This window comes from Gopherus evgoodei, chromosome 9, assembly GCF_007399415.2.
Source record: "Gopherus evgoodei ecotype Sinaloan lineage chromosome 9, rGopEvg1_v1.p, whole genome shotgun sequence".
Taxonomy (NCBI): domain Eukaryota; kingdom Metazoa; phylum Chordata; order Testudines; family Testudinidae; genus Gopherus; species Gopherus evgoodei.
This window is the reverse complement of record NC_044330.1, coordinates 87,633,641-87,777,819: the sequence shown is the minus strand read 5'-3', so window position 1 is coordinate 87,777,819 and position 144,179 is coordinate 87,633,641. Positions and strand designations below refer to the sequence as shown.

At 42.5% G+C, this 144,179-nt stretch overlaps 2 protein-coding genes and 1 long non-coding RNA gene across 4 annotated transcripts; 1 reads left to right on the top strand and 2 right to left on the bottom strand.

The window, feature by feature from the left end:
* Positions 1 to 35,956: 35,956 nt before the first annotated feature.
* On the bottom strand, positions 35,957 to 90,726 carry LOC115657338 (ubiquitin carboxyl-terminal hydrolase 12). Of its 2 annotated transcripts, XM_030575041.1 has the most exons (10): positions 90,597 to 90,726; positions 60,053 to 60,133; positions 53,594 to 53,807; positions 52,244 to 52,470; positions 50,815 to 50,891; positions 49,798 to 49,881; positions 47,319 to 47,516; positions 44,718 to 44,796; positions 41,346 to 41,410; positions 38,272 to 38,356 (listed from the first exon to the last, which is right to left on the bottom strand). In XM_030575041.1, exons 1-9 carry the CDS (start codon positions 90,642 to 90,644, stop codon positions 41,393 to 41,395), a joined length of 1,026 nt encoding a protein of 341 aa, XP_030430901.1. In that variant the 5' UTR covers positions 90,645 to 90,726; the 3' UTR covers positions 38,272 to 38,356; positions 41,346 to 41,392. The 2 variants fall into 2 exon arrangements, with proteins under 2 accessions (XP_030430900.1, XP_030430901.1); XM_030575040.1 differs by lacking the exon at positions 41,346 to 41,410 and having other exon boundaries at positions 35,957 to 38,356.
* On the bottom strand, positions 66,200 to 79,870 carry LOC115657339. The gene is made up of 3 exons (XR_004001960.1): positions 79,794 to 79,870; positions 79,690 to 79,692; positions 66,200 to 66,210 (listed from the first exon to the last, which is right to left on the bottom strand). It is a non-coding gene; the product is annotated as an uncharacterized LOC115657339 (long non-coding RNA).
* Positions 90,727 to 96,261: 5,535 nt separating the features above from the next.
* LOC115657054 (ras-like protein family member 11A-like) lies at positions 96,262 to 110,441 on the top strand. The gene is made up of 4 exons (XM_030574266.1): positions 96,262 to 96,720; positions 98,145 to 98,201; positions 102,180 to 102,262; positions 108,259 to 110,441. The coding sequence occupies exons 1-4, from the start codon at positions 96,576 to 96,578 to the stop codon at positions 108,724 to 108,726; spliced, it is 753 nt and encodes a 250-aa protein (XP_030430126.1). The 5' UTR covers positions 96,262 to 96,575; the 3' UTR covers positions 108,727 to 110,441.
* Positions 110,442 to 144,179: the final 33,738 nt, after the last annotated feature.

Sequence of the window (144,179 nt, the reverse complement as noted above, 5' to 3'; positions counted from 1 at the left end):
GCAAGTGTTGCCAATAACAAGGCATGCTAGGTCCCTTTCCAGAAGCCTCCATTAAAACCTGCTTGTCAATGGAGTTTCACTGAGGATGATTTTGGCTCCGTGTCCGTGAGCCTGAAGTGTTTTTTACAGACAGCCAAGCACCTGTTCTGACAAAGGGACTGTAAGATGGTTGGAATGGAGCTGTGACACACAAGTTTCCCACAGAAGGTGGGGGCTCAGTTGTGTGTTCGAAGCAGCCTGTGTAGAACTAGCAGACAGAGCTGCTGCTGGCTGGAGCCCCAAAAGTGCTACTGCGGCTTTTTATATTCTGTTGCTCTGTCCAGCCTTGTTCAAAGCATTAATGGGAACTATGTAGCTTATGTGGCTGGATCCTGCACCAGTGATGACAATGGGGGGGGAGGTTGTTATTGATGTCCCTGGAAGCAGGATCAGAGCTACTGGAACTAAAAACAGTTCAAAAAAGATTATCTTGAGGTGTAGCCACTTATTTGTCTCTCAACAAAGCATTAACCCATCCCAGAATTCCACATCCTTCTCGGTCACGTATAAGACACAATGCGTGTCTCATTTACAATACACTCTAACAGCCATCATTTGTGACTGAATACTCTTCTATACTGGCAGGCACCGTTACCAGGTAACAGGCTATGATGACTCAAGGAGTTGAGAGAAATCTCATAGCAAATTGTTCCTTTAGCACTTCCAGTCACCTGTTACTGAACCTCTGCAGGGATTTTTCCTGTTCTCTTTAAGCCAGGAAATTCTATGTCTCATGGTTACCTGATGTATGTTATGATGCTGTCAGCGTGCTGTTATTGCTCTGCAGCCTGTTTTACTTGATGCTGCTGAAAGATGCCAGATTGACAATCCTAGAGGTCCTCTATTTATCCACGGAATAGGAACAGCTCAGACGAGGCTGGTATAAGATTCCCCCATGCTGTCTCTCCAAAGTGCTACAGTTCTGACCTGAGTGAACTGCTTCTTTGCTCTACATTTCTGACCATCCTTACTAACAAGAGTGGTAATTGAAATGCTAGCTTTGTAGTTCACTTCTGCAATCCCTGCATCTTTGTGTACAGCAATATTCCAGCATTGCTTTGGAGGTGTGTGCTATCTCAGCCTGTTTGTTTGCAAACACCTGTATCGTGATGCCAGAACGTGTTGAATTGCAGAGTGAATCACACATGCTGCTCAGTGTGTCAGGAAGGCTTGGGGCTTTTTATTATTATTATTGTACTGTTTTGTAAACATCTGCATAAAGATGATACTGAGATGTTTTTTAATGTTCTAGAATGAGCTTTGCACTTTACAAAATTCATATTCTTATTCAATATTTGCATTACAGTAGTGTCCAGAGGCCTTGCTCAAGATCAGGGCCCCACTGTACTGGGAGCTCTTCAAATAAAGACATGGTCCCTGGCCTTGAACAAATTACAGTTAAGATGACAAATGATATAGGAAGGGTGGAGGTAAAGAGCACATCAAGCTTTTAAATATATAGCTACTGTAATCTCATCAGAGCTCTTAAGCAATGTTAAACTCTTTAATACTGATATGGGAGCTCATAAAGGAAAATCTAAGTAGGCTGGAGCAGGGGTGCTGGAACAATTTGTATAGTTGTGGTGAGCACTGGACTGCTAACCCCAGGGTTGTGAGTTCAATCCTTCGGGGGGCCATTTAGGGATCTGAGGCAAAAATCTGTCTGGGGATTGGTTCTGTTCTGAGCAGGGGGTTGGACTAGATGATCTTCTGAGGTCCCTTCCAACCCTGAGATTCTATGATTCTATGGTGGTGAGAGCCACTCAACCAAACTGTAAACCCTGCATATGATGGAAATCACTTCCAGCCAGGGGATGCAGCAACACTCGCAGCTTCCCTAGTTCCCATGGGCTGTAGAAAATGATACAAAACAGGTTAGTAGCTGCAATGCTTTCTTCTGAGAACACTATGAAAGCTGTAGAAATGGGGTTCTAATTTGCACCTCTCAACTTCACCAGAGGGCGCTGCAGAGCACTTCTGCGTTGGTTTAGTGAAAATGGGATGTTCTGCAATGGTTTAAGGTTCTATCACAGTTCTATACCTAAGCTGATGGCTTGTTATTTTTCATTTGCAGTGACAGTGACATGGCAGCATATGGAACTTCGTACAAAAAATAGATGGGTGGAAGCTCAGGCTAAACTATAACACTAATAGATTCCTCATGTTACTATTATTATTTATCAGGAGTCTTTAGCACTATGAGCTAAACCATATGTCCTGATTTCTTCTGTTCACCATGGAAGTGGACTCCTCTCCATACTCTGTCTCCCCCAGCCAAAAAATGTATATTCTTGGGTCACACATGAGATTTAAAAACAACCTTGAAAATATTATCTGGCTGAAATAGCTTTGAATCGTAGATTCAGGGCACAGCTGATGAGGCAAGTCAGCAAGTCCCAGTCATCTGCCTTTGCAACCCTAGTAGACAAGTGGCATCTGTCAAACAGACACTCTGACAGAAGCACAAGGAAAAGATAGGGCATGAGCTAGTGCCTGTTAGCATGCTAGAGTTAATAGAATAATGAGTAACAATTTTAACTCAGTGCTCTGCGATTTATCTGACCTGCCAGGCAGAGGATGTGGAATCTTAATGGATAGTCATATTTTAATGGCGTAATATGACAGTGCTAACTCTGAGTCTCCAGTGCTTGGAGCAATGAGCATTGATGCATGTAGCCACAGTGAAACCTCGATCCTTTCTCTCCATTGTGCGTAGCAATGGGTGCTGAGTAACCACGACCCTGAATCATTTGTTCTGTGTACACTAGAGAATAGCCTTGATGTTACGTTGAAAACCTGACTGAAAAGGGTGTCAAACAACCCTTAGTGTGGTGAGGGTCTAAGGTGATTTAACTTGCGTCTTTCAGTGTAACAAGTGTTGGTTATGACACAAGCGGAGCAAACTCATTCAACCAATTTCTTCTGCGTCTGTCTGTAAATTGCTGCCAGCCACCAGACAATTTTATCAGGTCTGTTTGTTGTTTGAAATTATTCACCAATTTTTTTCTGCAGACTGAGTTATTTGCAGAGATTAGTTGCATGATCTTACATCTATTATTTTAGAAACAGCATGTTATCGTGTAATTATCAATTGTGGCCCTGATTTGCCTTTAACTTTAGACTCAATTCTGCAAGGGAAGTAAGTAGGGGAACTGGCAGGGATTGTGACTGCTCCATTTGGTAGAAGGGTATGTCCACCCCTTGCCACAGAGGTTCAGAATCTTGGGGTACTTTTGGACCTGACCCTTCTCTTGGTAGCAGCAGTGGCTCACATTGCTTTTTTACTTCTCTGCATTGCTGAGGGTTTGCAGCCTTCTCTTGATAAAGCTGCTCTCACCATAGGTCTAGATACTTTTGCATCTCCAGCTTGAACTGTTGCATTGAACTCTACTGGGGACAATCCCAAAGACAGCTTGGAAGTTACAGCTATGCAAAGTGAAGTGGCCCACTTGTTTAAGTGGAATGAGTCAGCTATAAAGCAGTATAAGGCATGGGACCTACCTCTTGTAAGGACTATCTTTCCCCTTGAGTACCATGGCAACTGCAAAAGTCAACTGAAGAACCCTCTCTAGTGGTCCGTAGAGGTGCGCTCTTGAGGACTGGAGGCAGGGCATTTTCAGGAGGGGTTCCTGTAGGGTAACCAGACAGCAAGAGTGAAAAATTGGGATAGGGGGCGGGGGGTAATAGGTGCCTATAGAAGAAAAAGCCCCAAATATTGGGAATGGTCACCCTAGGTTCCTGGCTGTGATATCCACTCCCTCTCAGAGCAGAATGCAAGGCATGTCTGGTAGTCTAGCACTGAGCATATAGACCGGGGTAGGCAACTTATGGCACACGAGCTGATTTTCAGTGGTACTCACACTGCCCAGGTCCTGGCCACCTCTGGGGGGCTCTGCATTTTAATTTCATTTTAAATGAAGCTTCTTAAACATTTTAAAAACCTTATTTACTTTATATACAACAATAGGTTAATTATATATTATAGACTTTTAGAAAGAGATCTTCTAAAAATGTTAACATGTATTACAGGCATGCGAAACCTTAAATTAGAGCGAATAAATGAAGAGTCAGCACACCACTTCTGAAAGGTTGCTGAACCCTGATACAGACTATTGCTAGGTTAGTCACTGTGATTGCCTAGGATGTTACAGGGGAGGGAGGTATTGGTACTAACATTTGTGGGCAGTTTATTGTGTTGCAACCACAGCAGCGGGTGCATAGAATAATTTTTATCAGTCAAATATGGGAGCACACTGGGGTCCTTTCAAACACGAATCTATCTGACAAGAGACAGTTAAACACTAGCAGATAATGTAGATAGTGGTTTGTCCTCTCACTGACGGTCCAATCCTGGAGCAGACTAAGCAGGTAGCAGAGTTGTTCACCAGGTGACTAGACTTGCCACACGAATGAGTTGTGCACACTCTCATACCCAGCAAATGAACCAAGAGCCCCGTGGTCTGTAAGCAGTGGTTCTGCCGGATGGGAGAAAGCCACTCTCCTTAACCAAACAGGGAGGTGCTGGTCTTTTCTTGAAGGTGCTCTAGGCATATCTCACAGACAGACACATCTATGAGCTCTCTCATGGCTGGGACATCTGTAGCGCTATCTGAAGAGCTGTGCTACAGCAGTAACAATCTTTGGCTTTATAGGGTCATCTTCCTGACACAGGACTAGCTAAGTGAACAGCCATGGATAGAAACCTCCTCCCCAACCCATAACCAACTCAGTCATTCTGGCAAACTCTCTTGCAACTCCAGTGTAAGTGGACAGCTGAGGATACATGGCAGACGTGCTCCAACTTGCTATCACAAGGGCCAACATTACCCACCTTTCCAATATGCCTGCTGGGAACAGGAGGTAATTACAGGCAGAGGGAAGAAACACATTCAGCTAGTGCAATTGCTTTCACCTTCACACTAGCTCTGGCAGACAGACTTCATTTACACTTTGCTTACACTGTCAGCTGTCTGTCACTTCACTTTCCCTTGTTTCTGCAGCCCTATGCTGCCGTCTTTTTCTTTCCCTCTTTGGGAAACATCACATTTGCTTTGTATAGATGTACAATCTGCAGCTGCTCAGCTGCCAGTCAGAGCTGGGATGTATGATTGTCTGTTAGCAGGGAGGAACATGGGAAGGGCCACACTGGGTCTCACCATTGGTCCCCTGAGCTCAGCATCCTGGTGTCAGGGGTGCTCTGCCTCCAGCTATAATTCAGTCTCTCTGTGAGCATCTCCTTTATTGAGCCAGGCCCCAGGCATCCCCTTTTTTTTGCCAGGGTTAGACCTGCAGTTCCATTACCCTGAGACTGTGCCCTCTGGCTTCTGCACTCCTGTTTCTCACCATGGCTCTCCAATGAATTCAAATGAGTTTAGACCCCACGTAGAGACTTTACTCCTTTGGAGAGCAATCCCATCAGCGGGCCTGTACAGCAATGCACAGCAGCCTTTTCAGAACAAGCCAGCATTTATTAGTCAACTGGAACACAGTAATCAAGGATTCCTAGGCTAGTCCAGAAAAAACACAACTTCACGGACAGCCCATGTGGGCAGTGTTACCTGCCTTCTTCTCCAAAACCTCTGAGATTTCATCTCTCCTGCCCTAGGCAACAGCCATCACGTCTCACAGTCTGCTCACACCCAGCTCTTTGTCTCAAGTCGCAGCATGCTGCACATGTTCTGCTTCCCTTGGCTTCCATCATTAAAAGTTCGTGTCTGCTGTTTGGCCTCCAGTGCATCTCCGAGGCAACTGCATTCATATGTGGACAGTTCTTGATAGTTCATTCATACGAGTGCAGGTATCAGTTATCTCCAGGTCCCACAGGAGAATTTAACTCTTCCACACCTATTGGATAACAATACCAAGCAAGTGAGGAAACTGACACACACATTATCCATTAAAAATATTATAAAAAATGTACACATTCTCCACACTGGATATAACCCTTCCTAGGGTCCTGATACTCATGACCTCACTGGTATCCTTTTTACCTTCTTTTCCACTCAGCACTTTTGTTGCTGATGAGAAAAGGGAGAGGAAAAAAAACAGATTCCATGAAGGACCTCCCTATTACTCATCCATTTTACCTGGAAGGTGATAAGGGCCAGATCTTGTCAGATTTAATGGGACTTAGGTGCTTAGGCACTTCAGAAAATCCCCCAAGGTGCCTAGCTACATCATTAGCACCTAAATATCTTCTAAATGTGGTCCTAAAATATGAGACTGATGGGTGGCAGTATAACATAGCCAGCCAGCCCTCAATTGTTGTATCATGTTGAATTTACTCTGTAATCTGTTTGGGAGATTCACTTGTTTATGGGAAGCACCTAGCATACTTTTGAGGTCTCAAAGGAATGTGTGGCTATGTAGGGGAGGAATGATGTGCTGGGGGGCTAGATAAAGGATTTTGGTTTGATCCTGTTTCTAGTTATTGCATCTGGGCTACATTTCCCCCCTCAAGTGACGTTTCAGTCCCAAAGAAATGTTTAGAGAAAGTTCTGAGCGACTGGGATGATGCAGCACTGCTGCTTGCTCCTTGGCTGATTCGGTGAATGCGGGAAGAGTGGCGAGGAAGGAAGTATAGTCTACTCCTATGCTATAGTTTTGGAAAACCTGCCTTACTCTGTTGAAATCATTTCACTCATTCACCTGCCATTTCATCACCGTGTGATTTCTCAGCTACAGAGTGAAATGCGCAGCCCCATTACCTTGATTTATTGTTCTAAAAAAATGGAATTCAACTGGTGAATACATTAATAGCCATAGGTGTCCTCATGCTGATTTATGAGATGTCTATGCCAGAGCTTCAATGTAATTGATCCCTGGGGGCAGATTCATTAATGCACTTATGAAACTAGGATCATAGAAAATGTCTGCAGGGACAATGTGGCAGGTATTAAGGAGGAAGTCACAAAACCAGTTCACGTAGTTGCTGCACAGATTCCTGGATCCTCGTTTGATTTTGTTAAGTGAATTTTATGCCAGTGAAAGTTCCCATATTGACAGCACCACACTGATGTCTCTTGCTAATCCACAGAATGGATGCATCATGGACAATGGTAATATGAGCATTTCCTGCACCATCAGACCTGGCTTGGACAGATACACCTCTAGGAAAAGGAAAGTAGTTCAAGCTTCACACAATTCGTTGGTCCCTGTACAGACAATGCCAGAATTGCGGTTGTCTGTGTAACCTTAATTCAGCTCCCCTGTGCATATTGTGAGAGACCCAGGCCAGCTGGGTACAACAAAGTAGTAGAAGGCAAATATACTGGCCACTGGACTGGCAGTTTTCTGTTCCCTGACTGACCAGAGCAGGGGCTGCTCCAGACTAATGAGAACACCTGACTCTAATTAACCTGCAAAGAGTCAGGTAAGGCCATTAAGGTAATGTGAACACTTGACTCTAATTAAGGCCCTTTTGATACTATAAAAGGGCTGTCATAACATAATCCCAGATTTGGACCTTAGCGTCCAAAATATGGGTGTTAGTATGAAAACCTCCAAGCTTAGTTACCAGCTTGGACCTGGTAAAGCTGCCACCACACAAAAAATTAGAGTGTTTTGGGGCACTCTGGTCCCCCCAACAACTTTCCCTGGGGACCCCAAAGACCCAAATTCCTTGAGTCTTACAACAAAGGGAAATAAACCATTTCCCCCCACCTTTGCCCTTCCAGGTGTTCCCTCCCTGGGTTCCTGGAGAGATACACAGAAGCAAGCTCCGTGAATCTAAACAGAGGGATTCCACCCCTCTCTATTTCCAGTCCTGGAAAACACAAGTACCGATATAGTTAATCTCTCTTCCACCCCCACCCCCTTCACCCAGAGGGAATGCAAAGTCAGGCTAGTAAATCTAACACACACAAATTTTCCCCTGACTTCTTCCTCCCACCAATTCCCTGGTGAGTTACAGACTCAATTCCCTGGAGTTCCCCACTAAAGAAAAACTCCAACAGGTCTTAAAAAGAAAGCTTTATATAAAAAGAAAGAAAAAGTACATAAAAATGGTCTCTCTGTATTAAGGTGACAAATACAGGGTCAATTGCTTAAAAGAAATATGAATAAACAGCCTTATCCACAAAGAATACAATTTAACACATTCCAGCAACTACACACATGTAAATACAAAAAACCAAACCTATGGTCTTCCTGTCTTTGTACTTACAACTTGGAAACAGAAGATTAGAAAAGCAGGAGGCAGAAAAATCCTCTCATAGCCGAGAGAGTACAGGCAGAAGACCAGAACAAAGGACTTACACACAAACTTCCCTCCACCCAGATTTGAAAAAGTCTTGTTTCCTGATTGGTCCTCTGGTCAGGTGTTTCAGGTTACTCCTTTCCAGGTAAAAGAACATTAACCCTTAGCTATCTGTTTATGACAAGGGCTCACTCCAGTCAGGCTGAAGAGAGCCAGAGGAAAGGAAGTGTGGCTGAAGGGCTGGTTAATGAAGACACCCTCAAGCCATTGGTAAGGGTGAAGAAGGGAGAAGTGGGAGAGCTGTGACGAAGTGGCCCAGGGAAATGTAGCAACTCTGGCAGTGAAAGGTTGGCTGCCAACAGCTGCTACCATTAGGGTCCCTGGGCCAGAACCCAGAGTAGAGGGCAGGCCTGGGTTCCCCCCCAAACTGCCACTACAGAAACACCTCCTGCAAAGGGAAGACAAGTCCCTGTCAGGACAGGAGGCTAAACTGTTCTGAAATAAGCCCTAGGGACAACAGAGACTGTGAGAGTTCTCTCACCAACCTCCTTGCTGGGTTATGATGAAGAGGGCTCTGTAGACTGTAACCCTGGCCCTAGAGAGAGAAGGGCTACGTGGAGGGTCTCAGTGAGCCACTGAAGCTAGCACAAACTGCCAAGAAGCACGGGACCCATGGGCAGGGCTGCCCAGAGGATTGAGGGAACCTGGGGCAAAGCAATTTCGGGGGCCCCTTCCATAAAAAAAGTTGCAATACTATAGAATACTATATTCTTGAGGGGGCCCCTGTGGGGCCTGGGGAAAATTGCCTCACTTGCCACCGCCCCCTCTAGGCAGCCCTGCCCACGAGGCCAAGGTTGGAGCTCTACCATAGTATGCATGATACAGTCTTAAATTGCATGATCAGATTTTTTTTTTCACAGACCCCCTGCCTCATTCAGTACACAGGACAGACAATGCTCAAATAATGAGCAGCTATTCAATAGTTTGTTTGCTCCTCATTGTTCAATGTGTGGCCCCATGCTATATTTATGGCACACTATTCAAACCCTACTCTGAAAACAGAATTATGAACTTCCTCAGGGCCTTTTCTATGGTGTGCATCACTATAGTGCTATATCTGAGTCCTTCATAAACATTAATTAATGTTTTTTTACAATATCCCGGTGCTGTGAGAGAGTGGTATTATGCCCATTTTACAGATGGGAAACTATGGCAAATAGAGATTAAGTATTCAGTAATTTCAATAACCCCAAAGTATCCATTAATGTTTGGTGCCCCGTATGAGATGCCTGATTTTGCAGAGTACTAAGCATTATGCAGCACTTTATACGCTCAATTAACAGCTTGCAGCTGTCAGTGCTCAGCACTACTGCAAATCAGATCCCTGGGTCTCAGGTGAGGTACCCTGAAAAGAGGAACACACAATTAGTTACACCTGTGAAAAGTTGGGTTTAGACGAGGAAGTCTGTGACAGAGGCAGGGGTAGAATCCAGTTCTCCAGGGCAGCACTTAATTTTCTTAACCTTGAAGCTATCCTTTCTCTTCCTGCAATCCCTAGCCTCATTCACTACATACCTTCCATCTTTGGCAACAGATGACGCAGGGGATCTTACAGACAACTGTCTCCTTCAGTACACAACTCTGATCCATCCCCAGAGCAGATCAGTTCTGTGCACTGAATGAGGTATTAATAGGCTTTGGTACAATGTGTGAAGGTGGGCCAAGCCCAGGGTATCTATACAAATATATTTTTTTCCCTGTAAATCAGAACATAGTGATCTTGCGTTTTAAATGCACCACATGGTCAGAGATGGAACTGAAGCAAAAAAGACAGTTACTCACCTCTGTAACTGTTGTTCTTCGAAATGTGTTGCTCATATCCATTCCAGTAGCGTGCATGTTCATCGGAGACTTTTACCCTAGCAACACTCGGTGGGCCGGCAGGGCGCCCCCTGGAGTGGCGCCGCTATGGCGCCGGTTATATACCCCTGCCGGCCCGCCGCTCCTCAGTTCCTTCTTGCCGGCTACTCCGACAGTGGGGAAGGAGGGCGGGGGGGGGATGGATATGAGCAACACATCTCGAAGAACAACAGTTACAAAGGTGAGTAACCGTCTTTTCTTCTTCGAGTGCTTGCTCATATCCATTCCAGTAGGTGATTCCCAAGCCTTACCTAGGCGGTGGGGTTGGAGTGAGATGTTGCGGAGTGCAGAACCGCTGAGCCAAAGGCGGCATCATCTCTTGATTGGGCCACGAGCGCAGAGTGAGCAGTGAACGTATGCACTGATGACCAGGTAGCTACGCGGCATATCTCCTGGATGGGGATGTGTGCCAGGAAGGCGGTCGACGAGGCTTGAGCCCGAGTAGAGTGGGCGGTAAGACGGCCAATCGGGACGTGGGCCAAGTCGTAGCACGTCCGGATACAGGACGTTACCCATGATGAGAGCCTCTGAGCCGATATAGGCATACCTGTCATACGCTCTGCCACCACTATAAATAACTGGGGCAAGCGCCTGAAGGGCTTTGTCCTCTGGATGTAAAAGGCGAGGGCTCGACGGACATCCAGGGTGTGAAGCTGTTGGTCCCTGCTTGATGCATGCGGCTTCAGGAAGAAGACCGGTAGGAAGATATCCTGATTAATGTGGAAGGCCGAGACCACCTTGGGGAGGAAAGCCCTATGCGGGCATAGCTGCACCTTGTCTTTGTGGAAGATTGTATACGGGGGGTCCGCCATCAAAGCATGGAGCTCCAAAACCCGCCTGGCCGAAGTGATAGCCACCAGGAAGGCCGTCTTCCAGGACAGGTACAGCAACGAGCAAGTGGCCAAGGGTTCAAAGGGTGGGGCTGTGAGCCGAGCCAGAACAAGGTTGAGATCCCAGGTAGGGGAAGGAGGCTTAACCAGTGGGTATAGGCGCTCCAAGCCCTTAAGGAATCTCGAAACCATCGGGTGAGAGAAGGTGGAACTGTTCGCCTCCCTTTGATGGAAGGTGGAGATGGCAGCTAAATGCACCCTTATTGACGAGAGTGCCAAACCTTGTTCCTTGAGATACCACAAGTAGTCCAGGATAAGAGGGATCGAAACGGCCTCTGGAACTAGGGAACGTTGTGCACACCAAAGAGAAAACCGCTTCCACTTTGCGAGGTATGTCGTCCTCGTGGAGGGTTTCCTGCTTCCCAAAAGGACCTGTTGGACCTGGGCAGAGCAGCGGAGCTCGGATTGGTTCAGCCAGACAGTAGCCACGCCGTTAGGTGTAGGGACTGCAGGTCTGGATGGTGAAGCCTGCCGAAGTCCTGCGTTATAAGATCCGGGCAGAGTGGCAGTGGTATCGGGGTCGTTAGGGATAGGTCGAGCAACATGGGATACCAGTGTTGCCTCAGCCATGCGGGGGCTATCAGAATCAGTCTGGCCCTGGCCCTGCGGAGCTTGAGCAGGACTCTGTGCACTAGGGGAAAGGGTGGAAAGGCATAGAGAAGATGTCCCTTCCAGGGGATCAGGAACGCGTCCGAGAGAGAGCCTCGGGAACGGCCTTGAAGGGAGCAGAATACCTGGCATTTCCTGTTTTCCCTGAAGGCAAATAGGTCTATCTGGGGAAAGCCCCACTTTCGGAATACAGAAAGGAGGATGTCCGGATGGATGGACCATTCGTGGGACAGGAAGGATCTGCTCAGGCGATCTGCGAGAGAGTTCTGGACTCCCGGAAGGAAGGAGGCTACGAAGTCTATCGAGCAGGCTATACAGAAGTCCCACAGTCGCATCGCCTCTTGGCAAAGGGGAGAAGACCGTGTGCCCCCCTGTTTGTTTATGTAATACATGGCCGTTGTGTTGTCCGTGAAAATCGCAACACAACGGCCCTGTAGATGGTGTTGGAAGGCTTGGCATGCCAAGCGGACCGCTCTCAGTTCGCGAACATTGATATGCAGCGCCAGCTCTTGCGAGGACCAAAGGCCCTGGGTGTGAAGGTGCCCTAAGTGTGCACCCCAGCCCAGGGATGAAGCGTCCATCGTTAACGACACCGAAGGCTGTGGTGGGTGGAACGGGCAACCGGCACACACCAGGGAAGGTGTCAGCCACCAGTTGAGGGAGTCCAGGGTTTTTGTTGGGACTGTGACTACCATGTCCAGGGCATCTCTGCGCGGACGATAAACCAAGGAAAGCCAAGTCTGGAGAGGGCGCATGCGTAGTCTTGTGTGCTTTGTCACGAAAGTGCACGCTGCCATGTGGCCGAGTAGGGTGAGGGTGGTATGGACAGAGGTTGTTGGGAAGGCTTGTAGCCTCTGGATGAGAGAGACTATAGCCTGGAACCTCTGTGGAGGTGACTGGCCGTTGCCAGATTCGAGTCCAGCATGGCCCCGATGAATTCTATCCTTTGCGTAGGAAGCAGAATGGACTTGTCTAGGTTGAGGATCAAACCTAGATAGGAAAATAGGTCCTTGATGACGCTTACGTGTGCGGCAACCTGAGCCTTGGAGGTCCCTCAAATAAGCCAGTCGTCGAGATACGGGAAAACGTGAACTCGATGGCGATGGAGCTGGGGGCAACTACTGCCATACACTTTGTGAATACTCGAGGGGCCGAGGAGAGGCCAAAGGGAAGGACCGCAAATTGGTAGTGGTGGCGATTTATCACGAAGCGAAGAAACTTTGTGTGTGGGGGGTAAATCGCAATATGAAAATATGCGTCCCTCATGTCGAGAGCAGCATACCAATCTCCGGGATCCAAGGAGGATATAATGTTTCCCAGGGATACCATGCGGAACTTGAACTTCGTGATGAACTTGTTCAGAGCTCGCAGGTCCAGGATGGGCCGGAGGCCCCCTTTTGCCTTGGGAATTAGGAAGTACCTGGAATAGAACCCTCTTCCCCTTAGGTGCTCCGGAACCTCCTCTATAGCTCCCAACGCAAGGAGCTTCGAAACCTCCTGCAGAAGGAGTTGCTCGTGAGAGGGGTCCCTGAAGAGGGACGGGGAGGGAGGGTGGGAAGGAGGAGACGAAATAAACTGAAGGCGGTAACCACACTTGACCGTGCTGAGAACCCATCGGTCTGATGTTATCTGGGATCATGCAGGGAAGAATGCGGCAAGGCGGTTGGTGAACTGAAAAGGATCCTGGGAGATAATTGGTACAGTGCTCCCGAGCGCACTCTCAAAAGTTTGGCTTCGGTCCCACTGGTGGTTTGGCGGGTCCGGAGTTGTTACCCCCTTGCGGGCCCGATCGGCATCTGCGGGAGTTACGGCCTCTCCTTCTGGAGAAGTCCTGTCTTGGCCGAGGCGGGGGATAGTGACGCTGAAGTTGAGGGCGGAAAGGTCGCCTCTGGGTCTGTGGCGTATGCATGCCGAGGGACCGCATGATCACGCGGTTATCCTTCAAACTTTGGAGGCGCGGATCTGTCTTTTGGGAGAACAGGCCCTGACCATCAAATGGTAGGTCCTGTATAGTGTATTGCAGTTCTGGTGGTAGACCGGACGCCTGCAACCAAGATATGCGCCTCATGGTGATCCCTGAGGCGACTGTTCTAGCTGCCGAATCAGCGGCATCTAGCGAGGCCTGAAGGGAGGTTCGAGCCACTTTTTTCCCCTCCTCCAGGAGAGCCGAGAACTCCTGGTGGGAATCCTGCGGGACTAGTTCGATAAACTTCCCAACCGACTCCCATGTGTTATAATTGTATCTACTCAGGAGGGCTTGCTGATTCGCCACTCTGAGCTGGAGGCCCCCCGCAGAGTAGATCTTCCTTCCCAACAAGTCCATGTGCCTGGCTTCCCTTGATTTAGGCGCAGGGGCTTGTTGGCCATGGCGCTCTCGCTCGTTAACGGATTCAACCACTAATGAACAAGGGGGAGGGTGTACGTACAGGTACTCGTACCCCTTGGATGGGACCATATATTTGCGCTCGACCCCTTTGGCTGTAGGTGGAACGGAAGCCGGGGTTTGCCAGATTGTATCCGCTCGAGCCTGTATGGTACGAATAAAGGGGAGGGCAACCCTTGTCGGGGCCTCCGCTGACAGAATGGTGACCACTGGGTCTTCCACCTCAGGAACTTCCTCCACGGGCAGGTTTATATTAAGAGCAACCCGGCGAAGGAGGTCCTGGTGCGAGCGGAGATCAATTGGTGGCGGTCCAGATGTGGACATCCCCGCTACTGCCTCGTCTGGTGATGAAGAGGAGGGGACCCCAGGGACCACTGGGTCCTGAAGCGAGTCGTGGTCCTGTGGGACGTCCTGGGGTGGGTCTTGCACGGCCGAGCCCAGTGCTGGGAGATGTTCTGCATCCTCTGGAGGGGGTCTGCTCACCGTGGCCTCTGGCACCCTATGTTCAGAGGGCCTCGAGCGCGGTGGTGGATGTGGGGCACTTTGGCTCTGATGGTAAGCCCAAGGAGTCCAAAAGAACCACTGCTGAGGGTCCTGCTGGTTGTCCGAGTCCCCATACGACGCCGATCCGGCATGAGAGGAGACTGATGGTGGACGAGATGGCCATGGCGGTGTGGAGACTGCGAAGTGATGGTGCCTGTGTCCGCTGGAACCGTCGCCACACGGTGCTGGGGAACGGTGCCGCGACCCTCTACAGTGCCGAGATTGCGACCAGGACCTGCGACCAGCTTGGTGCCGGGAGGTCAGCCGGTGCCGGGAGCCGTAGTGTCGAGAGCGGCTGCGAGAAGCCCGGTGCCGTGAGTGATGACGGGACCTGGAACGGTGCTGGTAGTGTCCGGACGGCGACCGGGACCTCGAGCGGTACCGCGAGCACGACCGGTACCGGGATGGGGAGCGGTACCAGGACTGCGAGCGGTCGCGTGATTGAGAATGATGGCGGGACCGTGAGCATCTATGGGACCTGGATCGGGACCGAGAGTGATGAAGTCCCATGGTACCAGGCGAAGAAGGTCTGACAAGGGCTGGCTTGCCTGTGGATTGGAGGACCTGCACTGGCGGTGCCGGGGGTCGAGGCAGCTCAGGCTCCGTTAGCGCAATCAGGTCCCGTGCCGCGGAGAATGCCTCCGGAGTGGAGGGCACGACAAGCTGAACCGCGGCCCGCGCCGGGGAGCTGGTATGCACCGGACTCGATGGCTCATCTGGGGCCGGAGTCAACGGTGCAGCGGAAGTTGACGTCGCGGCAGATGGCAGTGCTGGGCGGTCTGGTCTGGCTAAGCGCTCTGACTGCAGTGCAGGCACGGCTGCTGCAGGAGGCTTGCGCTTCTTGCTCGTAGGTGACTTCGAGCGGTGCTGTGTAGAAGCCGGTGCCGGAGAAGGCCGGTGACTCGGAGTCTTCCCTGAGGTCTGCTCCGGTGCTGATGAAGCGGCTGATCTCGGTGCCGGTGCCGAGGAGTGGGGAGTCAGCGCTGCCTCCATCAGCAGCTGCCTGAGGCGAACGTCCCATTCTTTTTTGGTTCGGGGCTTAAAGGCCTTACAAATCCGGCACTTGTCTGTCAGATGGGCCTCGCCCAAGCACTTAAGGCAGGCTTCGTGCGGGTCACCAGTGGGCATCGGCTGACGACAGACCGCACACGGCTTGAAGCCCGGTGAGCTGGGCATGGGCCCGGCACCAGGGTCGGGGAAGGGGCTAACCCCCAATCTCATCAAACTATCTACACTACACAAACTGAACTACTAAATACACTAACTACAATTAAACGAACTATGTACAATAAGAAAAGATGAGTGAATCGCTAGGGAGGTGGAGAACAGCACGCTGCGCTCCACAGTTCCAACGTCCGACACGGGCAGTAAGAAGGAACTGAGAAGCGGCGGGCCGGCAGGGGTATATAACCGGCGCCATAGCGGTGCCACTCCAGGGGGCGCCCTGCCGGCCCACCGAGTGTTGCTAGGGTAAAAGTCTCCGACGAACGTGCATGCGGCGTGCGCACACCTACTGGAATGGATATGAGCAAGCACTCGAAGAAGAACCCTCTGATCTCAGCACCACTGAGCTCCAAAGACAGCTGGCTCCAGACCTGGATCTTGCAGTTCAGGCTCACCTGCATAGCTAACCTGGCCATTTGAATGGGAAAATAAAAGTTTTGTCAGGTGGCTCTTTGCAAGATGGCAGAGGCAAACTTATTCCCTGGGCTGTTCAATCCATCCTTTTAAAATAGCCAAGCACACTGGGCAGCCACCAGCCAATGCGCAAAAGTGAAGGCAGGATGCAACAAACTTCACACAGCTGGCTTTTCAACTTTGAAGGTCAGCTCTGAATAGCAGCTTGCTGGAGATTCACACTGTAATATTCCAGACAGGCTAACATTGCTCTATTTTTAGCCTCCAAGCCCTCTTAAAACAACAACATCAACAAAAAAAACCTCATGTAGTCTCTCAAAAAGAGAGACCCAAAATATTTCAAATCTGCTGCATATCAATTCATGATGCATCTCCCAACCTTCTGCGAAACAATGAGTGAGACCCCCCCAAGCCTTTTCCCCAGCAGTTTCAATGAGATTGCTCTGAATTCAGTCTGACAGCACACAGCAAAACATGACCAGTTATCATGGCTACACTGCAATCTCTGATCCAAAGGTATTAAAGCAGTGCAAAAGTTGAAAGGCAGGATGTAGAGACAGACCCAAACCCACATCTTGGCTCCCAACAAACCAGAACTTCAGGGAACTCACTTTGTGGCTCTGGCTATACTTAATAACATGTGAAATGGTGGGTCTCAGATTGCACACATCATACTTACCTAGATTAGACAGCCCACTTCTGTGTCCATCTTAATAGCTACATGTTCCTCAGGACAGAGGTTGTATCTTCTTCCTTGTGCGCAGCGTCAAGCTGTAATAAATAACAATGGTGATGACAATAATGTGATGACTATGCTCACACGATAAATGTCATCTGATAAATTGCATTCATTGTCCCCTTGTGACTTCCTCACCTGCAGTTATCCCCACCAATCCACCCCTCCTGGGAGCACTCATAGCTTTTCAAACCCAGCAAACAGTAAAACAGACAAAGCAGAATTTCCTCAACAACCCTGACCTGGCAGAGAGGAGGTGGAGATCATGACCTAAGCGGTCCTGCTCTCTCGCCTCAGGTTCCATGATGTTCTGATCAATTGTCATGCTGATGGGGACAAGGTGACCTCCTGCATGTCAATTTAACCCTCGGCAATGGGGAGGGGTTCAATGCAAAAAGCAAGAAAAAGTGCATCTCTTTTGCCCTCTGAATGCCACCTGCAATTATGGCTGTTACAGCTTCTGGAGGACATATACACAGTGCCGGCTGGGCTTTGCACCAAATTGCATGATGCTGGCTGTGATGCCGTATGATGGAAATATGACCATTTATATCATTAATATTGCCACTTAGACAGTTGCAACAAATCTTGTACAAAATATGTCATGTAAGTATCAATGGAAAAGTTACAATCTATCAAATATGATTATCCTGTTTGTATGTATGTGTCATCTTTGTATCTAAAGTGATGAATATTGTCTATGTAACAATGTTTCCCATGTGTTTGCTCCTGGAGTAATACCCACAAAGTAGTTTACATTCAGTCTAGCCAGCACATTGTGAATGAACCATTCAAGTCAATGGCTCATTAAAGAACACAATCTGACATAGAACAAGCTTGTCCCCCCCAGGTGAGCCTTCCTCCGGACACTTCAGCCAAAATATGGGTAATGGCTGCTCCTATGAGTCATAAAAGCTTGCAAGGGCATGTGACTTGCTCATGTGATCCTGGACTCCATCTTGTGCCTGTAATTTTCCAAAAACGAAGATTAAGAGCAGCCCCTCCACATGGGAGAAGGTATAAAGGACCTTGGACGCATCTCCATTTTACCTCTTCCCTGCTCTGATCTCTGGACTGTGGACTTGCATTAAAAGGAGCGTATTGACTAGGGACTGAGGACCTCCCAATCTTCTGGAAGTTACCAGAGACTTTACAAGCCGGCAGTCTGCAACATCAGTGCTGCAAATCTGATCCAAGAACTTTGCAATGATTGCATGTACATGACTTCCTAAACCATTTTAACTCTCCTCTTCTTTTCATTATAAAAAAAACTTTATATTTTAGTTACTACAGGCTTAGCAACAGCATGATTATTAGGTGAGATCTGAGTTATATATTGACTCGGCTATGTGGCTGATCTCTTGGGATTAGAGGACACTATATGTGACGAAATTGGTTTTCAGGAACCACTCATCAGACGTCCAGTGTCTGGGTAGCAAAGCAGGGAGACTGCATGTTGGACTTCTTGTTACTCAGCATAGTGAGACAGAAGTTTACTTTTGTTACTAGTCTGGTATATCATATGGAAGAATAGCCACCGGTTTGGGGTGAACCTGCCCTATTTCTGAGCAGTCTGTCATGAATTTGGTATTCTTAGCTGTGACCCACTGAGGCATGGTGACACCAGCTCCTAAAACTCAAGGGCTGTCAGGGACCTGAATCTTGGGAGCAGGAACTAGTGTGTATATCTCTATACTGTATTATCTGTTTCTTTAAGAAAGCAAAATGAGACCAGCCCTTCCCTCAGTTTGCCATGTGGTAAACTATCTGGAGAATGCTGGTGGACCACCTACTACCATGCTATCCATTCTGCTCCTTTATAATGCATCAGCTGAATACAATCCCCGAGAATCAGAGAGGGAAAAGACCTAGTCAGTACCTTCCCTATTGTGCCTGTGCCAGGACTTTGTCCAGTCCACTTTTAAATTATGCAAATGATGAGGATTCCACTGGAGAGACTGGGGCTAATAGTCTTCACTGCTAGAACTGTCTGAGCCAAATTTGTCTTTAATGGGGTTAACTAGAGACAAATTTGGCCCTCTCCCCTGCTGTCTAGTCTATATTTTCCTTTGCTTGGCTTCATCCCAATACCCTTAGTTATATCCCACCCACTTGAGACCCACTACAAGGAATTCCCTTTCCTCACCAGTGTTTACACCCTTTGTACCCTTGTGTACATTGCTTATGCACAGCTTTCATTGTCACTTGGCCATGCTCCTTCTGTCAGGCAGCGTATGCTCACCTCAGCTGGGTGGCACAGACAGGAGCAAACTGCAGCAGTTCAGTACAAAAATGCAGTGTGGAGGCCACATGGAGGGTTAAGAGAGCTACGAAGTATGTTGCCTAGGCTGTATAGTTGCATGCATGCCTTCTGAACGCCCCTAGGCTGCTCCCCCATCTTTCTACTCCTGGTCCTCACTATTATGGCATCTAAGCCACCGTGGTACTCTCTCGCTTTCCCCTCCTGCTCATATCCCATACCTCAGCCAGTCCCCATACTTCAAGGGACAATGTGGCACAACAATGATTCTGCCAAAGTCGCAGGTCTCGCCCAAATAAGATTTCTGTGGATATTTAATGAGGTAATGGGTGTCTATCTCGCTTAGCTCCCTTCTTAGAAGTCATTCCCTCCAGCCCCTTAAATAACTGTGCTGATCTTCTATCGTTCTGGCACAAGAGACAGTTTCAGAACATGTTCTAATCCGAGTCCCCCGCAGATCACTGGGGGATCCTGCAATGGTAAGTGAGGCACTTACACTTGTGCCAAAGTGCAAAAGCATTATAGAAATACAACTGATGAAAATGATCTATTTTTTTTCAGGTGTAGTCTCATCCGTAGTGGGAGCAGTTCATGGGACAGGCAAAAATTGCTAACATTCTCATCTCAAACACACGCACCAAGACAATGACCATTCTGCACACAATCAGACATCCTAGTGCTGCTGTCTAAAGCACCCTTGTTTTCCCAGTGTCGGCATTGTTTCCTACATATTCAAAAGAGAAATAACATAAAGTGTACTTCTCCTGCCTCCTCATCAAAATTGTTCTCTCTACCTCTCTGGAGAATGACAATGGAACAGTCCGTAGAATGTTTCATGGCACAATGGAGGCTGTGATATTTACCAGCTGAATGATCTGGTTAGATGGATGAAAAATTCCAGGTGGACATGATTATTGTTGATTTAGCACCCACAATATGTTTGATACTATGTAATATACAAAAAAAAAAGCAGTCTTTTCCCACAAGAGCGTACAGGAAAACTCCATGATACTGCAAAATGCTGCCCAGTGGTGCACCTAAAGACACAGAGGAGAAATGGGTTTAGCACTTCTCAGCAGAGTTGATGGGCTTAAATTCAACTCAAAGAGCTGAACACCACAGCAATGTGGGAACAGATCTAAACTCTCTCAGGTGGGCTGGACACAAAGCTCTAGCTCTTTTGGAAAATTCAGATTTTACTTTCAACTGAAACCCAAAATATCTTTGTGGCCTCCAAATAAGCATGGATTTTTTAAAATGGAGTGATCATGGCTTTGTTTTGATTTATCAGATTAATCAGAGTGGAAGAATTACTTCTTGTGTCTTGCTTACAACACTCCTGCTAATACATCCCAGAATGATGTTTTGCTTTTTTTTCTTCTTCTTTTTTTTGCAACAGTGTTACACTGTTGACTCATATATAGCTTATACTCCACTATAAACTCCAGATCCCTTTCTGCAGTACTCCTTCCTAGGCAAACATTTCCCTTTTTGTATGTGTGCAACTGATTGTTCCTTCCTAAGTGGAGTACTTTGCATTTGTCCTTTTTGAATTTCATCCTATTTTCTTATGACCATTTCTCCTGTTTGTCTAGATCATTTTGAATTATAATCCTATCCTCCAAAGCACTTGCAACCCCTCCCAGTTTGGTATCATCTGCAAACTTTATAACTGTACTCTCTATGCCATTATCTAAATCATTGAAGAAGATATTGAACAGAACCGGACCCAGAACTGATTCCTGCGGGACCCCACTTGTTATGCCCTCCCAGCCTGACTGTGAACCACTGATAACTACTCTCTGGGAATGGTTTTCCAACCAGTTTTGCACCCACCTTATAGTAGCTCCACCTAGGTTGTATTTCCCTAGTTTGTTTATGAGAAGGGCATGTGAGACAGTATCAGAAGCTTTACTAAAGTCAAGATACACCAAGTCTTGGTATATCTATACCAAGATATACCGTGCTTCCCCCACTATCCACAAGGCTTGTTACCCTGTCAAAGAAAGCTACCAGGTTGGTTTGACATGATTTGTTCTTGACAAATCCATGCTGACTTTTACTTATCACCTTATCTTCTAGATGTTTCAAAATTGATTGTTTGATTATTTGCTCTATTATCTTTCCGGGTACAGAAGTTAAGCTGACATACAGGAGTTCAGCCTAGATGATCTAATGGGTTCTCAAATTTGATGAAAATAAATTAAAATCCATGTGCCTCCCCCTCCCCAAACTTTATCTTATATTTGTTAGTATGTATTTATAGAAAGCTTTGACTCACAGGAGTTTATCATGAAAATAATAATGAATATCTTATTACAGGCAGCAAAGTAATGCTTCTCATTCGTGATTGCAGTTCTGTCATTAACACCCAGGCCTTTGAGAAAGAGGAAAAGATGTTATGCTTGTGATAATGCAATGCTTTTTCTTTTTATGGGTCTTCATTACCAGCCTCTGTTCCTGATATAAAAAACTGGATTCTGATTCAGCTTTATTGACAATCAGTGAATGGCATCCTTGCTGGCTGCAGGGCAGGGGGAAATAGAAACAGGGTCGGTTGCCAGGTGTGTTTGTTATGGAGGAGGAAATAGCAAAGATGCTCTGTTTAAAGAAAACGTAGAGCTTGATTCCATTTTCAGTTACGCAATTTAAATCTGAAGTGACTCCACTGATTTAAATACATTTATTCCAGACTTACACCACTGTCACAGAAAGCAACATCTGGTTCAGGAGCTGTATTTTCCCTTTGTTTTGCTTTCTTCAGCAACGCATCCTTTAAATCTTTCAATGAGTGGATGCTGATGGCTCCCTCTCCGCGTCCTTGGTATGACATAGACCATTCAGAAAGCCCCCCTCCCCCCCAACCCTGAAGATCCACAGTAGAATATCTTTTGGGATTGACCTCTTCTTATTATTGTGTCCTGCTGGGGAGTGTGCTCACTAGGGCTTAGCATGAAGCGAAAACCTGCCCTAGTGGAAGAGGAATGACGTTTCATTAAGAAACACGAAGTGTCAGCTAACAAAGTCTAGGACACTGGGATGTCACTTCCTGAGCTCCCAGACACTCTTGCGTGAGAATTGTATTGTAAAATAAATGAAGTGGAACACAGAAGCCAAATAAGAAACCTTGGCAAAGCGTATCCGCATGGGGACAGGTTTATGAGCCGAGTCACATCCACCACTAATTAAGCCTGAAAAAACCAGGTCTCTCAGAACCAGCCCTCCATTAATTTTCATTGGTCCCTCGCTTCCTTTTTACTGCCAGACAATGTCAACTCAGCTTTATTAGTAGTCTGCCAGCACGGTCGAGGAGCTGCTCACTGCTGTACTTCTCCTCAGACAGCACCATTAGCAGTGTGGGCACATCCTACCCAATTCAGATTCACAAAGGAGCCGAGAAGGGATTGGCTGATATAGGTGACAATTATAACTCTGGCTATCTTAATAACAAACATTTTGGAAAGGATACTAAACCTCCTGCCCCCATGCATAAGTCAATGTCCCAGTGCAATCAGGATGAGACCTGATGTGAGGGGCAGATTATTCTACATCTGCCTACTGGAGGGTTATCTGGTACTAGCCCTCATTGGAGACTGGGTACTGAACTAGATGGCCCCTGGGTCCAATCCAATGCAGCAGTACTTATGTTTTCTATGTTCCTATCCACAGCATGATCTCATTTAGACAATATAAAACCCAGATAATTTCACCAAATTCAACAGCCATCTCTAGTATAAGCGCTCTTGGAATCAGGCCCCATAATTTCTACATGCTGCAGTCAACAGACTCAGAGTGGCCCTTTTAACATGCCAAGTTCAGGTCCCTTCTTAGAGTTCATCAGCCCCGCTGATCTTTTTCCAATAGCTGCAAGTTTACCAGCATTGGTTCCCTTGTTCTCGCATTCAGCGACCCGTCAGTTGTGCTGAGACTGGTGCCTTGAATGCCAAGAAGTACGCAGATTTTGGGAAAGTGGAGTGCAGTTAGGGCCAGATTAAGGCAATAAAAGGCCCATTACGATCTTGAGTCCCCCTGTAGTTCTGCACAAGGAATAATATTTTGAATGTATTTGATTAAATTCTGCCCTCATCTACATCAGTGCAGCACTAAAGTCAACTAGTTTGAACCAACATAACAGAGAGGCAGCATCTGGCCCAGAAGTCTCTTTTGTCTGAAACTCTCAAAGCATTTTACAAAAAGGAAATATTATCAACACCATTTTGCAGATGGTGAAAACTAAGGTGCAGAGAAGTTTAAGTGACTTATCCAAGAACAGAGGGAAAATTAATGGCAAATTTGGAGTAGCTTCCAGGTTCACCTGACTCCTGTTTGCTTAATATAGTGTACTAGTTGTAATATAGTGGAGTTCACTGGTAAAAACATTACTACATCTGTCCTAGCATTATGGGCAGGAGCCCAAACTCAAACTGGAATTTATGACAGATAAATTTAAATATGAGCCTTTCTTGTATTTTCAGCTCATCAAAAACCCAACCCAGCCTGTGAACCATTGATTGCAATCAGAGGCATCAAGAAGATACTTACATATTGGTGCAAACTGTACTGTAGGCTGGGTAACAGGTATTTATTAGATAATCAAAGGTGTCTGGATTTCCTACAGGGCAGAATGTACCTAGTTAACTCATGCAACAGTAGTTTCTGACACATTGTCAGTTACACATTTGCAACATCTCTGCCAATGGATCTCACTTTTCCAAGCCATTCACTGGGGGAATCTGCCATCTCTGGACACATAAGAGCCTGGTGTTTGTGAAGTAAAAACTATATATGAGAGAACAATTTGCTTTATGAAGAACAGAGTGCAAAGGAGAAGAACCGACTCCCAAAGTCAGGTGGGCAAGGAGATTGAAGCAGCAAGAGGGCACTGGAGGATCAGTCGCTCTATACAGACTGCCTGAGCAAAACCTGTCTATCCCTGCAGACCCTCTACACCAGTCACTGACTTGCCTTTGCTACTCTCTCACGCCTCTCCTTTTCCCCATAAATGTATTATTAGGGGAAATGTTTATTCTTATTAGTAAGGCAGAAGCTAGTTAACGACACCCTAGCATTAGTATGATGGGAGATGTCATATGGAATTATTGCAATTGCCAACAGATGACACCTCTTTGTTGATGTTACCATTATTTGAAGACAATGGTGAGAATTAGAAAAAGGAGGCTGCTCAGGGCAGGATTAGCTTCTGTGTAGCTTGGTTTTATAAAATATGGGGGAAAATTCAGTACTAGCTTCAAACCCTCTGATCCAATGCCCAGCTCACTATCCTATTTCATGTCTTCCTTGAAGCATCTCATATTGATGACTGTTGGAGGCTGGATACCAGATCAATGGATCATTAGTTGGGTCCGATATGGCATGCCCTTCATATGCAACTCAGTTCTCCAGGAGTAGAGTCACCATGGTAGTGAAATGCTGCACCATGCTTCTATGAGTTTTGGAGCATCTTGCAAGTTATTTCCTTTCACAGGCAGCTTGCCTTACGAAGACACAGGGAGAAGTCCGCTGGTAAAGAGACGGACAGCCTGCTACTTTGTCCGTTGTGCCTGGGCACCACGGGGTGGTGATGGGAAAACTGTATGAGAGCTGGGATTAGAAAATTAGGAGAACTGCTCACTGCTCAGCTCAAGAGTCTGGTAATGGATTCACGATGGACACTGCAGCTAGAGTGCAAAGGAATCTGACTACACTAGCGATGAATCCATTAGCTGAACCCCTTTTTAATACAATTCCCACATGCAGGATTTAAACCTGGCTATTCTGAGTAGCGTAGCTCAGGCCTGACCCCGTACTGAAGAGGTTTCCAATCTAGGGTCCAAATCTGTAAAGTAATTAGGTGTCTAAATCGAAATCAATGGTAGTTAGGCACCTAAATACTTCTGAAGATCTGGGGCTAGGTCTCTACCCATGGGAACCAGAGTCATCAGCCTTTAGGCCACATTAGCATAAGCTGTGTTTAAATAATGGTTTACAGTGTTTTAGCAAGCGATTTTACCCTCATATAGACAAGGCATTTGTGACCAGACTTCTCTAGAAGGACACAGCTACCAACAGGGCACCTATCACCTTGATAACTTACTTAACTTAGTCCATCCCGTCCTTTGCTGCACGTTGGGCTACGGACATTTGCCATCCTTGCTTGTCAACTGCCCTTCTCTCAAAATATTCCCATTTAATGTTGAGGTGCTTGATGTCGTTCAGTTGGCTGTCACCTTGATAGCCAAATAGAATTTCATACGTACACAGGCCTGGTCTACCCTGGCAATTTTGCAGAATTCTCCAGCCATCACTCTAGTACAGTTCTTCTACTGGTACCCAAAATTGGATGTTATTGGAAGATGCCTTAGGTGGAAAGAACCCAGCTGTAGTTTCAAAGCTCAGCATGAGTTTGTGGCAGTGAAAGTTAGGAAAAAAAACATCTTTTTACTTGTAAGCTAAGCAAATCTGATATGGGAGTTACTGAGACAACACAGCACCTCACAATGCCACCTCATTAAAGGATGGCAGCATTCTTGAATGCATGAACTCAGCTGGAGCGCCTGTGGAAAATCTGGAATGGAGTTTTGTATGGCTTGTCTGAACTTCAGCTGTTCCTAAACCCTGATCAGAGACACAGATGGGATGCGGGGCAAAGAGAATCCATATGACTGGAAGGGGGTGAGATTCTACCATTGAAAGGAGACTCTCAGAAGCTGCTACAGCAACTTTATGACACCAGAAATCCCGGAACCTGAAGACAGTCACTCAAGGAGGAAGAGCTGGGCTTCCTTCCAGAAAGCTTCTCAAGCCCTTCATGTTATTTTTCACTGTGCTGAGATATAATTAGTTACAGTTCTTTAGTAACTGTCATTCACCAGCATGCTGGTTTTTTCTTTTATTAGGAATATGACTAACTCAGGAGTGATTATAAAGGCTTTGGTGGGAGGGGCATTTACATGAAAAGAACTTCAGGACCCACCTTTTATTTCACAGAAGAGTAAAACTTTGACAGTTTTTAGGAACCAGTTCGTGATTGGTGTATGACTTATGCCTGGCAACCTCTGGCCACAGGAACAATTGCTGTACAATCTACAGCAGGGGTTCTCAACCTTTTTCTTGCTAACCTCCTGCCCCTCCCTCACAAACATGCTATAAAAACTCCAGGGCCCAGTGGGGAGAGGAGACCTCAGGGCTCCTGGCCGGGGGTGTGTGACATTGCACTCCATATGCTTTATGAAAATATGCTTATGAATGTGAATATGATATAACTGGAATATGCTTTATGCAAAAAGTCTCTTGTAAGGTATCGTTACAAAGCTTATAATCTACCAAGTGTGTTCATCCTATTTGTTTGCATGTATTATTTCTATGTCTGGAGTTAGGAGAATAAGATATAAACTTGTATTACTGATATAACTTAAGTGGAAGCCATTAAGGGTGCTCCAGAAACAATCAGTGGTACATGGTCCTAGTTACTTGAAAGCCTTCCTGTGTACGTGTGGGCCAGCCCATGGGGAATGGAGACAAGGGGTCTTACAGCGACATGTGACCTGATAATGAAATCCATCTTAAATCTGGTACTTTTCCATTTAGAAGAAGTGGGGACCAAGAGAGGCAAAGGATTCCCGCCTTGTGCCAAAGATATAAAAGGGGGTGGAACACGACAAAAGGGGCCAGCCATGAGAAAACTGCTGCTTAATCACCTGAGATGTCTGCTGGAACTAACAAGGACTGTACCAGGGGAAAGGATTGGACCCAGACTAGGAGGGAGTCTAGTCTATGAAAGAAGTTTATTGGAACATCTCTGAGGGTGAGATATTACCTGTAATCAGTTTCTTAATGTATTAGGCTTAGACTTGCATGTTTTGTTTTATTTTGCTTTGTGACTTACTTTGTTCTGTCTGTTACTACTTGAAATCATTAAATCCTACTTTTTATACTTAATAAAATCATTTTTGTTTATTAATAAACCTAGAGTAAGTGATTAATACCTGGGGGAGTAGACAGCTGTGTATCTCTCTCTATCATTGTTATAGAGGGCAGACAATTTATGAGTTTACCCTGTATAAGTTTTATACAGAGTGAAACGAATTTATTTGGGGTTTGGATCCCATTGGGAATTGGGTCTCTGGGTGCTGGAGAGGTAACCTGCTTAGCTGTTTTTGGTTAAAGTCTGCAGGTTTGGGGCTGTGACCCAGACCCTGTGTCTGTGATGCAGCAGGCTAGTGTGTCTGGCTCAACAAGGCAGGGTACTGAAGTCCCAAGCTGGCAGGGAAAATGGGCTCAGAGGTAATTTCAGTACATCAGGTGACAGTCCCAAGAGGATCCCTGTGACCGAACCCATCCCAGGGGGCCCTTGGGAATAGGTGTAGTTTTACTTCTATTTGTGGGGGCAAGAGCTGATGTGGCTTGAGCCAGCTCCACACAGCAGGGTCCACAGAGGGAATGCCACCTCCACCTCGACTCACTCAGGAGCCACCCAGCCTGTCTGGGCTGTGGGAGGAGGGGTGCAACTAAAAAATATAACAAAGGGGGAATTCAGTTCAAAAAGTTTTAAAAAATGCTCAGGGTGCATGGAGTGGGTAACTAGCGGTTGTGTGCAGGCAGTGAGGGTAGCTCAGGGTGCCTAGGGGCTGTTTGCAGGCAGGGGGGTAGCTCAGCGTGCTGGCAGGGGGTAGCCAGGGACTGTTTGCAGGCAGAGGGGTAGCTCAACGTGCTGGCAGGGGGTAGCCAAGGGCTGTTTGCAGGCTGGGGGGTAGCTCAGCATGCAGGCAGGGGGTAGCCAGTGCGGCTCCCGGCTTCAGCCCCCCACTGCTCCTGGCTTGGGGGCAAAAGTTTTCCAGCTTCAGCCCCATGCTGCTCCCAGCTTTGGGGTAGGGGAGGCAGCTTTAGCCCTGCGCTGCTCCTGGATTCGGGCAGGGGGGCAGCTTCAGCCCCAAGCTGCTCCCAGCTTCAGACCTGTGCCGATCCCAGCTTCATGGAGGGAGGGCACCGTCTTCAGCCCTGCACCATTCGAAGCTTTAGCACTAGGGCTTGGAGCACTGGGTTTCACCCATGGGGCCCCACAGCCCCCCTGAAAGGGCTTACAGACCCCCAGGGGGCTGATTTACAACACTGTCCCAATGCAGCCGCTTTGCTCTTGCCCCACAGATCCAAGGCAAAGTAACTGGTCCGCCCAAAGAGGGCGGAGACTCTCATTCATGCATGAGCACTCTCACCATCCAATCCCAACTCACTGTATCAGTATCAAAAAAGGGTTCTGGCTCCCCTCCAGGCAAGTGACAAGGATAGGAAGGGCTCTATCCCCAAGAGTCTGCTTTAAGGCACCCCTGAAGTTGGTGGCACTTTTCCTGAATCAGCCAAAGAGCCAGCCATTATGGTGATGAGCACAGTGCAAATGTTATAGGAAGACAGAGAGATGAATGGTGTTTGGAGCCATAAAAGGATTAAACAGATAACAAATGAATGCACTCTGTACCAAGTTCTGCTCTGTGTTACCTGGGAAGGCATCTTTTTTGGTGGGGAAAGTCCTATGGTTCTAGCCCACACTTAAATCGCCCTTTCCTGCTCTACATAGCTGATCTCTAACTGTTCAACCTGAGAGGAGTTACAGCTGCTTGGCCCCTTTCAGGATCAGGTCCGTAAGCCAGGGAGATATCTGCTCTCATAGGAGATCAGAGCCAGAGGAATCTCAAGAAGGAAGCAGGACTATGACTGACTGTAAAAGCAGCACATTGTCCCTAGGGTCTGACGTACGACCTCTCTGAGTTTGTGTAATTATGAATCTCTCCAATTTTCTTTACACGCCAGTGTTCTCTGGGGAACAGGACCTTGCTAGGGAATCACTTCAAAAAACCTGGTGTGATGGCAAGGAAAGGGGGCAGAAATCAGACACAGAGCCTGATGGGACCAGCCCTTGAAAAGGGATGTGTTCAGAGCTTAGAGATAAAGATGAGGAGCTTGGATGGAAAGGAGAGGAGAAAAATCTTCCAAAGACCTATGGATATGGCTGCCCCTAAGAGGGCAAAGAGGAGCGTGGGGGGACAAACCCATACAATCCTAAGTGACGAAGCACAGGGCCTGGGTACCAGATTGGGAACTACTACAGCACTGGGTTTTTGCAAATTCTCCCAGTCTCATTTCAACGCATTTAGACAGGCAGATACTTTGTTACCTAACAACTGCTTTTTAAACAGTTCCACCGACCTCTTAATGGTCAGTCCGTTCACTTTGAAGTGAAGGCAGCGTTCTCTCTGCATGTTATTTCATGAACTGCTGGAATTCAAACATTGCGTAATTAGTCCCAAATCATTTCCCACCCCTAATTGTTCCAAAAGCCACCAAACTCCTAATAGTGGTTGACATCAGAAGACTGCAGCATTGAAAATTCACAGGCAAGCTCCAGACAACAAAAGAAAACCAAATAGAAAATATCCATTAATGAGGAAGCAGCAAAGCAGTCACCAAAATATTCAGAATGTTTGATGTCAGTTCACTGCTTTTAAAAAACTATATGGAAACTGAACAGCTGGACACCCCTGCATGATTACGAGAGTGACAGCAAACTACTCATTCTAGATCCGAGCTGTTGCAAAGAAGCCCCTCTAGACAAGCTGAGAAAGGAGCAGAAGTGGAAAACAACTGCTCTGGCACAGCTCTTATTTGCTGAGCATTGCAAACAGGGTGACAAGGGGTGCTCTCGTCGCCTCCAAGTATAAGGGCCGTGTCCGCAGTGCTATCCTCCTACTAGCAGTGCTTTCATTCCCATTCACACGGATTCTTGTAATTACATAAAAGCACTGACATTTCAAAACTTGCTCCACTCTTGGTGAGGTTTCAGTGGGAAGTTTCCATAGACCCCTTCTTGTCAGTCAATCTCCCCCTCCCCCTCCCCCATCTTATTTGGCACTTTCACTCCTCCAGATAAATGCTCAGAGCAGTGCCCCTATGGGAGCCTGAAATGCTTCTTCCAGCAGAGGCCTTTTACTGCAGCGGGTTCCTTTTGCCAGCACTTCCTTTGAGTAGGGACACACCTCGTGAGACACAAGAACAGCAGCTTTCTAATTACTGCCCTTTTAACTGCAACTCTCAATCCACAGAACAGCAGTCAAGAATTGAACTGTGGACTCCAGAGAACACTGAACCAGATCCCTAGATTTCAGGGTGATTTCTGAAGGGTTTTTGTTTTACTTTAAGTCTCTTACTTTTAAAAAAAACCTACACTACTGTGGTCTTCAAATTGCAGGCAGCAGCTCTTGCTGATCTTACTGGCTTTTTGTTTTCTAAGACTGTGGAGGATTGGAGATGTAGTAGGTGGCACTAAAGATACATACCATATAAGGGAAACTTGATTGACTGAGAAGGAAAGTGGTTTTTTATTCAGCCTGCTTGAAACACCCACTCAGCTTTAAAAGGAGAAACGCTTGGGAGAAAAGCTGTCTTTGTTAAAGATCCAACAACCCAAGTCTCTTTGGCTGAGGGCTGAGACAGCTCCCAATCTCTGCAGTTTTCAGCAAAAACAAAATGTGACACTTCAGATATTTCTAAGGCAATCCCCTGAAAAGAAAAACAAAAGCACACAAACAGGAAAAGAAACCCTCTCAAATATATTTTTATATCAGGCTTCTCCCCACCCCTCCCGTGATACAGCAGCAAAATAAGGGCAAAAACTCAGTTTATCCCCTTGCTTAAACCCACTTTAGGGTCACATTAGTGTATCTACATTTTGTTTTGTCTGGATATTTCACACTTTGTGAATCCTCTGCCACCTTCCCATTCTGTTTCTAAAGCCCTCTTCCTTGCGACTCTCTGAGGTCCTTTTTCCTTTCTGCTTTTCTCTAACTTTCCTTGCCCTTGGCTAAAGATGTATTATCAACGTAGCTGAAGCTGGCCATCCATCATCCACTCTGTATTTTCATTCTCACTTAGTATCCCATTGTTTTATCTGCATCTCATTCGAAGAGAGATGGCACTTAAACCCTTCCACCCACTTCTCTGTGGAAAAACAGTCATTTCTGATCACAGGACAATACAAGACCACACAAGGAATGCAGAAGTTGGTCCAATAAAAGATATTACCTCATCCACCTTGTCTCTATAATGTCACTTCCAGTCAGTTCCCTTCCAACCCATCATCTTAGATTGTTCATACCAGATCCCAAGAGGTGCTGAGCATCTGCCATTGTGCATTGCATTGCTATAAATGGCAGGTGGTTTCCCATTTATTAGTACTTCATTCTCAGTTTCAGGTCTTATACATGAGTTAGAACATGTGGGGTCCCGCAGGGATCTGTTCTGGGTCCAGTTCTGTTCAGTAGCTTCATCAATGATTTAGATAATGACGTAGAGAGTACAGTTATAAAGTTTGCAGATGAAACCCAGCTGGGAGAGGTTGCAAGTGCTTTGGAGGATAGGATTAAAATTCAAAATGATCTGGACAAACTGGAGAAATGTCTGAAGTTAATAGGATGAAATTCAATAAGGACAAATGCCAGGTACTCCATTTAGAAAGGAACAATCAGCTGCACACATACCAAATGGGAAATGACTGTCTAGGAAGGAGTACTGCGGAAAGGGATCTGGGGGTCATAGTGAACCATAAGCTAAGTACAAGTCAACAGTGTAACACTGTTGCAAAAAAAGCGAACATCATTGCGGGATGTATTAGCAGGAGTGTTGTAAGCAAGACACACAAAGTAATTCTTCTGCTCTACCCTGCGCTGATTTGGCCTCAGCTGGAGTATTGTGTCCAATTCTGGGGACCACATTTCAAAAAAAATGTGAAAAAATTGGAGAGAGTCCAGAGAAGAGCAACAAAAATGATTAAAGGTCTAGAAAACATGACCTGTGAGGGAAGACTGAAAAAATTGGGTTTGTTTAGTCTGGAGAAGAGAAGACTGAGGGGACGTGATAACAGTTTTTAGTATGTAAAAGGTTATTACAAGGAGGAGGGAGAAAAATTGTTTATCTTAACCTCTGAGGATAGGACAAGAAGCAATGGGCTTAAATTGCAGCACAGGCTGTTTAGATTGGACATTAGGAAAAACTTCCTGTCAGAGTAGTTAAGCACTGGAATAAATTGCCTAGGGAGGTTGTGGAATCTCCATCATTGGAGACTTTTAACAGCAGGTTGGACAAACACCTGTCAGGGATGGTCTAGATAATACTTAGTCTTGCCAGGAGTGCAGGGGACTAGATAATTTCTCGAGGTCCCTTTCAGTCATATGATTCTATATCAGCTCTCTACTCCCACCAATCATGACAAAAATTAACCCTCTAGCACCCATTACTACTTTTGGCAGCTTATTCCATTGCCTGTTTTTCTTGTCACCAACTTTGTCTATATCTAATCTAAATTGCCCCTGCAGCAATTTACTTCAATGACTTCATGCTTCAAGAATAAATTGGTCCCCGTACTTTCAATAACCTTTTCAATACATAGACAGTTCCCTAGAAATCTCATCTTTTCTTGCATAGAAAAGACAGGAAGGGCATTCAACAACATAGCAGTCAAATGCCCATGGCAAAGACAGAAATGTTTCATTCCCTTACCACGTATCACTATGATGATGAGCAACATTCAGTAAAGACTGCCAGAATTTTTAGATCTATATGTAGAATGGCAGCCGAAGTGGCTCAGCTTTTTCATTTTTGCTCTGGACTGAAGTGATTCCAAACAAATTTTAAGAAATGATCTGGATTTTTTCCAGGCTGATGCCCTTTTGCTTTGAGAAATATTGTGACTCAAACTCAAAATGAACAGTTTAAAAAAAAATTCACGTATTTGGAAACTATTGCCAAGACTACTACTCATTTCTCCCCCTCCTATTCCCCCTACCCCGTCCTATCTCCTGAAATTTGTTAAACCACTATTGTATGGAAAACGAGGGGCTCTTGGGGTGAGAATGGAGGGGAAAATACTGCAAAAGCTTCATGCTTAAGCAATGTTTGAGCACTGTGGTATTTTAACTAAACCTGAATGCATATAGACAAAATTGTCTGCTTGGAATTAAAAGGCGCGTTACGATTTAACCTTATCCCGGGTTCTCTCTGCAAACAACCATTCAAGCACAGAAATTTTGCTAGCATGAATAGATGACAGCCACCATCTTAGCCAACACACCAGGGATTGAACTGGAGACATCCCAAGCTAAAAGCAAAAACTGAATTAAAGAGCCAAGACACTAATTGGGGCTGTAACAGCCTCTCATCCTCTGCAGATTGGGCAAAGGACCACCTATAAGGGGGGGAAAAACAAACCCAAAAGACGTACACATCCCACAGGATTACAAATAATCAAACAAAATTATAAGCTTGACTGGTCAAATATGTCTCCAAAGTGACATTCAAATTATGTGCAACTCAAGATGGGCCCCCAAATCATCAGGACCCTTTCAATGCTCACGTGGTGTTTATGCTCAAACCCTAAAGTTATGCATGCCAATATTTTCCAGCATGGTTTTGCTATGATAGTTGTAGCAATTTCTGGAAAAGGATTTGGATCGAACTCTTTCCCTAACTTTATTAGCAAAGAATGATACAGGTGCCCAGTGGAGATTGCTGGCAGCTACTTAGTTATTTTATATTAAAAATTTTAAAATGATTCAGAACCACCAAAATATGCACATAACTATCAGCCTATGTAACCATATTATGTTACTGTTGTCTTCCCACCTCCACTTTCCCCCTCCTTGTTTTAGGATAAGATCTTTGGGCTGAGGACCACTTTCTCCTATATTTTTGTACAACGCCTAGCATAACAGGGCCTCCACCTCGATTGTGATCTCTTGATACTACCATAATGAACAGAGATGACTGCACAAAGCTAGTCTTATTCTAGGGTTTCTGAACCTATATAAACCAGTTTACAACTGTGTTAAACTGTCAGTGTTTGAAAGCCTCAAAAATTGCCACATACTCTGTTCAGAGTTTGTACCACACCTAGAACAGTGGGGCTCTGGTCCATGACTAGGGTTCCCAGGCATTACCGCAACAGAAATAGGTTATAGTATGGAGCGGGTACTAGGGTGCTCCCCTTCAATGCCAAGAGTAGTTAGTTAAAATAAATGGATCAGCATAAAGTATACACAATACTCATTTAAAGATCAAGTCATTTCCCTTAGCAAAATATTCAGTCTCTAAAGGAATAAGGAGAAAAATGAGTGAATCTTCATGTTCTTAACCCATGCTACTGTCTGGCACACCATTGCAATTACTCCACTAATACCATATATACTGTAAACCATAACTATTCAACTCCATTGCAGAGAAAAATCTAATCCCATTTCACCACTGCACGTGTGACCCGAGCTCAAAACAAAGCCAAATGACTGTGTAGGTGGAAACAAACTGCACAGAAAAAGCAAAGAAAAAGCACAGAAAAAGGGAGGAAGCCTTCAGAAGTTAATAGTGCACCACAGCAAATGCTAGCAGGAATCCACATTTAGAGAATTCATTACATTTCAGGGGGTTGTTCCTCTCCATGAATATGGAGGACTGGAACAGGAAGGTTTTACTTGTCTCACAGACATTTATTATTCTATTTGCCTCCTTGTACCAGTCAAATCGGATTTGTTTTAAAGGCATTCTAAATTGAGCTGGCCCGGTCACTTCAAACTCTAGGAATGCTAACAAGAATGTGCCAAGTACAAATACTAATTCACAAACAACATTCCTCAGATGTAAACTCTGTGGGGCAGGGACTCGTGTGTATGAAAACATTGTGGGATTTTCTGGAGTATCAACATAATAGCATGGTGTGGGGGTTCCTATCTGTCACAGCTTGCAGAGATAAATAGGCTACAGGACCAGGATCTGCCACTCTCTCATTGAGCACTACTTTTTTTTCTTGTAGGGAGCAGTCTCACTGAAGTGAACTGGGTTATTTGAGGTGTAAACCACTATTGAGCATGAGTAAAAATGGCAGAATCTGGCCCATTATTTCAGCAGAAGCAAATGCTGAAAATCAAATTATGGACCTTTCAGGCCTGAGCCATATTTTGAGGTGATCAGATATTAATTTCTCATATTTGTTTCAGACTACAATGGACCAAATTCATCTTGGATGCAAACAGATAAAATTCCTATTGAAATCAATGGACATTACCCCCACTTGTGCTAAAGTAAAATTTGATTCCATTACTTATTGCCAATATGACCTACTATGACAAAGAAGGGGATTTATTTTGATTTTAAATGTTTTTTTAAAAAGAGAACCTCACTTATATAATTTACTTATATAGCCCATATACTTTGATCTGTAAACTGTAACTTATGTGAATAGTCCTTACTCACCAAGTTTTCCCTTTGAGTGAAGTGGGTTAACTCATGTAGATAACAAACTCTTCAGGGTAGGGATTTCATCTTTGGCCATAAAGTTCAAAGCACATGTATGGCACCAGATACATTTTTAATCTTTTCGCTTGGGTTACCACCAGATTAGTAAAACGAAGTATTGAGTAGCAATGTCCTGCAGAGTCCACCTTAGACAAAGGATTCCTTTCATAGCCCTTCCATTCCCACAGCCAACCCTTCCACAGTCCATGTGAATGAAGTCTAACAATTAAAGGACTGGGGGAAGCTGGAGATTCATGGGTACTAGTTACCAATAAATATTCTCAGAAAATTAATATGGAGAGAACAAAAAAAAAAAGGGGCCTCGTTCACTCCCGTCAAAACTAACCAATTACTTTTATTTTTCATCTTCGAGTGATATTCACACCATTCAAGAAAAAACATTTGGGCCATGTGCATGTGAACATACATGACCTTTATTGGAGACAGGTGGGGTCATTAATTATACAGAAGTAACATCACACCATTCTCTTCCAATTTAATCCCATTTAGTTTCCTTATAAATCTGTAGCAAAAGTGCACTTTTAACAGTTCTTTTAATCTATAGTATATATTCTTTCAATATTCTCTCTCTCAAATCAGGTATTTTATTTGTAAAAATGTATCACCAGATATACAAAATACATGTATAGTGTTCTACACCACTTTTTTGTGTTTACTGTTTAGATTTGTTTTTTAAACTCAGTGTGCTCTCTTTTTGCAAGAGTTACTGATGACGGATTTCTGTCAGTATCACTATCCAGGGGCTCTGGGTTTTCCTGCAAACAAGTGGAGAGGATTGCTAATGAAGAGCAATGTTCACACAAGTAGGAACAACAAGATGACAAGGTTTTACAGTTACTGATTAAATCTCTGAAAATGAGAGTACTTTGCATAATAAAAATCAGGAACTGACTGTCCACACTTTTTCTTCTGGAGGAGAGGTGGGAGAGGATGGAACTTGTACCCAATTGTAATATGATAATATTTACTCATTTCCATTTTAAAGAAAGGAATTAATTGCTAACAGGAGGTTTCCAGTTGTGAAAGGGAACAACAGATAATGAGTACAGCCACCATAAAGGATTGCATGCATATGATGGGTTGTCTTCATGAGGACAATATTTTGGTAAAATATTCTATTTATCCTGTACAAATCACAGAATTGCCTAAATTAAGTGTCCTCATAGATACCAATCACCAGTGCGTACTACGAAATGCTGTACTAAGACCAACAAGGTAGAAGACCGCTTTGGTGTTATTTAACAAGATGAAGAAAGGAAAATATCAATTTCCACTCATGGTTTAGAGCCAGCTATGACAAGCTTTGGCACTGTAACAGGATTTTTCAAAAAGAAAATTACATAAAGGGTTTTAGAGATTCCTTATAAAATCCCTTTAATCTTTTCTTTCTAATTATCCTTGAGATTATACTATATACATTTGTAATGGATAGTTACTTAAATTCAGTCTTCACAAGACTAACATATTTTTCCCCTGTTAAGCAAGGCCTATAGTGGCATATCAAATCAGAGAGCATTTTCAGGGGCAATGATTCACATGTCAAAACTAATGTAACCAACAAGATGAAGAGGAACTCTTTGCAAGGTAGTGTGTGTTAACCTTTGTTTTTTTGTTTTTTGTTTTTCTTCCTTAATGGAAATTTCTTATTTCAAAGACTAGGAACAACTGGATCAGTTATGTAAATAATGCTTCCCTTGGTTAACTCTTCACAATTAGTGCTGTTTCCGGGTATTATCATAGGCAGATATGGTCCTGCATCTGTTTACTATATCCTGAATGAAATACTGAACAGATCCTGTTTCAGAAGAGGGCACTTTTGGCTTATGCAATAGCTCCAAGAAATACTGTAACTTTAAACTTTCTGTAACAATTGGTTGCAAGACATGCACTTTTAAAAGCTCAGCTGCTTCTTTGCTCCCCTTGAATTTGCAGCACTGTGGCTTTGAGAGTCAAACTTTTGCTTAAAAAATTAAAAAGTACAACAGATTAGGTTAAATGTGGAAAAAAATTACATCTTCTGGAGGGGGGAATAGGATAGTAAAAGTTAACAATATACAAAAAAGAGTGCTATTAGTGTTATCTAAAACCAAGATGATACATACTGAGGAATTTATAATGCTGCAGAAATAGCTTTTTATCTACCTTTTTAAAAATTACAGACATGACGTTTCAATATGTTTTAGTACTGTACTGTTTCGCATGTCTGAGTCACCAAAAATATCCAGCAACTGGCTGCTGCTTTCATATCTCAAAATACATGTTCAGCTGACACTGAATATTGAAATCATTCTGCTAAAATACAGAAAAACGACGATGATAGACTCCAAGGTATAGCCTCAGGCTGACACTGAATGGTAAAGAATTCCACAATGCTACTTTAAAAACCTTTCTTCGGTTCTTGAACAAATAAGCAGCCAGGTTTCAAGTAGAGGTAACCCAGATTTTGGAAGCTAGCAATGTAAAAAAAAATAAGAAATAAAAGCCCAGAAAGAAAATCAGAGCAAAAGCTCTGTTACGGAAGTCAGCACTCATCCTCCAAGAAATGGCAGAGGTAAACCTTTCTTTTCCCTGCTGGATCTCTCATGGTCCTACAGCAATGATGAGGAATTGTTTCTGCTGTTACTGATGTCCTTGGGACATAACCTTGATCCCTTTTTTCTTTTATTTGTACACATTTATCATTTCAGTTTTAGTCTCTGGACTGGTAGAAGAGGATATATCCGGATTCTGAGTTTTTGGAAATGTCTGATGTTAACCCATAGAATTCTTCAATGGCCTGGGCATCAATTTTCTGCAATTCAACAAGACATTAAGATTAGACCCACTCAAAATAACCAACACTAAGCGCACACACCCCCTCCCCCAATGAAATACTATTTCCAATTTACTGGATGAAGAAGTTGATTGAAAGCTACCCAATATTAATACACCAAACATTTCTTCAGTAGATTAAACTGATTAATTTGGAGAAGATTAAATCAGGATAAATTTATAAGACTATCAGATCAAAAAAACAGTTCACTGTGAAGCTACAGTGCACACACAAGGGCTCTATGAAGGCTGGCTCTAAAAATTCTAGCTGACATTTCACCCTCAGCTCTTTCTAACAACTGGAGTTGCCACCTTCCCTTAATCAAAGTCATGCAGTCTGTATGCAGATGAAAAATAGTCTGCTGTTAACATGGGAAAATATCTCCACTGGATAATGAGTGCGCACAAAATTTTTAGTAAATTCAACAGGCGGTCTAATTGAACTGCTATCTCGCAAGAGGTGATTGGGGCTCAAAAATGAACAGAACTCCTGCACTATCGGTTACTAAACAGGATCACCTATCAATAATGTAACACACAGTCACTATTTTCACATTAACTCTGTAAGAGTATATAACAAATAGGGCTTGCTCTCCCTGGAATCTAGTACAATGCTGACCAGTGTGATGTTGAGAACCTCATGAGTATTTAGATAGGGAAATAGCTTCTTTTCAATACAGACAGGAATAAATTTCTTGTCTACACAATTTAAAATTGAGAGAAAATTATTGCAGGCAAGCACAGCCAGAAAAATGAGTTTTGCATTTTGGTCTCAAAGTGGTAAGGCCTATGGTCATTATCTCTTGCGGGTGAGAGTTCCACGGTCGCGGTCCATCTTCTGAGAATGAGTTGTTTCTCATTATTGGTCAATAATTACATTGTTTCAGTGGAATGCAGCAGTCCTGAGAGGTCAGTGTCGGAAGAGAAGTCTCAGGCAGCAAGATCCTGTAAGACTGAATTTAATTCTGCAGTCATGTGGAACCAGTATAGAGACTGAAACACTGGAATGAATGCTCATGACCTGTGTTGCTAAGCAGACAATGGGTTCCTTTAGTATTTTAAAATGCCTTTAGGTCACATGATCCACCAGGATAAGATGATGGCCTGAAATGGGGAGCCAAGAGGAAATCAGTCTAGAGTGACTGAAGCTGTAATCTCCTTTACCATCCCCAAAATAGAAGATTTGGGAACGAGAGAGAAACTAAGCATATGAAAGAATCACCGAGTGACCTTTAATACTATCTCACACAGCAGCGAAGATGGCCTTGGGATACCACAAAACCAAGATTCTTGGTCCAAAGAAGAAACCCTGCTTTGGGTGGAGGAAACAGGGAGTGTTCTCTGCTTGAACACACAGAGGAAGACCCCAAGCTATAACAAGTCTAAGGAACCTCATCAACACCAAAATGGCTATTAGGCAGGAGGTATATAGTCCTTGGCATGAAGGAGTCTCTCAGAATTGATAGCATCTTGGTTCTGAGCTCACAGATCCATATGGAGTCAAATATTCAGGCCACAAACAGTGGCCTTTTCCTTTTTTTCCTTCTCTACATCTCAGTTCTGAGGGAGAGAGCAATGGTACTGAGGCATCACAGTACGTGGGCCAAAGGACGTATTTCCCTCATCAGATCAGGGGTCTCTTGGGATTCAGACTTCCACATGGCATCAAGCAAGGAATAAAGGCTCAATGCCAACTCAAAACATCATACTGAGCTGCTTTAAGGGTGTTTCCAGAGCTGAGATTCCTGGTCCTTTTGAGCCCTCAGGGTTAAGGTAGCACAAAAGGCACTTCTCAGTATTTGCACCTCTGTGGGACATAGGCAGCATTACGTATGCAGGACTTTTAAGCACATTTCCACATTACAACTGGCATCATTTGAAGCTGGTTACCTTGCCAGCCATCCTATGAAAATAAGAGGTACCCAGTACAGAGAAACAATTAACACTAATTAACTGCAATGAAGCAACTACACTATTCTAGCTATAATTAAAAGCAGGAGAATTCAGTAACAACCTAAAATACAGCAAACAGAAAAGCAGCTGGAGAAATCTAAAGGGACTCCAATTAGACATCCATCAGGAACTAGAGGATAGCACTGCTAATGTTCAGGCTGAACGATCAGTACCAGAAGGAAACTTGCCTGCAGCCCCAACCACTAAAGCTTTCTAGAAGTTTCCAGTTCAGAAAACGCAGAGTGCACAGGCTGAACCAAGTGTGTAAATTTGTACAGGTGATACTCAAAGAACCACCAATATGTTCCTTAGTATGTTTATGTGCATGAATAGATCCAGCAGCTTCAGCAATGTTCTGGTGGTCTGCTGTGAAAGTACTGGTCATAAAAATGAAAGCTGCCAGTGGGTGCACTCAATTTTGAAGAGGATGTACAGTACCTGCTTGTTTAGGCCAGTACTTTTTCCTGACCCACTGTATAAGCCTGCGGCAGCATACACTTGGTAAGTTGCCAGAAAGATGCAACAAACACAAAATAGAATTACAAAGGATATGATTTGAAACGACATGCATTATGTTGTGTGAAAATCCAAAATTCCTCAAATGCATGCATTTCAAAATGCTCTGAAGTTCTGGGGAAAAATATATGGGACAAATAAGTGTATATTTTTCCAAAGTTCTTTTCCCAGGAAGCCTTGTATATGAATATTGAGAAGAGATAGATCAGTCATTCTAACAGAAAAAATACTCACAAAAGCATATTCACCAACAGATGTAATATAATTATCTGGCAGCTCTGCAAATATTCTCTGCTGTTTAATTTAATTTAAATACCAACCAACTTACCATGAAATCAAGTCTATTTCCACTATCTAGCATTTTGAATATAACCTAGAAATATTCTTATGGATTCACTTATTTTTAAATTCTTTGGTAGCATAGCTATATATCCTAACTCATTTCCACATTCACATTCACAGATTAACAAATTAGAGACAGAAAATAACTATTTGATTACCTTGTCTCCTCCCCCTTCCATAGCAGGATTGTTTTCCACCAATATACTCAAGAGTTTTGTCCAGCCTAGTTTTAAAGTAACAATCAGTTGATGTTTCCGCCAATTCTCTTTGGGAGACTGTTCTACAGCTTAATTGACCTGATATTAAGGATTTTTTTTGTCTTTGCTATTGAACCTAAGTTATCTTTTGATCATTTTTTGGTTTACCCGAAACAATACTTTTCCCTCCACAGCATTTACAACCCTCAAATAATAGTTAGTTATTGCTCTCCTGAGTAACTATTTAGCTAAGCTACAAATTCGTTTTTATAACTTTCCTCATAATTTGGGGAAACCAATGTGGATAATAGACACTCTCCCCACTACTCTATACAGAGACTGCAGCAACCAAAAGTGATGCAGCACAGTGGCAATGTGATAGCTTGCCAAGCTAACAGTATAGGAAAGTGCATTTACCCATATTGCTCTCAAGTAATTTGTCTTTGTATATTATTCTATTTGAAGTCATCTGCCTTTGGTATTTGACATGTGACACGTTTTCACATATACTGTAATAATACACTTTTGCCTAAATAACTTTCATTTACATGATATTTTACTTGAAACTTCAACTTTCACCCAAGCAAAAATGAAACAAAACTCCTTCACTTTTATTGCATTTAGCAAATCTTGAGGCTAAAAGAAGAGTAAATTGCATCCAATTTACATTTCAGATCCAAAAAATCATAGCATTTATAACAAAAAGGTTATAAAGCTTTTTGAAGTCTTACATTACGAAACCAATAGAGACAAAAAGATTTATCCTCTGCTCTCTTAATACTTGGCAAAGCAGGCACAGAGGCTTTGGAATTATCTGTTAGCAAACTCAGGAAGACAACTTCCTTTACTTTCTATGTGTTTCATACTTAGCGGGTTAAATCTCTAGGGCTTGAAAAGTATACTTGCCCGCCTGTCCCTAGTGTGCAGGGACTTCCCCTGGCAAATGATAAGGCCTATGCCTACTGCATGTGCAGAATCTAAGCTTTACTTTTAGAAATTACTTTTTCATGCCTCATGATTGTGAATATATCTTTCTGAATTTGACCTGATGAAGTACTGAATTTCCTGCAGTCCCTCTGTGATGCTAAGCAGCAGCAACATGACACGAAACCAAAATGGTCAGTTTCAGAGCTGGTAATCAAAATCTTGTGGGGAAGCAATAAAACTGACAATCATTTCAATTTCACTGTGTAGTTTCTTGGACAAGCTAGAGCAGCAGCAGCAAGGAGCAAAGCTATTTACAGGAACAGAGGACTCACAAAAGGAAACAGGATGGGCAAAGTTGCAGCCCCTGTTCCTGCTACAGCCTGCAGTGTAGGTCAGCCCATCTCGCTAATCATTGCAGTAGCCAGGATGATTCCCAAAAACACATTATTCAGGGTAGAGGTGCTGTGTCTGGAGGTGGAGGGCATAGGTGGGGAATGGACAGGAAAGACATTGCTTTTCTGACAAAGGAGGGAGGGGAACTTCAAGTTTATCAGACACCTACCAGTTAGAAGCAGATACAAAAGACAGTCATTGAGTGGGGTTTCCTGGTAGGAATATTTCTACACTCTTCCCAGTGGGGCTGGACTTCAAAGGGACTCTCATGCCTGGACTTCACTTATGCCAAACATTTCCACCCCTAATTTTTCAACTGTGGCTTTCAGAACATATGGGATAGGAACTTGTTTTAAATGAAAACACTCATCCTGCAGAAATTGATGACAATCCCCTGACCCACAACTGCCACTCCCCTCCCCTTAATATGGAAAAGTTTCCCATTTGCCAGGGGATTTTTCAACTGCTGAATCTCCAGCTTTACAAGAGCTACATTCTGGATTCCCAATCCTGAGAAGCACAGTGAAGATTCAAGAGAGAAACAACTCACACAGACAACACTATTTTCAGATCAGTGAGATTATGAGGTTAAACAATAAATTTTCACATTACTTTAAAGCATGACTCAGGTAAGAAAAGTGAATGAAAATCTGGCATCTTTGTAGGAGACAAATCTACTCTGTCTCTTCTAGATCAGTGATTCTCAAACTAGGGCCGCCACTTGTTCAGGGAAAGCCTCTGGCAGGCCAGGCTGGTTTGTTTACCTGCCGAGTATGCAGGTTCGGCCGATAGCAGTTTGCTGCTCCAGACCAATAGGGGCTGAAGGAAGGGAGGCCAGCACATCCCTCAGCCCGCGCTGCTTCCTGCAGCCCCCATTGGCCTGGAGAGGTGAACCGCGGCCAGTTCAGCAATCGGCTGAACCTGCGGACACGGCAGGTAAACAAACCGGCCTGGCTCGCCAGGGGCTTTCCCTGAACAAGCGGTGGCCCTAGTTTGATCTAGACCAAGCCAGCACACATACAAGAGATTAAACTGTATTCTGTTCTTACTCATGGTTCAGTATAATTGCCATCAGTGTTTTCAGACAGAAATTTTGCTTTAGCCCATAAAATGAGCAAATATGACATGGAAGACATTGACTAAGAATATATTACAATATGGCTATTTTATGGCCTCTTTAAAAACCACACGTTTTTAAAGGGATTACCTTGGTGCTATTACTAATCAGTCTGGACTTATCTTAAGGAGTGATCTAAAAAAGGCCAAGAGATAAACCTTCATGTTTTATACAATATAGCTCAATGGAATATGCAAAAAAATGCTGCCACATGTTCATGTGTGTGTATATATTTTAGATACATTCTCAAAACATTTATAGGCAAGCTATTTTGTGGAGTACAAAATAAGTTTATTTTAGCTAGAGTATATCTAAAATACTCTGCTAAAAATCAAAAATCCTATGGATATCTTCAGTATCTAAATAACCATGTGCTCACAAGTCTCTTATTTTCTAATTCTAACTCCTTCCACAGTTCTTGCTACCTGTCTGTGGCAAAAATCAAGAATCCTTCCTTTTACCTACTCTTAACCTACAAAAGATGATGAAAAGCTGTTGAATTTAATGTTGAGCTACAGCCATCAGAAATATTTAGGATCAAGCCACTGACTCAAGAAAGCAAACTGGTCTCAAGAGAGAGCCTGAGATGTGGGAAAAAATACCCTAGTGTTTTACATTCTTAACAGGACAGTTGTGGTTGTACCAAATAGATGTGATCCTCAGTCTTCTGCCAAGTGATTAATGCAGCCCCTCAGTTGAGCATGGTTCTACAAATCAATTATATATACACAAATCTGCTCAGAACTTGCTGAGGATGTCCCATACACAGATTTTGTTACAAATCTTTCATGGATGCATAATGAATTCCTAGATACTGAAATAGGATCCCTGCACATAGCTAGAAAATGGGACTGTCCATACTGTTTTCACAACATAAAAGCAATCTGTATACCTACCTCTACAATGTCGTCATCAAACAGCAGCCAAAAGCCATGGCTCTTCACTATGGTGATATAATGTCCACGGTTTGGACCGCTGCCAGAAAAAAGGTCAAAGATTTATTACACTGATGCCTATATATGAAAAACAAAACATCTGTAAATAACTCAAACTATAATAAGTGGAGCTCATAGTGCCACCTATAGTTAAGGTTCACCAATACTTTCCAGTGTAAGACCTTATTTTCCATTGCCTATAACTTTGCCCAACCGTAACAGTTTGCCAAACCTTAACACGCTGGGTATCTACCTCAGATTTACTTAAAGAAAATAAAATTTCAGCAAAAATGGTTCGGCTGTGGGCACCACTCAGCTAGAATATCTGTGCAATTGCTGCTCCCCGTTGTTGTGGCACTATCACCAGAGCAGAGTGCAGAGAGACCCTCTCAAGTGTGCTCTCAGTACTCTCCTGTTGGAAGTGTGGTAGAGGAAGCTGCCAGATCCGAATGCAGAGGGGACAAGAGCCAGACCAGATAGGTAAGGGTTGCAAAGGAAGTAGATTGGGACAAGGAATTTTTGGGGTGTAATAATGTACACTAGCACTAGGTAAGCCACCAACTGCTGACCTCAGACAGTGAGGGAGAAAGTTAAGGATAAAACAAGAAACTAAACTCTCATTTTTTCTGGCTTTATTGCGTGTTTCATTTAGGATCTGAACAACACAAACATAAAACAACATGGCTTTTTTAAAGGACTTCACTGTGTATGGGGAAAGTGATTCTGTAGCCCCATTCAGTGTTATAAATTTACTGGAATTAACAATTTCTGCCTTAGAATGAAGACTTTTTTTGTTTAGAATACATAAATTAAAGTGAAGTTATCAAAGCAAAATATTTTCAACAGATGTTTTAAAAGATCTAAAATATTTAGAAAATAAATTTGTACCTGGTCTATCCTGATATGTTACATTCCAGCATGATACAAGTTTACAACAGAGCTGTGGAACTCCTAAAAGGGCCAGTGTTTACAAAACAGCAGCTCTAGAGCACAACTGCTGACCCCTTCAATAAGACAAAGTCACACTAACCGCCATTTCTATATGTCATTACTGAAAGCTATATTTACGCTAATTGGAATGTGCGTCACAGATAGCAAATGTAGGATCCAGCCCTGCAAACTCACAAGAGGAAGTTTGGATAGGATCCTCTCTTTTGCAATATCAGTATGTTGCATGAAAATGTGTTTCAGAACTATATCACAATATCAGAAACATTTACAGCATAGACAGTGTAAATAAATCCAACAGACACCGGCATGCGTTGGTTTTGTTGGCTCTCTAATTTCGACACTGATACTTTGGAAATATTCTATAGACTTTATGCTAGATTTCCAACTACTTTAAGATTTACCCCGCACTCCAAAAAAAAAAAAAAAAAAAGAACAAATAATCCCCAACCATCCCATCCTAAAGCCTGGTCTAATCTGAAGCGTAATATCAGCATAGCTTCAGGGTTGTAAAAAACGATACCTCAACCGACATATCTATACTGATCTAACCGCCAACATACACACAGCTATGTTGACCCGAATGGTCTTTTTTTAACATAGCTAGCTTTGTTTGCAGAGGTGTCCCTATACCAACAGAAAAACCTGTTCTGTTGCTGTAGGCTGTGTCTACTCTACAGGGCTATCCCAGCATAGCTATGCTAGCACAGTCTCAACATAGTATAAACATGCCCCATTTTTGACTTCTGTGAATAACATTTGATCTTTTCTTACATAATACAGTGTTTGCAATGGCCTTTCTATTTGCATCAAGTTTTATAAACAAAATATATGTTTTTCAATTATTTTAATTAAGTTTTAATTGTGCTGGATTAAAACTGTGCAGCTAATTTAAAAAGCAGTATGCAATTTAACCACTTGGTGGCACCAGCCTTTTAAAAAAAAATGTAATGATCTAGCACAGGGGTCGGCAACCTTTCAGAAGTGGTGTGCCAAGTCTTCATTTATTCACTCTAATTTAAGGTTTTGCGTGCCAGCAATACATTTTAATGTTTTTAGAAGGTCTCTTTCTATAAGTCTATAATATATAACTAAACTATTGTTGTATGTAAAGTAAATAAGTTTTTTAAAATGTTTAAGAAGCTTCATTTAAAATTAAATTAAAATGCAGAGCCCCCAAGACCAGTGGACAGGACCCAGGCAGTGTGAGTGTCACTGAAAATCAGCTCGCATGCCGCCTTCAGCACTCATGCCATAGGTTGCCTACCCCTGATCTAGCAAGTGGCAACACACAAACTGATTCTATTTTGAGAACTTTGTTTTTCCAAGAATTGATTTCATTTAGCTTTCCTGGAAGCTTTAGCGTGTTTTAAAGCTATATAAAAAGAGCAAGGCTGAGACTATGCACACTGAATAGAAAAATAGGCTGAAAATATTTTCAAAAAAATGTTTAAATGTAAAAACCTTTTTATTCTTTGAGTTGATTAGCTTAGATGTTGCTGAGATTGTTCTACATTGTCAGCTGCTGCAGTGGTATTGAAATGTACATGAATGACCAAGTGAGTTAATTTTCTTGGATACTCATGTAAAACTCAGAAAGCATTGGAGACATACCTGCCACAGTGAACTACTACAGCCACAAGGTCATACATTCTGTCAGGGTTTGTAGCATCTCCTGAAGTATTGAAGAGCCGAAGCTCCAAGGGAAAGACTACACGGTAGGAGAGTTTGGTGTATCGATGCAGCTGGTCCATGTATTTGAACCTTTTTAAGTGCAGAGCTAGAATCATGGGCAATTTCTTCACTCTCATTCTGGACCATAAAATATATTAAACATAGAACATCACATTAGAAAATACCTCTTACATTAGATAAACCTTTTAAAAGAAAATAATTAGAATTTGTGTTTAAATGATTAAAAAAAGTTTAATCTGAAATTCGGTTTTAATGAAGATGATCTGTGAAGAGCTGCTTTTTATATAAGCATTTTGGTACAACCAGGAAAGATTTATAGCACAACTGACATCCACATGCAAGACAGCTGCTTGCCTACACTGAACCAATCGTCTTTCATCATATCAGGGAAAATGAAAGATGGAATAAACCTTTGTCCTTCTGGACTGGCTTCTATTAACTAAGAAATGAGAAAAATAGATTTTCTACATCATCTGTGGCTGAAGGGGAAAACGTTCTGGAAGCATCAAACTGATTACAACTAACAGGGAAAAAGAAGTGATGTCTGGTAGTTCTTTAGGGGAGGAATGTGAAACTGACCTTTTGGGGGCTCCTCTCACTGTAGAAGTTGCTCCGAATTTATATTTTCCCTGACATTTCCCTACCTTGAATGTCAGTTATTTTGTTGTTTCAAAAAATAGCAATTGGATTAATATTGTATATTTACTAGGGCTGTCAAACAATTAAAAAATCACAATCACACGATTAAAAAAGTTGTGATTAATTGCATTGCTAAACTATAATAGAATACCATTTATTTAAATATTTGTGGATATTTTCTACATTTTTAAATATATTGATTTCAATTACAACACAAAATACAAAGTGTACAGTGTTCGCTTTACATTTATTTTTTATTACAAATATTTGCACTGTAAAAAACAAAAGAAACAGTATTTTTCAATTCATCTAATACAAGTACTGTAGTGCAATCTTTTTATCATGAAAGTTGAGCCTACAAATGTAGAATTATGTACAAAAAAATAACAGCATTCAAAAACAAAACAATGTAAAACTTTAGAGCCTACAAGTCCACTCAGTCTTACTTCAGCCAGTCGCTCAGACAAACAAGTTTGGTTACAATCTGCAGGAGATAATGCTGTCCGCTTCTTGTTTACAATGTCACTTGAAAGTGAGAACAGGCATTTGCATAGCACTGTTATAGCCAGCATCACAAGATATTTACATGCCAGATGTGCTAAAGATTCATATGCCCCTTCATACTTCAGAGGACGTGTCCATGCCGATGATGAGTTCTGCTCGATAACAATCAAGAGCTGAGAGGACTGATGCATGTTCATTTTCATCATCTGAGTCAGATGCCATCAGCAGAAGGTTGATTTTCTTCTTTGGTGGTTCGGGTTCTGTAGTTTCCGCATCTGAATGTTGCTCTTTTAAGACATCTGAAAACATGCTCCACAACTCATCCCTCTCAGATTTTGTATAGCACTTCAGATTCTTAAGCTTTGGGTCCAGTGCTGTAGCTATTTTTAGAAATCTCACATTGGTACCTTCTTGGTAAAATGAACATGTACTGGGTCATCATCTGAGACTGCTATAACATGAAATATATGGAAGAATGTGGATAAACAAAATAGGAGGCATACAATTCTCCCCCAAGGAGTTCAGTCACAAATTTAATGAATGTATTTTTTTTAAATAAGCATCATTAGCATGGAAGCATGTCCTCTGGAATGGTGGCCAAAGCATGAAGGGGCATACAAATGTTTAGCATATCTGGCACATAAATACCTTGCAACACCTGCTACAAAAGTGCCATGCAAACGCCTGTTCTCACCTTTAGCTGATGCTGTAAATCAGAAGCAGGCAGCAATATCTCCCACAAATGTAAACAAACTTTCTTTTTTTTAAGTGATTGACTGAACAAGTAGTAGGACTTGAGTGGATCTGTACGCTCTGAAGTTTCACACTGTTTTGTTTTTGAGTGCAGTTATGTAACAAAAAAATCTCCATTTGTAAGTTACACTTTCATGATAAAGAGACTGCACTTCAGTATTTGTATGAGATGAACTGAAAAATACTATTTTGTTTATCATTTTTACAGTGCAAATATTTGTAATCAAAATAATATAAAGTGAGTGCTGTACACTCTGTATTCTGTGTGGTAATAGAAATTAATATACTTGAAAACGTAGAAAAACATCCAAAAATATTTAATACATTTCAATTGGTATTCTATTGTTAAAGGTGCAATTGTGATTAATTTTTAAAATCACAATTAATTTTTTGAGTTAATCATGTGAGTTAACTGTGATTAATCAACAGCCCTATAATTTACACTAATATCTGTCCCCGCCAAGACAGAACATTAACATTTTCCAGCATATCCTAATCTTACCTCTTCTGTGCTTCCTGTTTACTGCGACACTGCTCACAGTAGTATTTATATTCACTGCATAAAGTCTCAGTATTACTGAACCCCCTGTGGAAGTTGAGAACAAAAAAATGAATTACAAACATGTGGGAACCTTAGTCACACCCTCTACTTATTTTACTATCCTTTCACTATCTGCTATCACAGAAAAGAAATATACCACAGATGAGGATTTTTCTCAAACAAGAATACCTCCCAACCACTGGTTTTAACTTGTCCCAGTCCCATGTTGTGGGATCTAAAATTCTAGCTGAGAAAATTTGGATATAGATCCCTTCAGAACATGAACTGGCCAGTATCTGATCATCAGTTAAACCGAAGGGTAGAGCACATAGCAATATAGGCTGTCATGGTTTTGGTTGCCCAATTATCTAGTTCACACCTATTGTGTGATATTTGAGGACATGTACAAAAATTAAAACTTATTAACACTCGCCATAATTTGCCCACAAAAACACAATCACACACACCCCTGCCCAAACTCACTCATCATTAGTGCCGTTATCAGCTATTAAAAAGCCAGGTCCAATGAATGCATCTTGCATAGTGCTGGGTTGATAAGCTTGGGCTTTGACAAGCTATCAGAGAGCTAATTCTAAAGCAGAGAGCTGTTCAACAAGAATGCCCTGTTGCCTGCCCTCAGAAGCTCAAGAACTCTTTAATGAAGAGCAGGAGCACTTCAGCAAAATGCAGCAGCAAGGTGACAAAGTAAAAATCCTTTGAAAAAAAAAAAAACATGAATACTTAAGTTTTGAAAAACTCTGAACACATGATGTGGTATTAACAGCCTTAGAAGACACAATTAAATGGATAATTCTTACAGTTTTGGTAGACTTTCTGTATAACAGGATCTTGTGCAGAATTCATTAGTTTATGGTAAACTTGAGTCCTAAACTGCTGCACAACTGAATATCTAAAGTAGACGCTCCATTCAGAATATGTGCAGATGTGTTTCTTCCAACCAGATTCCTTTTCATTTACCTTAGGCAATGCGTAATTGATGTATTTTGTTCCACATCAACCGATAGGTCCAGGAAGTCCTCATCTTTGCTACTAACCTTAAAAAAAAACACAACGTCATTGCGGCTTGAAATCTGGCAGGTTTAGAATTGCTTCAAGTCCCTGAAATGGTACAGATGTTGTGATTCCAAGTAGGAAGCTTTAGAGTTTGACAAATGTATAAATGAAGTAAGAGGGCCTTTCCTGAACTACTCGAGAAATACTGAAACAATCTGATGTGTAGGTCTAGTCCAAAAAGAGACTGTAAAAAAGGAACCTTCTTGTACAATGTCTTCCCCATGTGCCTGCAAGTCATATCTGCCTATTTTACTGACAAAACCAAGTTTTTACCACTGACAGTGCTCAGAAGACTAGAGAGGCTTTAAAAGGATTCTATTCTACTTTGTACAGCAATACAATTATCTGCTATATTTCAGACTCTTTAGTACTGGGAAGGATATAAGAGACAAAGAGCTGGATTTTCAGACTCTGGGGTGAGTGATAAGGCCTGGCCTTTAGGAAAACATCTTTTGACTTGTGAGCCAATCACATTTAGTCTTAAAATCCCTGAGAAAGAACCCCATTTGGTGCCATTTTTGGAAGGTTCCTTTTTAAACCATAAAAATAATTTAGATTTAAAGTGCTGACTAGTATTTGGAGCTATGTGAAAAAATGTTGCTATCCAATATCATACTAATTTTTCTTTTCCTCACAACGGGGCTTTCATTTGTTGAAATACTGTTAAACCAATGATTACATGGCTAAGTACAAATTCCCAGCCCAAAAGTGGTTCTTTCAGTTTCAGTCTTTCTGATCCCTCCTTTGTTCTCAACACAGTGATTATGGATTAACAAGAAACGTCATCTTTTGACTTGAAAACACTTGGTTAAAACACAAATTCAGGAGTACCTTTCCCAGACTTGAAGAAGAGGTCTGTGTAGCTCACAAGCTTGTCTCTTTCACCAACTGAAGTTGGTCCAATAAAAGATATTACCTCACCTATCTTGTCTCCTTAACATTCTGACACAAACATGGCTACACTACCACTGCAAATTTAGCACTGTAAGTAAATGGTGAGTAACTCTTGTGGAAACACAACATACACTACGACTGTCACAAGAAATTACAACAGGACAAAAAGGTGGCTCCTATCAGCCAGGTGCAAACTGCTTTGGTGGAAATGAGGAGGGGGAAGGAAAGGACACTGTGCTTTTACTAAGAAACATACCTTAATGAGTACTAGTTTGAATGGACAGCTGATACAGCCATAAAATAGGTTAGGTTCAATTTTTAATCAGAAAATGTTCAATTTCATCTACCCTAATAAATGAAAAATTTTGTTTAGAATTAGGGAAAATGGTCCAGTGCCTTTGAAAAATCAAATAAAGAGGTGTTTTGTTTTTCAACATACAGCTTCACAGTTAAGACATCTGGTTTCGTTGGTTAGTGTTCCCTGGAAGATTTCATGGACCCATGTCAAATCAGTCTTGTCTCCTTCCTCACTCTCAATGCTGCCATTCTGGAGTTTGCCATTCTGTCTCTCCTGTTTTTTCTCTTCCTGTAGTAAGTCAGCAATAGTGTTCAGTAGGTAGTTTAGGAATTCATGTGCATCTTGCTGCATATAATTATCAAATAACTCTGGAAAGAAAACAGAAAAGATTGGGAAGAATGAAAGAACATAACAACAACGCTATCGTTAAAGCACAAACTTTATAAGGCCACTCTGCTTTAGTGAAGCACTGCACATTCTTTTCTCTCTTCTATAATTTTTAAATTCTTTTAGCCACTGCTATTAGTTAACAGTATTTAACTCTTTAAATCATGTTAGTATACAGTGTCAAAGATGCTATATGAAACAGAGCTGTAATTATGTAGTTCTAGCAACAGCTGTTATGGACTTCAGCTTAGGCGCTCTCCTACTTCTTGGCTCCCAGGAGGAAGGCAGCCTTCTAAAAATTAGTTACGCTCCTTAAGTTAAGGAAGGCGGGCCTGGCAAACATTTAAATTGGCTTCCGTTGATTCTTTTGGGGAATAAGGTAAGATGAGTAAGTTTAGATGTGCTGCAAGGGACCACTGGTACATGAAGGCCAATATTTTACCTCAGGAGGAAAATGAAAAAAATCCTATAAATCAATGACAATTTACAATCTCTGATTGGGCTTGAAAAGATAACATGCACAAAAGTTCTTCACAACTAGTCCTGGGAAATAACCACTGGATTCCCAATACGAAGAAAGAAACTGATTACCCATTACTTTTTTCTTGCCCTGAGTACAGGAGAGAAAGAGAGGGTGAGAGTTACTTTAAGTCACATCTGAGCTTCCCTAATCTGGCCGTAACTATGCATGTACCCAGTCCATGGTACAATTTAAATCATTGCTTGTGATGCTTTAAGTTGTAATGGCTTGTTACAGACTTCTATACTGGCATTATACTAGCACGGAATAGCCAGGGTATCCAAAGCTCTGGGCTCCCTACCCTCTGTGTGATTGGCTGACATCAGGATGGGATCACTAAACCAGATGAAAACCCACCTTAAATAAAGATACTTTACAGGAACCATCTACACACGCTTCATACTACACAAGCAGTGAAAATCTGTACCACATAAATTGGGGCATGAACCTTTTAAAACACAGTTGGTAAACCTTGCCAAATGCCAGTCACTAGATACACTTGAAAAGAGTTTGGGTTACTTAAAAATGCGCAGCCTAATAGCCTAATATTGAAATTTGATCAGGTACTTCAGTTATTCATTTACCATTTTCTTTCCTCAACCGGGAAATAAATTTCTTAGGTGGGATGACCCCCACCTTCTTCTTTTGTGTGGCAATGCTGTTAAAGAGATCGGAGAGGCACGTAAGGAGGCTTTCCTTCTTCCGGGGCTGGACCTTGTATGCCAAAACTTTTTCCCGAAACGGGCGACAAAAATAAAGTGCCTGTAGAACTGAGTTGCAGTAGCAGGTATTGCCAAACTGGTTAAAACAGAACAAGACACATATTTCCATTATTACATCTGTTAAAAAGAAACCAACAAAGAGAGACTGAGGAAGCTAAGGACAAACAACAGAGGAGTACAAAAACTAATATGTAGAGAAATATTTTTATGAAATTAAAAAACTCCATGACTACTTTTCTAATTGAGACATTCCATCTGAAATGCTGGAAACCTAAATCACAACAGCACAAGAATCAAAATGTGAACGACAGATCATGACAATTTCTTTGTCTGAACAGAGTGAAAAATGAGATTTTTAAAATTTTGTCTAAAGTTATACAATTAAGGAAGGTTTTCTGCATAAGATTTTTAGCACGATAGACCCATCCAAATTTTGGTGTTCTGAGCAATCACTTATTGCGAAGATATTGAGAACTGACATTTGTAATTCTGGCAAAGCAACAGACTAATGACCTTTCTACTTAAATATCCATATGTTAACTAGAGAGGAAGCCTATTTTTATGGAAGATGTTACCATGGCCTTTAAAAAAACTTTAACTATTAAGAGTAGGTATCCTCAATAGCTATAGTGAGGAACATTCATAGTACTAGGAACATCTTAAAAGTAAAAGAAAACACTGGAAGGACACATACTGAATTTGCATTCTTTACAACCACTGAAGAGTTTTAGACGGAAAACATACAAAAAGTTCATCACTCAAGATATTTTTAGAAGTGACTTTTGGGACAGAACTTGATAAACCTTGGTTTTCAGAGGCCCCTCCAAAGTGGCTCAATTTGGACATGCAAAAGCTAAGGCAACAGAGTCACTAGCCATGTTTAAAATCTTGGCCATAATTCCCACCGGATAGGAGAAACTAAAAGTAAACATTAGATTGAACCGCTTTCAATCTTGGAAGCCCAGATAGTGTATAAGTAACTTTTCTCAAACAAAGTTTCAATTACCACAATTCTTTATCAAAGACTAAATTACAGTATCTGGGTAAATTGGGCCAAGTATCTTACACCTTTTAGAAAACAAGGATCAAGAATGGTATATATTAATGAATAATCAATATGTGCTGTGGATCAAATGAGAAATTTTAGCATTGATTATAAGAACTAAATATCAAAAGATTAGCCTATATTTCAGGGGACTGAACTAATAGCAGTGGAGTTTTATCTGGACCTTAAAACACGTCAATTTAAAGGTATAATGATTGACAAGAAAAGCAGCTGGGTGGAACAGATTCTCCATTATAGGTGCTGAAGTAGTATTGCTTTCTCTCATTTCTTACGTACTATGTTAATATAATACCTTTACCAAACTTATCAAGGATCTGGATCAAAGCAGTTGTTATCTTAACTGCAAGTTTTTTTCTGTGGTAATTTAGTTACTATTAAAATTCTATTTTATTTACACAAGCAACCACCATAGTTCATTTATTGAAGGGAGGGCTATGTGTATAGGGGACAATACAGCGAATGTCTGCTAAGAAAAGGCTATTCCAGGGTTTGTCAGGCAGGTAAAACTAGTGAGTGACGGCATGATTATTAGTCCTGCACAGGACTGAAGCTACAGTCACTGATGTGAAGAGACGCTATTGAGAGACCCAAGACCATAACGTGGAGACAAGAAGCAAAATGACAGGATGGCAACTGGTAGCATCACTGTATTCCTTCAGATCAGTTCTATTACAGTATTGTAACAAGGTCACAATAGGTGGATTCAAATTTTATGTTTGCCTGTGTCAGATATCAATATGCCTTTTGAGACAACAAGTAAGTAACACATTAAGTATTTCCTGTTTACAAAGAAATATTAGCAAAAACACATGATGCAGTGATATCTAAGAGCAGCTGTTTTACATCTGCCATATCTGAAGGCTGTGTCATTAGACGACAGGGCTGATGATATGGAATGTCTAGAGGCGATGTGTCCCAGATTGCTTAACAAGGAGAAATACTTAAAACACTGAAAAGTTAGATGCTTTTATACAATGACATGAAATAGTTCATTTTTGGTGGTATGTTCCTTCTGTTTATAGTAATCTGCACAATTTATTTTATAATGACTGGATTGTATAACATTGTTACTCAAAAAAGCCAAATAAACAATGATTTTGGGTCTGTTTGTCCTGAGAATTTTCTTGTAAATGAGCTCTGCATCTCAAGAGCATTCTGGGTGAAATATTTTAAACAACCATAATTAACATACAAATAAACCAACTGTAGAATACTGATAATCATATTAAGTGGTACTCTGGGAATATGGCTACAGCATACGCCAGAATTTTGTATAATTACTGTAGCAGAACGATTGCAAGATAAATAGTCAATTTTCTGGCTGAGAGAAATATAAAATTAAAATTTAATTCATGCAGCTCAAAAGGTTACAGCCTTGTCATCCTTATAGTTGCATTAACATAACTTTACATGATACATGAAATGAAGAACCATGGTTCAAAATTGTTAGCTACATGATCAAAATAAATATACAAGCTGAACAAACATTTAATTTATGTTTATTCTTATCCATCTCTTTACTAATAACCTGTAAGACTGAATAACCAGCACATTCATGAAATCTGTAGGTGATACAAAATTGGCAAGTGTTGACAACACCAATTATGACAGAGAAATAATGCAAGAGGACCTGGAAAGATTGGAAACACTAGCACAAAAGAAAAATGAAAATCTTTTGGAAGAATACTAGCTCATATATTTGGGGGAGAAATCCCCGAAACATATTTAATGGGAGGCAGAATCCTAGAAACTAGCAATACTGAAAGAACAGGAGGTTAATAGAGGAATTGTTGTCCATCACTAACCTCCAGTTCTTTCAGCATTGCTAATTTCTGGGTTAGTGAGTTTACACTGTGATGTGGCAGCAAAAAGGTCAATGTGGTTTTTGATGGTACACACAGAGGAATCAGATCATGCATTTAGGGATTAATAATAAGAATTTTAGTTATAAACTGGGGACACATCCGTTGGAAGTACCAGAGGAGGAGAAGGACCTTGGAGTATTGGTTGATCACAGGATGACTATGAACCGCCAATGTGATATGGCCATTAAAAAAGCTAATGCAGTTTTAGGATGCATCAGGCGAGGTATTTCCAGCAAAGATAAGGAGGTGTTAGTATCGTTATATAAGGCACTGGTGAGACCTCATCTGGAATACTGTGTGCAGTTCTGGTCTCCCATGTTTAAGAAGGATGAATTCAAACTGGAACAGGTTCAGAGACAGGCTACTAGGATGATCTGAGGAATGGAAAACCTGTCCTATGAAAGGAGACTCAAAGTGCTTGGCTTGTTTAGTCTAACCAAAAGAAGGTTGAGGGGGGATATGCTTGCTCTTTATAAATATATCAGAGGGATTCATATTAGGGAGGGAGAGGAATTATTTAAGCTTAGTACCAATGTAGACACAAGAACAAAAGGGTATAAACTGGACACTAGGAAGTTTAGACTTGAAATTAGACGAAGGTTTCTAACCATTAGAGGAGTGACGTTCTGGAACAGCCTTCCAAGGGGAGTAGTGGGGACAAAAGACATATCTGGCTTTAAGACTAAGCTTGATAAGTTTATGGAAGGGATGGTATGATGGGATAGCCTAATTTTGGCAACTGATCTTTGATTATCAGCAGGTAAGTATGCCCAGTGGTCTGTGATGGGATGTTATATGGGATGGGATCTGAGTTACTGCAGAGAATTCTTTCCTGGGTGCTGGCTGGTGAGTCTTGCCCACATGCTCAGGGTTTAGCTGATCGCCATATTTGGAGTCAGGAAGGAATTTTCCTCTGGGGCAGATTGGCAGAGGCCCTAGAGGTTCTTCGCCTTCCTCTGCAGCGTTGGGCATGGGTCACTTGCTGGAGGATTCTCTGCAGCTTGAGGTCTTCAAACCACAATTTGAAGACTTCAATAACTCAGACATAGGTTAGGGGTTAGTTATAGAAGTGGATGGGTAGGATTCTGTGACCTCCTTTGTGCAGGAGGTCAGACTAGGTGCTCAAAATGGTCCCTTCTGACCTTAAAGTCTATGAGTCTATGAGATCACAATGTGTGGAATTAATAGGTCCTGCATATACAACTCTGGTGCGATTAACTATGTTGCATCCAAAAGTGTGATAGGTACTTTACAAACACAAGAAAGCACATACATCCAAGAGCTTGTATTAGAATCTCAAGGCGAAAGTAGTAAAAACACCAACAGTGAAGTCCTGGCCTCATTGAAATCCATAGCAAAACTTCTACTGACTTCAAGATGGCCAAGATATCACCCCAAAGGTACTAAAGAACCCAGCTACTGACCTTGCCCTCGTTTGTATTACAGAGACCACTTTCTGAAATAAACATTACTATTATAACATTTAACTACACAATTTTAAATAAAAATCCTTTTCCATTTATTCATGTTGTGTAACAGCTCTTTGTCTAGTCAGTTTCACTGTTTCTCCTTTACAGTCAATTTCCCCTATAGGAGCCCACACAGCAACAGGAAAGTTGTTTGTTTGTGTTTTCTGAACAGGAAAATGTCATTGTACAGCCACGAAAAATGACTAGAGGATTCAGGCCAGTACATAACATGAAATTACTTTTAACTAATTTTTTAAAAAAATCAAAACACATGATTTTCAGTTTAATAAATCCTGCTTAAAACAAAATATTTATCAAAAATGCTAACTAATTTTAATTGAATTTAAAATAATTTTAAAATTACTCCTCTATAGAAAATTTCCATCAGACTGCACTTTGAGGACAAAAACCTCTTAAAATTGAAAATGTTATAGTTTCACAATAGAGGATTATAATCTGCAGAGGTAAAAAACTGTTCTGCAAACCTTTTCAGGTGCTCCAGATGATTTCACACTTTATCAAGAGGACTGAGATCAACAGGAGAAGAAAAAAAATGAGGTAGTGGGGAAGGAATTTTTGATAGCGAAGTAAAAATGCAAAAAAATTATCGAAGGAAACAAAACTACAGATATTAGACATTTTGTCCTTTTGAATATTGCATGTGGGTGGTAAAAGGATTTTTCTCTTATTTTTAGAAGGCAATTTTTTCTTCTTCAAACTATTTATCATTTCAGTATATAAGCTACAACAGAACATGCCTTCCATATTTTCCCATTATGATACAAATCTCAGAAGCATTGGAATGGCCATTAACACAACACTTAAGGAAGATAATTCAGTGCGTTGATTGTTGAGTGACTGAGAACATGATCTGCTAGGGACAAAACAAAAATCAAATAAATCAAATGTGTTCACAATGTGCAGCTGTAGGCAAGCAATACGTTAGTAACTATATTAGCACTATTCAGTACATTAGGTTGTTTCAGTTCTGAGGTGAAATGTGTGTCTAAATGATCCACTAAGGGAGGAAGAGCTAAGTTTAATTTACTGTGAATGAAGTTAACCAGAGCTATATTTTTCACATAAAAAATGAACTATGTCCTGTGATAATTGTAAACATTTCACTTTTTTACATCATATTATTAATAAAAGGGTATGATAGGTGAATGTAACATTCAATCTTCCTTATCCAGAAGCATTAATCTGACATCCTAAACATAAGTGATAAAATAATGTTGCATTCTTTTCACAATCCTTAATTTAGTTATAACATTGCAAATTAGGCAATTTTTATGGCCTTAGAGGTCTTAATCATACTGGAAACACGAAAACTGACTGAAGTTATGGCAAACAGTTGTTTTAAACAGGAGCTCTCATGCGGATTCAAGCCTGAAAAAACGTTCATTTCTATACAAAGGGAATTGACTTAGCTGGTATTTTTCTGTATTCTCTGATCTTTCCTCAAACAGGACTGTCCTCTCTAAGCCCATATGAAAAACATGGGACTTGAAAAGCAAACAGCTTTTATTGGTTTGAGCTTTTGGGACTAAGACCCACCAAAGTAACAGTTTAATATCTGACACATCTTCTCTGCTGGTCAACCATACCCTGCTTTTATCTACCCTATGATCTAATGGGCTTTTCTGATCCTATATTTAAAAGTGTGCCCAAGAATGAATGTCCCACAGAATTTTGTAATCATTAACATTTTCTATTTCACTACAGTTAACTTTTAAGATTAATCTTTTAGTTAAAAACAAAATTTAGCATGCATGTGACAGGATGTAGTGCTTAAATAGATTTCTACTTTGTGCCAGAACAACCCATGTATAAGGTTCTAAAAGAGAATCCTGTCAATTTCAGAATAGGAGGATTGAAATAGAAAACAGCATTTTAAAAATAGTAAAGAAAATTCACTCACATTGACCAAGCCAAAATAATGTTCATTCACAGGAAACTGTTCAGGACCAATCTCTTTCTCCAAAGCAGAGGCATTGGCGCCCTGGGGGGGGGAAGGGGAGGGGACAAAAACAAAACCCCACATATGACTACTAGGAAAAAACTCCCTCTCAAAAAAAAATCTAATATTCATGCCATTTCTAGTAAAACAAAGAGTGAGAATGGAACTGTTAAAACATTTTATATTATACATAAGGGGAAGTGAATGTAGATGTGAAGTAATGCTTTAAAATAATGCTTGTAGCTTAGATTTCAGGGTTCAATGAATACAATTTTTTAAAATCTCTTTCTATGATTTTTAAGAAGTTGCGGGATAAGACCACTGGACCAGACCTAGCTGATAATGTAATATAATAGGTCCCCTTTCATCAAAAATTAATTCAATGTTAGACTATTTGTGCATTTCAGATTTTAAAGAAGGAAGGTAAAGCAAGTTAATATGTACCTTGATGGAAGACAGATATTGAACTTTGCTGTACAATCTTTTAGTGAGTCTAAAATTAAATTGCAACAATTTAGTTTTACAGAGAATGTATTGGACTCTTGCATACTAATTCAAATGTTATCTACAAGACAGTGATGTGTGCTTGCAAGGCTGGAATCATCATGGTAACATGGCACATTTTTGTTCAAATGTTTGATACTACTTTATTTCTAGAATCTAATTGAAAACTAGAACACAACCTTAGCAATGTTGGTGCAACTAGCTCTGGTGTAGTAAGCTTCCAGCAGGGGTGCTAGGGACCAAGGCATTGAAGAACAAAACCAGTTTATTAATGCTGGACAATGGAAAAGCAACATCTTTTTTGGTTTATGTAACTCTTGTAGCATTAATTTTAAAAATCAAAGAAACTTTAAAATTTAAACCAGAAATGTAGCTCATTTTCAATATTTCCAAAGATATTACAAATAGAAAAAAAGTATGTGAAAATAGTGAAGTACTGGTCTTTTTTAAAAATCAAACAGTTGCAGCTGCCATATTTTCACAACAAATTTTAAATTTTATAAAATAATTTTTTCAACATTTGAGAGTTTCAAGAGAGTGTAAAAATATAATTTATCGCTCCCTCTTCCTGCCTCCCACCGATCCTTCAATGTATCTGCATGGATCTGCTTGTAGGAATAGGACCTAAAACATTATTTGCAGTTAGATATAAACTCCTAACACAGCAACACAGTATGGACACTTCATTTAAATTCATTTCATATTATCAAGATATCATGCCTTCATCTTAAAAACTCCAGTTTATAATACCCGACTATGGGTTTATATTTAAAAGAAGATACTGTTTTATCTCGGGGTGAACATCAAAACTACAAACTACTGATCAAACTGAGGGATTTTTGCACTTGAATCTATACAAAAATTTGCTAGAGAAAAAAAAAACGTTTTTCCACATTCACTAAGGAGATCTGATTAGTCAGTCATCCAGGAAGGTCATTTAAATTTAGCGGAGCATGTGCTATAAAAATAAACAAGGAACTCAGAATAAATTCGCTATGTAGATGGATTAAAGAAAACAGACTGAAGGGCAGGAAGAATGATAGGCAAGATGGGTGCCTTGAGAGAAAACAGATTTTTAAGTGGAGGAGTGTGCTATAGGAAAGGAACAATGTGTCTCCCTGAATCATCCACTGAGGAAGTCAAACTACACGAGAAAGTGGATTACCAGAAAACACTACCTATGAAAATGTATGTGAAGACTGCTGAATAATCTAGAACTGTGCCTGTCAGTTGCCAGGTTCCAATTTCAAATCTTCTGTTAGCATCCTATTTATAGCTCAAACAGCATTTTAAGGCATCTGAATCACTAATGACAAGTGCTTTTCTATAGCTATTTTTTTTATCTAAAGATGCTTAGACATGCTTTGAGTCCTTTTAATAATCTCATAAAATTTTTACAATGCTGTTCCCGCTTTTTTAAATAAATGTAACTGAAAGTGAAAATTAAAATATTAAGTAAAAAACTGTATTAATGAACTCTGACATTTGCATAGTTGAAAATCATAAAAAATTAGCAAATGCAAAAGGTATGTTCCAGCAGAAATATTCATTTGGCTATTTTGCACATCCTTTAAGTTTTTCATATGTGATGAACAATAATAAATCTAAAAGTGGCCTACAGATGAGAAAAAAAATTAGGATTGTACCTCTTTTGCATCTTTACGATGTATAAAAGAACACAGAAAGGATTCTCACCCCAGCTTCCAAGGTTTTAGTTTCTGCCCATATTTCAGATTAGAAATTCAAAACTTTTCTGCTCTGTTGTTCCTGGAAAGCATTACTAAGAACAGGTAGGATTAAGACATTAGAGATCTAGTCTTTACATGGTGGGTATATCTACGCTGCAGGGACTATACAAGCATATCTACATTACAGGAAATATTCCGGTATAGCTAAGGCACTGTAGCTATGCTGGCATAATCTGGTAGCATAGATGCCGCTTACACTGATGTAAGGGGTTTTTCTGTCAAGGTAGAACACCATCTCCCCAAGCAATGGTAGGTAAATTAACAGAAGCACTCTTCCATCAACCTATTTGCACCTATACTGGAAGTTAGGTCAGCATAGCTGCATTGCTCATGGGTGTGGATTTTTCACACCCATAGCCAACAAAGCTATGTCAATCAAAATTTTAAGTATAGACCAGGCTTAAATCACTGAAACCTTGAAGAAGAATTAAACAAAACAAAAAGTTTAAGTATACTATTGCTCAGCCTTGCAAAGTGCTATTCACCCATTTGCCCACATTAGTAATGTTTTTAATGAACAAGTAAATACTATAAGCATTTTTATTATCAATCACTAGGACAAACGATGGGCAAGTAACTTGGGCTGTTACATATTCACAGTAACTTTGTAAAGCTGTTATGACTAGTTATAAAAAGCAGAAAACTTACTATAAAAAAATCTAGTTTAACTAGAGGTATGGAAACTCTGCAGTCAGATTTCTTATTTCAAATCTATAGGGAATGACCTAGATTGAAGAAATAGAAAGGAACCACAAAACATAAGAAGCAACATGATTTGTGATAAAAATTGGTTAATACACGCAGGGCCGGCTTTAGGCCGATTCGACCGATTCTGGGGAATCGGGCCCCACGCCAAAGAGGACTCCGCGCCTTAGGCACCTTTCTAATTATTTTTTTTTAAACTTACCCCCGGTCCCCGGCTGCGGTCTGCTCCAGGGTCTTCCATGTCCTGCTCCTTTGAGCGAAGCGCCAAAGGGAGCACGGCGCGGCCCCACTCTCCCAGCTAGAGCTCCAGCCGGGAGTGCGGGGCAGCGGGGCTTGCCGCGCTCTGGCCGGGGCTCCAGCCGGGAGTGCGAGGCGGCGGGGCTTGCCGTGCTCCGGCCGGGGCTCCAGCCGGGAGTGCGAGGCGGCGGGGCTTGCCGCGCTCCGGCCGGGGCTCCAGCCGGGAGTGCGAGGCGGCGGGGCTTGCCGCGCTCTGGCCGGGGCTCCAGCCGGGAGACCGGGCCGGCAGGGCTTTGTCGCGCTCCGACTGGGAGAGCAGCAAGCCTGGCGGCTCCGGCTGGAGCTCCGGCCAGAGTGTGGCAAGCCCCGCGACCCTGGCTGGCGCTCTGGGCCCTTTAAATAGCCTCCAGAGCCCTGGGGCAGTGAAGGGCTCCAGGGGCTATTTAAAGGGCCCGGGGCTCCACCTGCCTTTGCCACCCTGGTCCTTTAAATAGCCGCCGGAGCCCCGCCTCCCCCATGCATTCCCCAGCGCTCCCGCAGCTATTTAAAAGGTCTGGGGTGGAGTAGAAGGGGGGTTGGGGGCTACTTAAAGGGCTGGGGTTCCAGCTGCCTCTGCTGCACCTCCTGACCTGCCCACACCAGTCTGGCCCCCTCTGCCTGCAGCCAGCTCTGCACCCCATGCCCACAGCCAGCCTCTGCCAACCCCCCTGTCCTGTCTCCAGCCAACCCGCCACACACCCCTGCAGCCCTGCCCAAAGCCAGCCAGACCCACACACACTGCTGCCCGCACCAGCCCTGCACACCCTGCCCAGCCCGCACCCTCTGCCCTGTCTCCAGTAAACCCCTGTTGCACCCCAATGCCTGAAGACAGCCAGTTCCACACTCCGCTGTCTCCACACCTGCAAACCCCTGCTGCATCCCCCTGCGGCCCTGCCTGAAGCCAACCCGCCCCACACTCCCTGTCTCCAACCAGCCCTGCAGCCCCTGCCCTGCCTCCAGCCAGCCCCATGTCCACTGCTGCCCTGCAGTTTCCAGGACAGTAACCCTGCACACCTGCTTCAATGAGGGGGGCAGGGAGCGGCTGGGACCCACACATGTGCACACCCCCAGGGAGTGGCGGGGACCCACACATGTGAAATGGCGGTCATTAATAGCCAATCAACAGCATATATGATGCAATGTATATAATATATAATTTTATTATTCATATAGTTATGGAAAGTAAATAATACATGAAAGAAATGAAAGGCTTTTTTTTCCACTTTTTTTTTTTTTAAGTTATCCCTGCCAGGGCCCCGCCGAAAATATTTGAATTGGGCCCCGCACTTCCTAAAGCCGGCCCTGAATACACGGTTAAGAAACTTAGATTTTGACAGATTTACAAATGATCCTCTTCATACACATGCATGATAGATCTCTAAGGTCTTTACTGCAGGATGGTGATCCTGTCACTGAGAAACACACAGAGAAAACTAACTCGGTTACTGTTGAGGTGTCACAGCCCCAAATTTAATTCCAAAAACTCATTGGCAACAGTCCTAGGTAAAACTGGGCCTACAGGACACCAAAATGTTTACACTAAAATCTTCAAACTGTTAGGGTGCAGAGCTACAACAGCCAGACAAAGAACCCTGAAGATTGTACAATAACCTGTGTCATTACGTTATTAAAATATGATGCTTCTGAAAAGCTGAAATGAAACAGTCTGTCCCTTTAATGCTGGAATTTCAGAGCAGAGATCATGTTGCCACTACTTCTAATAGTCTGCACATTAATTCTACGGTTAGATGATAAATTCAACTGCTTAAAAGTAGCCAAATTGCTACTGCACTCATTGTTTGTGGCATAATTGACCTCTATTAGCATAGCATTTGCTACACATTTTTCAAAGAAATGCTCTTTAACATTATCAGATCAATTGAAATGCTACAAGTTTCAAACATCATGCAATTGTGCAAACTGGATTTTAAAATGTAATCTTATGGAGCAAGCACATAGTCATGCTCACAATGGCAAACTGGGGAAGGGAAGAGATCTCCCCTGTCCTCTTCCCCTTCTTTCCCCCAATAAAAAAACCCTAGGTTGTGCAAAAGTTTAGAACTGTACTTTGAAAGAACAAATAAAGAGACAAGACTTCTGTTTTATTTTTAACTAGAGAGCTGCCTCAGGACAGACAAATATTATCTGGTCATGAAGAACAGTACCCGGTTTCCAAACGTAAATGCCGGAAATAGGAAGCTCTTTACAATTCAAAATCAAACTAAAGGGTTAAAAGTGCAAAAATTATTACAAACTCTTACCATAAATTGTAATTTGAGAAGTTATAACTGTTTGTGCTTGCAGGAAATCTACACAGTGGGAAGTGTTATACATTCCATATATAGACAGCAATACAATAGTTTTGAATTCTACGGTGATAAACACAGGGTGAGAATTTACCCTTGACCAGATGCCAAGCTGTTTGCTGGAAAACCAACAGTGACTGTATCACTTATAATGCGGAAATGCAAGATTTTGGTTTACTTAACATACATGATCAAGCTGTGTATAGGGGATTAGGTTTTAAACTACAGATTATAAACAGAGATTTACTGACTGTTTGCAAACTAGTCTGCTTCCCAGGCTACTGATACAATTCTGATTAAGAATGACTCAATCACTTTAGTACTCAAAAGCTAACAGTAAAGCCTAGTTAAATCAGATTCAGAATCTTAACACTGGTAATTCACATGTATCATGTTACCTTTTAGAATACACCTCTACCTCGATATAACGCAATTATGGGGAGACAAAAATCCCTACCGCGTTATAGGTGAAACGCCGTTATATTGAGGTAGCAGTGGCAGGCCTGCAGCAGTGATTTAAACAGCCCAGGGCTCCGGCAGCGGGGACCCTCAGCTCCTTTAAATCGCTGGCGGAGCCCCACTGCCACAGCCCCGGGGTAACAGCGGCAGAGCTCCAGCGGTGATTTAAAGGACCCAGGGCTCCAGCAGCAGACGAAGCCCAAGGCCCTTTAAATTACCGGCGAGCCCTGCTGCCGCAGCCCCAGGGTAGCAGCAGCAGCAGGGCTCTGGAGGTGATTTAAAGAGCTCCGGGCTCCAGCCATTGCGGGAAGCCCGGGCCCTTTAAATCGCTGGCTGAGCCCTGCTGTTGCAACCCAGTGGTAGCGGCGGCAGGGCTCCGGCAGTGATTTAAAGGGCCCAGGGCTCCCCGCAGCAGCCAGAGCCCCGGACCCTTTAAAGCGCCGCCTGAGCCCCACGGTTACCGTGCTATATGCGAACCCATGTTATATCAGGTCACGTTATAGCAGGGTAGAGGTGTAACATTTAATGGAACCAAATACTTCTATTTAAATCTGCCTCTCCTTGCTATTTGCATACGAACTCTGTCTCCCACCTCTCTTCCTCTTTCACTTCTCAGCATGCTTGTATTTCAAAGTAACTCCTTTATAGTACAAAGAAAGCAGTTAGGTGGACAAGATTAGAACTGATTTATTATCCCCTAGCCCCAGGGACAAATAATTCCTTTTATACAGCTTCCAAAAGTACATCCAAGAGCCTTGGAGTATGTCCATGGAAACTTGCAATATAAATACCTTATTCTTAAGATACTGTTCAGAGAGGAAGTACTGTATAACTTTCTATAGCTTTCTGTAGCTATCTGAGCAGGAATTAAACATCAATTATAAATTCACCAGCCAGCATAAATCTTCCAGCTGAAGGGTTGCCTGATTCTAAGAACACATCCTCTTGGTTTTGACTAAAGTGGTAATACTATTTACACCACTTGACAGTCAGAAACAATGCACACTCATTTGTGCCCAGCAATTTCTACCATATTGCAAATCCTATGGAGCTCCAAGGAATGGTGACAATCTGTCCTGATTGAGACCTCCCCCATTCTGTTTTATTCTGTTATAAGGGCACAAATATTGTCTTACGGTTTGATACAATGCCCGCTGAAGTCAATGGAAATCTTTCGACTGACAGACTGACTTTGGATCAGGGACTGGAAACTTGAATTTTGGGTTCCTTCAAATTGCTTAGTTCATGGTATTGGACAAGTCACCTAACCTTTCTGTGCTGCAGTTTATCCATCTGTTAAGAGTGATAGTTCACCATACTTCACAGAAATATCATGAAGCTTAGTTGTAACCTGCAAGATTTTGCACAGGAAATACTAATGTACACGTTCCAAGCATTTATTTATTTCTTTGCTTGCAAGCAGGGGAAATACTGCCATCTGCTAAATTGTGACCAAAAATCAACATAATCTGGGGATAATATATATTCTACAATAGTTGCAGCATCTACTCCTCAACAAGTACTGCTCATGGATATCACTAACATCTACATTAGGGAACGCCTGCTTAGAATGATTGTACTTAGTTCTCTGCCAGCCAAAGTTTATCCCGTTAAAGGGGACAAAATTAATTATAATAAATAGCACATTACTCTTGAAGTGACAGAGCAGAGCCCAGAAAACTGCAAGGCAAGTTCATCTATATATAATTTATAAACTAATTTAGGGGCTTTGACATCTGGAAACCCATCATGGAGTATCTGGAGTGAGGAAAATAGCAAGGTCTACCAAGATCTGTACTGAGACCTGTGCTGTTGAACATCTTCATAAATGATCTGGAAAGAGGTGTAAACTGTGAGGTGACAAAGTTTGCAGATGATACTAAATTACTTAAAATAGTTAAGGCCAACGCTTACTGCAAACAGTTACAAAGGGATCTCACAAAACCAGGTTAAATGAGCAACAAAAAGGCATGTGAAATTTAGTGTTGATAAATGCAAAGTAACATACGCTGGAAAAAATCTCAACTATACATATAAAACGATGGGTTCTAAATTAGCTGTTACCCCCCACTCAATAAAGAGATCTTTGCATCATTGTGGTTAGTTCTCTGAAAATATCTACTCAACGTGCAACAGGAAAGAGAGTCATAAGACAGAAAATATTATAAACCCACTATATAAATCCATGGTTCATCCACATGTTGAATACTGCATGCAATTTTGATCAACCCATCTCAAAAATGATATATTAGAATTGGAAAAGGAGAAAGGCAACAAAAACTCACTAGGGGTATGGAACAGCTTCCGTTCAAAAAGAGATTAAAAAGACTGGAACTGTTCATCTTGAAAAAGAGATGACTGTGGGAGGATATGACAGAGGTCTATAACACCATGATTGGTATTATTCCTGGGGGAATTCTGCACCACTGTGTGCATGCAGAATTCATGTTCCTCGCAGATTTCTTTGCTTCCCCACAGAAAAATGACTTTCTGATGGGGAAGCAAAGGGAAGCCACAAGAGCAATCGTGAGCCGCTCCCCAGCAGTGTGGGTGCATCGTTTCAGGTGCCAGGAGCAGCTAGCAGAGAGGTAAATCACTGCGGGGGAGGGCTGGAGATGCCCCAGCCAGTGGCTTCTACCCAGCTGCTAGTCCCGCTAGGCAGGAAGGGACTTCCTCTTCCCCTGCAAGGAGTGACCACGGCTAGGTCAGATCCACCCCTAGAAACCTCTCTGGCTGCAGGAACCTCCGCATTCCTCTACTTCCTGCCTCCATCGCTCCTCAGTTGTGGTGGGGTAGAGTTACTGTAAGGGGAGCTGCTTCCCCATCCGCCTAACCCCTCATGCATCTGGACCCGCCTCATACCCAAACTGACCTGCCAAACCTCACTCTCTGCCCCAGAACCAACCCCCCCATGAGACCCCTGCACCTGAACCCACACCCCGACAAACCTCACCCTTTGCATCTGGACCCCTCCCCATTGAGCCCTACCTCCCTGCATCTGGACCGCACTCCTGCACCCAGACCGCCCCCCACAACCAACTCCCCACCCCACCTGCACATAGACCACTCCAACAAGCCCCCCGCACCGACCCCCACTCCACTGAGCCACACCAAGCCAGCACCTGGACCCACAGCCCACAAAGTCAGCACCCAGAGCCCCCTGCTGAGCCCTCCACATGCAGACCCTCCCCCAATGAGCCCCAACCACCTTCACCTGGATCGCCATGCAGAGTCCCAGTGCCTCTGCACCCAGAACCCCCTCAATGAGCTTGTTCATCCAGATCCCCCCGCACCCAGACCCCTCACCAAGCCACCTGCATCCAGACTGCTCCACTCAGAACGCTATCACCCCACACCTGGAACTTCCCACACTAAGCTCCTCCACACTTGGATCCTGCTGGGCTGAGCCTGCCTGCCTACATCTAGTGTGCTTGGCATGCAGGGGCAGGGCCCTGGGATGTTTCTTGGGCAGGACTGGCCCTTGCACTGTGTCAAGATCAGGCGCAGCCTCACCACCAAGTCTGTGTTCGGGAGTGGGGGGGTGGGAATGAGCCAGCAAGGTGATCTCCCACCTCTGCCTGTGCTGCCATGCTGGAGCCTCCACATTTATTGACATATTAAAATTTGCAGAATTTTAAAATATTGTGCGCAGAATGCCCTCAAGAGTATTGGTATGGAGAAAGTGAATAAGGAAGTGTTATTTACACCTTCACATAACACTCGGACCAGGGTTCACCCAATGATATTAATAGGCAGCAGGTTTAAAATAAACTTAAGGAAGTACTTCTTCACACAATGCACAGTCAGCCTGTGGAACTCACTGTCAGGGGATATTGTGAAGACAAAAAATATAAGTCGGTTCAAGAAAGAATTAGGTAAATCCATGGAAGATAGGTTCATCAATGGCTGTATTAGCCAAGATGGTCAGCAATGCAACTCCATGCTCAGAGTATCCCTAAACCTCTGAGGGCCAGAAGCTGGGACTGGACAACAGGGGATGGATCACCCAATAATTGTCCTGTTCATTCCCTGTGAATCATCCAGCACTGACCACTGCTGGAAGACAGGATACTTAGATAGATGGACCATTTGTATCACCCAGGATGGCCATTCTTATGAAACAGGTACTCTGGTGGTGGACCTCAGGTGTAGGGAACAGTTAAAATCTAAGTTATTCTGTAATTACCTTTCATCTCTCAAACTGGTTCAAATGGGTACACAGGCCAATATCTGATTCAAATAGAGAGAGAAACTGGTAATGAGTGAATACATGCAATATTAATGCAAAGTGCACTAAACAAAAGCCTTTTAAAGTAGCTTTTGTTCAACTGGATGAGGTAAGAGGAGAGTTGAGGAAACTAATTTTCATGAACTGTCTACTTAGAGAAGCTGTCTAAGCTAGTCACCCACAGAACCAGCTCACAAAACCTCAAAAACTACTGGATTATTAACTGCAAAATTCACCAGGTTTGGAACCAAGATCCATCATCTCTGGTGATTTGCAAGCTATGGATGTTTCTGCTCAATAAAGAAGTCTTAATTTATTCACATCTTAATACACAATACAAGTGAAAAATTTAAGTGTATGCTCCCATGTCCCAGTCAAATTATATTGTTAGCTCAAGAAACTAAAGACGGAAGAGATTTATTAGGTAAATTTTGTTCTCCCACATCTCTTCAGCCAATGCAAGATGGTCCTTATAGGATATCTGAAAGCTTTGCCTAGTCTAGTTTTAAATTATATCTACATATACTCCTTCCCAAATTAGATTTACATCTCTAAACATCTGTTTACCATTCATGACTACTTCAACATGTATTGCATAACTGAATGGATTACACACTGCATGATTTGTCCAGAAGAGAACGTAAAGTCTGGAGCAGAGAAAGTGAAGGGTGACAGTTCGTTGTTGGATATAAACGGTTACCTGGTTTTGGGCTCCCACACCACTTCTGGAGCCAGCTTAACAGGTTCAGGTATGGCATGGTTTGTGCACCAAGACCAACCATGCCCGGGGCACCCAGGACAGCCCATTGTGCATCTCGGTGCTATGGATGATACTGCACACGTGCTGGATGGTTGCTATGTTCATGCCCTGAAGGTCTTCTGAAGCTGAACACTGCTATTCAGTGGCCAACGATTGGCTCAGGACTATTTGGCTTCTTTTGTTAGTTTTTTAAACCTTGTCTTGCCCACACACAATTGCTACACAGACTATTCAGCCTAATACCCCAATGTTCTCAGAGCTACAAAAAAAAAAAAGCCCACACCTGTGTGTGTGTGTGTGTGTGTGTGTGTGTGTGTGTGTGTGTGTGTATATGTTTTAAATATATATAATTTTCAAAAAATTTCACTACTTCAGCCCTATTTATAATATATTCAAAGGCTTTAATTATTCCTCCCTAGATTACTCTTAATAGACTGAAGCCCAATTGGTTAATTTAAAATAGTGATTCCATGGATAATTCCACATACACAGTGGAAATGTGATCATGTGTCATTCTGCTAAGGTAAAAAAGTTAAAACAATTTTAAAATTCAGAGCAGCATATTAATTTTATCATCACATATTTTATATCACTGAATCCTCACTATCCAATTACAGTTAATGTATCCCAGAATGCTTAAATTAAGTAGACCATTGTAGACAAAGCCACTGCAAGCAGCTTGCAAACAATAGCGCAGTGGTTCTCAAACTTTTTTTTTTTTCCGCAGACCACTTGAAAATTGCTGAGGGTCTCGGTCGGCCACTTAATGATCTTTCCAAATGTTGTTTGTATCGTTAGCTAAATATTGTAAAGCGCTTTGGATAATAGTGCTATATAAAAAAAATAATAAAATTACCTTTTTTTGTTCTACAAATAAAAGCATACAATTCATATTTTAATATCAGTAGTCTCACCCTTCTAATGTGATGGATGTGCCGTCGCCCCTTTGCTGCGGCAGCCCCGTGTTCGGGCTGGAAAGAAGGGGGTCTCTTCCCTGCCACAGCAGCCACAGAGCTAGTCTGGGAAGGAAGTGGGTCTCTCCCTGGCAGCCACAGCCCTGGAGCTGGGGAAAGTCACCTCCTTCTCTGGCCACCGCAGCCCTACACGTCCCAAATTGCCCCCACTCTCCCTTCTCACCCCACTGTCTCCTCCCACCTATCCCGCCGAAGGCCACCACCTCACCTTACATGTGCATCTTCTCCAGGGTCCAGGCACCTAATTAGTGGAGCCACACCTGCATGGCTCCACTAATTAGGTGGACGGTCCTTCATTCTCTCGTGTGCAGCCACTCAGGCACACACCTTAGAGGGAACTTTCTGTGAGGTGAGCTTGTGGACCACAGTTTGAGAACCTCTCTAGTTGGGTTTACTTATGCCATATGATTTGCTCTACTGAAGCTCTTTAGTATGTTGCAGTAACTAAACAAATACAGGTAAAACCACAATATAGCTATTTTATTGGTAATGCATTAAAATTAAACAATCTGTCACATTAGAGACTAGATTTATGAGTACTGAAGCCTCAACTTTGGCCCTTCCTACACTCCATTAGAGGTGCTACACCCACAAAAACCAAGATACTGGGATAGATTAAGTGCACAGATGAGGACTGAGAAAAGTTTATTATTTTTACAGTACCACACAGATGTGCACAGCGCTTTACAGACAATATTAGGCCCCTGCCACAAGGAATTTGTCACCTAGAGAAGAATATCAGGCAAAAAGAAAGGAAGAAGGATTAAAGGGAGATCTCAGTATAGACAATATATTTTATGCACAATGTGCCTTGCTGACTTTTTCTAATTAATCAGTTTTGTTTTATTTGACTAAATATTTTATAAATTAGAAAAGGAGCTCCGGCACCAGAGAGCAAACCAAAAGTGGGTTTTGAGACAGGCCCTGGCAGGACCCCACAAGAGGGCATTAAGATCAGAAAAAAGCAAGGGAATGATGAGAAGACAGTCAGCAAAAGCAGAGCTGTTTAGAACCTGAAAGAAAAGGAAAAGGAATCTGAATAGGATGAGGTGTTTCCATAAGGCCTACCTGCCTTCACTTTGCTAGGCTGGCTAAGAGCAACCATTCCAGTTTTACGAGCACTATGAGCTTGTCTATGCTTAAAAAGCTGCAGCTGCGTCTCTGTAGCGCTTCACCGAAGACGCTATCTACTCCAAAGAGAGGGGTTCTCCTATCAACATAGGTAAATCACCTCCTCGAGAGGCAGTAGCCAGGTGGCAAGGGAGAATTTTCCTGTCGACCTAAAGATGTCTACACCAGGGGTTGTTGGTTTAACTGCGTCGCTCAGGGATGTGGATATTTCACACCCCAGAGTGACCTAGTTATACTACCTAATTTCCTAGTGAAGACCAGGTCTAAGTTACCACTTTTGTTTTTTAGTTTAAAGGTGTGTGTTTGGGGGGTGATATTTGTTGTTCAACAGGAATATGAGAAGTGATTAATGAAACATCTCCTTCCCCAGATTTTAAAAGGCAAGACTTTTATGTCAACATCAGCCTTCAGAAAGGAGAAAATATCTGTTGCCAATTTTTAACTCTTGGGTTGTGTGCTTGCAGAGCCCAGAAGCATTAAGCTGAAACGGGATGAGGGCAGAGGGGAACTGTCAGAAGCTCAGTCTGTCTCTCACTGTGATTTGTGTTTTGAAATGATCTTTTTTCGTATGACAAATAAGGCTGCAATTTTAGGCATAGCAAATTACGGTAAACTGAACTTCTGATTCCAGCACTGACTATTCTTAGACGGGTGAAATGAACCAATAATCTTGAAAGGAAAATGGGTACAAGAGTGTCTTGGATTTAGCATTTCTAAATTCAACAGAATCTCACTAATTTCACCAATCTCACTGATCAATTACTTTACAACCTGCACAAACAAAAGTGGCTGCCTCTGCCTACTCCTCAACAAAGATTTAAATTGCAGAGTGCTGCAATGTTTCATATTACAGTCTTTACTAAAATTACAAAATATTGCAAAGTAACTATGCATGCCATAATTAAACTGAAATTCATAATTTAACTATGCATAACATAATTAAAATATTTAAAATATGTTTTATAATTCACTTTAATTATGTTTATTCACTTGGGGCCCAATCTTGCAAGATGAAATCACTGAGTTAAAGACTCTCATGACTTCACAGGAACTAGTCCTTATTTACTGATGTACAATATTCACTACAGTGGAATAGCATCTTACGCGGGGGGTAGGTTCTAAAGTCAGTGCATGAGGCGAAAATCGCAGCTAGCCAAAATTACCCTTGAAAATCCCTTAAATCGCCAATAAAGTACAGTATACATGGTTTTATGTACAGTATCAACCCTGTACAGTAATATGTATAAATGTATAATGTATACAGTAACGTACAGTATATAATAAAGAGTACATTTTAATAAAAATATTTTACAGTACAGCATTTTTAATTACATAAAAGAGAGAAAGATGGAAGAATGAAAGAATAAAAAAGGAAAACAGCAAACCTAACCACTCACTATTCATCCTGAATATTCTTCCTAGTCTATGATGACAATGACTCTATTGGGGGGTCGTTAGGGCTTGATACAGGAGACGATGGTCCAGGCTCATCTGCTGCTGGTTGTTTTTTCTTGAAAAACATTGTGATTGGCAACTGTCGCTGTTATCTCTTGAGCTGCTTAAACATTTCTTGATATGGTCTCAAATCGTCCGAAATACTACATGTGATTTTGAGGCTTCGTTCCTTAGAGGGATCACATTCAGAAATTAAATCATTCAAGTGTTTCACTGCTTGGAACACTTCAGCAAATTTATGAAGATTCCAACTTGCTGGCTCTTCCTGTTCATCGCTGTCATCTTTGTCTTCTGTAGATGATTTTATCAGTTCCTCTAACTCTTCGTTAGTCAACGTTCCTCTATGGTTCTCAATTAATTCTTCAAGTTCTTCCTCAAGGATGTTGACGAAGCCATCACCTCCTCAAGGATGTTGACGAAGCCATCACCACCCACTTGCCTGGCCACCTGAACAACGCATTTCATTTCTTTATCAATGGTCGGGAAACCCTTAAAATTATTCATACATTCTTTCCAGGTTTGGCCAACATGCATTGACTGTTTCCGGCTTGATTGCATCCATTGCCTGTTTAATATAAGTGATGCAATCGGCAACGTTGAAGGACTTCCAACATCCATCACATTAAGATTGGGATTAGCATCCATAGCACTACAAATTCATGAGAATGTAAGCCTCGTGTACGTGGCCTTGAAATGGTGAATCACGCCTTGGTCGAGAGGCTGGAGGAGGTATTGGGGGGGAGAAAGACGACTTCAACGTTGTTATGCCCAAACCAGAGTGCCTCAGGGTGGCCAGGAGCATTGTCTACGATCAGCAACTCTTTAAAGTCAAATCCTTTCTCTTTGACGTACCACCTGACCTCCGGAATGAAACACTTGTGGAAGGATTCCAGAAATAACACTGCCATCAACCAAGCGTTTTTATTTGATTGCCAGAACATGGGCAGGAGATATCTATTCTTGCCTTTTAGGGCACAGGATCTGCAGCCCTGTAGAGCAAGCCTAGCTTTATTAAATGCCCAGCTGCATTGCCACAAAACAACACAGTCACATTGTCTTCAGCTGCTTTGAAGCCAGGGGCTTGTCTTTCTGATTTCAAAATGTAAGTGCGGTTGGGCATTTATTTTCCAGAAGAGCCCAGTCTCATCAGCATTAAAAACTTGTTCCAGAAGATAGCCCTATTCTTCTATGATTTTCTTTAATTGTTTGGGTTAGGCTTTTGCTGCCTCTTCATCGGCAGATGCAGTTTCACCAGTAGTCTGCAAGTTTTTGAGGTTGAAGCGGTTCCTAAAACCGTTAAGCCAACCTTGGCTGGCTTTGAATTCCTTCTCATCAGAAGGCTGTCTCTCTTCGGCAGGAGGTTTGAACAGTTTATAGAGACTAAGAGCCTTTTCTCGCAATGTATTGCCATCGATAGGTACATGTTTACGATTCATGTCTTCCAGCCATAAGTTTAATGCCTTTTCAGTCTTCACTAAAGTCTTATCATGCACCTGGCTCGTCACCTTAGCAGTTATTGGAGCACTTGATGCCACGGCTTGACGAATTTCTCTTTCTCGAATCTTGATGGCATAGATGCTAGATTCATTGCGGCCACATTTACACGCCACATTGGAGACTTGACATACCGTCTCTCAATAAGTCCAACACACCCAGTTTTTCCTCCAGCGTTGGAACAGATCACTGTTTCTTCGGTTTTGCACCAGATGAAGTAGTTGGCTTGCATTTAGGGGCCATGTTGTATGAAAAATACGTATCTTTAAACACTAGAATCACACTCAGCATGGCACGATGCTCACACTATGAGAGGCACACAGGAACTGAAACCGACTGAGGGAACAGCAGATTCACGTCTCCCATCTCACACTCACTCCGGGGCATATGCTCATTGCACACGTATAGTTGAAATCGTGTAAGTTAAATGCATGTATGAAGAGACTCCACTGTACTCCGGAATGGATCTGCCAGTAATTCACACACGGCAATATTCTGCAATTTAGTCCTGGTGGAATTCTGCGCACTGCGTGTGCGCAGAATTCACGTTCCCCACAGAAAAATGACTTTCTGACACAGAAGCAAAGGGAAGCTGGAAGAGTAGTCATGCACTCCTCCCTAGCATTGCAGGTACATTGTTTCAGGCACCCGAAGCAGTCAGTGGAGAGGTAATCACCACAGGGTTGGGGACACCCCAGCCGGTGGCTCCTACCCTGCACCATAATCAGCTGCTGTTCCTGGCTGAGCTGGAGGCAGGAGAGGACGGGGCTTCCTCTTCCCCTGCAAGGAGTGACTGAGGCTGCATCAGACCCACCTCCATAAACCTCCTCTGGCTGCAGGAAGCTCAGCATCTTCCCCTGCTTCCTGCCCCTATCGCTCCTCAGTCACATGGGGAGGGGTCAGTGTATGAGGAGCTGCTCTCCCACCTGCCCAACTCCTGTGCATCCTAACCGCCCATACCCGAACCCCCACCCTGTTATAAACAGATAGCTAAGGGTTAATGTCTCTTTCACCTGGAAAGGAGTAACCTGAAACACCTGACCAGAGGACTTCTTCGTTGGAGTTTAGCTCTCCAAAATTTTGATTTTAAAATTCAGCACATCTCAGGAGCTTCTAACAAAGTAGCTGATGCTGTCTCCCATGAGAGTTTCCCAGAATCCAGTAGTTAAAAAGCGTTCTTAAAATGTAAAAGTCTGTTAGTTATATACTTAGTGGTATATGTAAAGGTGCATGTGTAGTATCAATCTGTTTATTTTAAAGTTCTAGGAGGAAATCGCCGCTAGTGAGCTTCCCCACTGTCTGCAATTTGGGGGGGGTGTCATAAACAGATAGCTAAGGGTTAATGTCTCTTTCACCTGGAAAGGAGTAACCTGAAACACCTGACCAGAGGACCAATCAGGAAACAAGACTTTTTCAAATCTGGGTGGAGGGAAGTTTTGGGTGTGAATCCTTTGTTCTTGGTCTTCTGCCTGTACTCTCTCGGCTATGAGAGGATTTTTCTGCCTCCTGCTTTTCTAATCTTCTGTTTCCAAGTTGTGAGTACAAAGATCATAAAACAATAGGGGTTATTGTGGTTTTTTTTTGTATTTACATGTGTGTAGTTGCTGGAGTGTTTTGAATTGTGTTCTTTTGAATAAGGCTGTTTATTCATATTTCTTTTAAGCAGTTGACCCTGTATTTGTCACCTTAATACAGAGAGACCATTTTTATGTATTTTTCTTTCTTTTTACATAAAGCTTTCTTTTTAAGACCTTGTCATAAAAACCTGAAAAACCACTTTATTTGCATGTATATAGTGCTGGTAATGACTCTCAATGGGAGTGCTATTGTGTGACAAAAGACTCTTAATAGCACCTTAATGGTTTCTTGCTTAAGATGCAAGCCACAAACTGCCAGAGAGAGCAGAAAAAAAATTCTCTCTGGTTCCCTTTTAAAACCGAACTGTTTCTCTCTGCTAAAAAGCCCCTAGCCGAGAAAAGAAAAATAAAATATTTCTACTGGCTTCTGGATTCTGTCTATCCCGTAACCGCTGCCACCATGTCATAACTTTAGTCCCAGATTTGGACCTTAGCGTCCAAAATATGGGGGTTAGCATGAAAACCTCCAAGCTTAGCTACCAGCTTGGACCTGGTACTTGCTGCCATCACCCAAAAAATTAGTGTGTTTTGGGGCACTCTGGTCCCCCTGGAAAACCTTCCCTGGGGACCCCAAGACCCAAATCCCTTGAGTCTCACAACAAAGGGAAATAATCCTTTTTCCCTCCTCCCCTCCAGGTGCTCCTGGAGAGATACACAGACACAAGCTCTGTGAATCCAAACAGAGTGACTCCCCCTCTCCGTTTCCAGTCCTGGAAACAAAAGCACTTTCCTCTTCACCCAGAGGGAATGCAAAATCAGGCTAGCAAATCCAACACACACAGATCTCCCCCTGATTTCTTCCTCCCACCAATTCCCTGGTGAGTACAGACTCAATTTCCCTGAAATTTCCCAGAAAAGAAAACTCCAACAGGTCTCAAAAAGAAAGCTTTATATAAAAAGAAAGAAAATACATACAAATGGTCTCTCTGTATTAAGGTGACAAAATACAGGGTCAATTGCTTAGAAGAAATATGAATAAACAGCCTTATTCAAAAAGAATACAAATCAAAGCACTCCAGCCCTTATATTCATGCAAATACCAAAGAAAAGAAACCATATAACTTACTATCTGATCTCTTTGTCCTTACACTTAGAAACAGAAGATTAGAAAACAGAAACTACTTCTCCAAAGCTCAGAGAAAGCAGGCAGACAGACAAAGACTCAGACACAAACTTCCCTCCACCCAGAGTTGAAAAAAATTTGGTTTCCTGATTGGTCCTCTGGTCAGGTGCTTCAGGTGAAAGAGACATTAACCCTTAGCTATCTGTTTATGACAGACCTGTTGGAGTTTTTCTTTAGTGGGGACTCCAGGGAATTGAGTCTGTAGCTCACCAGGGAATTGGTGGGAGGAAGAAGTCAGGGGGATATCTGTGTGTGTTAGATTTACTAGCCTGACTTTGCATTCCCTCTGGGTGAGGGGGGAAGAGAGATTAGCTCTCGGTACTTCTGTTTTCCAGGACTGGAAACGGGGAGGGTGGAGTCCCTCTGTTTAGATTCATGGAGCTTGCTTCTGTGTCTCTCTCCAGGAACCCAGGGAGGGAACACCTGGAAGGAGGAGGGGAAGGGAAATGGTTTATTCCCCTTTGTTGTGAGACTCAAGGAATTTGGGTCCTGGGGTCCCCAGGGAAGGTTTTTGGGGGGACCAGAGTGCCCCAAAACACTCTAATTTTTTGGGTGGTGGCAGCTTTACCAGGTCCAAGCTGGTAACTAAGCTTGGAGGTTTTCATGCTAACACCCATATTTTGGACGCTAAGGTCCAAATCTGGGAATATGTTATGACACACCCCTCACCCTGTACATTCAAACTCTTCCCAGCCCTCCATACCCGAACCCCACCCCACTGATCCTCAACCCCTGTATCTGAAGCCCCCTGCAACCAGCCCCCCCACCTCCAGACGCCTACCTTTGCACCCAGACCACTCCCTACCAAGCTCCCTGCACTCAAACTCCCACCCTGACCAACACCACCCTCCTGAGCCCCCACATCTAGACTCCCACTGACCCCCACCTAACTGCATACAGACTCCCCACTGAGCACCAGCCACCTTCACCTAGAAACCCCTGCAGAGTCCTATTGCCCCTGCACCTGGATTCACCCCCAACAAGCCTCTGTGCATCCAGATCCCCCCACACCTAGTCTTCCCCACTGAGCTGCCTGCACCCAGACTGTCCCACACAGAAATCTCTCACCCCACACCTTGATCACCCCACACTGAGCCCCTTCACATTGGATCTTAACTGGTTGAGTCTGCTTGCCCCTGGCGCAGAGAAGTAGGGCCCCACGGTATTTCTGGGGCAGGCCCAGCACTTGTACAGTGTCAGAGTCAGGTGCTGCCTCACCACTAAGTTTGTGTCCTAGGGGAAAGAGAGGGGTTGCACTGTGATCTCCCACCTTCATGCAGCCAGCGGCCTGTACTCCCCACTGCCCTGCTGGAGCCTCTGTCTATTTACAGACAAATAAAACTTGCAGAATTTTAAAATATTGTGTGCAGAATTTTTAATTTTTCAATGCAGAATTCTCTCAGGAGTAGCAATTGTATGCAGTCCTAGAATAAGGTTGGAGTCCTAAAGAGCCCAGCTAAGGAGGAGATATGAAAGAGATTGATGGATAAAATGGTAGGAAATATAGAACCCTCTGTTCAGACTCAACTTCCAAAAATTTCAGGAAACCTTTGCTCATTTAAAATACGGCATGATCAACTAGCCAGGGAAAGTGAACTCATGTCCCAAACAACAGCACAGTTCCAGTTCTCTTCTTAGGGGCTCTCTGTATTAACAGATTATAAAACAAAATAATTCAAAATAGTCTCACTATCCCAGAAGTTCTTGTCTTAGGGTATGGCTACATTTGGAATTTCAAAGCGCTGCCCCGGCAGCGCTCTGAAGTGTGAGTGTAGTCAGAGCGGCTCTCTCCCAGTGCTGCATGTAAACCACATCCCTTATGGGTGTAGCGTGCAGCGCTGGGAGCTGCGCTCCCAGCGCTGCTGCCCTGATTACACTGACGCTTTACAGCGCTGTATCTTGCAGAGCTCAGGGGGGTGTTTTTTCACACCCCAGTTGCAGCGCTGTAAAGTGTGAGTGTAGCCATCCCCACAGCTTCACAACTCTCTACAACTGAGCTTTCTCTGCAGATACCCTGTGTGATACAAAAACTCCTTGGCAAAGGGTTCCCTGTTCTTTGCAAACAATTCTAACTTCAGAACTGACAAACTCACTACACCAAAGACAGGTCTTACACAATATTTATCCATAAAGAGTACATGGTATCTACAGAAAGCCTGTAACTTGTCAAGACTCAATCTCTGCAAGATATATGTATGGGTAATATTTAAGGAATGCTTTATGAACTTAGAGTAGAAATTAGTTACCAGGAGGCCGTGTGTCTCGGTAATTACCCATTCAAACAAAAATGAGTCGTCATCTCTTGCTAGTCAACTGGCGAGGTAATGCAAGGTTCTGTAGTCCCAGGCCACATCCCAGAACACTCAATGGAAAACCGTCAGAGACAACAAAAAACTATCAGAATCCCCTGAAAGTGAAAATGAACATTACAGCAAGCAGGAGATCACCCTGGCTATGAATAGAGACAAAAGACCATTTTCAGAGTGACAGAGTGTAGGGAAATGCACTATAGATTCATTCACTAAGGAAAACCCCTGGCTGAGGGGGGTGCTTTCATGGATGTTTGGATCTTGGTGATTGAGAAACCAGCCAGCCCTGCAATGGACCAAACTTTGGGGAAAAATCTACTTTATTAAATAGGAACGGTAACTACTGATAAGTGTAGACTAAGGTTCTCATTTAATATTTGGTTTTATATTGTAACAACTTGTTTTCCCCACTTGTTTCTAGTTAAATCTTTATTCATTCTTAAATAAACACTCTTTATTTCATTATTAAAGTGTTCACAAGTATTGTGTTGTTTACAGGAGCAGTGGTTTAAAGTAAACCTGGTGTGCACAGCACTGTTGGGTGCAGAAGGTCCAGAATTTCTGTGAGTAGCCAGTTCCAGGAGCTGGATATCACAGGGGAACAATTCAAAGGGGTTTGGGGGTTGGGATGCACCTACTGCAAGGAAAAGAAAGGGCTGGCATAAGCCCAGAGGAGAGTGCTTGAATGGCTGAAGGGCTGGCAGTGTTAAGCAGCTGCAACCCAGCTGCCGTGAGAAAAACAACCCTCCTGCTGAAGGCAAGAGGTAACAAGGTGATACACAGCCCTGGCAACCCTGAGAACCATCAGACCCTCTCCCAGGCCTTCTGCCTGTATGGTGTAGACAGTTCACTCCCAGATCCTTCCCTGAGACAGGGTTTCTCCTATCTGACCCCTCTCTATGAGGCAGGAAGCCATCTAAGCTACAACCTGCCAGGCATACAACTAAGGGCTTGGCTACACTTGCAAGTTACAGCACATTAAAGGAGCACCGGGTGCACCAGCTCACTACTCGTCCACACTGGCAAGGCACATAAAGCACTTTGACTCTGCGGCTCCTGGTACTCCACCTCAGTGAATAGAATAACGTTTGATGCGCCCCCGCTGGAGCGCCCCAGCATCAGTGTGAACGAGGTGTTGCATTACTGCACTCTGATCAGCCTCCGGAAACATCCCATAATCCCTTAAGTCAAGTGGCCACTCTTGTCATTGTTCTGGATACGCCCATTGAAAGCCCGGTTTGACAGCCAGCTGCTTATCTGCTCTGAGACAAAGCAAACATTAGTGTGGAATGCTGTGTACAAGAGAAAGGCTGCGGCGGGGGGGGGGGGGATCTGCTGTGTCTGAACTTACAAGACAGCATGCTAACAAGTTCTCAGCCCCCCAAAAACCCACTCTCTCCCCTACCACATACACACAACACACTCCCTGTCACACTCCACCCTCCCCCCCATTTGAAAAGCATGTTGCAACCACTTGCATGCTGGGACAGCTACCACAATGCACTGCTCTCTGTGGCCACTGCAAGAGCTGCTAATGTGGCCATGCCAGTGCACTGGCCGCTGTCAGTGTGGACAGACTGCAGCACTTTCCCTACTGTGCTCTACAAAACGCTCTACATCTGCAAGTGTAGCCATGCCCCAAGAGCAGGCATGTAGCCTGCCAGTACAACCGCCTGTTTGAAAGGGCCCAAGGGCACACACAGTCCATTATTACTAGCATCTATTTTGCAAACTAAAAATGAATTAAAATTTTTGCCTAATCTTCACATATCAGTGCCAAATAATGATGGATCAACACTAGGAAAACATGGAAGCAGCCACTGATGAAAGGCAAAGCCTAACATTATGAATTTGCGAATGGGATGCAATTTCAGCAATTAAACATTTACATGCTGGTACAGAGAAGTAGGAGTATTAAAATCCAGTAACAGAACCTATTAGGGGATCAGAATGGGGGCATTCACATCTTGATACATGATGAGTTAAGTGGATACATCATTTGGCATGAAGTTGAACATACAGACAAGAGGGGCACCGAGGACAATACAAAATGATTGTCTACAGTGCAGCCCATTATCCTGACCACAAGGTCAGAGCTCTCTCAGACGGACATCTGAAAGATTACAGACTAAAACAGTCTGGTTTTGCAGATGAGGGGATGCACATAGTGTGCAAGGAGGAGAGGACAGCTATACCTGTACACTATGTTTCCTACATCGTGATTACGCTAACTTCCACACTTGTAAGCAGAACAGGCAAGGAAGATGCAGTAATACAGAACACCACTTGAATCACCGCATGCACATTTTGCTATTTTAATGTATCTCCCTAATTACCATCCACTGTTTAAGCTGTCAGAATCTCATAGCACAATGTCAAAAAGGTTCTAATGCACTACTCAGTGAATGTTTTGAACAACAAACTTATATGCTACCCCAGTGTGGGTTTACCCACGTTTCCCATGGTTCCATTGGGTGAGGGTTACAGTGTTCTACTCCATGGAACAACCAAGGGTTTGGATCCTTAAACCAGTGGATAGCTTGAGAATAATGGGTATACCAAGATTCCACACATTCCAGAACCATCCGTGTAGAGACCAAGGGATACAGTATAGCTTCCAAAGCTCTCTCAGGATCCACATTGCCAGACCTAATTGAAAAGTGCTTCAAAACCCCACCACCTGAAAGGGATGGTGGAACAGCACTATCTACAATTAGAAATACCGCGCTCCCTGTCAGGCAAGCTTGCTAGAGAGAACAGCTACTCAACTCCATTGTTTTTCTCTGTCCCTATGTTGAGCTCTATAACTCCCCTGGGACTTCTTAGATGTCTGGAGGCAAGAGAGAGAAAGTAACAGCTGCTGCTCTCCCTCCTACTTAAGTTCAACCACAGTTGCTAGCTTCTGTGCTTCACAGCAAAGGGAGCATGATAAGCAACGATCTGACTTACTAAAATACAAAATCAGAGTAAGTATCTCTATCTCAAAGTATTTAGTTTGACATTGGCCAAGAAGATATGCATATTTTTATTTTTCATATACCCAGAAAAGCTTACGACTTCACTTTATAAATCCAAAAGGAACAAATGATGCTTTTATGTGAAAGCATGTTAAATTTAACATAATGATCCAAGTACAGAGACTCAGCTGACCTTGAATAATTTACCAGATATCTACTAGCCACAGACCAATTCAAATGACTAGTGATGGGCCACCAAAATCGTCCAGAGGCCTGTTGAGCAGCTCAGCCCAATCCTTGCTAATGGAAATAGGAAAAGCATTAGGACTGGTACAAGGTGATGTCTCTTGACCTTCTATGGAATTTCAACCTTCTTTCATAACAGCCTCTTGTCATATCAGAGGACTCCACCACACCAACTTAGGCAACTGAAGGGAGTTTCTATCCTTGCCCCAGCACCAGTGGATCCATGAATTATATCCAATGGCCTCACTTCCAAATCTCCACTGCACAGAAGCATGCAGGGAGGGATGCACAATGTGGAGAGCGCATGCATATCCCTTATATGGGCTCCCCAAATTTCACCCACTGTAATAGATCTATTACTAGATAAATTATATACATCCCTTTGGAGCTGGGACTAAAACCCCAGCTCCAAAACTGCAAACTTCTACTCACTTGAGCTAAAGAAGTTCTCTCCAATTGGTGGCAATAGTTGGTTCCTTATCCATCTTTTTGGGCTAGCCACTAGAGGGAGAGACATCAAATGTTCAGAGCCAAACTAGACAGCACCACCAACTGCAAAGTAAAACCACACTCCTGGACAACAGAGAAGGTTGGAATCTCCCCTAAGAAAGGTGTGTATTAAAAGATCTTAGTCATCTCAATAACTTTTTAAACCACCTTGTTTTTGGGGGTTTTTTTACACCTTGGAACAGGAACTTCCACAAAGAAAAGGCTATTGACAAGCCTGGCTTTAAATTCAAGGACTAATGGCAGTTGTCTAAATCTTCCAGAAAGGACATACTATATGATTTGCCAAGGGTTACCAACAGTTACATTTTTTTCTAAAAAGAGTAATATTTGTTAGAGTTAACTAGCCAACCTCTGATCTTAGAGTGGAGAGTAACTTTTCGTTTCCTTTAACTGAATTTTAAGTAAGACAAGTCACACAATTGGAAACAAAAGTCTGAGTTAAAAGTTGAACTATTTCCCCTCATTATTTACTATTTTATCCATAGATGTGACCTTCCCCAGAAAGTTACCAGTACAACGAAGTTTTAAAAACATGTGTCCGTGAAAATGCAATAAGACAATTGAAAAGTTTCACTGATATGGATTATGCATGTGGCTCATATGGCAACTGATGTTTATTTGCAAGTGAACTGCACAAAATGAATAGTAAAAATACTAATTTCATTTCTTGCGAGTTGTTTTCTACGCTCGGTATTCAGTTCTCTCTCGCACCAGTACTAAAGACAATAAGTAGGCCCATGCTGTACTGATCTGGGAGACAGAAATAAGGCTACCATTAATGTGTATGCTGAATTAGGGTTATCCAGGTGTGTCTTGCAAGCTTTGCAGAGCAATTAGATGAAGCTCTAGTGGGAAGTGGCCTTAATTAACTTACTGTTATACACCAACATTGCTGTTAACTCCTTGTTAAGACACATCACAGGAATCTGAGACAGGAAAAGATCAGATCCCTGCTTCATCACTCATTGCTATACAAGTGTTCTGTCGCAGTCCTGTCAGTGCAAAAGCTACAGATAAAGCAATAAAACAAGCTGACTTCTGACTCAAAGGTTTCTGTGTTAAGCCTCAGTTTTATGACTAGCAGAGGGAGGAAGCTTTACAGACTGGCTGTTCTGCCAGGGCTAATGAAGGCCCTATAATATCTCATTTCCTTTCCTTGAAGGCTGTAGTATCTGATTTAACATAACTTTAGAGTTAGATGCAGCGACAACTGCGACCATACTCGCTCAGGTATGAGATTTTAAATAACTTCAACACAAGATCCGTGTGTTTGTCCAAGGGGCATAAGGAGATGTAAGGAAATGTCACCAATATCCTCTCCAATATATTCTCCTAATAAGCATCACAGACATTTACAAAAAGAAAAATGAACCTCATGGAATATGTGACAAAGACATCTGTTGGTAGGAACAGAGTTAAAGTCAAGCAGGCCCAGCATAGATTCTGGTTATGGTCTATGGGTATGGCTGCGTGTCTGTCAGGGAGGTCTGGGATTTCTGCAGCGGCTGGTGTGGGCAGTTCCTGGGCCAGCAGGAGCAGCAGCATTTTGGGTGTGCGGGAGGGGGCTCAGGGCTGGGGCAGGGGGCTGGCGCGCAGAGCAGCACTTACCTGGGGGGAGTCCCCCCCCCCGGCTCCCACTGGCATGCCACTGCAGCTTCTAGGCGGACGGGCCAGGGGGCTCTGTGCGCTGCCCACGACCACCGCCTGTGCATCTCCCAGTGGCTGCAGTTCCTGGCCAACGGGAGCTGCGGAGCCAGCACTTGTGGTGGGAGCAGCACACGAAGCCCCCCTGTCCACCCCTCCCCCTAGGAGCTGCAGGGACATACCAGTCAGAGCTGGGTAGGAAGCCTCCTAGCCCCGTCAACCCTCCCCTCCACACACCAGCAGGGGTCCCAAGCTGCACGCCACTGCATGCCTCCCACCCAGCACCAGTGGGGGTCCTGGGCCACCCCCCCAGAGCACCCACAGTGCCCCCACCAGAGCAACCCCAGCCCAACTTTTAGTTAGGAGTATATAGTAAAAGTCATGGGCAGGTCACGAGCCATGAATTTTTGTTTACTGCCTGTAACCTGTCCATGACTTTTCCTAAAAAATACCCAAGACTAAAACACAGCCTTACCTACAGGCCACTGACAGTCCACCAAGAGCTTGCTAATGGTTTGTGGGGATACAGCTAGTCACATGGTGCTGGCTCTAGTTTCCAGCTAATGAATCACAATCAAAGGCCGTTATAATACATTAAATATTTTCCTTACATCCGTTTCTAATGTTTGAAATTACTCTAGTTGCCACAGGATGTTCTGCAATTGTGAATGGGAAAGGAGGGTGATCACACAGGGGAAGGAGGGTGTCCATGAGACCCTTGAGATATGATCCACACTACAAAAAGTCTGTGATCGCTTTAAGGATGGTGGTTTGGTTAGGATTTAAACTCAACTGTACAGATACAGAATTTAAATGATCAATTTTAATCATCTGTTTATTTTAAAGAGGTTGTATTGTCCATTAGAATGAGACTGGAAGCCAGGAGCTCCAATCTGGGAGCTAAGCATCCTGTTCTACCACAGACTCATTTGTGTGACTTTGAGCAAGTCATAACTTCCTCATGCTTTAGTGTCCCACTCTATAAAACACAGATAACACCACAGAAGTGTTGTGAGGATTACCTCACAACTTTGAAGATGTAAAACACTTTTACATGTGTCACATCATTATAATCCTAAAGAAAAATTAATTCCCAAACATACCTTGTTTAGGTAATTAAATAGTTTATTCAGAGTCATTTTCACATTATGGTAAAAGAGATTGTAATATTTTGGATTTACTAGACATTAACTTAATTATCAAAGGTGTAAACTTCAGTATATTGGTTTGAATTAAATAAAACCACTGCAACCGGCATACTGTACTAACGTTTCTGTATTAGCTGAAAATAAAACTATTGGTGAACTAGACAATAAACTCAGCCAAGGTAAATTAAATAATTTTACATTTCTGTACCAATGTTTATAATGAAAAATGCCATAATACTTTATGCTGTACTTAAATTCGGGATCTTTAAGCAAGTAGTCCTCTCTGGGGTGAAGAAAAGCAGTCTGCAACAATGGCACTGCACAACAGTTTTTTGTAGAAGTGAAAAATAACTTCTTCGCCTCAAACAAAAACAAGCATTCAAACAGGCAGAATCTACCGCCCTAAAGCTGGAATTTGCTGAGGAGACAAAGGTTAATTACCTACTCTTACGAAAAGTTGTTCTTCAAGATGAATACTGATATAACATGGGCATCTGCTAATCACTCATCTACTGCACCAACCAAAAGCAAAATCAGGACAGGAGTAGAACCAATCCAAAAATGCATGCTTGTGGCCGTAGTTACCAAGAACAAACCACTGAATATTGGAAGCATGACTTGAAGTTGGCTGCATGATCACAGGAAACACTCAGCCTTACATCTGCCCTCCTAATTCTCTTACTCTGATGCTCAGCTTGTTGAGTTGGGGAATTTGTCCAGAGTACTAGCTGGGGCTGAGTCAATCACATGCAAGATGGGCAGGGAATTCTGCATCAAACCCTGCATCAAAGCAACTGTCCAACCACTTCCCATGGCCTTATTTTCAGTTGTGTTTACAGTGGGGAAACATAAGTGCATGCATGCACATTGCACTTTTAAATTGGCTTGTGAGGAGTTTTCAAAACCTGTAGTTGGGAGGTTTTTTCTAGAAAACCTGGTAGCAGAGATTACTTATTTATACTTTTCATTAAATCAGGCTCTTAGCACTATAAACCTGCAACCGTACCACACAGTATGATCCAGGCAGATCTCAAGTTAAGTAAATTGGTTAGTCAGTACTTCAGAAGACCACCTCAAAAAATACTAAATTGACACACCAGGATCACTATGCAGCTAAACTTACTATCATTTGGCTGCAATGTAAAATTGAGGCTCTGACCACTTGTGGTTATGAAGATCCCATGGAACTATATGAAGAACAAGATCATTGAGCTTGAATGGCCTGGTCAAATTTCAACTCATATAACTGCATCCTGCCAATCCAAATTCCAGCTGCAATTTCAATTGGATAAAAGATTTTTCTGCATGAAGAAGAGTTGTTAAATGTTGCAGAGTTATTGTGTGCTATTGTGTTACAGGTGCAATATTTTGCAGCAGAGGCAACTGTTTTTAGTGGTAAATTAACTGGTGCATGATTCATGTGCTAGTTTTAGTTTGTAAAAAGAGCTGCATAAATGTAAAATCCTTAATTACTGTACAGTCTGATGAATCCTACAGTAATAATACATATGAAACTCATGCTACTCTTATTCAACATATGAACCCGAGGGAAGGTTTACAAATTTATTTAAAACAATTATACTAGCTTATGGGAGCTTCCCTCTTGGGACTAATGATTGCAAATGCAAGTGTGAAGTTTGACATTCTCCAGTTCTCTTAGTCCATCCCTCCTCACTTTTAAACACTTTAAAAGGTTCATATGGGATCAGGTCCTAAGCAACTACTCAAAGGAATGACAAACTGGTTATTTAAAGGAGGCATGTTTCTTGAATTGTGGAACAAACTACTATTCAGATTTGGCTCCATTCCTGCACCAAGTTTCACTGACTTCATGGGAGCAGGGCTGTACAGGCATGATTCTGGGCCTATATTTGGAGAAATCTTTTTGGGCAGGAAAAGGAAGACCTGTACAGCCTTTCCTGTCCTAAGTATTTTTCATTGCAGCCATCATGTAATGCCACAGAAGCTTTCCTTCTCCATATTTCCTGCTACACACCCCTTGTTTCGTAAGGGTGTGTTTATAAACACGTCATCCCTGTATTTTGCATTATAAAACTTTTTTTTTTTAAATGCACACTCTTGAAGGCAGGAACTGCACCTCCTAGAGTGGTTAGAAAGCACCTTGCACACTGTGAGCGCACTCGCAACCTAAATAAATAATAGTAACCATACAACGCTCTGTACAGTGTTGTGGGGTGAGGGAAGAAAGGGATTATTTTAATAAATTGTTTTAATTCTCGATATCTACTCTGATAGAAAGGGGATCACCTGGCTCCTGCGATAAGGGAAATGTTCCTAATACCAGGGAGAGTGCATGTGTGGGGGTGTCCAGATCCCTGCGAGAGTGGGAGGGCAGATCTCCCATGAGAAAAGGACTAGGCACACTCTCCAGGAGTGAGCACTGGGGAAAGGGGGAGAGGGGTGTTTCTTGGCTCCCAGGGAACTGGAGGCTCCAGAGTAAGGGGGGCCCTGGGGAAAGGACAACCCTCGGGGAAAGGGGAGGGAAGGCGAATCTCCTGGACGCCAGAGAAGTGGAGGCTCCAGGAGGAGGAGCCCTTAATAGCCAGTCGGTAGCCCTGGGGATGAAGGGAAGGGATCTCATAGGCCCCAGGGAGGTGGCGGCTCCGGGGGGGAAGGACCCCACCCCTCCAGGCGGGGACCCTGGGGGAAAGGCAGCCCTTTGAGAGGTGGAGGCTCCAGAAGGAAGGGCCCTGGGGAAGGGATCTCTTAGCCCCCAGGGAGGTGGCGGCGATGGGAGGAAGGACCCCACCGCCCCAGGCCGGGGGGCCTGGCAGACACGAGTCTCCTGCCACCTGGGGAGAGGAGCCCTGGAGCGGTGACTCCGGGGGCCCCCACACCACCGGCAGCCGCCGCCCCGGCCCCGCACTCACCATGGTACAGATGGAGGCGAGTCTCCGGACCGTCATCAGTAGTTCCATCCGCCCGACCCGGCCCCGGACCCCGCAGCCGCCCTCGCGGCCGCCGACGCCATGTTGGGACCCAACCACCCAACTGACAGCGGCAGCCAGAGCCGCAGGTGGCGCAACAGCCAAAGGGGTCCGGGCGCTGCCGGTGCGGCAGCGAAATGGCGCCGGGTACCCCCGCTGCCCTGCCAGGAAGGCCCGCCCCCTTCCGCTCTGCCTTCCTCAGGTCTCTTCCGGCCACCTTCCCCCCAGCTGGCGGTCACCCTTTCGCTTGGCGCGTGGGACCAGCCCACCGCTTCCCTGCAGTGCTCCTGTCCCCGGGGTCCCGCCGAGCCAGCAGCGGAACCGCCACAGGAGCGGCCTGGGGCCAAGGCACAGGGCCGGGAGTCAGGAGACCCTGGCTTTGTTCCTGGCCCTGCTGCTGAGGTCCGGGCTGCACCCACCGGTTAGAGCGCCTTCCTTCCACGTGGGAAGCGCTCCTGCTACAGTTCTTTAGTGGCCTGAGTCACTTAGCACTGCTGTGCCTCAGTTTCCCCATCTGTAAAAAATACCTACCTCACAAGAAGGTGATGTGAGATATTATTAATCTTTGTGAAGCACTTTGAGATCCATGGGCAGAAAGTACTCAAGAAGAGTGAAGTGTTACTATTTATTGTTCTAGTGTAGTGCCCAGAGGCCCCCTTCAGGATCAACCTATTGAGCTGTGCATTGAACAAATGTAGAAAGCGACTCTGCGAGTTTACAGCTATGCATAATTGTAAGGAGAGGCCTACATATCCACACCTCATGGGGTGGACATATTTCATCATGAAACTAAGAGGGGACATCAAGGACCTTACGGAAATTATTTAGATTTTTTTTTCTGTATTCTGGACAAGAGACCAGACCACCAACAAATTGGATTTTAGCGATAGATTTGATTTGATAAAGAAGCCTGACAGTGGTTTTGCATTAAGTAATTTTATGCCCTTCTGCAGCATGTTTATCTAAGCAGAACCACAAAATGGATTATTTTAGTGCACAGTTCTGCAAGTGATCACAATGGTGATTGTACATCAATGGGAAAAATCAGTGAATGCTATTACAGCTTTGCCTGATGGCACATTGCATACCAGGAACTAATTATTATTTTTGTTTTAAAATACATAAATATGCAGATTAATAGAAAGGTTGCCTGAGTTTATCTGGACAGTTAAGTTTTATGTAGAATGGTTTATCAAACTCAGAAATAATCTGATAACTTTTTATTAGCTACATGTGTAGTCTGGTTGAAAGGTGCTGATTAATAATACCAAAGCCCTGTATCTAGTTGCAGAACAAGTACAGCATGGGCAGTGATAATACAGACTACTCCTTACCTGTGTCTCAGCTCTGACCTTATGGAAACACCTTTACGGATAGGAGGACAGTTTAGCTTCCCAGGCACAATCTTTTTTATGAGGCTCACAGGCTTCATCTCTGTTTGGTTGTTTGCTTGCAGCTATTTTCCCTCGAACAGATTGCATTTTCCATGTCATTTAGTACTTGCTCTCATGGGAGAGCATTCAGTTATTTAAAAAAATAAAACAGACATAAAGAAGGCTAAGTACTATTTTAAATATTCCCATAGAGAGTGAAGCAACTAAACTAGGAACCGGAAATCCACAAATAATGAGATTAGCAGAACCTTTAACTAGATTTTTAGTTCCCTCTTTCCCACACCAAAATAGTACAAAATCCTTACAAATATTTATTTTTAGTATGGTACCACCTGGAGACATCCATCAGAATCAGAACTCCCACATGCTATGTAAAACATGGAATAAAAAGGACAGTCCTCTGAAAGAGCATCTCCTGATGTAACTGCTAGGTCATACACCCTACTTTTACCCCTCCCCCGAATCAAAAACAAAAAATATATTGCCCATGAGTCAAAGTGAAAGGCTGACCAGACAATGGAAGAGTTGTTTCACACAGTTGTTTGATACTGTTCTATTGTTACATTTTCTTATATAATGCAAGAATATTTTTGTACATTTCACAATTATGCTAATTTTAAGCTACAATGAGCAGAATGATCACACAAATGCCATTTTTGTTTAGTGCAGAAGCTCTGCATGGTGTGAGAACTGGCCTTTGGGCTGCAGGTCTGCTACAAAGAACAAAGAAAGTCAAACAAAGCTATAAAGAGCAATCTATTGTTGTTTAAAGTGTATTGGGAGTCAGAGGAGTTATACAAAAACTGCCAGCAGCGAGTCTTGTCACAGCATCAGCTAAAGCCTGCTACAAGTATATTTTCTCTTTTATTTAGCTTCTTTTCCCAGAAATGGCTCATCTAAATGTACCAGTCCAGAGTCTGTTTGCTACAACTGAGGATATACATTATCTAAATTAACAGTTGTTATCAATACATTTTCAGGGAAGGCAGAATAGTCTTGTAGTTGAAATATAAGAATAGGAGACAAGTCTGACTCCAAGCCTGGCCACTGATTTGTGTTACCTTGAGCAGATCACTTCATCTCTCTGTTCATCTGTCTCTCCCACTGTAAAATCTGTAAGGGTTAATTAAAGTTTTAAAAGCACATTGTCATCCTCATGTAGAAGACATGCTAGAAATGCAAAATATGTTTTTTTAGGATGCTCCCTGCCTGAATGTGTGTGAGTGCCAAATAAAAGAAGTAAAAACACATATTTAAAGCCATAGCCAAAAGCAACATAGACTAGTAAATAAATATCGATTAAAGTTGGTCCAGAAATAAATAACACAATCTCCCCACAACATGCACACATGTAGAACTTGGGATGGGACCACTCTAAGGGTGTTTGTGAAACATCTAGAACTTTTGAAAAAAGTTTTGGATTTTACTATACTTAGAGTTTTGCAAACATTTCCCCCCTTAATTTAAGCCATTGTTTTCACGAGGAAAGTTTAATTAAAACCATGTTACCCTAGCAAAATGTAAGCCCATTGTACACAAACATAATAAAGATCCTCTTGAAAAATAATTCTTATTCTGAATTATACAATCCTAAATAGTGTGATTCCTTTCAATATGGTTTCACTCAGTGAAATGTCATTTTGACAATGTATAACATTGGATAAAGAGAAGATTAGGAAGCCTCAGGCTTTTAGTACATAATTTAAAAGAACTGTTTCAATAATTTGATTCTAAAATTTAAGATTTTTATAAAAATGAGTTGCGGAAGGTTGTTCGGTTTTCAAAACTTACTGAGAATAAAAATGTTTCATGATATACTTTTTAAACTTTCAACAAAAAAAGTTCTGGAGAAGGAGTTCTGCATGGTTTTGGAAACTACAATGGTTAGAAACTCGAGAGTACTGTGATAGTGCATAAGAATCTGAAAGCAAAACTGATTAGAAACAGAAATTGACTGGTCTTGTTTGAGGATCCAATCTGAGTGAAATGATGTATTAATGATGAAAAATAACCACAGGCCAGATTGTCGATTGTTTCACCAATTTTCCTCTACAGAGGATCTGTCTCTTACAGTTCTGTGTTTCTGAGCTGAATAGTTGAGGTATAGTAACACAGGTGACAAATTTGTTTTTAAGTATATAAATATACCTTGACAGATTTGCTGTATATTGATCTTAAACAACCTTCCATGAAATTTGCCTCAGTGAGAGAGCAGGATAAATGGAGAAAGAGAACAAGAAACACTTTTGCCAGAGTAGCTGGCATTTCTATCACAATATTTCTGCTATTATGTACTGGAATCAGTTGTCGTGCCTTCCTTTAGGACTTTTAAATAGGTATATGTTCTTCTATCAGCATTTTTGCTTATATACATCATCCCTTGTTACATTGCTAACTTATTTGGCCTTTTCCTGTGGTGACACTCTTTTGGCCTCCTAGTGGTTTGGCATACGTTGCCTTATTTGTATATTACTCATCTACATATGCTTTCAATAGCTAATGACAACAAAAGGCACCTTAATCCTTTAATTAGTAGCTTCCAATGACAGACAGACACAAGAAGACACCTTTACCGGTTGATCACAAGAGTTTCTCAAATCAAGTTTTTTTAATATATTCAGACTTTGGCTTAGAAACTCATTTAGAATTGAATTATTATTTGATCAATATATTAAATCAGAATTCCACTCCCCCTCTCCAATAAATGTGGCCTGGAAAACGTCTGTGAAATTGGAACAATTTTTAAATGAAATTTCTTGTGCCATATTTTTCATCATTTGGATGTTTGAGAACTTGCTTTCAGATTCTCACTCTTAGAAACTGGAAACTGTGGCGATAGGCCCCATACCCCAAAAGCTACATGGTCTGGTGCTTATTCACAGGACTGGAAATCAGCTGATTCTCCTGGGTTCTATTCCCACCTCTGGAAGTGACTATAATAGTTTATGAAGCAATACTACTTGGCCCTCACATAGCAATTCAATACAAGTTTTATTTAGTAATTAGCAGCACCCTCATTTTACAAATGGAGAAACTGAAGCTTCCTAAGTCACTTGACTCCTGTGCCTATTTCCCTAGACCACTGTGAACCAAGGCCAGATTTCAAGAGTTTAGCCTCCAATATGCACTCAGAATGCTGAGCTCTTTTGAAAGTGGGAACCAGAGCTCTTTTGACAACCTGGCCGTGGTGCACTCAGAATAGGGTGGGGAGTCTAGAGACCCGAGGCCTGATTTTCCATTCTGCTACATTAGTTTTCTGTCACCATCATACTCTTGGATCTTAAAACCTACTCTAGGGGGAACTTAGGGCCATGCTGTGACTGAAAGATGCTGCAAGACCCTGAATTCCCTGCATATAGGGAGCAGACCCGGAATAGGCAGCTCTGTACTCTTTTCTCTTCCAGGAGGCTCCAATGCAAAAGGCGTTGCAAGGATAGGAGAGGGTAGTGGCTAGTGTATTCCCACATCTGGGATGGCTCATCACCCACCCACAGACCTTTGTAGCAATGGAACACGTTAAGGCTGCCCTAATATACACTGGAGCCTGCGGTGCGCCATTACTCCCTGGGCTCGGCACAGCAGCACAGTAGGGATGCATGTAGGCCTTTTTTGACTCTAGGGTTGACAGTCCATCATCATCACTAAATTCATGTTAAAATTTCCAAAAGGATAGTTGTGACCTAACACAATGCTGACACGCATACCCACACAGTGTAAGTACAGACTCATGACATTGTTACACCGCTGACAATTAAAAAAAACAAAGCAACTATCAACAAATGATTCTGTTCTTGAATGATAATGAAAAGTATTGACAATATTTGTGTCAGCTAATAACTTACAAACACCCAAAGGTTTTGCTTCCTGAGAGGCTGCAAAATACAATCTAAATTTGATTAAATCCTCATTATAATGCAGAGGAATGTCCATCAGCTCAAGCTCTCTTAAGGGAGCCAAGTGCATCTTCTGTACACAACAGATCAGAATGGACAGCAGAGAATACTGGGTCCAGTTGAAACTACAAAGGGAATTTAGATAGGCAGAACAGAATTATTCAAACTACAATTTCACCAGGACAGTTCAGGGTGGCCATATCTTGCTAAAACAACCACCATGACGATTAAAAAAATAGGAGGATGTGTTTTCAGCTCAGAGCCAAGGTACAGCATGTAGAACAGGCAGCAAGAAAAGATAAAGCAATAGAGTGAGCATGGTTCATAGGAGGCACACACTTTATGCCCTGTCTAGTGGAATGTCACGTTTTGACTTCTGATTGGCCGAGGAATGCAGGAGTCAGTTTTCACTGGAGTTGATCAGAAAGTTTCCCTCTGCTTTGCAAAGTTGCTGTCTGAGCAGACTTGTCGGAAAGAAGAGGCCAGTTGCTCTGATACTTCTTTAAAAAGCTACTTAAATGAAATGAGAGGACTTATCTATCCAAGGATTTACAGCCTAGAAAAGAAGGAAAGAAGTTATTTTCCCCTTTTTCTCCGCCTACTCCCAGTAGAGCTGATCAGATCTCAGTTCTGGCATGCGTCTCATCTCTCAGAATACTATGTCACAGTTTTCTACTAACTTTCTCTTGCTTCCCATACCCGAGAATCCTGTCTTAGACTGTGTGCCCAACAAAATCATCAAGCTTGTTGTACTTGGCGGCAGTAACGTTGGCAAGACAGGTAAGTCCACAGGGCTTTGATTGTATTTACAATATAACTGTATTTACATTTTATGGTCAAATTGAATCAAGTCTGTATATACTCCAGACCATAGCTGTTGTATCTGTTTAGTTACCGCTTTAAAAATGCTCGGAATTTTCTGTGAGATGGATCAGAACATCCGATATATATAGTTCAAATGTGAGGTGGCATTGTCAAGTGGATAAGGCATCGGGTAGGTGTCCAGAGCCCTGCATTCAATTCTGTATGATCTGGTACAAGTCTGTATGATCTGACCTACTGTATGATCTGGTACAAGTCACTTCACTGTGTCTCATTTTCCCCATCTGAAAAATGGGACTAATGATATTTGCCTTCCTGGTGTGTAGCACTTTGAGATCTGTGGATGAAAAAAGTATTATTTTCCACATATTTTTCTATGATTTGGGGTGAGAGGCAAGAAAGAGAGAAATTGAGTGTTTAGTTTTTGTATGTGTGGGCTGTGATTTCTCAAATAAGCAAATTTTAATAGGAACAAACTTTTACTATATCTGAGGTCCCACTTCCACTTAGTAAAATTTAAGCAGTCACCATTTATAGAAATTTAAAGTAGCTCATTGAAGATAGTGGCATATCTGCATAGTTAAACAGCTGACTAGATGGGGCTGCATGTCAGTGGTGGGTGTAATAATCTTTTTAAATGGAGTCTGTGGGAATGCTGCTTGCAGATAGGGCTTGCAGAATCAGATCCTTCGTTGTTTGTCAGTTGATTAATTTTGCCAGCTGATTTGGGATGAAAGGCACTATAGAAATGTTGCTGTTACTGTGAAAAATATACCACAGTTCTTCTCAGAAAGAGTTCAAGAGACAGCAAAATGTTTTCCAAGCTTTCTAGCCCTAGGATCTTTTAAACCATCAGAAATTAAGATGAGCAAAAGTCCCCACTTGCTGCAGATTGATCACTTGCACAGCATGTGCAGTTTGTCCAGTGGATAAAATGAAGAGATTCACAGATTTGAGGCCAGAAGGGACCAACAGATCATCCAGCCTGACCTCTGATATCCATAGACCAGGTCTTCAACTTGGCACTGTGAACCATCGTAGTATTGTAAGAATTTGCTTTGTTTTAGTTCATCAAATTATTTTAAGCCCAAAGGATAGATTGTCATAGCTTCATTGACATTCACATTACTCCATGAGTAGCCCCATTAAAATCAATGGGACAACTCAAGGGACAGGGTGCTGGCAACCCAGAGTGATGGTATCATGCTCTGGCCCCAAATCATTTCCTACGCGGGCAAAAAATGGAGCCATATGCCCAGAGTAATATGTGAACAATGTTTAGCGTGATGCTACACCAACTCAGCCAGTAAGACATTACATGCATTCTGCAAAGGCTGATATTGACTCAGATTAAAGGCCCATATTTTTTCCTTGTTTTGCAGCCCTGGTTGTGCGCTTTCTCACTAAAAGATTTATTGGAGACTATGAGGCCAATACTGGTAAGTCTACTTCCTAGTGCAGCATTATAGATAGATTCCATTTCCAGCCACTGTGTATTACAAGAAAGTGAAGCAGTTGCATGTCCATAAGGTGCATATTTCCAGTTAATTGCCTCAGGTTATGAAAACAATAAATCAAAGGCTCATTATTTACGATCCTTTTAGTCAGTATTATTTCCACCCTGATGGAAAAGGATCAGAGGGAAAGATTGGCTTGGGGACATACCTACAGTAAAATGCAGAATCAAGGAATGTTTCATATATCAGCTGAACAATAGAGGCTAAATGCTACCCTGCCGTGCAACCCCAGTGCAGTCAATGGGATTTCACTAGAGTGTAAGAATCAGCCCAAAATTTTATCCTATGTGTTTGCTTTTTTCAGTGACTTTAGTGCTGATGTAGAATGCTAGACTGAAGTCCTCTGTACTCAGGACAGGTACAATGGTAACAGAAGCTTTCCCTACTTTGCCCTGCTATTTTGTCCAATCCTGACCCACAGGGAACATCTGGGAGCAGGGGTGGCCAACCTGTGGCTCCGAAGGCACATGCGGCTCTTCAGAAGTTAATATGTGGCTCCTTGTATAGGCATCAACTCCGGGGCTGGAGCTACAGATGTCAACTTTCCAATGTGCTGAGGGGTGCTCATTGCTGAACCCCTGGCTCTGTAACAGGCCCAGCCCCCATTCCACCCTGTCGTGCCCCCTCCCCATAGCCTGCCATGCCCTCGACTCCCCCCCCGCATTCTGTGAAACAGTTGATTGGGAGGTGTGGGGAGGGAGGGGGAGGCGCTGATCAGCGGGGCTGGGGGGCTCTGGGAACGGAGAAGGGGTGCTGATATGGGGGCTGCTGACACGTTACTGTGGCTCTTTGGAAATATACATTGGTAAATTCTGGCTCCTTGTCAGGCTCAGGTTGGCCACCCCTGTCTCAGAGGGTATGATGCTGTGACTCATTTACTCCACACCCTCTCTGCCAACCAGGACACCCATTGTATTGGCAGGGTCTGTAAAGTGGATACCTGTGTACTAGGAACCGTACTGAGACCAGCTAACTCATCTCACATGTAGGCCACTTAACAGCTATGGGGCAACGATCAAGCTTGGCTGGATTAAAATCAATGATTTTGTAACTGTTTTGCTTTGGGAGATACATATTGAGTTGAGAAGGAAGAGTCAGAAATAGGGATAGCAGAACCAGAAGCCTCTGATCTACTCTGCCTGTCTGGTGAGTGATGGTCTGGAAGCTTGTACTGACCCTAAGTAACCTTTGACAGTTCGGTCTCCGTACTGCTTCTCTTTCTTCCTCCACCTTTCCTGCAAGACACTGTCAATCAAGCTAGACTTCTAAGTTTCACAATGGATTGCTGCCAGACAGATTGCTAAGAACTGCATGTTTTTTTTCCATTAAGCTACCAGCCCTACAGCCATACTGGAGCAGAAACAAATATGCCAAAGATAAGAAACAGGTGTTAGCAGAGCTGTGATCACATGACCATGCTTCTCCTGCAGCTGGATATAAGGCAGAACACTATCAGCATCTGGAAGTACCTGCACTTTTTCCTGTGATATATTACAGAGTAGGGACATTATATTGGCTGGTCTTTGTTCATGGGTTAGGTGTCTCCCCATAAAACAGCACAATCTTTTCCAGCATAACATCTGATACATTTTCACAGGACTCACAGAAGAGTTATTTCATGCAGTGCAGTCAGGTTTTAAATGTACTATTTTCATGCTGGATTCAAATGCAGTGAACTTTGCCATAGTGAATGTCCTCATATTCTAAATGTTTCTATGAGCTCAGATATTTTTCCATTGGAGCAAAGACACCTGCTTCTGTGAACCAAATTTTAGAGACATTTCTCACAGGGATGATATATTGTTTTAAACTAAGGTTCACATGCATCACAGTTGGCGCTAATTAGCTTGTTCATAAGTAGTCTGAACTGAGGCCAAGGACTGAATAGGCCATGAAGAGTCAACTCCCTGCTTTCCCCTAGAGGGGATTCCTCCAGGTCAAAGTTGAAACATATTGCGTAGGCAGTAGCAGTGAAGCTTGTACTGGGACAGTATGAACAGTGCCACACTGACAGCTGTTGAGACTGTAGTTCTCTGTTTAGCCATGTGTAACACGGGCTCTCACCTCTTGAGTGCCTCCTGCTGCTGTGTGCGATACTGCAGTCCTTTTCCCGCTCCTGGTGTCCCGTAGGTTGTCGGCCTCACTTGGCAGGTTGTCAGTGGCTTGGCCTTCCAGCCAAGTCACAAAGTCCAAATGAACTCCTTCCAGGGTAGTAAAGAGTCCAATAAATGAAACAGTCTCTTTGCCCTCGCTAGGGTCTTCAGTCCAGCTCTGGGCCCTTTTACTTCAGCCCTTCACTTGGGCTTCCCAATGAGACTTGTTCCCTACTCAGGACTTACATCATTTGGCCTGGGAACCCACTACTCCAGGTTTCAATTCTGGGACCCTATGCACAGCAGCCATGTACTACTCACTTCAACTCGTTGCTGCTATTTCATTGAGCCGCTTCCCTTATCTTCATCCCTGACCGCAGGGTTAAAGTTCTCAGTTCCTCTTTCTCTCCCATCTTAGGCAAATGCAGCCACAACCACACTCTGGTTGTTCCTTGAGCTCCTATGGCCAGAGAAGAGTCCCTTCCCTTGCTCCTCTGGTCCCAGCCAGGAACTGCTCTGTTAAGGCCCAGCAGTGCCTGATTATCTGCTTCTGTGCAGCCTTTCTAGGCAGGCCTGGAGGACCCACCTTCGTGGCTCCTTTACTGGGGCTGAGTGTAATAGAACCATGTAGTAGCATGAGGCCACAAAGGGCCTGTCACACCATGTCACTTGTATTATGTTTTATAGCTAAACAAAGAGGACATCAGTCTCCAAGCTGTCATTATGTTAACCATGGATACTTCATAAACCCCAAACCTAACCTTTCTTTATGTTGTTGGACCTGCAATACAAAAACAAATATAGTTCAAACCCAAGCCTAGAAACTTTTATCCAGCCCTCATGTGCTGAACCTTACTGATTTGGATAAAATGGAACCCGGATACATGCCACCCCTGCTTTCGGGGTTTCAGAACCATAGTCTGACTGATGAAATTCTGCAGACCCATAATAATAACCTAAACTTTCTGGTCTGAATGCATGGTTATGTGGTCCATTTACAACACTGTATGTATTTGGCATGCTTTTCCTTGCACTTCCAGTAGAAATCCATGGAAAACAGCTCACTCCTTTAACAGTGAATTTCCTGATTCACTTGTGATTACAAGTACTTCCAATCTGCATTAAAGAAGGGTGCTGCTCTATTTGGAATCAAAAGCTTATTTTAAGTGGGCACAGAAATCCCATTCAGGTTGCCCTCTCTCATTCCAAAAGAGGTAGCAGACCATTAGGAAGGAGTCATCTGTCAGACAGAAGAACAGATATTCCTCAGTAATGTGAAGTATGAGAGGGGTAGCCGTGTTAGTCTGGATCTGTAAAAAGCACAAAGAGTCCTTTGGCACCTTATAGACTAACAGAAGTATTGGAGCATAAGCTTTCGTGGGTTGTCAGACGCATGTCAATAATGTGAGTCATAGGAGAAATCGTAGGCCAGTATTTGCAACCATTGAAAATGGATTCTGGACTCGAAACTGTTGTGTTGCTCTTTGAACATGTCACATAAAATAATCTGGCCTGATTGTTCCATGGGTAAAGTAGTTTATAAAGAATTTAATTTAATTTTTAATAAAGAGTTTAAAAATGAAGAATTTAGATACAGCCCAGGGTGGTAGAAACACCCAGTCAAGGAACATATATAATACTATGTTACTTGGGCAACCAAAAATTCACCCCGGTTTAAAGGGCTAGCCTGGGACCTAGGTACCATATAAGTCCCAGGACTCAGAACTAGAATATTCTGATTTTGACTGGACTTACTTTTTTTCCTCAGTTACATGTACTGTCTCTAATTATCTTACTTATCTATTAGGTGCCTTGTATTCAAGAAAATTCACCATAGATGGAGAGCAGATCTCCTTACAGGTGCAGGATACACCCTTTGTCTCATTGGAGGTAAAATGTCCGCTTAATGCATTTATACTTCAGAATACAGTGAGTGTCTTTTGTTCATTGCCAGCTCTTTGGTCTCCCCTATATGTAACTCTTGTCATTAGCAGATGTGCCTGAGCCAGAACATCAAATCCAAAGGTGGACATCCCAACTCCAATGGCCTCTGCCCTGCCGCACCTACTCCTTTAAGTCAGGCCCCTTTCAAGTTAAATCAAGGCCAAAAGAAATGACTTAGTGCAGCCCAGGCTTAAACTGAGGAGTAAAACTGCAGGGTTAGCTCGCTTCAACCAAGTCCTTGCTTAATCTAATTGCTGGCCAGGAGTTCCTGTCCCTGGATGGGCAGAAGGAACTCTCAACTGTCCAGAGGCCAATCTGGCTGCTCAGGTCAGACCTCCTCTCCCAGAGCAAAGCTCTCTTCCTTCTGAGGGACAGTCTTTATATAGCAGCTGTAGAAATCTCCAGCTGGGGACCTTCATAGTATCTGCATTAAACCACTCCTTACTTCTCAGGTGCATGAGGTGGATAAGCCCCATCACACCAACTCCCCATCAGATTTCAGGGTGTTCTGGTTATAATTCATGGCTAGGGACCTCTCCATATAAGAGCAGTGCTACACTGACTCTCTTTTTTGGAGCTGGTTTAGAAGCAGACCAAAATGGTGGAAATTTCACAGAAGCACCAAATTTTGTGATTTTTTTCTCCTTGAATGGTGGAAATCTCACAAGATCAACTGTTTTCATTAAGTTTCTAAGATTTAGGGCCAAATTTAAATGCATTTTCATCAACACTGAACCCAAATCCTAGGTTGGTTTTTCCTTGAAACCAAATCCAAACCCACATTTAACCTAGCATACATCTGAATCTAAACACCATTTATCAACCTCATCCTCTCTCATGTCAAACCTGGAAAGGTTTGAAGATCCTGTTTAGTTTAGATAAGCACCTGAAAATAGGGATGCTTCTCTGTGTCCTGGCTAAGTTATCCCATCCCTAGTTTGCAGAGCTGGGCAGGAAATCTCATGTAGTCCAGGAGTCCATCTCAGTTTCTTTGGTCACTATAAATTGGTTTAAGTGAAAAGCCAAAAGTCCCAATCACGTCCCATGCCTTTTTAGAATGTGGGTGGGTGAGATGGAAGAACATACATCCTGGTCATCATTCATTTGAACGCTACCATCATCCCCACTGACAAAAGGAAGGCAGGGAAACCTCCAGAACCCTTTACAAAATGTTTTGGAAACTTGGTCAGATTTTGTGGGGAGAAATAAAAAAAAACATTCTCTTTCTATAAACAACTATTTTTCCAAGGAAATTTAATTTAAAAACCACAGGTTTTTCTAATGAAGCAGAAGTCTGTGCTATGCAAACAATATTCTATTTTGAAAGGAATTCTTACCCTACTTGTAAGGCTTCCAGAGGAATAAAACAAGAATAAAAATGCATGCAGAAGCCCAGATCTCACATTTTTGCTAGAGCCAAACAGAACTTGACCCTTCAAAGTTTTGAGTCCAGTTGAACCAATGATTTTAGTGGGTTTGAAATTTAGTAAAAGAAATTCTCCTATCAGGGACACAAAGTACAAAATGACATCAATTGCGAAGTATAGTCTTTCTATCCATTCATAAAAATAGAGCAGATGATCAAAAAGTTGTGTTGTAGTCTGAAGCCCTAACTAAAAGCCCTAACTATCATTTTCAGAGGATGAAATTCACCACTTTGCAGAGGCCAGCATATGGCTTATATGCCACTTACGCCCTCAAAGTAATGCTTAGGTAGGAATTAACTGGTGCTAGCTCTCTGCATAGGTGTGACTATCACTCAGAGAGCCTGTTGACAAAAATTAGGCACTATCACCAGGAAAGCATGATAAATATATAATAAGGGGAATCCACCACTTCATTCTAGGAGTTGGGGGAGAGTGAAGGAGGTCCACTCCCCTTCCTTTCTCTCCAGATATAAAATCATTTTTCAGATTTCATTATTTTGACTAGACACTGACCCGAGTTTTGATTTCTGGAACCAGGGCTGAACTCTGCAACATTCAGATGTGTTACCCTCTGAGGTTTGGAGTCAGCACTATTTCTAATTTAATTATGGAGGCTTCATTTCCTTTGTCTCAGTCAAAGCCCTGCACTGTTTCAATAATTCCCACAAAAGCTTTTTAGCTTGGGTCTGTGTTTGCACCAAAGTGTAACTGAAATGATTTCAAGGGCTCATTTCTGAATTGAGCCATCTAAAGAATGTTTGACTAGGTTGTGTTTATGTGTTTTCTGAGTAGGTCCTTGAGCAACAATGAGTCACTTGCACTCTGAGATCTGTGTGCAGTGATTTCTGGAGAGAGTCATGTGGAGTTACTCAGACTTCTAACATTGGAAATGTTAATATTCAAAAAAACCCAGAAGCAGATAGATAACTGGGTTTGTTAAATGATTAATTTCTACTTGAAATATCCATTGCCAGTGACAATGTGTAGTTTTTAATTCGTAAGAAGACATGTCTGTAAACAAACTAACTCATTAGTCTTTTATTTTTGTGAATAAAACATTCCACTGAGGATTACATCTTACAGCTGGCTGGGCCCAACCATTGTAACTGAGAACTTCTGCTCAAGGAAGCTCTCTGCATGATGCATCTGTTCCAAAGAAGTTTTCAAATCCTTGTTTATAGCAACTAGTTCTTTCCCCTGCTAAAACGAGATAGCTGGTGAAAGGGGCAGGGGGATACAAATGAGGGCTACTTATATACAGATCAGTTATAGTAACAGTGCAAGCTTCCCCTCTCCCCTCACACTGCCCTACCAATGTGCTGACCTGGGGCACCAGAGAGTTCACTCACCTTAACCTTTGAAATGCCAGTGAAGCTATCTATTCATTCTAAGTGTGACTGTGGTGTTTGTGAGGTTAGACACCTGTTCAGCAGGAACTGGATTGAGACCCAGCAGCTCATTTCACATAAACAGTAGTCACTTCTTATATCCTGAGAGTTGCATTCCATGTGAAGATGATCCATGAGTATCTCAACCCTTTAATGTCTTAGGGTGCTGCTGTACCAATTATATAGCCTTACTGCTGTGTGCAGCCCACAGCGCCACTAATAAGAAAAATCCAAACACAGGATGGGATCTAGCGTCATGGCACTGTGAGATTGAAGAGACAAGGGGTTAATCGATTTTTTGAGCCATTGCCTCCAATGTCTGTGGTCTAAACTAAAGAAAAGATTTTCAAAGGTACAAAGGGCAATTAGGTACCCAACTTCCAGTGAAAGCTGGGCCCCAACTCCCATTTGTACCTTTGAGAAATCTCCCCCAAAGCAAAGATTGCTCTTTTAGTTTTGCCTACAGTGTTCCTCCTGCTGTCTGATCAGTTATTACGTAATACATTTAGGCCATCATTTTCATAGACTCATAGACTCTAGGACTGGAAGGGACCTCGAGAGGTCATCGAGTCCAGTCCCCTGCTCTCATGACAGGACCAAATACTGTCTAGACCATCCCTAAAAGACATTTATCAAACCTACTCTTAAATATCTCCAGAGATGGAGATTCCACAACTTCCCTAGGCAATCTATTCCAGTGTTTAACTACCCTGACAGTTAGGAACTTTTTCCTAATGTCCAACCTAAATCTCCCTTGCTGCAGTTTAAGCCCAGTTTAAGACTGGGTTAATCCCAAATGCCTGAAGTTAGGCTCCTAAACCCATAATTAGGTGCTTAAATAAAGTGACCTATTTGGAGCGAGTGCTGAGCACCAACAAACCCCACTGAAGCCAATGGGAGCTGCACATGCTCAGCACCTTTGAAAAATCAGATCACTTTTATTTAAGTGCTTGAATGTGGATTTAGGAGCCTAACTTTAGACAGCCGGGGTTTAACATTTTGGCCTTTTCTCCTATTTTCTTGCTGTTGAATTTGACAAGTTAAATATCTGTCAAAAAAACTGTTGATTCTTTTTCTCGATGTTTCATGCTGGAGAAGAAGAGAAACAAAATTACCATACAAATGGTCGATATGATAGAACAATGTTTTAGTAATGGGGAAGGGTCTGAGAGGTTGCTGAAGTTCAATTTTAATTTAGGGTGATTAGATTTTGGGTCTGTCCTACAGCTTTCATTTAGCCAATTACTCATGGATTATTTTATGCCAATTTATTCTGGACAAATGTATTGATATTGGGCCATTCAATAATTTGATAAGACCCCCAGAATTTAATTTGGCAAAAGATGTTGGGCCAGACATTGCAAGATGCTGAGCATCCCCTGGTTAGGTTTCAAAGGTTCCAGGAGACTTTAATTCCCTCTGACGTTAGTGGTGATTGAAGGTGCTTAGTACCTTGTAGGATCTGACTTAGAGTGGAAGAAATTAGAAGGACTTGTATGTTGGTTTCAAAGAGCCTGTAATATTGGCAGAAACATTTCTCATCAGACCAAGCCTGCCAGACAATAACGTGGAAGCCTAATCTCTCTGTCCAATTGAATAAAACCTCAGCAAGGATATTAAAAGTAATCAATTAGGCTAAAAAACCCTCATACTTAGAAATGAACTGATCACAACTCAGGCCAAAAAGTAACACATCAGCTTCCTTTGCGTTGTTTCCCTGGTAATTGTTATTCCTGTCCTGATTAGGAGCAATGATGTTATGACACCTGATATGGGTGCTCTTGGACTGTGCAGGCATGACAAAAAGACAGCTAACAGTAATTAGAAATCCACTGCCTCTTGGAGAAAGTAATCAGTGTTCAGGCCACCATTTATTTTCAGATCCAGTGAACAATCACTTGCAGCAGATTATTTTTTCTAAAAAAATCTGAATATCTAGAGAAATTTGCAGATGGTAAGATCCATCAGACAGTGGAAAAGTCTCCTCAGGGAAGTGGTAGAAACCTCATCCTTGGAGATATTAAACAATGGACTGGAAGAGGCACTAAAGAAGGTACTGTAGGGAACAATCCTTCCCTTGGATAAGTGGAACTAGACTGGATGACCTAACAGTTTTTTTCTGTCTAACTTTCTGGCTCTAACCTTGATGATGCCATTTATCACCCCTGATAATGTGGGGAGAGGCGCTGAATACTGATTCAATAAATAAAAAATCCATCTGAACAAAGCATCAATGTTTTGACCATTTTTTAACCACTGAACAACTGCCTGGTCTCCACTCCAGTATCTGTGCTGCCAGGTCCTGTTCATAATCCATTGACATATCATGGTATTTCATCCAGGGGTGGCTCCAGGCCCCAGCATATCATGCGCGTGCTTGGGGCGGCAAGCCATGGGGGCGCTCTGCCGGCACCGCGAGGGCAGCAAGCAAGCTGCCCTCCGCGGCTTGCCTGCAGAGGATCCGCTGGTCCCGCGGCTTCGGGGGACCTCCCGCATGCCTGCGGGAGGTCCGCCAAAGCTGCGGGACCAGCGGACTGTCCACAGGCAAGCCGTGGAAGGCAGCCTGCCTGCCGTGCTTGGGGCAGCAAAATTCCTAGAGCCACCCCAATTTCATCCTAGACCTGGCAAATTCAACAGCAGTCGGAGATGTTTTTTGCTTTGTATATGTGTCAGATTAAGTAGCAGCAATGTGATGAAATGGAGCAATTGCCTGCTCCCAATGCTGTATGATCACTTGCTGCTGCCCTGTCTGATGGTAGCTTTTTTTTTGCTTCTTAAGGCCTGGTCTACACTGGGGTGTGGGCGGGGGTGTCGATGTAAGATACGCAACTTCAGCTACGGGAATAGTGTAACTGAAGTCGATGTATCTTATTTCGACTTACCTCCCGTTCTCACAGTACGGGATCGATGGCCGTGGCTCCCCCATCGACTCCGCTACCGCCGCTCACCCTGGTGGAGTTCCGGAGTCGACGGGAGTGTGTTAGGGGATCGCTATATCGCGTCTAGATGAGATGCAATATATCGATCCCCGATAAATCGATCGCTACCCACTGATCCGGCAGGTAGTGTAGACATACCCTTATTACTGTCTGTGTTCTAATCTCTCATCTCTTGGTTTTGCTGGCAGGATGATAATGACAGTATTTGCTGCCAGGAGCAAATAAACCGTTCAATCTACTGGGCGGATGGTTTTGTATTCGTTTACTCCATCACGGACTATGATAGCTATCGGGTCATCCGACCCCTGTACCAGCACATTCGCAAGATCCACCCCAACGCCAACATCCCCCTGCTTCTGATGGCCAACAAAGGGGACCTGCTGCGAGCCAGACAGGTGTCCTCCAGAGAAGGGCTTCAACTGGTCAATGAGCTGGGTGGCACTTACTGTGAAGTGTCAGCCCGAGAGAACTGTGAGGGGGTGCATGAGGCCTTCCAGCAACTTTGCCAGGAGGTGGGCAGGATGATTGGGAGCTGCAATGGGGAAAAACGGAGAGGGCTCCACCTCATCCGGCCCAAGTCTCCAAACATGCAAGATTTGAAGAGACGTTTGAAACAGGCACTGTCTTCCAAAGGGAAATCTGCCACTACACTTTGACATTGCTGACAGCTAGTTCAAAAAGCAAGCAAGCAAGCTGATATGTCTTTATTCCCTCAAAATTCAATAGGCACATTGGTTTTTAAAGATCTCAGTTAAACATCCTCTGTTTCCTTCAGCAAAAGGACCTATTGAATGGATATTTCTGAGCAAGAGTTTAGAAACTGTGTTTAAAAAAATACCGTCAAAAGCTATGCACTTTTTAAAAGGGGGACATCGCCAAGTAGTTTATGTCTAAAATTTACGTTTCATTAATAAGAAAAGATTTTTAAAATCCTAGAGGAGTGAAGAGAAATGTGTTGGGTTTTTGCTTTGGGATGTAAATATTCCCAAACACAAACATTAGGGAGCGAAAGCATGACAACAGGAGAATGAAACTGACTATAGACAGAAAGTGAAACTCCACTAGACTACTTTCCCTATTCTGTGCTAGCTAAGTGAAATTCAAAAAGCTTCCAAAGAGAAATGATGAAAACTAAGTGAGATTCAAATTAGATACTTTAAATTATGTTATAAAGTTATTACTAATAATGGAAATGATTTTTTCAAATATGATTTTTATTATTACAGTGCCTTTTTAAAGGAAGCATAAAAAAATCACAGTTCTCTGATTTTTTTTATTTTTATTATTACAAGTAACACCTAGGTTGACTGTAACTGAAAGATTGGAGGAAAAAGATATGTTTCTCTAATTTTTTTCCATTTGTTTACTTTGACAGCACTTTTTAGTTAGTTTTACTATAGTCTGCTTCCTGCATTTTTGTGTGGGTCTTCCACATGGCAACAGGAGAGAAAAAAACATAAAAAAAAATAGAGAAATGTGATTGTAAAATCACAAAATGGGCTGGCAGCATCTACTTGCATTGTGTCTCGGCATGCACATCTCGCAGTATAACCTTCATCACATGATTTTTTAAAAAACAGGATCTTAGTTTTGTTAGCATTGTTTGTAGAAAAAAAAGTTTAACTGTATAAATAAAGTTAATTAACCCTCAGAGCAATTCCCACAAAGCCCACTCAGCAGATGATCCAATCTTATTGCCTGCAGTTGGTTTGACTATGTTTGTGTGCGTGTGTATGTACACAACATTAATCCACATGGCCACACAGGTGTTGCTTCATTAGTTGTGCATTGTATGCAGAAGTGGCCTATAAGTGGAGATGGATCAAACCACAAAACACTAATCCTGTTCCAAACTTTCAGAGAATTTGGGAGTCTCCAGGTTAGGGATTTGGTTAGGGTTGATCCTTGTACAAAAGATCATTATTCTGAGTAGACTAAAGGAATAAGTAGATATCTCTGTGAGGTACAATACAATCCTGATGCTTTTACATACACAGGCCTGCAGCAGGACTTAATGATTTGAAGGTAACTGTTATGGATTAATCCAAGAGTACAGTGACTCATGGCTCCATCTGTCTTCAGTGCTTCACACAAACCTATTTAAGAGGAGATTTATGTTGCATTTTTATAAGAAAGTATCAATGAGGGCTGGACAGCCTAAGATGCTTTTGCAACACTATTTGGCTGGAAGTAATTTCACTAAGAAAACCATAGCTCCATTCTTACTCAGCACACAGCTTCTTATGGGCATATTTGAAGCAAGAGATTAACTGACAAGCAGTCATGCTAGGGTGGCCAGGGCTGAGCTGGTATGTGAGCTGAAAGTCTTTTTTTTTAATATTATTTTAATAAACAAGGCTATTTGAAGCTGTATTCTGTGGTCTAGCCAGTTTTATGGCAACAGCAACAACACAAAGGCATCCATCATACTGTTCTTAACACAGAGTGGAAAAGAACCAGGTTTGAGCATGCAAAAGCCAAGATATAATGGTTATTTAACAGGCTCTCTCAGCAATTTACAGGAACATTAAGTGCAATAAACTTCAGTGAATTATGCTGAGGAACACACAGATAATATCCCAGTTTAGAAAAATCCATAAGACTATAATTACAGGGGGATAATACTGAGCTAAAACAACAGTCTTTAAGGTATAACAAGCAACAGGACTGTAGATTTAGTTTGACATATGCAAGTATTAATGTAGTGTGGTGATTCAGAAAGATGTATTTTCCTTGTCCCCTATTTAATGAAAGCCCTTAGTTTAATCACTAAGATTTACTTCATCCATGTTCACAACCTGACCACAATCTCAGAAAGCGGGTGGATCCTGGAAAGAAGGGAACATACAAATAAAAAGTTCCACCTTCTCCAAAAGAATTAATGCCTAAATTTGTTAATACAAAATATCAGAGATCAATTGACTCAGCTAGGTACATACAGGGATGGCTAGATCATGCCCCTTGCCTCAATGTCCACATGGCTATTTTTAGCATGCTAGCTAGAGCAGCGATAGCACTTGTCTGTCCACCCAGGCTGGGAAGTTTGCTTCCAGCTGCAGTATCGACATACCCTTGCACCCCAACCCTGGATTAGTGCCAGTAGGCTGCAAGGAAGGAGGATTTGAATGAAGATGCTTGGCACACAAGGAAAGGAATGGAAGGGAAGATTGATTGGGGTTTCCAGTAAGAGCATCAGGCCAAATTCTGCTTTCAGTTACGCTGGTATAAATCCACATTAACTTGGTTGAGAGAATTCCATTGCACAGAAATTATCTGTAGAATTATATTTCCTTTGTAAACTTTTTCCATTATCTTAGGTTGGCTCAAATCAGACACAGCATCTAGTTTTCAGTGGGATTTGCAGCCAGGCTCACTTGGGCATAAATAAGTCAAATGACTTGCCTTGAGGTTAAACAGCTGAGTAAGTGGTTCAGATGAACTTTGAAACCAGGTCCTTTTTCATTCATTCCTGCCCTTTGCATCAACCACCAGCCCCCACCACCCTCCTTCATCTGTATACAAAGCATGATGAGCTGAGCTGCATCATAATTTCAGGAAGAGAACACAATTAACAATGGGCAAACTTGTCCAAATGACAAGCTAGGCTATATGCTGACTGAGCAAGGCACACTTGCTAGCACCATGCACTATTGTAATAATTCTGAGACTGGGCCTGGGGCTGTCAAAGATATTTATGAAATGAGTGTTATTTTCTGTAGTTAGTTTTATCAATTGCATTTCTTGTAAATGCTTTGTAATTCCTTGCAAAGGCAACATGAGTCACTGGATAGGGCTGTCATGTTTCCATCCCAAACTGCTCCACAGACTTGTGTGAGCTTGGACAAGTCTCTTAACTTCTCTCTGCCTCAGTTTCCTCATCTGTAAAATAACAAGAATATTTACCCACCTTTGCAAAGTGGTTTTGGATCTATACATGAAACACACTAGGGAATTGCTTCCATTGACGACAGAGATGGTTTTAAACCACAACACCCAGCACTCTAAAGCTCAGGGCTCTTGGCATCCAGGATTTAGATTCAGAGAGTGTTAATGCTGGGAACCACACAGGAAATTCAGAACTTGATTTCAAACACCCTCTACATTTCAAAGGGGTTTGTATTCAGCATTTTGGTTCAGGCCTGTCTCTAGCTTATGGGGTTTATGCTGAGTTGTGTGAGCTTCAGTCTTATCCAGAGTTCTGATGTGAACTGGAAATGATGCATGGTGAACCTGTTAAAAAGACCTTGTTAGCATTGTTCCCATAATGGGTTGAACTTCCCCCAGATGCATATCAAATGGATTGTGAAGGGAGAAGAAAATCAGATGATCATCTCCCTCTGCATGTGATTCATGTCAGGTCTGGAATGAGAGGGAAACAGTCCATTTCCAAGACACCAAACAAAATAAAACAAACAAACTTTGTCTATAATCTGGAATGGCCACCTGGTTGCCAAAAAGAGCCAATTGAAAGATATTGTGAAATTGCCAAGTCGATGATGGCAATTGGATCTCCTTACATCCAATGTCAAGGTTGGAGACAGTGGATCAAATTCAGACTTGCCACAAGCAACTGGGGGGAGGGATAGCTCAGTGGTTTGAGCATTGGCCTGCTAAACCCAGGGTTGTGAGCTCAGTCCTTGAGGAAGCCATTTAGGGAACTGGGATAAAAATGTGTCTGGGGATTGGTCCTGCTTTAAGCAGGGGGGGCTGGACTAGATGACCTCCTGAGGTCCCTTCCAATTCTATGAACTGCAATTCCATTGACTTCACTGAAGTAGCAGCTACATATGCTAGGTCTGAGTTTGGCCCTGGAATGGAGGTGGCACACATGCTAGTTCCTAACCTCCCATACATTTTTAGGCAGTTCTTAACCTCATTCATTGATAGCTATTTTTGTGGATTACACAGGTGAGCTGTCTATATTAAAGTTAAACATCCCATGTTTCATTTAAAACTCAGAGAACCCCAGATTTTGGAGCTGGAAAAAACCATCCAGTCCATCTCCACTGGGGCCAGTCCAGGCTTGTCCCCTACAGAACTTTTTCTAGTGCTTCATTCAGTCTAGTTTTAGAAGTTCCAAGCAAGGGAAATTCCACAACTTCTTTGGGAGACTATTCACAACCTAGAGACTGAATTTTTCAGCCTAATTTTTCCCTTTCTAGACCTTTCCATATACACATTTGAACCAGTTTAGTTAAACTAGTGCAATCTCTTGTGCAGATACTCATATTTAGGTTTAAGAGTAGCTGATTGCAGTTTAAAACCTAGTCCAAAAGGATTTAAATTAATCCTAAAAAGCCTGCTTTAAACCAAAATAGGAATGTCCACTAAGCCCTTTGCTCTAATTTAAGTAACTCAGTTTACAATCACCCTTTGAGTAAAACCAATGGAATTCTGCATGTAGACAAGCCCTTAGATTCACCCCATCTTTCCTACTTGCTCTCACTCTCAAGGACCAGTTTAACAGTTCCTCACCCTGCTTTGTGCTCAGATCATTCAGCTCAGTTACATCCCAATCTTTTGCTTAGTCAGTGTTTCGCTAAACCTGTTTTGTTCTCATACATCTTAGTCCCTACAACACCCTGATCATTTTAGCTGATCTTCTCTGACTTCCCTCCAGTTTATCAGGAAGGTTCTGTTTTGTAAACTCCTGTGCAAGCTACTGAGGAGCACAGAAGAGCTGTTGAATTAAAATGCACAGTCCCTGCTCTGCCAGATTCTTAAAGATTTTGAGATTGTTGGATTATGAAAAGGGCTCTCAAACTCAGTTCTACTCTCCTTTCAGCCATTAATCTCTTTAGCAATCTGTTACAAAGGGACACAGTTTATCTTAAATTATAGCGTATCAGTGTGGGTTCCTGTACAGAGAGAAAAACAAAATGTGAAGCAGATAGATGAGTTGACAGGTTTGGTAAACACCTATGAGCTGATTTATTTGAGAGCAGTTAGACCAATCCTTCTTTCTTTAAGAAATATTTTTCACACTTTCCATTTTATCCAAATGGGTTTCAAGTCAAAGCCTCTGGATCTCGTCTCACAGACACTTACTGTTTACTCCACAGCAAGTTGAGGGGAAGCTGCACATTTTCTAAATTTGATGGGTGAAAAAGTACACATGCCCTGAGTGCTGTTATAGTGAATGATTGTGGAGACTGTTCCTATGGACAATGTTTTTTTTTCATTCTGGGTAATAACACAAAATGCTAGCAATCCGTAGCTGGTCATTTTGGAAAGATGTGAGTTTTGCTTACTGGATCTGGAGGACAAACTGTACTTTCTCTGTTGCTTAGAGAGTTCACTAGATAAATGGGGGTTGTGCCTTTTCAGACACAGTCTTTGAACTCTCACAAAGAGCTGAATTATGTCATGCTTGACCGTAATCCAGGTTTCCAGTAATTTACTGTGTGCCACACTGTTATTTCACTTTAAAATTCCCAAGATCCTGCTACATCATGCTGAAAAGGGTCAAGAATTTTTGAATATCAAATTAAAGTGGAACCTCTCCCCCCTCCCAAAACATGCACACAATTTTAAAGTATTATTGTAACAAATCTGTCAGGGTTATGGTTTTACTGCACAGCAGAGTCATTCAGCACTTGATGGCGACTGTAGGGATAGAATTCACAGCTTCCTGCTCTGTAAGCACAAGCCCCAGTCACCTAACCTGAAAGAACCTCAATTATTTGTCAGCAGAATGGTTTCTATCACAGAGGGCTGAAGAGTTCTGTTTCCATCCAGTAGAGGAGGGGACCCTCCTCCCCCAAATATGCTGCCATATATATTTTCATTTTACACAGGGGAAAGCCTGTCCCTAAAACATCTGGAAAGGGAAGAAGCACAAGAAAGTGTGTCTCAAAGTTGCTCCTGGGGATTCTGGAGTCCAGGGGAGAAGGCAATGGGTTGTGATGAAAGGTGAATTACCCGACTGGATGGAGGTCACGCGTAGGGTTCCTCAAGGATTGATTTGGAGACCAATCTTTTATTAATGACCTTGGGACAAAAAGTAGGAGTGTGCTAATGAAATGTACTGATGATACAAAGCTGAGAGGCATTGTCAATACAGAGGAGGATCAGAATATTAAACAAGAAGATCCAGATGACTTTGAAGACTGGAGTGACAGAAATAGGATGAAATTCAATAGTGCAAAGTCATGCACTTGGGGTCTAACAATATGAATTTCTGCTACAAGTTGGGGGCTCATCAGTTGGAAGTGACACAGGACAAGGGAGACCTGGGTGTACGAGTCAATCACAGAATGACTATGAGTCACCAATGTGATTTGGCCGTGAAAAAGGAAAATGCAATCCTAGGATGTAGGGATGAGGCATTTCCAGTAAAGATAGATAAGTATTAATTTCACTGCACAAAGCATTGGTGAAACCTCATTTGAAATACTGTGTACAATTCTAATCACCCATGCTCAAGAAAGGTGAATTTAAACTAGAATAGGTGCAGAGAAGAGCTACTAGAATGATCAGGGGAAAGGACAGCCTATCTTATGAGAGGAGACTGGAAGAACTTAGCTTGTTTAGTCTAGAAGGCTGAGAGAAGATATGATTGCTCTCTGTAAATACATCACAAGTATATACCAGGGAAGGTGAAGAGCTATTTAAGTTAAAGGCAATGCTGGCACAAGAACAAATGGATAATAACTGTCCATGAACAAATTCCAGCTGGAAATTAGAAGAGAGTTTCTAACCATCAGAGGGGAGAGGTTCTGGAAACCCCCCCAATAGAAATTGTGGCAGCAAAAAACTTTATTTGTTTTAAGAGGGAGCTGAAACAAATTTATGAGTGTGATTGTAGGACAGGGTTCCTTGTTATGGTGGGGGGCAGGGCTCATCAGCCCTGGAGCTTACTTCTGATTTATGTCTTACGTTCCTAAAAGCTCATGTTTCAGGGTTTCAGTTGACCACTTGTGGGGGCTAGGAAGGGGAGCAGCATTGATTCTAGTATCCTAGCCACATTCCAACTCAGACAGTTGTTCACCTCAAACTATTCTTCACTTCCTGTCCAAAAAGGTTGTTGCAGCAGTGCTCTGTGGTCTGTCAGATATTTGTATGACTCCATTGCTATGATAACTGAGAGTACATATGTCACTGGTCAGTGAAACAATTCCTATATATCCCTTTAACTGCCAAGAGCCAAATACAGGGTTTAACATTGCCACCACCAGAGCTACTACCACCACTATCACCCTGATGAGATCAGTCAGCAGCATTCCTCGCTCTATTAGAGGTTATTAATGCTATTGAATCTGATTCTGAAGAGTCACAAACCTACACAAATGATCACCCTTTATTTGGCAACTTCCTTTATTTAGATACCACTCTAAAAGAACCCCCAATGTACTGAGTATCATTCTGCTCCTCGTTTATTAAACAATCTATTGGGATTTATCAATCAGATGGTTTTTGTTAGGTCTTTGAGTGGCGGCTTTAGATGGCTTTCATTGTACTTTGTTTTAAAGTATGAGGGTTTTTTTAATAAAACCACAAAACAAATCCTTGCTGTGTTGATGATTAAGAATGACAGTTTTATCTATTTTCTGTTTTTAAATTTAATCTTTTTCCCATGTGAACTTTTGTGCTGGGTGAGGATGACAGCCCTGAAGTCATGTCTTTATACACATGGCAATGCAAGCTTCCCCCACGCTCTACTATGCCTCAACCCTGACTTAGAAGAACCATCATTAGGACTGAGAGGATATTTTCTATTTTCATTGCCCAATCAATCAGTTCTTGGCCTCTCTACTTAAACTACTTTGGCTTGTCAGCAAGAGTACTTGTTAGTTATTTCTGATTAAGGAAGTGCCTGTGTTCACATCCAGTTAGACACAATTTGCTATTAGTCTTTAAAATTCAGAATTGTCTAGAATTCTCAGGGAGGAAGTCAGAGGGTTAAATATTTTTCGAATGGGCCTTTTAATCAAGAATCACGTAATGTGGAATGAATGTTTCAACTCAAAATATTTCTCGCTATGCCAGTTTCATAGTGCGAGGTCAAAACCGGGGGAGCTACTAAACTAATAGAAACACATACACACAAATCCAAAGGATAGTTTCTCAGAAACAATTTCAGCCCTGCTGGAAGAGTGTGTGTAACTTTAAGAACTTCCTGCACCAAACTGGCTCCACATCTCTCATGCGTGCGTGCTTCTGCTCTGGGCACGGTTCCCACGCTATATTGCAAAATACTCCTTGAGTTTTTCATAGAGTTTCTGTCTGGACATAAACTGTGGATGTGCTAATGTATATTATATATTCAGGATATTGGGGTCACTGTTGATTATGCTTGCTTTTCTGGCATGCATGGATTTCTTTCCTATTCTATCTGATTCATTTACAACACCAAAGAACTCTCAGTGCTGCAATAAAAAATGAAACAGACAACTTAGAAAAGCCATGCCCATGAAATTTCAAATTACTTTGATTATTTTAAACAAACCTGATCTCTGACTACTCCTTACATAAAGACACCCTGAACTATTTCTAGGTAATCTGAAGACCTTCCTATAATGGGTTGTAATCAGTCAGTCAATCATGCCAACTCAGGTTATTTGTCAAACCACATTTCTACATTTCAATGACCAATATGTTAGTGTCTGTATGTTTTTCTTGTTGTTCCTTTCTACTTCCTCAGACAATTTCAGTTGTTCTCAGTGCGGAGGTGAATAGATACCACCCTGATGAGTGCAGCGGCATGGATAGATTAGGCAGATCACCCGAATGATGTGAAAATTACATTCCACCTCTTTCCACTGAACAGAAACAAATAGAAGGAAGGAGTCAACATACAACTTCTCTTGCTCAACACCACTTGCCTCTGTCTGACTGTGCATAGGAAACTCATGATCAAACAAGTTGCATGAAGCAAACAAGTCTCTTCATAGCAGGAAATCCTTATGACCTCTCAGTCAGAACGTTTTGTCATCAGGAGACAAATAATTTAGATTTTAGATCTAAATAACTGGACATTTTTGACATCTACTGTCATGAGCTTTGGAATGGTGAATGACAAAATCAGATCAGCTGAATAGAAAAATAGTTTTCCAGTGGGCAGATGGACAAGTGTGATGTTCAGCAGAGTTGCTCAACATAGACACTGGAGTGAAACAGGGCTGTGTTTCATTTGTGCTGTTTGGCATTGCCAAAGTGTGAATAATGAACAAGTGTATTAGCAGCATAGACACTGGTATTGCATGGGTAGATGGCAAAGGCTAGGAGACCTAGACTTTGCTGATGATATTGCATTGTGGAGCAACACTCTCGAAAAGTTACAAACAAATGTGATGGCTGGGCCATGGGCAGCCATACGTAATGGTCAGAGCCAGAGTCCACAGTCACAAGTCACGAGTTAGGAGGATCAGGGTACCAGGAGACCAGAACAACGAGTCAGGAACCAGAGTCAGGCTGGGTCAGGATACCAAGGGGTCAGATGCAGGAGACAAACTGGAGGTCAGGAACCACATGTCAGATGCCTGAAGTCAAGCTAGGGGAGTGGGGGCAGAAGTGGGATGGCACACAATCCAGAGCAGGGTGGAGCTCAGCTGTTAAAATAGCTTCCCATTCCTGCTGCTGACTTAAATAGGACCTGTGAGCCAATTTGCTGCTCTGACACTCTGCCAATAGGATCTCAGCGGCAGAGCCTCAAACTGGGGCTGGGCTTTGTAGGTCCTAAGTAAGTAGCTGTCAGTATGCTACCAGGTAGAGGGTCGGAGCCTGGCTGCTCCTGCAGACCCAGGTTCGAGACCTATGGATCATGACACAAAGACAGCCAACCTGAAAAAAACAGCAGAGCTCAAAATGAGTTATGCTAAAATATCACATTAGAAGGGAACAATTCATCTACCTGGGCATTTTAACAGGGTAAATGTTCAATAGCATTTTGAAATTAATTTGCTTTAGTCTCATCAAGCCTCTTTTGCCTTCATTTTCCAAGAACAGCTGAGTGATTGTGTTTTACTGGTACAAAAGTGCATTGAAAGGGTTAAATAAGCAGCTCTCTGGGGAAGAACTGTTTTATTGTGCTGTGTTTGTACATCTCCTAGCACAACAAGGTCTGGGTCCATGGCTGATGTTCATCATAATAACTAATGATAGCATCGAAGCAGCGCACAAGGATTCACATCGAGAATTTTAGACTTGTGCTGGAAAGACTTGTGCACACAACTATGTGGAGAACAGAAACAATGCCATGTGTTTTTTTCTAACCAATGACAATTAACCAAATACAGCTTCAACATTCACAGAGCATCACTTCAGAAATAGACGGCAAAATAATTAAAATAATATTCCTAATGCTTTTGAACAGCAACAAAGGTAGAGGGTATAATCTCATCATGGATATTGGATAAGCAAAACTGAGGCTAAATTCACCAGCTAATCATCTAATCACCTCTAATTCCAAATAGCATCTAATTAAAACTTTTTTGTCACAAGCGCGGTTTGACTTCCCTATTTTGGGGGGCAGCTCCAGTCAGGTCCATGGAGCCGTGTGTGTGTGGGGTTGGGGGAGAATTCCGCATTTGCTTTGGGCTTTCAGTTTTGAGTGGTAATGCCCCCTTTCCTTTCCCAAACTGCGTCCGTGCTTTTTGGCATGGATAACCTCTGCAATTGCTGGCAGGAGGCTGCACTGTCAACTGGAGAAATGACAGACATAGTGTACTGCAAACAGCTACGCTCACCAGAGCATGTTAATTTATCATAACATACCAGTGGCAGAAGAAGCACCGCTGAGTATGCCCAGAAATCCAGGTTTGGAAAAGAGCTAACACATTAAAATAAACTGATTGCTATAGTCCAGTTATTTAATAGGACATAAAAACAATTAAAGAGACCCTGAGGAAACCAGTCCTGGAAAACTTAGATCATATTATTTAAGATCTGTGCTGCTTCTGTGTTATTTCTTTAATTTATATTTCTGTGTGTGTGTTTTACTGATGTTATTAATAATGATGACAGCTACATAAAATCAAGATCTTTGATGCCTAGGAGTTTTTCCTCCTTCTACTGATGCTCAAGCTGACCATTTTATTCTCAGTTTAGGATGCTATTATTATGCATGAGGTAAGAACCAGAAAGTGAAACCAAATATAACCAGGAAGTGTAACTGATCAGTCTAGTTTCCCAATCCCAGTTGTGTGAATTGCTAAAAAAAGGAAACTAAACAGCATAAATCTAGCACCAGCTTAATCAAATCAAATTAAAATAACTCATAAGAATGTGGAACATGATGTAGACAAGGTAAAAGCAAGTAACTTCATCACTTCATATTGTGTAAACCTCCTTCCCTTCTACTCCCACTACTCTTCATGCCTTATGTCATGCCTTTATTAATTCTAGCACAGTGATACTCAGACTGAGGCTCACAAGCGGTTCTTTAGCACGTCTCCTGCGGCTCTTTGCAGCGCATATTAAAACACTGTGCTTTTACCAGGATACTTTTACTATGTTCTTAACCAATTGTAGTTGATAAAATAATACTTGAGCAGTCATTTTGCTGTGAGAATAATATATACCATATGTACACATACACACACTAAATATTTCCCGTCTTACTGTTTAAATATGAATACAACTTTTAGATAATGTTTTCACATCTTATCTCAGAGAGCCGAGAAGCTATAGTAAATTAAACAATGAATTCACACTCTGTAGCTCTTTTGGGTAATGTTGATTGCTAATTTGGCTCCTGAACCACTGAAGTCTGAGTATTACTGCTCTAGCATCTCAACACCTGTCAAAGTTGTTCCTTTGACTTCAGTGGGGCTGATTGTGGTAATGTTTGTAGAATCAGGCCACTAGACTTTAATCTCAGTTCTAAACTGCAGTTTAAGAGGAGGAAGGTAGGAAAAAGCTGGTTATACACAATGTTATAGACCTCAGTTTAAGCTAAAATAGAGCAGCCACGGGGCTGCTCAAATTTATATTCCCCAATTGTTCCCTGATAAATTCTTATCAACTACTTTAAAATATCCTTTGAAGGGAAGACTTCAAGAAGGATGTCTAAAGTTAGGTTCCTAAGCCCACATTCAGGAACCATTGAGCCCAAGTCCAATTCTATATGATGAGACAGCTATTAGGAAGCACCGTGATAAATAGCAGAGCATGAAGGGTACATACTGTACATAGCTGATCAGCTTGGCTCTGGAACACAGGGACAAAGAGGGTCATAAAGTCTGCATATGTTGGGTTTATAAGTTGAAGTTCTCCATCTCCAGACATTACCCAGAGGGAGGGAGGGTTGTTCAAGAACCTTGAATCAGACAGAAAGGATTAGGGGCCGGTACGCCAGCCACTGATAACACACACTAAGCAGAGCCCCGCTGCTTGAACTATGACATAGTAGAACATTCTTCATTGATTCCCCTGGTGACAAAAGCCATGATATAAAAATAAAAACCTTTTAATGTATTTTAAGTCAAGAAGCAAAAAGCCTCTAGATTTTTCATGAGCAGAGATATCTGCCTTTAATTAATCCTTGTGTACCAGTAGGTGTCATTGTCGATTTGCAGACAGTGGGAATTTATGTACATGTACACACATAACCAAAATTTCTGATCAGTCCTGTATATTACTCCAGACCCTTCAAAGTTTACTTTAACCTCTCTGATTATCTTGCTCTCAAAATGACCCTGACCTCTGAATTCTGAGTTCATGCTTAAGGCTCAGGAGCTTGGTAAATTTCACGTGACTGACTATAAACTGTCCATTAGATGGTGCTCAAAGCTCATAGTGACTTCTGTCAATTCAATGGCTCCAAAATGGAATCAGACAGTAGTATATGTGCATTATACTACTTCTAGGCAAAGTGCAGGCAACTGTGGCCAATGATGAGTTAAAATTGCTAAGGTGCATATTACCTCCATCACCATTGCCATTTTCAGTTCTTGCCAGACCACTGCTTAGTAAAGGTATCTTCAAAGCACAGGCCTTCTCTTGTTTGAGGCACCAGGCCTCTGAAGTCAGCCCCAGTTGTATGTGTCTAGGACAATTTTTAAAAACACTATATTTTCCTTTCTCTTTACTAAACACAGACCCTGTTGCTCTGGGGAGCTCATGTGCTATCCATTGAGGAGCAAATGCCACCCACTGCAGAAGGCTCACGCAAGACCTTTCTCACCATTTAAGCCCTTAAGACAGGGCTATGCAATGCAGAATTTTGTCCATCTCTGAACTGCAGCAAATGCCACCTTGAATAATAATTTCAATTCCTGCATGTGGCCCCAGTGCATAAAACCTTAACATACATCTACTACATCTTTCGAGGTTTTTTCAGCATCAGGGTTTTTGTAATACATATATCTTACTACAGCTTTACGACGATGTTGAAGCCATGTTGGGTCCCAGGATATGAGAGAGGCAAGCTGGGTGAGGTGATATCTTTTATTGGACCAACATCACTGTTGGTGAAAGAGACAAGCTTCCAGGCTACACAGAGTTCTTGAAGAAGAGCAACCACTTTCTCTTTAAAACTTTACAGACAATAAAAGAGACAATAAACTATTTACATAATACATAGGATATAAAACCTTCTCTGATTAATTAGAGCTAAGTACGATCCCTTTGTTCTTGAAATTCTTTTATTCATGCCACATGGTAGCCTCACTGATACAGCCAAACAAGAACTTTCCTCCCACTTACCCCCTATAATTTTCCACTTAGAAATGTTTTCTCTTGTTGCTCTTTGATTCCATGGAATTCTACAACACTTTTAGGCCAAAGTCCATGACTCGGGTGAACCAATTCCTTGGCAGGAGATACAACTCACTAATACATTCTTGGCTTAGAGCAGGGGTCGGCAACCTTTCAGAAGTGGTGTGCCAAGTCTTCATTTATGCACTAATTTATGGTTTCATGTGCCGGTAATACATTTTAACGTTTTTTAAAGGTCTCTTTCTATAAGTCTATAATATATAACTAAACTATTGTTGTATGTAAAGTAATTAAGGTTTCAAAATGTTTAAGAAGCTTCATTTAAATTTAAATTAAAATGCAGAACCCCCCCAGAGCAGTGGCCAGGACCCGGGCAGTGCGAGTGCCACTGAAAATCAGCTTGTGTGCTGCCTTCGGCACACGTGCCATAGGTTGCCTAGCCCTGGCTTAGAGTAACTGGGTCCATGTAGCCCTCTGCAGTTCCACATCTCTAATTCCAGAAGCTGCTAGGGAATGAAAAGGGTCCATGAGTCTAAGCCAAGGCTCTCTACAGCTCTGCAAACCCCAAAGACTGGTTAAAGGTAGTCTTTTCCAAAATAATGATGGATTTTCACAATGTTATAGATCTCAGTTTAAGCTACAATTCTCCCAATAGCAGAACCTTGTGGCATCTTGGATGGTGGGGGGAGAGCAATATGTGTTATCCCATCTACCTGAAATGCGGTCACGAAACCAAGCCTTATGAAAGGCTCCAAGTTCCATAAACTGGCTTTCAAAGGACAAAAAACTCCCCACAAAAACCATGGCCTAGATCAACCAGAATGCCCCAACCACCTGTTTCGTGGCAAAAATAAGTTTCTCTTTGTAGGATACACACTCTTACAGGCATGGATAGCAATTTAAAAAGTTTAGTTTTGATGTATAGTGCTTTGCAGAGGCGATATGGGAGGCAGTGCAGTCAAGTGGACAGGACACTAGACTGGAAGTCAGGAGATTTGTGGTTTGTAGTTGCTCTGCCACTGACTTGCCACGTGACCTCTAGTAAGTCACTTTGCCTCTCTGTTAAATGGGGGATGATACTTACCCTTCTTTGTAACCCCCCTTAAGATCTATGGATAGAAACAGCTATAGGATTCAAATATGAGCTGGAAAATCAGTTTGAGAGCCATCCCGTTTTCAGTCAGCTTGGTCTAAATCTGTTGTCACCAAGCAACTTTAGCTTGAAAGCACTGTCTCAGGTTTGACAACTCCACAGACAAACACTGTAAGTGTCACAAAGAATCATAATACAGAACAGAACTGTGCAAAGCAAGCAGGATCTACCAGAAGGTGTCAGGTGAGCAGCTAGCGAGCATGAGCAGATAAAGCAGTGATGCCAGGAATAAGGAAGATGGGTATGGAGGAAGATCAAACTGGACAGGTAGTGGGGAACCAGAGCAGGGTGAAAAGAGATGGATAATTCAAGGGGAGGGATGGGGATGAAAGAGGAGGCAGCAAAGCCATGGAGCTCTGGATGAGGCTGACTTTATAGCTAGGTAACAGCCAGAAGGGGTCCATGTTGCACTAGAAGGTTTCAATATGCTGCCTCCATAATAATTCAGTCCTTACACATTCCATAGAATAATGCCAGTCAAATCAGGGAGTGAGCACCAGCTTGGGAATCAAACACAATTCTTCTCCCAAATGATAGTAAGGAGTAGTGAGGAAGTGTAAAGAGGGTGTGTTGAGAGTGGGGTCTTCCTCTTGTACTATGATGTAAGCAAATGTCTCTTGAGTAAAGAGCTGTCCCTCTAGAAATCATTACCACTGTCCCTTATTGGGTAAAATAAAAACTGGTCCCTTATGTGTCAAGAACCCACTACTGCACTCAGCTAAGAAGATTCTCTGTTAGCTCAAATCTTGGACTGTAATCTCTTTGGCGCGAGGATCATGCCAGCCTTTGTGTTTGCCAAGCCTAACAGGGCTCTCTGATTATAACCCTAGCCTCTCAGTACTACTGTAACATTTTAAATAACAATAATGTGCCAGGTCCTTTGCTGATGTAAATTGGCATAGCTCTGGGTACAGTGAGTGGCAAGGGCCTATGCTTTTGCAGAAGCAGGAGGAAGATGTCTGAGTGGAGCTGTTTCCGTGATTTTCTGAGTACAATATAGAGATGACTAGCTGGCCAAAGATTTGCTGCAAAGTGCTCTGTTTTAGCACACTTACTACACAGATGTGGGAAACAGGTTTATCTGTTAAACAATACATGGGAAAACAGCTACCATAAAAATAGAACCTATTAGGGGGCTGTCTGTCTCAGAAGACAGGCAGTTGAATACAGAGCCGTTCAACTTCAGAGCAATGGTTCAATCCAACCCTTGTCAGTAATGATTGAAAATCATGTTGTGGCTGTTCAGTGACCTACCAGCCATGAGTTTGGGGGCCTCGGTGCAGTTCGTAGTAGAAGAGTGTTCTCATCACAAAACCCACCATTGCAATTAGCACCAAAGTATGAAAAAGTAAAGGTGAGTAAACTACTCTCTTTTTACTTCTATGGCTAGAGGGGGTCCCTTTGGATCAGTCATGAGGCACAAAACTCCTATTACCACTGCTGCATCTGGCTGGTGAATAAACAGAGGACGTCAAGTTCAAGGGCTGTCATATGGTAGTAGTAGTTACATACAGACACAAAATTAAAGGGAAAAATTGCTATTGTTTATTTTTGTACAGTGCTCCAGTGCATGTTAGGCACCTACAAAAGAGGATGCAATCCCTGCTCCAGAAAGCTTTCAGATTAGTTAGACAGGATGCAAGGAGGAGGAGTGCCACTAACAAAGCAGCAGGGAGGGGCTAGCAAAGGAAGGTCAGGGGAGACATTCAGGAGAAGGTTTAGTTGTTTGGCAAAGGTTATTGTCCAAGACCAATGCAGGTTCGAGTAAGTTTTGATTGAGAGAGGAAAATTAAAACGAAAACAGATTGTAATTCAAAACCAAGTGGTTGTTTATTAATGGGGAATGAGTTGCAACTCGGGCTGGAGAGGAGCACTTTTACCAACAATACTATCAGAACATGAATATACACACAACTTGAAACAGTCTATTCACATTCAACAACAAAAAACCAAATGATCTATGATCAACTGCTTACTAAAATCCAGAACAGAGACACAAAACTGTGCGCACATTAACCGAATATTGTAAAATACAATAATTAACCACAATAGCAATTAATACAACAATTTGACTCTCATATACTATATACACAACTTGGTACCGAGTAAGGGAGGGGAAAAAGGGGAGAAGTTAAACAAACAGAGTATTTACAGCACACTCCAGGCGCAGCTGACCAGCAATACAGACACCAAGGGCATGACGAGTTGGTGGGAAAATAATCCAAAAAAAGAAAGCTAATCAACGTGACCCAAGCTGGCTAAATCCGGAGGAAACCCTGGCTGAAAGGGTGATCAGGCCTTTCAGCTAGTCCGCAGATACTCCTGCAGATTTTGGCGTGACACTTAGTTTTATTCAAAGACTCTTACTTGTGTCAGCATCTGATTGGTCCCTAGCTCCTTCACCAACCAGGTTCCGAGCTGGTGCCCTCTACGTCAATGGGAGCTGCACCCAGCACACTACTTTTGCACACAGCCCTATGCTTTTGCATACAGTACCAACTTGACCTTTTGACCGACAGAAGGTTCAAGAGCAGGCACACTGGTATTTTTGCACACGGCACTAGTCTGACCCATAGCTGATCAGGGAAAAAGAGCGAGAATATGCACATGCAGAGCCGGCTCCAGACACCAGCCTACCAAGCACGTGCTTGGGGCGGCACTCGGGGTTTGTTTTTGTTATTTTTGATTCGGCTGGGCGGTGCTGGCGGGGGGGGGGAGACTTGGGCGGTGCAGCACTCGGAGGGGGCGGGGACTTGGGCGGCGTGACACTCGGGGGCAGGGACTTGGGCGGCGTGACACTCGGGGGCGGGGACTTGGGCGGTGCGATGCTCGGAGGGGCGGGGACTTGGGTGGCGCGACGTTCGGAGGCAGGGTTCTGGGGGATGCTTGTGGCGGGGACTTGGGCGACGTGACACTCGGGGCGGGGACTTGGGCGACGTGACACTCGGGGGTGGGGACTTGGGCGGGGCGACGTTCGGAGGTAGGGTTCTGGGGGATGCTTGGGGCGGGGACTTGGGCGGTGCGACGTTCGGGGGGGAATTGGGTGGTGCGACGTTCGGGGGCGAGGACTTGGGTGACACAACACTCAGGAGGGGCGGGGACTTGGGCAGGGCGATGTGACGTGACGCTCGGGGGGGGCGGCGCTCTTTGTTTTCGCTTGGGGCGGCAAAAATGTTAGAGCCGGCCCTGTGCACACGGCACTATAATGTTGCACACCGCACTACGGTGTTGCACACGGTACCAATGTGACCTTTTGACCGACAACTGGCCAAACAGACGCCATGTTTGAGCATAGGTTTTAGGGCTGTGACAATTATTAATACTAGGATGGTGCCGCAAAGGAGGTTACATATACAAAAACACCCACCCTCCAAGAAATGTCATTCGTAAAACTAAAGCAATGTCACAAGCTCATTTCTTGTAGGTGTCATGGCAGGAGGGGAGGATTTGAAGGAGAAGGGGGTAGTAGTCTTGTGGACCAGCTCAGAATGGCTGTTCCTCATGGAAGGCATGAAAAAAAACACACAGAGACTACAAGCATGGTGTCACTGGCTGAGCACGGATCACATGGTATCACCATTAACATTCAAACAGCAACAATCTGAAAATGAAGGCGAGGAGCAATGCACAGAGGGGCCAGACTCCGTTTGCACACTAAGATGTTTGATATTTATTATTACTTATGTTACAGCAGTGGTTCTCAACGCCCGTCTGCTGCTTGTTCAGGGAAAGCCCCTGGAGGGCCAGGCTGGTTTGTTTACCTGCCGTTTCCAAAGGTTCAGCCAGTCACGGCTCCCACTGGCCACAGTTCGGCGCTCCAGGCCAATGGGGGCTGCAGGAAGCAGTGCGGGCTGAGAGATCTGCTGGCCGCTCTTCCTGCAGCTCTCATTGGCCTGGACCGGCGAACTGCCGAACCTGCAGATGTGGCAGGTAAACAAACCGGCCTGGCCCGCCAGGGGCTTTCCCTGAACAAACGGCGCCCCTAGTTTGAGACCCACTGGGGTAGAGCATGCTTTCAGAAGTTTTAAAAGAGCAACACTCAGATGTGGAAACTACACAACCCAAACCATCAAAAAAAAAAATCAACCTTCTGCTGGTGGCATCTGACTCAGATGATGAAAATGAACATGCGTCGGTCTGCTCTGCTTTGAATCATTATCAAGCAGAAACCGTCACCAGGATGGTTGAAACATGAAGAGACATATGAATCTTTAGCGCATCTGGCACGTAAATATCTTGTAACGCCAGCTATAATGGTACCATGCAAACGCCTGTTCTCACTTTCAGGTGACATCGTAAACAAGAAGTGAGCAGCATTGTCTCCTGAAAATTGCAACCAAACTTGTTTGTCTGAGCAATTGGCTGAAGCAGGTCTGAGTGGACTTGTAGGCTCTAAAGTTTTACATTATTTTATTTCTGAATGCAGTTATTTTTGTACATAATTCTACATTTGTAAGTTCAACTTTCATGATAAAGAGATTCCATTACAGTACTTGTGTTAGGTGAATTGTAAAATACTATTTCTTTTGTTTTTTACAGTGCAAATATTTGTAATAAAAAATAAATATAAAGTGAGCACTGTACATGTATTCTATTTTGTAATTGAAATCAGTATAGTTGAAAATGTAGAAAACATCCAAAAATATTTAAATAAATGGTATTCTATTATTGTTTAGCAGTGCAATTAATTTTTTTAATCTCTTGACAGTCCTAATCTATATATATTGTGGCTAGGGAAACTAAAAAGTTCAGTGTTTCACTTTAATCATGGAAAACTCTGTATTTTTATCATGGAAAACATGGATACCTGCTCATCATTCAGGGAAACATTTTAGCCATGACCCAGTCTTGTCTCATCTTGCAAACAGGTGGCCTTTCAGCATTTGAGGGTTACTTTCAGCAAGGGCAGACTTTTCTTTAATTTCAGCAGTCACAAGGGGGAGTCTACTATGGAATCCCCAAGTCCCTGCTTTGTGGGGAGTTTAATAAATAGGGTTATCCCCTTTTTAAGTGTTCATCTGTGGCTCCTTTTCATCCTTGAAAGGGGCAGTGTGGACAGGACAGTGGAGTGGAGACTCAGGAAATCTGGGTAGTATTCCTGGCTCTGCCACTTGGTCAAGTGACTTCACTTCTATTTCCTTTCCCAGCCTTTGTCTTGCCCATTTACCTTGTAAACTGTTTGGGGGGTGGGACCTCTCTTACCATATCTGTATGCAGGGCCTAGCTCAGTGGGGCCATGATCTCACTTGGAGGCTTTAGGTGATGCTGTAACAGAGTGGTTCTCAAAGCTGGTCCACCGCTTGTTCAGGGAAAGCCCCTGGCGGCCAGCACATCCCTCGGCCCGTGCCTCTTCTCGCAGCCCCCATTGACCTGGAGCAGCGACCCACGGCCAATGGGAGCCACGACCGGTTGAACCTGCGGACGCGGCAGGTAAACAAACCGGCCCGGCCCACCAGGAACTTTCCCTGAACAAGCGGTGGACTGGCTTTGAGAACCACTGCTCTACATCTCATCCCTCTCAGATTTTGGACAACACTTCAGATTCTTAAACCATGGGTTGAGTGCTGTAGCTATTTTTAGAAATCTCACATTGGCCCCTTTTTTGCGTTTTGTCAAAGCTGCTGTGAAAGTGTTCTTAAAACGAACATGTGCTGGGTCATCATCCAAGACTGCTATAACATGAAATATATGGCAGAATGCAATTAAAACAAAACAGGAGACATACAATTCTCCCTCAAGGAGTTCAGTCACAAATTTAATTAATGTATTATTTTTTTAATGAGCATCAACATGGAAGCATGTCCTCTGGAATAGTGGCCGAAGCATGAAGGGGCATACGAATGTTTAGCATATCTAGCATGTAAATACCTTGCAATGCCAGCTACAAAAGTGCCATGTGGACGCCTGTTCTCACTTTCAGGTGACATTGTAAATAAGAAGCAGACAGCAGTATCTCCTGTAAATGTAAACAAACTTGTTTGTCTTAGCGATTGGCTGGACAAAAAGTAGGACTGAGTGGCTCTAAAGCTTTACGTTGTTTTAAGTGCAGTTACGTAACAAAAAAAAACTACATTTGTAAGTTATATTTTCATGATAAAGAGATTGCACTACAGTACTTGTATGAGGTGATTTGAAAAATAGTATTTATTTTATCATTTTTACATTTTATTATTTTTGTAATAAAAAATAATATAAAAAGTGAGCACTGTACACTTTTTATTCTGTGTTGTAATAGAAATCAATATATCTGAAAATGTAGAAAAACATCCAAAATATTTAATAAATTTCAATTGGTATTCTATTAACAGTGCAATTAATTGCAATTAAATTTTTTAACTGCGATTAATTTTTTTGAGTTAATTGCGAGTTAATCACGATTAATACACAGCCCTAATATAGATATAAATTGAACAATGTTTTATTGATATATTTACAATATTTATGCTGACAGCAGGAGCCCTGCCGCCTGGGGCAGACAGTCAGAGACCTGCCCATTCTCCTGCTTATCTGAAATTTTTATTATCCGATCCGGCCCCGGTCCCAATTAGATCAGACAATAATGGGGTTCCACTATACATGTTTTTTATTTTTTCACACAATGTAAAAACTAAAGATTCTCTGTAAAAACACAAATTCTGCATTTTTCCATGGCAAACAGCTTTCTAGGCTCCCTGGTGATGAGACTGACTCTATCAAATTGCATCACACAGGAAATTCTGTGGGGTGCCAGGAAAGGGGCACAAAAACATGTCAATCAATAAATCAGAGGGCTTCCACACCCCACCCAACCACCCTCTTGCATCTCAGCAAGGGCAGCTCTCCTTCTCACTGTGAATGGTTTGATCGCTTTAGAGCTTGTCTGCGCCCAGCAGGAGCACCTTCCATTGCTGTGGCGAAAATGAGGATCTTGGTCACCCTCCTTCTGTCCTGGCTGTGCACAGCTGTAAAGATAGCCCTGTCCCATGTACCCCAGTGTGACTCCACTGATTTCTCCTGGTATTACTTCTGATTTACACTGGTGTGCACAAGGTAAGAATCAGGCCTGCTCTTTTCCAAAATAAAGGACACAGTCCAAAACCCCATAGATTCCAATGGGAGTATTGCCTGAGTATTTGTTACTGGATCTGCATCCAGTCAAAAGCATAGCAAGAAGAATCTCAGTTTAGTTGGGCAGCTTTCATTAATTTCTAGGGACAGGTGAGGCAATGTGGGTAAAAAACAAACAAACAAAAACCTGTTGCAAGACTTTTATCTAAAAGTGAATCTAAACTATATGATTTTCTGAGTTTTAAAAAGTTAATAACTCTCCCCCTGTCCCATTATGTTTCATTTTCTCTTTCCCCGAAATATTCCAGATTCAGCTGCAGCAAGAAAGCAAAAGCACTGAAATACTGCAAGGAAGATTTTTTGCAGACCCAACAGGACTTCACTTGGATTGCATGAGTGTAAGTAGGAGCTGACATTGGTACAATGAACTTATAGATCCAGATACTGGGGAATGAAGAGTGAAGACAATTTTTAAAGCTTTTGCTCTGCATTAAAATATTACAGGGCTGAGGGATGGAATTCTTAGCCTCAACAAGCCAGACTTCCAGCAAGGTTACTATGGAGTAGAGCTGGATGAATACTTGATTTTTTGGTTTGGTGGCAGTTCTGAAAGATCAAGGAGAAAAAAAAAATCAGTGTGGGTTGAACTGAATCTAAAATGCTTTGAAATTTTTGGTGAATCAACCAAGTCTGTTTCAGAACAGGGATTTGAAGTTAGGTCTCCTGCATTTCTGTCAAATAAACTATTTATTTGAAAAATTTCACCCAGATATATTATAGACCATGTATGGAGTAGTGGACATGACCTCTTGACAGCAAGTGTGAAAAACTGCGACCGGGGGAGGGGCGGGGGAGGCAATAGTTGCCCATGTAAGACAAAGCCTCTACTATCGGGGTGTCTGGTCACACAAGCTGCTGAGTGGTTTTGACCCATTGTATCCTAGTCTGATTACAACTCTACACAGACATGTGCCATGGAGCTTTGAAGTCTTCCTGCATGGTCTCCACTGATGATGCAGACTGGCTTTTGATGGGAATGAAGGATGTGGGAGTTGATGCAGAGGGGGTTAGGGCCTGATTTCCCTTTGCCTTGCACCTTGTGTAGTCATTTATACCAATGTAAAGTGAGTGCAAAATGTTAACACATCAGAATGGTAACATTTTACACCCACTTTGCTCAGGTGCAAGTAGCCACACACAGTGCAGGGCAATAAACTTGAGTGCTGAGTACCAAACAGCATGTGCACTTGATCTGACGCAGCTCAATCTCTCAAATTGTTTGTATTTTTGATCTATGAAAAGGGGAGAAAGTTGAGGGCACCAGAGATAAGCCAAAGCCTTCACATTCCAGGAGATTCTGATTTTTATATGGATTCTCAGTATTTAATATTCATATTACAGTAGCACCCAAAAGTCCCACTATGTCATGAGCAAATCCTACAAAACCAAACAACAAAGTATAAACTCTCCTCATCCCTTCTATCTACCATTGAACAAAAACAGCATCAACATGTTTAGAATGAAAAAACAAAACAAAATCCCCCCGCTGTAATCGGCAAAGAAAAAATTCAGTAACATTATTTACCATGCAAATAAAGCATTAATCAAATCTGCAGGGAGGTAGGAAGAACAGTTTCTCTCTAAAGAACAATGCACAGCTGTATGATTGTTGATATATAAAAAAGAACCACAACAAAAGAGCAATGCAGCATAAAGAGGCAATTATTTCCTTTTTCCTTTGAAAGGCTATTAGTTCAAATAATGAGCAGTTGTTACTTGCAGTGGTGGGTGTATGCAGGGAGTTGGGAATGATCAAGATCAGTTTCAGTGAGCGTCTCTTCCTATCTATCAACTGATACATATTAGGATGGGTCAGCACTGTAGCTATAGTGCAGAGCATAGCAGCTTTACATGCAACTGACCCTGATCCAGTCCTTGGCCAAGACACAGTGAATTTCCTTCTTCATTAGGCTTTTAGCTATTCTGGACATGGACTGTCTTTATCTGTGGCTTGTAATGCGCCGAGCACATCATTGGTGCTTAACAAATAATAAATGATAATGGGTGAAATCAAAGACAAATTATAATAATAATTGACAATGGGAAAAATTCCACTGACTGAGTCAATAGAGACAGGATTTCACCCAATATTTCTTAGAGATAGGTCTAAACCAGAAACTCAAGATCTGGGCCAAAATTTAATGTCTCTGGAATGATCAGAGCTGACACCCCAAATTCAAATACTTATGAAATAGGCAGTTTGAAATCTGGATCCCAACCCAAACATTCCCAATATTGAGATGCTTGGATTCTGCCCATTATAGAGAGATTCAAACTCAAACTTGGATCTGAACCTAGATTTTAAATCTGGATCAAGTTTTTGATCCAGGTCCATCTCCAGTATTTATATCCATCTTTTTAAAATCTTAAACTACAGTCAGATATTTGCTATGTCTATTATTTTAGGTGTGAGTGGGTCCAGTTTAGGATTAGTTTAGGAAGTTATATTTTGAGGGTATAGGAATATTAGAGTTAAGGGAGGGATCTGCTACTAATTAAGAGCACATAAGCACTAGTTAGGGATATTTGTTCACCCAAGAAAAATGAGGATTTACTAGCTGGACATTGGTGTGCATTTTCTATAAGGGCACTGCAGTTCATGTCTGAAGTCCACAGATCCTCAGCTTATGGTGATTTGGAAAATTAGGGTTTCACATGTGGGGGGACAGTCTAAAATGCAACCATGAATTTTTCCCAAGGCTATTACTGATGTTGAGGCCCTCTACAGTTCTGTTTTTGCACCACCTCCATACAATGTAGTCAGAGTTCTTTGTTTCTAGAATCCTTCTGAGTTGCCATGGAAATTATCACCATGTCCCTAAGTATAGGATTATGATTTCATGACAAACAACAGGAAATGGAGGGAGCATGCTTTGGTTTAAACAGATATTTTCAGTCATCTGGGATAAAGAAAACAAAAAGTTCCAAATAGTATTTTGGCACCCTTAAAGGCCCCCAGTTAAGGATTTTACATTATAGCCTCTGTCCATTCTCTAAAGAAAGAAAGAAAGACATGCCCAGCTAGCAATCTCAATAAAAGCCAAGTTTCTTGCAGGAGTCAGAACAGAACAGCTTGAAGCAGTGCTGTCATGAAATTCAGCTATGAGTGGCCAACCTACCTCAAACTCGACCTGCAGTATTTCATCATTAGTGTCATACAGTGAAGTCTGGATAAAGAAGGCTAAGAGTATATTAATATTACTGATCAGTTAGACCCCAATACTGCAAATTACTCCACATTTGAGGATCCCAGTGCCTATGGGGAGCTCTGCTGAAGTCCATGGGGGATTGGTCATGCATTGTAACTTGTAGAAGAAATCACTGCCTGTCGTGCTGACCAATTATGCTGACCATTTCTCATCGTTTTCCTGTACTCTCCCATCTGTTGTCTCTTGTCTTATACTTACATTGTAAGCATCTTGGGCCAGGAACTGTTGTTGGTTTTTTTTTATCATGTTGTACAGCACCTAGCACAATGGGGTCTTGGTCCATGACTGGAAATCGTAGGCTCTATTGTAATACAAATAATAATAATGGGATTATGGCCTTAAATAGGACTATTAGTGCAGCAATGAAAATAGACAGAAACAAGGGGGGAACTCTCACCACTAACGCAGAGTGAAATTTTTCAGACAGAACTTTTTTCAGTGAAAAATCAGATTTAGGTTGATCAAAACATATAATGAATTCATGCTGAATTCACCAAATTGGTTTGGTCTATCCCTCCCCACGCCCCCCCCAAATTCCAAAGGTCAAAAAGTTTGATTTTTTTTTAATTCAGAAATGACTTTTCATTTCCAATTTTAGTTCAGCTCTATTTTTAAATGGCAGAAAAGCCCTCAGAAATGAAACAAAAAATTTCATTTTTGGTCAGATGAAATGCTTCATTCACCAAAAAAATGTGAAAGGCTTTTGTTTTAAGTTTGACCTGAATTTTAATATTTATTTATTTATTTATTCACCATTTTTTGGTTCAGCCAGTGCACCGAAAAAATCAATTATTCACAAAGCTCTGCTTACCACATCAGCCAGGGAACTGAGATAGCACAGTTTATCTAAGCAAGGGAGAACTTTTATCAGAGGATGGAGAGCTGCCCCTCTCCTACTTTAACCCCTGCATTTGTGTGCCAGGCATTTGACATGTGAAGAAAAAGACGAGGCTCCTGCTACAAGGAGCTTACAATACACAGGCCAGTTTATACCCTAGTAATGGACTAAATTAAAAAGCCTCAGCTCTGGGCCACATTTCGGTCGCTATACACTGCTCCAGCAGCATCAAGAGACGGGAACCTAGGCAAGTCTTCCCACAGGGGAATCTCCTTAACATGGGCAGGTTTCCTTAGCCACATAGAACACACTTCTGGGCAGGCTTCAGCATAGGTACTTGTCCAGGGACATGAGGAGGCTTGGCCAGAGGACAATGTGCATTGGATGGAGCAATCCACTGGGCTTGGAGTGGCCTGTAGGTGCCTGTTTAAGGCTACCATAACTTAAAACATTCCATTGGGTCCTCTAAATTGTGCTAGTGGTCCAGCAGATCCCAGAATTCAGAGAACATACAGGTGGCTTAGAGTCACCTATGCCCACACCCCACCAGGGCTGCTCTTCGGAGACATAGCTCAGCACTGGAAGTAAAAAGTTCAGACATATTTTATTCACAAAAGCACTGTAGATGTCACATGCCTAACTGAGCTGTCTAGAATGAAAAATTACGTTGAAATGAACATTACTGCAAATTTCTGGTATTTCCCAGCTGAGTCACAAATAATAAACAAACAAACATAGTGGAACAGATCCTGCAGTTCTCCATTAGTGGAACTCCCATGAGAGCATAGACAGAATTGACATTTCTGATATTTCTAAGGTAAAAAACAATTAGGAAATCTAAAACTTAGAAAAATAATACAAGAACCCTTCTTTGTACATCAGAAAGATATAGTTGTTTTCTTTTTTTATGGTAACCTACAAGCTGGAACAGTACAACAGCTGTTGATATTGAACTGAATTCACTATTTATCCAAAGTATTCATTAGTAGCGACTATAAAACTGTGACACTAGAATCATAGAATCATAGACTTTAAGGTCAGAAGGGACCACTGTGATCATCTAGTCTGACCTCCTGCACAACGCAGGCCAAAGAATCTCACCCACCCACTCCTGTATCAAACCCCTAACCTATGTCTGAGCTACTGAAGTCCTCAAATTGTGGTTTAAAGACTTCAAGGTGCAGAGAACCTTCCAGCAAGCGACCTGTGTCCCACGCTGCAGAGGAAGGCCTCTGCCAATCTGCAAGGCCTCTGCCAATCCGCCCTGGAGGAAAATGCCTTCCCGACCCCAAATATGGTGATCAGCTAAACCCTGAGCATGTGGGCAAGACTCACCAGCCAGACACCCAAGAAAGAATTCTCTATAGTAACTCAGATCACACCCCATCTAACATCCCATCACAAGCCATTGGGCATATTTACCGCTAGTAATCAAAGATGAATTAATTGCCAAAATTAGGCTATCCCATTATACCATCCCCTCCATAAACTTATCAAGCTTAGTCTTGAAGCCAGATATGTCTTTTGCCCCCACTCCTCCCCTTGGAAGGCTGTTCCAGAACTTCATTCCTCTGATGGTTAGAAACCTTCGTCTAATTTCAAGTCTAAACTTTCTGATGGCCAGTTTATATCCATTTGTTCTTGCGTCCACACTGGACTGACCTTTAATAATTCCTCTCTCTCCCTGGTATTTATTCCTCTGATATATTTATAGAGAGCAATCATATCTCCCCTCAGCCTTCTTTTGGTTAGGCTAAACAAGGCAAGCTCTTTGAGTCTCCTTTCATGTGACAGGTTTTCCATTCCACGGATCATCCTAGTAGCCCTTCTCTGAACCTGTTCCAGTTTGAATTGATCCTTCTTAAACATGAGAGACCAGAACTGCACACAGTATTCCAGATGAAGTCTCACTAGTGCCTAGAGAAAAGACCTCTGTAAAATTTCATGCAAAAATTTTCAATTTTTTTAATTAAATGGTGAAATTCAAAAACATGAAGATTTCAATGTCATATCTCACAATTTGAGTTCCAAACTTTGAATCGAAGTACTTTTTACTTAGCAATGGCCTTGTTTTTCAAAATGCAATAATAATAATAATAATAAAAAAATAAAAAAACACCAACCAACCAAGCAAAAATCCCTGCATATTCTGACCGGTTTTGCCTTCCATCATGATTTCATCCCCTCTGGCAGTAATAGCAGCCACTTAACTGTAGAGGGCAGAGCCTGACAACATTTGGGAATGTAACAACAAAATCACTAGCTGGCATTTGATTTAATTATGGTGTTAAAACTGGGAAAGGAAGGTCCAGGGTATATTTCAAGAGCATCCCTAATGTGGAAGCATAATCACATCCCTCTAATGAACTAATATTTTTTCCTTTCATGACAAATACTTTAGATCAGTGTTTCCTAGACTGTGTGGTCCCCCTTCCTGGGGAGACATGAAGGACAAGTTGGGGTGACTAGTCTCTCTTTTAAAAAAGACTTTTTGTATGATACTCCCTAATACAGATAATTTTCTACACAGAACACATGGAAAGAACTAGGATAACAAGGAAAAATAAGTCCTGAGGGTTTGAGTAGACTTCAAGTAGATAGTATCTCTTTAGATCATTTCCTCAGGCCACAGAGCAAAGTGGAGGCAGAACTGGGGTTATTAGAATTTTGAAGTGACAGGCACTCATCCCTAAACTCAGTCACTTAAACTACACTCCCATTCCAGTGTAAGTGCGCTTGTATGTATGAATGTGTGTAAGTGATGGGAACAAGTCCAAAGCTATTAGATCAAAAATAATAAACTCACTCAAACAGCACTTGTATAAACTGGTTCAGAAGAAAACCCAGAGCGCTAATCCACTTCTCAGAAACATACAAGTGTTTTCCATCTGCCCTCCCCCGTAAAATTATAAACAATACAGCTATTGCCCTCTCTGTCTGCAATGCCATTCATAAATCTGTATTTATGAGTCCCACATGAAGGAAGAGGAGGCATGTTTTAAACTTCACTCCACTGTAAGGAAGAATCTTAATACCAGAGGCTAAGGCCATGTCTACATCTAAAATTTTGCAGCTCTGGTTGTTACAGCTGCATTAGTACAGCTGTATAGGGCCAGCGCTGCAGAGTGGCCACACTTACAGCAACCAGCGCTGCAAGTGGTGTTAGATGTGGCCACACTGCAGCGCTGTTGGGCGGCTTCAAGGGGGGTTCGGGGAACGGGAGAGCAAACCGGGGAAGGAGACCAGCTTCGCCGCGGTTTTCTCTCGTGTTCCCCGAACCACCCTGCAAACCGCAGGGAAGGAGACCTGCTTGCTCGGGGGTTCGGGGAACGAGAGAGCAAACCGGGAAAGGAGACCAGCTTCGCCGCGGTTTGCTCTCGCGTTCCCCGAACCACCCGGCAAACCGTTGGGAAGGAGACCTGCTTGTTCGGGGAACGCGATAGCAAACCGGGGAAGGAGACCAGCTTCGCCGCGGTTTGCTCTCGCGTTCCCGGAACCACCCAGCAAACCTCAGGGAAGGAGACCTGCTTGCTCGGGGTTCGGGGAACGCGAGAGCAAGCTGGGGAAGGAGACCACCTTGATTACCAGAGGCTTCCTCAGGTATGCTGGGATACTTATTCCACGGAGGTCAAGAAAAGCGCTGGTAAGTGTCTATACTTGATTACCAGCGCTGGATCACCAGCGCTGGATCCTCTACACCCGAGACAAAACGGGAGTACGGCCAGCGCTGCAAACAGGGAGTTGCAGCGCTGGTGGTGCCCTGCAGATGTGTACACCTCCTAAGTTGCAGCGCTTTAACTCCCTCACCAGCGCTGCAACTTTCTGATGTAGACAAGCCCCAAGACTGGCCTGCACCAGCTCTCCCATTTCAAAGAATCTTCTGGACTCTCTGTCAGACAGTTACCACAGCCATGCCAACTAGATTGTGCTGGTTTCAAAAGAAAGAGGAAATCTCCATGAACACAACCCCACACACAAATATGACTCAATAAACGCAGAGAGGAAAAAGAACACTCGTTCCCTCTCATTTCACCCCACACCTAGGCTTGATAATGGTGCCAGCTCACAAGAAGCTGCAGCTTTGGGCTTAGGGAGTCTTTGAAGATTCAGATGGCTAGTTAAAGGCCTGCACAGAAGGACCAGGGAAAGACAAACAAGCCTCAAAGGCACACACACACACCCCTTTTTACCCAGATCTGACATCATCCCTTGGCTTCATCAAAAGAGAGCAGGCCTGTTTGATATTCACTTTTCCTCCTTGAATTTGGGAACGTGTAAACAGAACACTGGGCCAGCAGTCTTGAGCTGAATGAATCGGCTGCAGAGGGAAGTGGGCGTGGCTCAATCACAGCTGGCCCTGGCTGTTCTCAAAGGGGAAGCCTATCTAGTGTTGACCTCTGGAGATCAAACAACAGATACAACTCCTTTGAGACTCTATGCCTATATACATCTGGTACCTTCCTGGCCTGGCACAAAGATACCGTATGGAATTTCATTTCAGAGTCTTCTTCACTATGGTATTGCCATGATTTTCTTGTTGAGTCTCACAATAGTTAGCGTTTTTCTTAATAGCCCAGATCCTGGAGTCCTGCATCTCTATGAGAATTCCAGCCTTCATTTAAAAAGAGTATGTTTTAGCCATCATGGAGAAAAAGCTTGAAATATGACTCCTAATGGCTCAAAAATCAGAAAGCAAATAAAAAGAACCCAACATTTATTATTTTTAAGCCAATCATGATTTTTTGGAGGCCTGACTTAATGGGTTTTGAATGCTTGCAGTTAGCAACCTTATCATTATTTACACTGCAAGTTCTTAAAAAGACAAGCTTTCAAAAACTCAAATCCTCCAAGCCATAAGCCAATCACTCCCTGATTGAAGATAGGGAAAACTTCTTAAAATAAGCTATTTTATAATTGTCCATTATGGGGGTTTTTGGACCTTACTGAAAGCACTTTGCATGGACCACTGTTGGAGACAAGAAACCAGACTAGGTGAACCACAGGGCTGATGATTTAGCAATTCCTATGCTCCTAAAGTGTCTGGCACAGAAATGTGTGATATTCAGAAGGTTTGCGAATCAATACGGTTCAAATAAACACCCAACATTGAAGTGTCTTTGAACTATTCCAAACTTTTGTGTCTTAGAAACCAGGCTCGAAATCTCATTAAAACAACATTTCTCATTATATGCAATAGGTTGGCTTTCAGCTGGAACCAAGAAGTGCAGAGCACTAGATGACAATGGAAAATTAGGCCTATTTTTAGAACCCCAGAATAGGTTTGAATGAGTATCTGGGAAAAAAATCCAGTTTGTTCCTATTTTATCTGAAGATATTCTCCCATCTTCAGTTTGATATCTTATAATTTCTGACCTCCCACAGTGACAACTTCACTTCTATGGAAAAACATGGGCCTTTTTATTTTTGTAGCCATACTGATGCTTGACGTACATTTGCTTAAAGAACCCTAAACCTGCATAAAGGGATAGGAGTTGTGCTACGAAGATGGACATTTTCCATTAGTCATGTTCTATCTAGTCACCAACCCAAAGCTGCTGCTCAGCACATCCAGATTGGTTCTTTGCATGATGCAATGGCGTTACATTAACATTGTCAAGATTATAGCTGGATGATACTAGTTGTCAGTAGACATCAACTGAGGCGGCAATGTTTGAATTCAGAACTGGCTTAGTTTTAGAATCAAATTCAGGTTCTTATGAAGGCTGAACCAAACCGAGGGTTCAGATTAGATGTCTGGGAAATCTTGCAAGCTGCTCTCATGAGAACGCAACCCAAAATGATGGAAGTAAAGCTAGATCTCCTGCTTTGCAGAGATTTCTACCATCTTCGATTGGCCCTTTCTGGAAAAATAAACTATATAGAGTGCATTTGACTCTGAAGATTTGAAATTGTGAAATACTTTTCTTACTACCCTGCCTCTCCCTTCTGAAATGCAGGTCGGGTTAGAGAGGAGTTTCCAGATCTATCTCTAGTTGTGTTAACCACAGCAACTTGTGCAGACAAGGCCTTATGCAGTGGGAGGAAGATGCATAGAAATGAAAGAGCTAAAGACTTGCTGCCTGTATGAGCTCAAACCTCTTCTTTTTGCTTTATCACAGCACTTTATTTTAAAAGGAATCATGCAGTTGAAAGGTCAGGTCAGTCTGGAGCTGGGTAAGAAAGGCTTTTCCAGCACAGCGTGAAAATGTTCCAGTGGTAAGTGAGTGGCTGGGTGGAGATGGCCTCTGCATTGCCCTTCTGCAGCTATTGTTAGGCATCTTGTCTGAATAGGTTTGCAAGCCTCCTCCATGAAAAGCCACTCCTTTCTCCTCTACTGTACTTATACCTCCCACACTTTCATGTTTTGTACTGCAGAGAGCTGTTGCTTCCCAGCCAGGGTCAGCACAAGGTCATGACTCCTGACATGAGGTTAATGTAGTTGTAACTAACAACATGAATTTTTGCAGTTACATGAATATTCCCTCCCCCCACCTTTCCCCTCCTCCCACTTTTCTATCTCAAGAGGGGAACCTGAATTAGACTTATTCATTGTAAGGGATTTAGGGCTATTTTTTCAGAGCTCCTAGGCGATATATGGTACAGTCATGTACGCCTAAAATTTGTCAAAAGTTTAACATAAAATAGTGATTTAACACTTAGTCCCCATATAGCCTCCACTGTGTTTTCCCCAAGAATTAAAATTAGAGGGGGTGTTCAAATATACAGAGGCAGGATTGGAAAATGATTAAGCTGGCGACACTGAGTTGACCACGACGGGGAACAGGGGGAAGGGAAAATGGGGGAATTGGGGGGCGGGTGTAGGGAAATCCCCCCTCCAACAATTTCAAGGCATGTTAAAAAGGCAGGTGAGCATTTTTATCCTCATTTTACAAGTGGGAAAACTGAAGTGCAGAGACCTCTAAGACAAATATTAAATATATTGTAACTGAGAAGAGTGTCAAAATATGGCCCTGACTGTTCATCTTATCGTTGTGGACAGCAACAGAAGAGTATAAGCCAAGTTTAATCTTATGGCCTTTTTCCTCTTGCAAAGATTTTTTTAAAGGGGAAAAACTTGTGCTCTATTTAAATTATTAATATTATTATCTATTTGTATTGTGGTTTGCCAAAAGCAACATTTTAATCAACAACTCATTTTTTAAACAAAAACATTTTTAAAAAATCTAAAATTCTGGAGGTTTTGGTTGAAAAATTAAACAATTTTCACAGGAAATTGGAGGGAAGGAAGAAATGTCCTGTGAAAAACGATAGCTAGAGCTAATAAAAAATGCCTAAAAACCACTATAAAATGTGCTGTAAGGAATAGCCCTGCACTGGCTGGTTAATCTAATAGGTCTTTTCCAGATCTAATTTCTGTAACTCCAAGGAACAAACTTTACAAAGTTCTTCTGTAGCTATGCAGCTTTAGTGACCCCAGGATGCTGAGAGCATATATTAGCATCATAATGGGATACAAGGCCTGTGTGGATATCTGCATGTAAGTGTAACGAAAGCAGTGGTTAGAAGGTTGGGGTGGAGAAATCATGGAGACTGTCTGTGTGGCTAATGACACAGCTTTGTCTGTGTCTCTGAATCCTGAAAGAGGTCCCAGAATGCGTGTTTATGTTTAATCTGATGGGATTCTTTTGATCTCTACTGGAATTGGCCACTGGGTTTACAAAGTACAATTAAAGGCAGATAAAGCCTTAGAATTTAGAAAACAAATCAAATTAATCAGATTAGAACACCCATAACCCTGGAAAAAACAAGCCTAGTTCTGTGGACTGATCCCTCCTTCAGAAGCCTGTGACACTATGGCCCAATTTTCCCCTAAGATCCTGTTTTTACACAAGCACACATTTGGTGAAAGGGGACAGGGCTAAGGAAGATTAGACTGAGTAGCTATGTATATGGATCAGTACAGCAAAGCTAATAAAACCATGTAAACCAAAGCAAACCTGTTTGCCTTCAAGACTGATCTGGGAAAATGTAAGCCACCTGTTGGTGTAATAAACCTCTTTGACTGCAGTACTTATATAGCTGATATAAAAACCGATTCAACATTGTAGAAAATCTGTGACCACTTAGTGCTTCGCCCATGTGGTGAACACCATGGCGTCTCAGAATTTCACAATGATACCAGGGAAAGAACTGAACTCTTACTTCTACAAAAGCACAGACCCCCACTCTGACATGAGCTAAAGGAAGAGCTTTTTTAGCTGTTAGCGGTATAGGGTGTATGACACGTGGAGGTTAGAACATTAGTTGCAAAAATATATTGTGATTGAGCATTCACAGCCAATCTTGGCCAATAGGAACAGACCCATTGCAACAAATTCATCTCCAATGTAACTATTATTTTGGTCCACAGAAGGGCACTGTATTCATTCCCTGTGCAGAGCACACATATAATATTTTCCTTATGACATGCACAGCCCAGGACACCTCCAGGCAGCGTCAAGCTAATGATTAACAGAGCTCCAAGCTACCAAGGACAGAAAAGCAAATCAAGCTGTGTTGCTTTCTGTCCAGTTCTACGGCTACCCAATTCCTGGGTAAGCTGCTGAGACTATTGAAGGGTCTCCAAAAGCATGAGTGCTGCCTTGCTTGTGTTTCAGGCCTCCAAAGGAATGTGTGAGAAGGACAATAGACAAACTAGATGAATTAATTTACTCCCCTCCTACCCTCTGTATCAACCCAAAGTGATATTTTGGGGTCTGTTTTCTGTGATGCCAGCTGAGCAATGGCTTTAATAGTCTGAAAGGGCCTGATGTTTTATGGACACCAGAGGCAGCCAGATTTTGCTCCAGAAGATCATTGCTAAACCAGCTTTAAAAGAGCCATCATAGTTTTATGTGGAATTTTATGGGCTCCAACAGCTGCCCAGCTATAGAGCAGCTCACTGAATGTGTGTGCCAGGACCCAACATAGGCAGCTGGTTTCTATGTGCTGCAGACACACAGACAGCAGGCAAGTGATAGACAACAGAAAAATTAGCCGTCCAAAGGAACTGGAATGTTCTTTCTTTAAAAATGTTTGGTATGGTGTTCCTGAAAGTGAATGGTTAGAGCCAGGCACAGTGCAAGTGGATGCCAGGATCATTTCCAGCCCCACTCCGTTAGCTCTCCAATGAACCCGTCTTGG

Bases quoted from the DNA above. Each gene is read 5' to 3' on its own strand.
- LOC115657338 (XM_030575040.1), bottom strand. From the start codon at position 90,644: ATGGAACTACTGATGACGGTCCGGAGACTCGCCTCCATCTGTACCATG. The intron at 60,134-90,596 runs GTGAGTGCGGGG...TCCCCCCCCCAG, and splicing joins TCGCCTCCATCTGTACCATG to GGCGCCAATGCCTCTGCTTT. The intron at 53,808-60,052 runs GTGAGTGAATTT...TGTTTTAACCAG, and splicing joins ATTATTTTGGCTTGGTCAAT to TTTGGCAATACCTGCTACTG.
- LOC115657054 (XM_030574266.1), top strand. From the start codon at position 96,576: ATGCGTCTCATCTCTCAGAATACTATGTCACAGTTTTCTACTAACTTT. The intron at 98,202-102,179 runs GTAAGTCTACTT...CTTATCTATTAG, and splicing joins AGACTATGAGGCCAATACTG to GTGCCTTGTATTCAAGAAAA. The intron at 102,263-108,258 runs GTAAAATGTCCG...TTTTGCTGGCAG, and splicing joins CACCCTTTGTCTCATTGGAG to GATGATAATGACAGTATTTG.